Here is a 144,179-nt window from a genome sequence, read left to right on the forward strand (position 1 = left end):
ACAACAACAACAACAAAGCATAATGATAAACAAAATAAAAGTAGCCATAAATAGAGTTCATAATATCACCTCCAACAATAGTTTTGCTGGTCATCTATAGTTCGTTTGTTTTTTAGCCTGAAAATCTGCCCAAATATCTAAAGGATCATTTTAAAGAGAAAGAAATGTAATACACAGCTATGAAATAACCAAAAAGAATCAATGTCACAGGATTTTATTTGATCCACAGTTAGAGTTTTCTAGGGTATTTCCATGCAGCCCAAGAGCTTTAATAAACAGTGGCACTATTCATCCTGTGATGATAGCCACCATATTGCTTTCAGCAGCAAGCAAAATTAAACTTTAAGCATTACTCTCATGTGCAAGGACTATAAAGTGAATTTAAATTAAAGTAGTACATTACCTAGAAACCAATGTAGGAGTGGATGAGACTTTGCTACCTATTAAATTGTTTTCTGCATTCACAACACATTCTGACACACAGTCTGTTATCTGGGGTTTGTGGGGGGGTGGAAGAGAGAAGATTTTGAAACATTATATACAAGTTTGGATCATAGGAGAATGGACTTGTAGTTGCTCTTTAATATTGGTCCAAGAATTTGGAATGTTGGGTAGAGGGAAGACTCAGAGACTGGTGCTAGGAGACGGTTGCTAAGGAAACAATGTATTTAGAGAAGGCAAGTTGGGGAAGGAAGAGGAGGGGAGGGAAGAGGAGGAAGAGAAAACAGTTTGGAAAGGATAGCAGGTGAGAATTCATTCAAAAAGACTCAACCATTTGTAGGACTGAAGAGACATGGGAAGCAGGAAGGATTGGGAGACTGGACATTTAAGAACTGCAACACCAGTCATTGGCTACAAGCTACTACTATTCCTCTAATAATTACTCCTGTCAAGATCTGTTGGTCCTTGGTCTATTAAGAGGTAGACCCTTAATATGGCAACAGAAGTCCAATATAGTTTCTCAGGATGATCAAGGTAACGTACAATAGTAGGATCTGAACAGGAAATCCTTCATGCGTCAGCAAGCTATGGATAAATAGTCCTATGCAGCTCTGTAAAGTTGTCTCTTTGGCCTGTTTTGATATCTTGTCCTCCATGATATTGGAAGAAAGATATAACAATAGCCTGTCTGCAGAGCAAACCTACCCTTATGACTTAGAGGACTCTAACTCATGTGCTCCTTTGATACTCTTTGTGTAGCTCGTTTCCTATGTTCATAACTCCACTTATCATCAGAAGTTCTACCTATTTAGAGGACAATTTTATTTGTTTTAGATAATCAGACTCTCTCTCTCTCTCTCTCTCTCTCTCTCTCTCTCTCTCTCTCTCTCTCTCTCTCTCTCTCTCTCTCTCTCTCTCTCTCTCTCTCTCTCTCTGTGTGTGTGTGTGTGTGTGTAGTTCTCTCTTAGGCATAGAAGCCAGCTGGTGCCTTTGGACCAATCATTCTCTCTCAGTCCTAAACCCAGCAACTCACACAGGACAAACCTAGTAGATTATCATCCAAAGCTTTAACAAAGAAGTCTCCATCCTATATATACCGTACATACAATACACATATACTTGCTGTGGAGGCTCAATGACATATATGATGTTGGATGTGGCTTAAGCATGATTAAAATTGTTTTATAGATGGCATTTGGATCCCAAAAAGTTGTCTAACATGTATCCTAACCTACAGTCTAAATGCTGGAGATGTGGTAGTTTAGATGCCACCTATTTTCATATGTGGTGGACTTGTAGAAATATAAAAGCTTTTTGGATTAAAATTTGGTGGAACTTTCAAAAGATTTTTAAGGGAAAGATAAAGTTTTCTCCACAATTGTTTTTATTGTTGTGATACTAAAGAAACCAATCTGATGTTGAATTTGATAACAGCAGCACGGTTACTGGTGGGACAATACTGGAAGGATAGTTTGCCTACTATAGAAGAATGGGTACTTAAAGTATCGAATCTTGCAGAAATGTCTAAGATTTCTGCTTATTTGAAGGATCATTCACAAGAAAGATATATTTCAGTTTGGAGAAGATGGATAGATTATATTCAGAACAAATATGGGACTAAAAAGTTCCACTTAGCTTATGAGTAGATTTTAGAGGGATATTGTTATTAATTTTAGTATTAGTATTGATTATATTCTTAAGTTATTATTATGTTTTTAATAATTTGAATGTATTTATGTTAAAGGGGAGTTAAAGCACATTATGCATTTGGTTCATTTCATAATGGATAATTTTAGTTAGATATGATTATTATATCTATAACCCTGTATTCAGCTCTGGGAAGTTGGGGGGGAAGGGGGGTGGTTTGGGGTGGGTGGGTTTTGGGGATATGTATTGTAAAAATTTTTTGTAAAACTCTTTAATAAAAAAAGCATGATTAAAATTGTAACAGTACACACAAACCCAGGCATATACACATCACTGCAAGCTATGTACTCCTGCAAAAGAAGAAGGAAACATTCTTGTTGAAAAATGGCAAAAAAATATGTGGTGCTTATCTTAGAAGTCCCAAAGGTGCTTTTTCAGGAGGCAACTGGACTTTCTTGTTTTTCTTTGACAACATTTCCCTTCTCATCCAAAAAGCTTCTTCAGCTCTGACTGGATGGTTGGGAATGGAAGCATTTATATTCCTTGCAGACAGCTGGCCATTTGCATTCTTTTAGAGCAGGCATGTCAAACTTGTGATGTCTCATGATGTTGCATGATGTATCGTGACTTTTTCCCCATTGCCGGCAAAGGGGTGGGTGTGGTTTTGGTGTGACACATCCGGCCCGCAGGCTGGCACTTTGACATGCCTGTTTTAGAGAGTTGTTGAGACCACCTGGAGGTTTATCTGTGTCCACAGGGTCACCGAAGTAGTGCAAATGTGCGTGGAACCTTCTTGGCTGGGGGATGTTTTCTGCCCTGTGTCCTTTCACTGTTGAAGACAGGTGCAGACTGTTGGGGATGAGTCTGTGTTGTCTGCATCTCAAACTGAAGCACAAATGGTTCCCATAGTCTGCAATGTTTTCTGGAAATCCATTCATACTCCCACACCATTCAAAGGGTGTTCAACCCAAAGTGCACAGCTAAATGTCTATGGAGATTCTCAGTCATCCAGGTCATGGTGGTCTCACAGTTGTCCTGAAAAAGCACCTTTGGGACAACCATGACCTGGATGACTGAGAATCTCCATAGACGTTCTCCTTACCTTAGAGTTTCAGTGAATGTAAACCTAATTGGTTGCTCTCTTTGTATATATCAGGAATAGGCAACTTCACAGTATGGATGCCTTAAATCTATAAAGATCTTAAAACATAATATTTGCAACCCTTTCCTATACCAACAAAATCTCTTCTTCTATTTATAACATCCCTAGTCAGGCACTTGACACAGTCAAAGGAACAATAGCCTCTGGGCTGAAAATGTTCCCCTCTCCTGCTTCAGTTATCTGATGGCTTTAGATTGATCGATATCTTTTCCAAAGCTTTATTTAAACTGATGCAGCATGTGTACTATGTACTTACGGTACTTTACTACAATAAATTATATATTGTACTGTATACAGTAATGTAATATCCCACTAGAAAGCATCTGGAGTTGGGTTTTTTTTAAACAGGAATGGTTATCTAAATGCTTTAAATGAATAAAGTGTGACAATGAGACAAAAGGCTGCTGTTCTGAAGCAAAACCTTCCCCTCCCAAGTTTTTTTTTTTTTGCTTCTTTAGATGCTCTGATACAAATAAGAAAGGGCAAAAGCATCAGGACATTCTTGAACCTTTCAGGATGGAATGTCCCCAAACAGTAGCCTTTGTTATAGAGGAGGGATCTCAGATGTAATCACCCACCCTCTGGCCATCTTATATTAAGGTATCATATCCACCAGTTCCCCTTCATGGATTACTGCCTTGTCGTGGCGAAGGGGCTTGTGTAATTCAATGAAGCTATGAGCTATGCCGTGCAGGGCCACCCAAGACGGAAAGGTCATAGCAGAGAGTTCTGACAAAACGTGATCCACTGGAGAAGGAAATGGCAACCCACTCCAGTATCTTTGCCATGAAAACCCTATGGACAGTACCAAAAGGCAAAACGATATGACGCTGGAAGATGAGCCCCTCAGGTCGGAAGGCGTCCAATATGCTACTGGGGAAGAGCAGAGGGCTAGTACTAGTAGCGCCAGAAAGAATGAAGCAACTGGGCCAAAGCCGAAAGGACGCTCAGCTGTGGATATGTCTGGTGGTGAAAGGAAAGTCCGATGCTGTAAAGATTTTTTCTCCATAGGAACCTGGAATGTAAGATCCATGAATCAAGGCAAGCTGGACGTGGTCAAACAAGAGATGACAAGACTGAACATCGACATCTTAGGTATCAGCAAACTAAAATGGACAGGAATGGGTGAATTTAATTCAGATGACCATCAGGTATACTACTGCGGGCAAGAATCCCTCAGAAGAAATGGAGTAGCCTTCATAGTCAATAAAAGAGTAGGAAAAGCAATACTGGGATACAATCCTCAAAATGACAGAATGATCTCAGTTCGAATCCAAGGCAAACCATTCAATATCACAGTAGTCCAAGTCTATGCCCCAACCACCGGTGCTGAAGAGGATGAAATTGACCGGTTCTATGAAGCCCTACAGCACCTTATAGAACTAACACCAAAAAATGATGTCCTTATCATCATGGGGGATTGGAATGCTAAAGTAGGAAGCCAAAAGATAACCGGAATAACAGGCAAGTTTGGCCTTGGAGTACAAAATGAAGCAGGGCACAGGCTGATAGAATTTTGTCAAGAGAATACGATGGTCATAGCAAACACTCTTTTCCAACAACCCAAGAGACGGCTCTACACATGGACATCACCAGACGGTCAACATAGAAATCAGATTGACTATATGCTTTGCAGCCAAAGATGGAGAAGCTCTATACAGTCAGTAAAAACAAGACCAGGAGCTGACTGTGGCTCAGACCATGAGCTTCTTGTTGCAAAGTTTAGGCTTAAACTGAAGAAAGTAGGGAAAAGCACCAGGCCAGTCAGGTATGAATTAAATCATATCCCCGTTGAATATACAGTAGAGGTGACAAATAGATTTAAGGAATTAGATCTGATAGACAGAGTGCCTGAAGAACTATGGACAGAGGTTCGCAACATTGTACAAGAGGTAGCAACCAAAACCATCGCAAAGAAAAAGAAATGCAAGAAAGCAAAATGGCTGTCTGAGGAAGCTTTGCAAATAGCTGAGGAAAGGAGGGAAGCAAAAGGCAAGGGAGAAAAAGAAAGATATGCCCAATTGAATGCAGAATTCCAGAGAATAGCTAGAAGAGATAAGAATGCCTTCTTAAATGAACAGTGCAAAGAAATAGAAGAAAACAATATAATAGGGAGGACCAGAGATCTTTTCAAGAAAATTGGAGAGATGAAGGGAACGTTCAATGCAAAAATGGGCATGATAAAGGACCAAAATGGCAGGGACCTAACAGAGGCAGAAGAGATTAAGAAGAGATGGCAAAATTACACAGAAGAACTATACAAGAATGAGCTTAACGTCCCTGATAATCACAATGAGGTGGTCACTGACCTCGAGCCAGACATCCTAGAATGTGAAGTGAAGTGGGCCTTAGAAAAGCTGAGCAACAACAAAGCTAGTGGAGGTGACAGTATTCCAGCTGAGCTATTCAAAATCTTAAAAGACGATGCAGTAAAAGTGCTACACTCAATTTGCCAGCAAATTTGGAAAACTCAACAGTGGCCACAGGATTGGAAAAGATCAGTTTACATTCCAATTCCAAAGAAAGGCAGTGCCAAAGAATGTTCAAACTATCGCACCATTGCACTCATTTCTCATGCTAGTAAAGTTATGCTTAAAATCCTACAAGCTAGACTCCAGCAGTATGTGGATCGAGAACTACCAGAAGTACAGGCAGGATTTCGAAGAGGCAGAGGAACTAGAGATCAAATTGCCAACATACGCTGGATCATGGAGAAAGCTAGAGAGTTCCAGAAAAACATCTACTTCTGCTTCATTGACTATGCTAAAGCCTTTGATTGTGTGGATCATAACAAACTGTGGCAAGTTCTTAAAGAGATGGGAGTACCAGAACATCTTATTTGTCTCTTGAGAAACCTATATGCGGGCCAAGAAGCAACAGTGAGAACTGGACACGGAACCACTGATTGGTTCAAAATTGGGAAAGGAGTCCGGCAAGGCTGTATACTGTCGCCTTGCCTATTTAACTTATATGCAGAGCACATCATGAGAAAGGCAGGGCTAGATGAATCAAAAGTTGGAATTAAGATTGCTGGAAGAAATATCAACAACCTAAGATATGCAGATGATACCACTCTAATGGCAGAAAGTGAAGAGGAACTGAAGAGTCTCTTGTTGCGAGTGAAGAAGGAGAGTGCAAAAGTTGGGTTGAAACTAAACATTAAGAAAACCAAGATCATGGCATCCGGCCCTCTCAATTCCTGGCAAATAGATTGGGAAGAAATGGAAGTAGTGACAGATTTTATTTTCCTGGGCTCCAAGATCACTGCAGATGGGGACTGTAGTCAAGAAATTAAAAGATGCTTGCTCCTCGGGAGGAAAGCCATGGCAAATCTAGACAGCACACTAAAAAGCAGAGACATCACCCTGTCAACAAAAGTGCGTATAGTCAAGGCTATGGTCTTCCCAGTTGCAATGTATGGCAGTGAAAGTTGGACCATACGAAAGGCTGAGCGCCAAAGAATTGAGGCCTTTGAACTCTGGTGCTGGAGAAGACTCCTGCGAGTCCCTTGGACTGCAAGGCGATCAAACCGGTCAGTCCTAGAGGAGATCAACCCTGACTGCTCTTTAGAAGGCCAGATCCTGAAGCTAAAACTCAAATACTTTGGCCACCTAATGAGGAGGAAGGACTCACTGGAGAAGAGCCTAATGCTGGGAAAGATTGAGGGCAATAGAAGAAGGGGACGACAGAGAATGAGGTGGCTAGATGGAGTCACTGAAGCAGTAGGCGTGAGCTTAAATGGACTCCAGAAGATGGCAGAGGACAGGAAAGCCTGGAGGAACATTGTCCATAGGGTCGCGATGGGTCGGACACGACTTCGCAACTAACAACAACAAATCCACCAGTTTTGTTTTGCTTGTGCGGTTGTTGTATCAGATGTCATCTGTTGCAATAAATAGCAAATGAAATAGGTTGTGATTATCCAAAGTGTCTTGCAGTTGGTTGTTCTAATTTGAGGGCAGCAAGTCAAAATAGGAGAGTTTATGATTCCTAACAGATTTCTGGCTACTAAAACCTGTTCCTATAGTTAAATGTTGTTTGGTTTAATATGATGCCATGGACATTTATGTTTATACTAATTTCACTGTAGGGCCTGCAAATGCTGCTTTCGTTTCATATGGTAATTTCTATAGCACAAAAAAGGACCGATGGAATTTACAACTCTCCTCTCCTGAAAAAAATACATTTTAAGGCTGAACGTTCATTCAATCAAGAACAATATTTGCCAATCTAATAGTCATTGGCACCTCCTAGCAACTCCTTTTGTGAGCAGTGCCCTCCCCATTTCAATTTAAAATTGAAATTGACAAGGTTTAAAATTTAATTGACAAGATAAATTTTAAAAAAATTAGAAACCAACATCTTTCGTTCTCTTTATTGATAATAATGTATTTAGGCCCCACATAGGGCTCAGAAAATGAAATGGTGGATGTTTGGAGCTAATGGCTAAACCTACCTTGTCCAGTTAAGTTGGCATGGTCAGAAGCATTCTGGAAAGTTAGAATAATTTCTTCCATTTTTCTTCTAATAAAGAGGTGCTTCATATCTTTCTCAGCAGGAGGGTTAATTTCTAAACAAACAACCCTATGGCATCTATTAGGCTTTCCTCAACATGATTTCAAAAGTCCAGGTGTGTCCACTGGACTAAAAAGGGTGCTTCTACCTGAATTATATTTTAAAAGGTATTCCATCTAGAATCTAGGGCAAATCTAAATATTTCCTTTTGCACTGGATATACAGTGAACTAGACCAAATTCTAGCAAAGACTAATTTCTGGTTAATTCCTATCTTTCCCCGTAAATAATCTGCAGTGGGATTTCATGGAGTTTGTACTTAGTATTTAAATAATGAGATTCAGCCTGTCTCTTAAACATGTTGTGATTAGAAAACAGGGTGAAGTTAGCGTGTTTCAGTAATCCCTCTCCGGGTTAAGAATATGTGACTGTTGAAGGGCACTCTCCTGAATGTACTTTCAGGTTGCAAAACAAATACCGTCTTATTTTACCCTTCCTCTTATCTCTCTGATGTTATCTTTTAGGCCTGATTTAACAGACAGATGAAAAGTTCCAGCTGTATCACAGATCCTTGGTATGTGCATTATTAGTAATTCCTGTTTTAGTAACCTTGTTTATGTTATATATTCTGAACATGCTGGGCTTCTTCAAATATTTGAATTATCATGAAATGCCAGAGGACAGTAAGTCCATCAAAAGGCTGAGTAGGGTTTTGTTGGCATGTTTACCTAATTGTTCTAAGCAGCTTGACAGAATTGCAAGTACAATTTAAATATCACTGCTTTCTCAGACCTTTGGCACTAAGCTCCTGTAGTATAGTATGTCCTCTGTATTGTCTCTGAAGTAAGAGAAAGAACAAGCATTGCTGTCTGCTGTATATTAGTCTGTTTTGTGACTCCTGGTAACTACCTGGACTAGTCCCTGCAGTTTTCCTGGCAAAGTTTTGGAAGGGCTTTGTCACTGCCTGCTTCCTAGGGCTAAGAGAGAACAACTGGCTCAAGGTCACCCAGTTAAGCTTTCTGCCTAAAGCAGGACGTGAACTTACAGCCTCCTGGTTTCTAAGCTAGTGCCTTAGCCAGCATACTGAAGTGGCTCTATGATTGCGTATTAAAGGTAGTCCAGGTAGTCCTTGACTTACAACAGTTCATTTAGTGACTGTTCAAAGTTACAACGGCACTGAAAAATGTGACTTATCACCATTATTCACAGTTACAACCTTTGTAGCATCCCCGTGATCATGTGATCAACATTCAGATGCTTGGCAACCAGTTCACATTTCTGACCATTGCTGTGTCACAGGGCGTCATGTGATCACCTTTTGCAACCTTCTGATAAGCAAGGTCCATGGGGAAGCCAGATTCACTTAACAACTGGGTTAATAACTTATCAACTGCAGTGATTCACTTAACAACTGAGGCAAGAAAGGTTGTAAAATGGGGCAAAACTTGCTTAATAAATGTTTCACTTAGCAACAGAAATGTTGGGCTCAATTGTGGTCATAAGTTGAAGACTACCTGTATTTAATTTTGCGTTCAATATGTGGATCTCATTGTCCATGAGAGGATTTGAGCCTGGCTCTTCTCTGCTTGAACTTTCCATTTATCCAATGCCTCTTACATAAGCAAAGGCAATCCTGGTGCTCTTACAAGCTTTCCATATTAATGTGGTGAACTATTCATGTTTTAAACCAAAATGTCTATTTGGACTGTCTCCCAACATTAGACTGCCTGAAACTGGGGCTATTGAAAAGAATTCAGTACTTCATTATTGCTCTGTGCTGAGTACACTTGGCAATAAACACACTTCCTCCCAAGCATCTGCTTCTAGCCACTGTTGGGGACAGGATAATAATAAGCCTAGCAGAGAAAGCAATTTTTGATGGACTACAGCACTGCATAGAATGAGTTAGCACTGATAAGAGCACTCTGTTCCACTGAAAGGAGATAGTGAAACCAGCCCTTTAAGGGTATTGTAAGACTCTCTTAAGGGCGATATTTAAGATTGCCATCCTATATATACCGGTACCTACTAGCATGTAAATCCCAGAATTTAATAGGAAGCCTGTTAGGATAGGATAGGATAGGATAGGATAGGCTACCCTGAAGAACTGTTGCAGTTATTTTTAATCTCTGCTAGGAAATGGACTGTGGCATTGTAGCTTCTGCTACTTACACTCTAGTGGTTAGATCAAGAGCAAGCTGATTTAATACACTTGGGAATAGTCCAGTGTCAGGTCAATAGCTATGCGCCGTCAGACAAAGAAGCTAAAAGTGCTGAAGCAATTGCTCAGCAGTCATCCAACAACCCTCTTCCGGGGGGGGGGGGGATTTCAGATGTAAGCTTATATGAAAGTTGGGCCAAGTCATAGACAGGATGGAACTGGGAAGAAATGCAACATTCTAAATAAGAAGAGGCAGAATGACCACAAAGCCAGTTCCTAGTAGGGGAGAGATGGTTTGACTCCTGGCAGAACATACAGGCTTTCTGACAGGTACTGTCCAATAGGAAGTCAAGATTGAGAGGAATAGCAAAGAAACTGAGAGCCATACAACTCTCTCTTACTGGACTAAGGATGTAGGTCAGTCAACAGATTCTGGAAGATATAGATATGCAAACAAGGTAGAAACAGAGGATTAATGATAGCAGTGAACCATAAATGGACAGGTCTCTTGCAGTGACATAGGATGCACCATGGGGATGTCTGTAAAAAGTCCCAGTTCCTCCCAAGTATCTCGAATGCAACACTGGCCTTAAGATCCCTAAGGAATGTGGTTCTGCAGGATCTCCAGTTTCTTGGTGGAGACATAAAACATCATGGAAAACGCATTATGGAAATTAGACATCCAGTCTTTGTCATTCTTTTGGTGATACTAAACTGAGAATCCAATCTGTAGAAAGAGTTCAGAGGTTTTGCTTGTTCAGTGGTTTTGTTTGTGTTGTTTTGTTTTTATTCTTTGGGGGAAATGAATACACTTTTCTGACTCTGTTCTGAATTGAGCCAAGAAATCTTTTGACACAGGGGGGAGGCACTATTTCTGAATAAATATAAAGAGAAGCCACTTTGTATCACATGAAGGAAATATAAGCCTGCTAGATCCGAGAGAGTTTTTATATAGTTCAGTATTCTCAACTCTGATTCTAGGGTCTCAGGACCGGGCTGAGCCTTTCAATTGGAGATGCTGTGGATTGAATCTGGCACCTCTGAATACACCAACAGGAGTTGCCCCATAAAGTGTGGCCTCACACATTTCTTGCTCATAGTTGGAATGAGCAAAAAAAAAAAGCATTTATGGTCTAAAGGGGGATCAAGTATTGGTTGCTGTCCTGCTAAAAGAATGCACCTAAGTGGAAACTAGCCAAGGTCACACACAAAACCGGTCAGGTTATATATGAAGGTAAGAGTTATGGGGCAATTGAATAGAGAATGACAGTTGCTGGCAGCACTGATAATAAGATGGATGTTTAAATACTGCTGTGCATGTGTGTGTAGGTGTCCCCAGAAGCCCAGGCACTACTAAGTGCCTGAATTAATTAGTACTAATCGCCTGATAGTGTAAGGCAGGGGTGTCAAACTGCTGGCCCGTAGGCTGGATGCATCACACAGAAGCCACGCCCACCCCAGCTTTGGCAAGGGGGAAAAAGTCACAATACGTCACGACAGGTCACGTGACACGGAGAGTTTGACATCCCTGGTGTAAGGAATCTCTTCATCTTGCAACACCACTGTCTTGGATGCTCACACTGCCTTACTTTCTGTACTATTGTTCTTCAGTGTTTGCTAAGACCCAGAAAAGAAAGATGGGAAGAGCCCACACAATTCCTTTTCATCTATTTTCATTCTTTTTTTTTGACAACATTGCTTGGTCCAGCCTCATTTCTGTTTACAAGTTGCATGGTGAAGCTCCGTAGTAAATCATGGCCAGAAGCTTAACCCTAAAGTCATCTCTCAAAGGTTCCCAGAAAAAGAACCTTTATTGCAGATGAGAATGAAGCGTTGAACACAACAATTGATTGCTAACTGCAATGCCAAGAGATCAGAGACATCATATTGTCCGTGCTCCATTGATAGTCCTACATTTATACAGTAGCGTTGCTCGGAAATGTATAGGGCATTATCCTTTAACTGGGATAAGTGCCAAAACTGAGATGTTCATCTGAATGTCAAGGAGATTTAGTAACCAAGGAATTTTCCAAGAATAGAATAAAGTTTGAGCACAAAGAAAGAGGTGCTGATCCTGAAAGACACAGTCCTTGTTTCAAAAGTGATAGAAGATCTGAGACCATAAATGCCCTTTTGTGGTAAATGTTTATTTCTTTGCCACAGAGTTTCAATAGTAATATTAAAATAATTGATTGATGGATTGACTGATTATGTGACTCTAAGCAACCCCATGGATTTTCTCCATGATGATCTCTCAAAATAACAGTGACCCATTACATTATCCTGTTTCTACAGCACAATATCAAAGATATTAAACATATCATTACATTTTCTAATAATATTAAATTGGAAAGAATGATCAAAGGCAGTCAAGTGACACAGAAAACACATTTAATACTAACAGTAAAAAGTAATGAAAAAAGGTTGTTGAGAGAAGTTTCCATTAAATTATTTACAATGCAGGTCAAATTCTGAAAGAAAGAAAAACAAACCCAAGAGTTTTCTAGCTGCTTGCTTTTACTCCCTAAGTAGGTCTCCAAATTATCATTATATAATTACCATTACATAAAGGTAAAGGTAAAGGTTCCCCCGCACATGTGTGCTAGTCGTTTCCGACTCTAGGGACCGGTGCTCATCTCTGTTTCAAAGCCAAAGAGCCAGCGCTTGTCCGAGGACGTCTTCGTGGTCATGTGGCCGGCATGACTAGATGCCAAAGGCGCACGGAATGCTGTTACCTTCCCACCGTAGTGGTCCCTATTTTTCTACTTGCATTTTTACGTGCTTTCAAACTGCTAGGTTGGCAGAAGCTGGGACGAGTAACAGGCGCTCACTCTGCTACGCAGCACTCGGGATTCGACCCGCCAAACTGCTGATCTTCTGATCAACAAGCTCAGCATCCTAACCCACTGAGCCACCGCGTCCCTTTACCATTACATAGTAAATCCCAAAAGGATAAGGGCAGCCTAGAAAAATAAAAGGAACAGTGTTACTGAATGAATTAGACTGCTAACGTGCCACAGAGCTGTCTCTAGGAAAAAACTGGGGTTCCTCTGCAAGTTTATGTACCTCCTCAACCTGGATAGCTTCAAGTAGTTTTCCCCAAACCAATTCATCTGGAAAGTTGGGGAGAGGAAGGGTATGGGCTGATATGATGAAATATTAGGAATAGACCCAGCGGATATGACTTTATTTCCTCACTTTGTTGCAAAAATTAATCCACACAATTCAGTAAATCTCTTCTGAACATCAGCCGTTGTGCAGAGTATATCAGTCACAAATCTTTCTTGATTCTTCTCTTCAACTTCCTTTACCAGACACCATCAGGAACTGGAGCTGAGATTTCTATCCCTCCCATCATTATTCTTTTTTCAGAATGCAATTGATTCCCTTTCAGTATCAAAAAGTAATTCAGCACAAAAACGTTTCAGAATGGTGGTATATTTTGAGTGTTGGCACACTTTCATCCTGGTATATAATAAGCTGTCAGCTGTGAAACCACCTGTTGTTATTTATCAAATAATTCTGCTGTCTCTCAAATGCAATTCTATATAAAAAAATCACAGCCTTTTTTAATACTGTTGCATGTTAAATATTACTGCATGCCAAATATACATATTATTAGATATGATGTACTGATCGCTTCTCATATTTTTCCCCCAAGCTATTTTCTGACCAGTATTATAGACTGAAGGATAACTATATAAAGTGAAGTCTAACATTGTCTTGTGGGGATACTCCATAATTCAGAAGGTTCTCTGGAAGACTTACAGAAATTCTTGGCAGACATCAAGACCGAGAGTGAAGAGTAACAGTTAAAAATTACTTTGACACTGCCTAGAATACCAGGCATCAGTACATCTAGTAATGAATATCAATGGCTAGTATCCATCAAGCAAAATGAAATGGAAGCTTTTTAATAGCAAACATTGACATTAAATATGGTTAGGTACCAAGTTAAATCACATACAGATTTTAATATTAAAACTGTCAAGCATGCAGATGATACCTACAGAATCCGGAACTCCAAGAGAGAATTTTAAAAAATTAAAAATTCACATCAGCTCTAGCCAATTTCAGCTTCTGAATTATCTTCAAGGGGCAAACAGTCAATTATATGAAATTAATTACCAAAGCATGAAACTTTGTGAAGGTTCATCAGCTAGTATCTGAAACTCAAAATGAAACACTCCCGTATTTCCAAAGTGCAAGGCTTTGTTAGATATTACTTTGCTACAATGATAAAGACTGGGGAAATGTGCAGGGGAATTATGTTGTACATTTTAGACAATTATTCCAACACATGTAACAAAGCACTCTTTGACTGCAGGATGCTGGTGAACTGAATTAGGGGATTTCTCATTTCGCTACTTTTTTCACGTTCATATAATTCTTGGTTGATCCTTGGTGTATCGGCACCTTCTTTACTCTGCAGTGATAGGAGACTTTATTAAATTGGTCCACACCGCATAATGGACTGGTACTAAAGGAGGGTTCTGGAGAATTCTCTCATTGGTATGGTTGTTGCTACTGTCAAAGTCTTGGCCACTGTTTGGAATACAATATCATGCTTATATGCTCTCTTACATAGTTCTAGATATACTCTAGAACAGACATGTCAAACACAAGGCCCGGGGGCCGGATGCGGCCCGTGAAGTAGTTTCATGTGGCCCGCGAAGCCATCCTGGAAACAGTGAGGGAATGGCCCCCACTGCCTTGGCCCTGGCCCAGAGACCCTGAGATCTGTCCCACTCCTGCCCAGGCCCCCATAGGCACCCTTGATGCGAACGATGTAGAGCTGGCCACGCCCACCCAGTAGGCCATACGCACTCTAGCCACACCCACCCAGTAGGCCATGCCCACCCTGGCCATACCCACCCGGCCCCCTGAGGGCAACCACAATGCTGATGCGGCCCTCAATGAAATTGAGTTTGACAACCCTGCTCTAGAACCACAAAGTGGGATGATATCTCAAGTGGAGAAAACCCGTTCCAAGTCTGACTGAAACCAGGAGGGGGTTTATTCTTGAGCCTCCTTTGTGATTCTGAAGATGGCAAAGAAGGTTTCCTTTCTCCTCTTCTTGGTACCTTGTTCAGTGGGGTTATTCTCATGAGCAGATAGTTGTTACAACTTGGTCAAGAGAAAGAAATGGGTATACTCGTGCAGAGACCTTTGACTCATTTGCAAGTAATTTTGATACTAAGACAGTCATGAGTTAGAATCTGTGGTTAATATAACACTGATAATGAAGGGAACCACCATCGAGGTATATGCAATGAATGAACAAGATTTTGACTCACCGATCCACTTGACAAAGATTTATATCGGAATGTCATTTGGACTAAAGAAATGTAGCTGGATGGAAGTCAAGAGAGGCAAAGCAGTTAAGACTGATGGGGTAGAACTACCAGCGGGTCACATTGCGGACATACAGACCAGTCAGGAGTACCTTGGTTTCCCACAGTCACATAGGAACCATGATGAGGAAGCAAGGAAAACAGCAATATCCAAGTACCACCAAAGTATCAGACAGGTCCTGGACAGACATCTCAGTGACAAGATCAAGATCCATGCCGTCAACATGTTTGCTCTGCCAGTCATCAGATGCCCTGCTGCTATAGTGAGCTGGCCAAAGAAGGAAGGAAATGAAAGCTGCCAATATGAAGACCCAGAAACTCCTCACAATGTATGGAGGTTTCCACCCCAAGTTTAACATCCTGAGAGTGTACACCAGCTGGAAAGAGGGCAGTAGGGGTGTAGTGAGTGTCAAAGCTACTGTCATGGATGAAACCCAGAGCACCCAGGAGTACTTTAGTAAGATGGCATCCAAAGAGGAGCTGCTGAGAGAATACCTGAGGCAGAAGCAGAAGTGGGAGAAATATCAAGCAGAAGAAGCGCCATGACAAGACTATGCATGGGATGTACCATTAACAGAGGAGGTAGCAGACATTGAGAAATCCTACCAATGGCTGGAAAGGGTTGGACTAAAAGTCAGCAATGAGGCACTGGTCATAGCAGCACAAGAGCATGCACTGAGCACCAGATTCATAAAAGCAGGGGGCTACCATATTAGACAGAACCTGAGGTGCATACCATGCAGAGAAGCCTCAGAAATAGTCCAATACACAGTGGCAGGGTGTAAGATACAGACAGGAACAGAATGTACTGAATGGCTCAACCAAGTAGCTGGCATTGTGTACAGGAATATTTGCACGGTGTATGGGCTAGACAAGAGGTTTTCAAACTTGGCCCTTTTATGACTTGTGGACTTCAATTCCCAGAATTCCTCAGCCAGGCATGCTGGCTGAGGAATTCTGGGAGTTGAAGTCCACAAGTCATAAAAGGTCCAAGTTTGAAGAGCCCTGGGCTAGACTCTCCCCAGTGCAGATTGGAGATTCCACAGAAGACCAACAGGGCTAAATCTTGTGGGGCATCCAGATCCAGAAAGGCAGCTGGGTATTGGCCAATCAACCAGTCATTGTAGTATTAAGTTGCAGTGGTGATAGTTATAGCAATGCCAAGTGACAGCAACATCAGGAAGAAGGATTATGAGAAGCTGGAGAAATACTAGGGCCTGAAGGAGAAGCGGAGAAAATTTATTTATTTATTAAATTTATATACCACCCTATTCCCGTAGGACTCAGGGCGGTTTACAGGGAGGGTTAAAAACAAACATACAAAAATTAAAATCAGATTAAAATTAATTAAATCAAGTCCCCAAAATTTAAACTAAAACCCAATAAAATTAAAACCCCTCAGCCTGGGCCAGACAGCTCGAAGAGCCAAGTTTTCAGGTCCCGGTGAAATGAGCGAAGGTCAGGGGCAGTCCTAAGTTCCATGGGGAGTTGGTTCCATAGGGCCGGCGCGCCCACAGAGAACGCTCTTCCCCTGGGAATAACCCGCCGGAATTCCTTAACTGGCGGTATCCTGAGAAGGCCCTCCCTGTGGGAGCGCACAGGACAAAGGGAGCTTGATGCCAGCAGCAGGTGTTCCCTCAGATAACCCGGACCCAAGCCATTTAGGGCTTTATAGGTCATCACCAGCACCTTGAATCTCACCCGAAGGGCAACCGGAAGCCAATGCAGCTCGCGGAGTAGAGGTGTTACATGGGAGTATCGGGAAACCCCCATCACAACTCGTGCAGCTGCATTCTGCACCAGTTGAAGCCTCCGAGTGGTCCTCAAGGGCAGCCCCATGGAGAGAGCGTTGCAGTAGTCTAAACGGGAGGCCACGAGCGCATGAGTGACTGTGCGTAGGGCATCTCAGTCCAGATAGGGTCGCAACTGGCGCACCAGGCAAACCTGGGCAAAAGCCCCCCTGGTCATGGCTCCTATGTGGTCTTCAAAATTGAGCCGTGAATCCAGGAGGACGCCCAAGTTGCGAGCCCTATCAATGGGGGGTAATACCACACACCCCCATCGTTAAAGATGGAATAATCTGGTTGACCCGAGATGCCGGTATGCAGAGCCACTCAGTCTTGGCAGGGTTGAGACGAAGCCTGTTTCTCCCCATCCAGACCCGGACCGCCTGCAGGCAACGGGATATCACGGCGAGGGCATCGCTGGGTTGGTTCGGGGTGGAGAAAAAAAGTTGGGTATCATCAGCATACTGATGATACCCCACCCCAAAAATGTGGAAAGTGAAGGCCAAAGTGACCTGCTTGTCATGGTTAGTTACTTATAGGAATGAGACGTCTGCTCAGAAAGTTGCAAAGTCCTCCTTTAAAGAGGGGTGAAATCAACCTTTTTAAGGAGGGAGTAATTGACCCATTCCTGAAAAAAAACAAAAACCTAACCAACATCTGAAAGATGAAACAACTGTAAGCCAATTGTTAACATCCCCCTTATTTAACAAGGTAAGTAAGTGGGTGTGTGGTTTTCTTTTTTTGGTCAATATCAATCCATTTTATAGGTGTGACTTTGGAAACCTCTTATGTGATGAGCCATGGCAGGAGAAGGATGGGTGATGGGTATCCTGTTTGTTTTCCTGAACCTCTCAGTGACTTTCGTGTTACAGATGAATCAATGCATCTTTCTTAAGTCTGTTTGGCTTAAAATACTGGGGTGTGCAACTTTAGCAGCTTGCCTTCTACACAGCCAGCTGATCCCAGAGGGTGGCAATGGCATCCCCCCCCTTTTTTGCCCCATCATTATTGTGCTGTGGAGATTTTCAGGGCTCTATTATATCCCCCGTGTATTTCATTAAGTATGTGAAATCACTGGGGGAATAGTATGAGGTGAAATGGGCTGAGATGTTACAAAATGCAGGTGACAGCCAGCTTTATCTGTCTTTTGATATAAGATTAAAATTCTGTGGATAGAAAGAGCTGTGCATACATATGCTGCCTGGAAAGAATGACGAGTTATCAAAGAAATATATAAAATGAAAACAGATTTCTAAGCTTCTCGGTTACCGCTCTCTTGGCTGCATCTGGAGCTCACAAACGGCACATGTGAGCAGTGAGAGCTTTATTCCATGATATTAGTCTTTTTCCCTTAGAGGAAGGTGCTTCTAGATGGAATGTAGAACACTTATGCGTGTTTGAAATTCTGACTTTAATTATAGTGCAATCTTGCTGTGATGGGGAAAAGAACTAGACAGCGATGCTCCAATCTTTCTCCTCTTTTTTGAAAGCTGCCTACCTAGGTTTGGACTGTAATGTCACTACTGACAATACCTTTGCATTTGTAAGTTCCCTTTTCTGATAGCTTCAAGATGCCGACAAAAGAAACTTGCCTGTCATAAAATGTGACTGTTCTGCAAGATGCAGAAGACAACGGGCGTAATAAAGCAAGGCATGCTGGATTTATTTCTGCCATGTCACTTCTGCAGATTCAATTCAGGCAGTTTCTTGTAGGTTGCTTTGTCCTTCTCTCCTATTCTTCACTATATCTTTTCTCGTCTGTATCCTCCCCCACTCCCTTCGGGTCTCTTCTCACACTTTGCTAAAATGAAATCTTCTTTGTCATTGTTATGGCATTCTCTGTCCCCAATGTGTTCACTGAGATTTTCACTGAAATTGCAGCTGAGGATGAAAAAAACACCCTTCCTTAGATGGAGACTATATGTCCATGTACAGTATGTATGTGCTGTACAAACATTTTGGGTTGTGCCCTTCGAGACAAATCTGGAATATTACTCTTTTGGTGCTCCTACCTTCTTGCGTACAACTGTTAAAAAGGTTAGGGGAGGCCCTGTCTCCCTCTCTGTTAAGATGCAAAAAGTCAACAATCTATCTGCTTCTGTTACTCCGCAGAGTATCCTTTGGGTAAAGATCAAAAAGATAGATGTATGAGGGAAATTAACTTCAAAACTAGAAAAAAAAAACCAACTGATCTGATTCTATATTCTTACAATTCAAGACTTCCATTCATCCATTAACATTGCTTGACCTGGAAGTCATTTTGCAGCGGAATATAAATCGTTTGGAATACAAAAAAAAAAAAGCTTCATTAAGGCCTCATTCAAACATCAACTTCCAGTCTCTTTCACCCTCTTTGTAATTGTTGCAAAGGATTCCAGAGAAGCTGAGTTTTGGATTAACAGTACAGTAAATATTTGAGTTATGGACTAATTGGGGAGAAGGAATAAGCCAGAATCCTGTCAAAACTGGATAGATTTTATATGTATATAAAATACTCATGTAAAATATATAAAATGCAAATGCATATAATTCTATTCACCATTTTACAAAGATATAGTGATGAATAGGATTGTATGCATCTGCATTTTATATATTTTACATGAGTATTTTATACATATATAAATGATGGATAGGATGCATAGAAGCATATGATATACAGACAAATTTTTGTCCATTGCTCCAGAAGCCATTAAATAATGGCTTCTAAATCAAGTGTATATAGCAATAAATCTCTAAATTTATGTAATATAACATGTTTCAGTTTAACTCTTGAGATTCTGTGACCTTGCATTATCATAATGTTACCAGAGCATAACATTACTTCCATACTTCACTGCCCTGGGTGCTAAGCAAAGGTACCATTCTGATAGATTCTATCTATCCTTTCCTACAACGATTGTATATCAAGAACTGGGTAGTTCCAAAAGCTAACGCATAATACATAGTCAACTAAAATGCAAAGGTCCATGAGTTCAATTCCCAGTAGAGGACTTGAACCCATAGAATAGCATTGGACTACCTATATCTGATGAATCCCAAATAAAGTGAAACCAATCACGTAGTGTCTGCTTTCTGTGGGCTTATGTAAGTACACTTAACAAGTCATTGGGACATGCTAGGGGCAAGAGTGAATCTGAAATGATATTCTGTGTGTAACCCTCTGGATTTACTAAACAACAGTCCCAGTGCTTTGGGGTCCATTTAAGAAGTCTGTTAATAAAATAGGTCTGAGACAGATTCATAGTTACACTGTGTTATAAAAACTTTCTTGTCCATCTCTGATATTTCTCCATCTTTTCCTGTGCCTTAAAATATCGAACTTAATTTGATAGTTTGGAACCCTTGGAAGAATTCATTTTTATGATGACTTATTGGTTCTTACTGTCCCTGATTATTACATTGCCTGTTTCCTCTTCCTGTTACCAAATATGGCTGGTTTCTCAGAAATGCCACCAAGAACTAAGACTATCACCAACTTGCCTCAGGTCACTGGATATTTGCTAATGGTTCTGCCCAGAAGCTATGTCTGAAACTGACGATGACATGCTCTTGAAATTCCAGGTGTGCTCATAGGGCTGAAGATGTGGCCATTCACAGCCTTATCTTTTGCACACTGCCGGCCCAGCAGTTCAGGGTTCAAAATGTTTGGAACTGGGTTCAGCAAATAGATTCTGCTTACTCTATGTTCTGCTGATTCCATCCACATTTATTCAACAGTACCGGAAGATATAAATTCCATGGATTAATTTTTAAAGTTGTGTTTTAATCTCCTTTGGAAAATGTATGAATGCATTATTTAGTAGGCTGCGACAAGCTGCTGTGCCAGGTGCAAGCACCACAGATTACAACAGGACTAGTCTTCTGTGTACACTTTCAAGAACCTTTTCCAAATAAGTATTTCTTTACAATTTGGAGCCCACATTAGAGTAAGCAGCATTTTATGTAAGACATTCAAGAGATGATTGTTGCATTGCTTGCTTTTTGCAGGTTTGCCTTTTAAATATTGTGTGTAACAGAGATCTAATCTTGAGTAAAGAGAAATTTCATTTATTTCTACTGGGCTTTAACAGGAGAATGCTGCTTTTTGGATCAAGAGTTACATTTGGCTGGCATGCTGGGGACTAGGTTCCAAAATATACCCAAGAACAGGAACAAAAAGGGAATGGAACCAATACAAAAAATCTAAATTTGATTTAATGAAAAGCAGAGTTAATAGTAGCATCTAATGGATCTTGTCTGATCTCAAAAAAGCAAAGCAGGGTTGGTCCTGTTAATATAGTACTTGGATAGGAACCACTAGGATATCCCAGATCTGCAAGCTAGACAAGAAATAAAATAATAAAATTGCAGAATCATAAGGCTGGAAGAGAGTTTAAAGATCTTTTAATTCAACTTCCTGGCCATGGTAGGAATCCACACACCAACCCCAAAAAATGGCTCTCCAGTCCTTCCTTAAAATCCTTGAGAAATGGAGTGCTCATAACTCTAGGAGACAAGCTGATCCACTTGTTAATAGCTCTCACCATCATGAAATTCCTCCTTGAGTTTGAGTCACCCGTAAGGCAAGGCATACTACTTTCATGTTATTGTCAAGAAATTAGCATAAACATGGACATATCACCAGGAACTGAACATGATGTTATTTTATTTTATTTTATTTTAATCCCATTTATATCACGCCCTTCTCCGAAGACTCAGGCCGGCTTACAAGCTTAGCAGTAGCCTTCATTCTATGTATATGCCTGCTTATTAGGGCTTTCACACACACACCAAGCGGCATTATTACAAAGTCAGCTTAATTGCCCCCAACAATCTGGGTCCTCATTTTACCTACCTCGGAAGGATGGAAGGCTGAGTCAACCTTGAGCCTGGTGGGATGCGAACCTGCACTAATTGCAGGCAGCTGGTGTTACTTAAGGAGGCATTAGCCCACTGCTCCACCAAGGCTCTTATGTATTTAATATGACTACTCTGAGTGTATTTAATAATAAATCTTTACTATCATAAATGCTGACCACTTTTGGAGGCCAAGGCATTCAAAGATTTTGGTGATTGCACGTGGTATTGGAAATTGGTATTGGAATTTATTTATTTATTTATTTATTTATTTATTTATTTATTTATTTATTTATTTATTTATTTATTTATATTTTTATTTTGTGTCAAGGTATTGATTTAACAAGGGACGTGGTGGCTCAGTGGGTTAGGACGCTGAGCTTGTCGATCAGAAGGTCGGCAGTTTGGCGGGTCGAATCCCGAGTGCCACGTAACAGAGTGAGCGCCTGTTACTCGTCCCAGCTTCTGCCAACCTAGCAGTTCGAAAGCACGTAAAAAAAAAATGCAAGTAGAAAAATAGGGACCACTACGGTGGGAAGGTAACAGCGTTCCGTGCGCCTTTGGCGTCTAGTCATGCCGGCCACATGACCACGGAGATGTCCTCGGACAAGCGCTGGCTCTTCGGCTTTGAAACGGAGATGAGCACCGGCCCCTAGAGTCGGAAACGACTAGCACACATGTGCGGGGGAACCTTTACCTTTACCTTATTGATTTAACAGCCAACCAGCTTATGTAATGTAAGATTTAAGATGTAATGATGGGAATGACTCAGCAGGGTTTGTGTCTCTTTAACAGCCTTTGTATAAAGGAAAGGCTCCACTGATATGTTCTCTCTCTTCTGTTTCCTATTGTAACTGTGGTTTGTTGGATCCTGCTGTATTAGCACATGTATGTATATTGTTCCTGGTGTATGATATTGTAGATGGTGTAAGATAAACTACCATTTAATATAGACCACTGTTTACTGTGTTTACTCCTGGGTTATCTCACGCAATAAGATTGTACATGCTTTAACATTTTGTTTGTGCCTTTTAGTCAGTTTTGATTCCTGGAGACTTCCTGGACAAGTCCCATAGTTTTCTGGTCAAAATTTCAGAAGTGGTTTACCATCATTTTCTTCCTAGGGCTGAAAAAAGAGTGACTTCCTCTCTTAATGCTAGATCATGGAGCTGGCATTGTGCCTCAGATAGGACTAGAACTCAGTCTCCCAGCTTCTAGCCTGGTGCATTAAGCATTACTGGCTCTCTTCTGATTATAATTCTATGTTTATGTGTGTCTACAGGAACGAGCAAGAGAGTACCTGTGAGTGGGAGAAAAGGCAGCATAGATGGAGTCCAGAGATGGAGGCTCTGGGAAGGAAGGAAACATTTCAAAGAGATTCCACCTTAATGGGTTTGCTATAAGTCTGCCAGAAACTTAATTTACAGATTTCAAGATTATGGTATTATTCTGACTTGCATTAAAGATCCCTTTCTGAAATCTGCGTGGTTCTTACTTCTTGCTATATGGAGCTTGAAAATGTTAGAGGAAGGCAGTCCATCAAATTACGAGAACAGAAAATAAGAAGCAGTTATACCATTATCCCTTGTGCAGCGATGGAGGATTTATACCAAAGGGCAGCACAAATATTCTGTAGAGCACTAGCTAGCTAAAGAACAAGAAGCAGAGGAAGGAATAAATGTGCAGCTTTCAAAATGGGAAGAAGGGAATACGCTGCCCATAGCAGGATACTGCTGTTATGTGAAATATCCAGCAACTTGAAAATCCTCTTTGGTGCTCTCATGACATTTTTAAATACTACTTTAAATCCTCACTATATTTTACATATGGGTATCAGTTGGCATTTGCGGAATTTGGGGATAAATGTGACTTTTCACAATGAGACTTCCTTTTCTCATTCTGAACAAGCTGCCTGTTTCACTCACAAGAAGAACAATATATCAATAAAGCCAAACTCATAATAATGTAAGGTGGTCCTGATAATCCTTCCTAAATCCAATTTATACAGCTGCTTTTAAAGAATGGTGTTAACAGGGGAGATTGCTGAAATTCCGTTTCCCAAATTCTGGTTTTTGTTTTAGTTGTCAAGTTATAGAATAGGGTTGAGTTAACTGCTAGTATATTTATAAAGAGATCCCACCCCCCATGACCTCTGGGAATAAAGAGATTTGCACCAGTTCAGGTTCTGGCATCACCTTTAGTACTTCAGTTAAGTCAGTGGGATTCTATTAAGCAAAATGCCAGCTACAGTATCATTAAGAGAATGGCATTACCAGGAAATGCAGAGTATTGGTGTGACTGAAATACCCTTCCACAACTGTGTAGAAGGTTCTTATTTTATGTCCAGTCTTATTAGAAATCCTTGCTAGACTTTGGAACCATCATTGTACTGCACTGGAGATGGCTGGCCAATAAATTAAATGGAAGATAGATAGATAGATAGATGATAGATAGATAGATAGATAGATAGATAGATAGATAGATAGATAGATAGATAGATAGATAGATAGATAGATAGATAGGATAGATAGATAGGATGGGATAGAGAGAGAGATGAGAGAGAGAGAGAGAGAGAGAGAGAGAGAGAGAGATGATAAATGAACACTTTTTCCCCCAGAATGCTAAAACAGCTTTTCTCAAACTTTCTCCAACTGTGGATTGCCAAGTAAGCATACAGAAAGTGTGGAATCCATCGAGTTAAACACCTCCACAATGTTTCATTCTTAAGAGGATGGAATTTCACATGTTGGGTAAATAAGACTGTTATAGTGTATTTGTATATGCCTTCACACCCCCACCTCCATTTTAAACTCCTTTCAAAACTAAATTTTATATCCAAAAAATAATTCAGAATTATTTATTGAATTTTGTATGTGTTCTGTGCCATAATGTACCACACATTTACTATTCTACAAAGTTCTTCAGCAGAAATAGCTGAGTCCTAAGGTTAGGACAATCTTTAGCCCACATGTTTAGATACTAATCACTGTATTTCCTGTTCACATCTTTCTTTCTCAGTTGCTTGGACAAGAATAGAATTGCTTATTCATATCTGCTGGGTGAAATTTTCAGTGGACTGATATATTCCTTTTTCCCAAACTAAGACTACTTTTCTTCCTAGTTACTACCAGCTCAAGACCCATCAGAGCATATATAAAATTAGGATTTATTGTCCCAGTATTTACCAGCTTGTTTAATATTCCATAATGTACTTCATAATGGGGGTGGTGGTGGAAATATTCTTGTAGAATCTTTTGCTATTTATTTTGGCTAAATAACTTTTTTTCTTAACCATTCACTATCATAAGTACATTTGACCTTGAGATAGAGGCTCAACTCTAACTCCAGGTCACTTATAAACAAATTTAAGGGCACACTTTACAGATCCTAGATGAATCTGTTATTTATTTCTTCATTGCGGGATTTTTCTCAATTGGTTCAATAGACTTTCAATTTTCTCAAAGCATAAATTAAGATAACTGTAATTTTGTAGATGACTTTCTAAAAATCTATTCTACATTGGCTGCTTTCCAGTCCTCTGGCACAGATACAGAATTGAAGAAACTGTGTTGTACATTTTTGGTTGAAAATTAGCCATTGAACATGTGCATAACTTAAGAACTTTTGGATAGATGTTCTTTCGCTTCTGATTTCTCTGCAAATAAAATCTAGACCTTCACCTCTTCTTACCACTGTTTGATTAATTCCTTTCAATTCCGAATCTACCATATGTCTTCTGTAGTGAGAACAGATGCAAATAATTAATTATGCTTCATTACAGTTTTCTAATCTTGCATACTTTTCACTTCTGCAGTCAATAGTTCAGCTACGTCCCTGTGATGAAATGGTACTTAACACATACTACTAAAGCAAAGAAATGACTATTTACAAGGATGGCAGAATGCTAGGGGAATATGCTAGGCTAGGGGCATATGTGGAGATAGGGTAACTATCTGATTTCACTATAAACTCACTGCTGTATACATTTTATTTGTTTACTATTATATTTCTATCCTAACCTTTTTTTTGTGTGTACAATTAAAAAATGGCCAGAGTTACCCAGTTGGCTTTGGTGCTAGGGAGGACTAGAACTCACGATATCCTAGTTTTTAATACAGTATTTTAACCGCAACACAAAACTGGAAATGTTATTCTCCTATACCACATACTCATGTGGAGGGATGGGAGAATTAAAACATCAGAAGCAAGAATAAAGGTAAAGGTAAAGGTTCCCCCGCACATGTGTGCTAGTCGTTTCCGACTCTAGGGGCCGGTGCTCATCTCCGTTTCAAAGCCGAAGAGCCAGTGCTTGTCCGAGGACGTCTCCGTGGTCATGTGGCCGGCATGACTAGACGCCAAAGGCACACGGAACGCTGTTACCTTCCCACCGTAGTGGTCCCTATTCTTCTACTTGCATTTTTACGTGCTTTCGAACTGCTAGGTTGGCAGAAGCTGGGACGAGTAACAGGCGCTCACTCTGTTATGCGGCACTCGGGATTCGACCCGTCAAACTGCCGACCTTCCGATCGACAAGCTCAGCGTCCTAACCCACTGAGCCACCGCGTCCCTTCAAGAATAGGGTTAAAGAAAAGCAAAAGGATGGATGGGTGAATGGATGGATGGATAAATTTAGCTAAATTTATAACAAGGAAGCAAGTAAGTTTAAAAGAGGGGGAGTTAACATCACTATAAGAACTTTTCAGGGGGGTTTTACATTTATCATTAGCATAGTGGCAAGGAACATTTAAATTGCATTTATTACTCCGCGAGCTGCATTGGCTTCCGGTTGCCCTCCGAGTGAGATTCAAGGTGCTGGTGATGACCTATAAAGCCCTAAATGGCTTGGGTCCGGGATATCTGAGGGAACACCTGCTGCCGGCATCAAGTTCCCTTCGTCCAGTGCGCTCCCACAGGGAGGGTCTTCTCAGGGTGCCACCGGTAAGGGATTGCCGGCGGGTGACACCCAGGGGGAGGGCCTTCTCAGTGGGGGCGCCTGCCCTCTGGAACCAGCTGCCAGTGGAGCTGAGGACTGCCCCCGACCTCCGATCATTCCGCCGGGGCCTGAAGACCTGGCTCTTTGAGCTCTCGGGCCCAGGCTGAGGAGAAATTTATTTTAATTGGGGTTTTTAATTGTACAGGGTTGGTTTAATCTTTTTTAAATTGGTTTTTTAACTTTTGTATTTTTGATTTTTAACTCCCTGTAAACCGCCCTGAGTCCTCAGGGAAAGGGCGGTATATAAATGCAATAAATAATAATAACAATAAATAATAATTTATCTCATTATAATTTCAGAAGGCATTATGCACTCCTGACCCAATAAAGTTCTCTGGGTTCTTGTTTCTGGTTTGGTGAACTGGGTTTTGGTTTTGGTTTTGGTTTGTTTGTTTGTTTGCCACTCTTTGGGCATTTGTACTTCGGTCTTTGTGTTGTTTGTTCCTAATTCTGCCATCTGTTCTAACAGTTTCCTTGATGTTGCTTATTAGCTACAGGTTTTACAGCTTCGATTTGACGGTTCTTTTCCTGATAAATGATTTTTAAAAAATCAGTTTCTAAACTGGTGTATTGAGTGACCCCAGTCCCAACTTTGGAAGAAATTTGACCAGGGCTTTTTTTCCTCATAGAACGCTCAGAACGGAGTTCCAGCACCTTTTTTGGATGGAACCTTGTAGGGTAGGCAAGGCGGGTTGTATGACGTGTGTGAGTTCCGGCACCTTTTTCTTTTACAAAAAAAGCACTGGATTTGACAGTTGAGTTAGAATGCCAAACTGATATGATAATAGCAGAGAAACATTTTAATTTGATTTTAATATTAAATGTTTACCTCCTGCTCCATATGTACATCAAATCAAACCATAGCTTTCACAGATCTTAATTTAAATGGGAAAGGAAATTTTGAAAAAAAAAGATGCATGCTTTCTTCTTTTTTTGTCTTCACACACACACACACACACACACACACACACGGTTTGGCTTCAGGTTGGTATAATTCAGACATGTCAAACACAAGGCCCGGGGGCCGGATGCGGCCCGCAAAGTGGTTTCATGTGGCCCGCGAAGCCATCCTGGAAAGTGAGGGAACGGCCCCCACTGCCTTGGCCCTGGCCCAGAGACCCTCCTTCTGCCAGAGACCCTCAGGTCTGTCCCACTCCTGCCCAGGCCCCCATAGGCACCCTTGATGCGAATGATGTAGAGCTGGCCACGCCCACCCAGTAGGCCATATGCACTCTAGCCACGCCCACCCAGTAGGCCACGCCCACCCGGCCGATACCCACCCGGCCCCCTGAGGGCAACCGCAATGCTGATGCGGCCCTCAATGAAATTGAGTTTGACACCCCTGGTATAATTGGAGAGCACTGAAATTTTATATGTACTCATTTTGGAAGCTTCTTTGAAAAATGAATCCCGCTTCATGATCTAACCAGTGACAAATAGTACAGAAGTTTTACTTGCAACACTGAAGCAAAATTATCTCACTTCGGGGTGGGGTGGGGTGGGGGGGAGGTTCTACCAGCTGAGCTTTTGACCTAAACAGTTTCAGCAGCATAACACTTACTGAATTTTCCATTTGTTGTTGCACATTGGAAGCCAATTAAATTAGAAGGCAATTTGTTTCAGAATATTTGTCTCCAAGCTGCTTAAACAGAAATGCAAACAATTGCTATTTGGAGAGTTCTCTGCACAGAGAAATGGATGCTATCCTGCTGGTTTGCAAAAAAAAAAAAAAACCCGCAAAAGGCCAATTTGTTATAATTTACAGGATGCATCATTTCCTCACCAATTTCCCCTCTAAAAAAACCAACAACCACCACAACCCATTCCCCAATTTCTCTGCAGTCAGCTTCTCTGAATTTGGCATATACTAAGTACTATATTTTGCATGATGGAGAAGTATTTGCTTTTTCCTATGGCAAACAGTGTATTTCTACTATTAGTAACATTATATTATACAACAGTATGTTATACAACAGTAATAAACGTTAGTCACTACTTAGTATCTTGTGCAAATTGCTCGTGCATAGTTATCGTCTCCCTAAATTATCCCTGCTCCAACTGAACAGCAGAGGTAACATTGCAGCCTTATGTTTTCATGTTACTTTCTCCTTCTTCTCCTTGTCATGCTTTCAGTTCAAACCACGATTCACCAGGCCAAGAACTCTCCTTTTGCCAGGGTATCCACAGACTTATGAGAATGGTTGTTCACACAGCTCCTTTCCTGTGCTTCATATGCAAATGTGGTTGACACACAAATACAAAAGCGGGCTTAGCACCCTTGTGCTACATGCATATGAGCCACATTTTGCAAGTGAAATTAAGTGCAAAATGGACCGGTACTACATGTTATGTTGAATGTGCAGTATGAATGGAAAATTGATGCATATCCACTGTTTAATTATGCACGCTTAATATTTAACCAAGGGAATGTATATTGACCCGATTTTAAAGCAAATCCTAGCTGTTTCTTCTCCTGGGCCTTCCTTTATTTGGCAGACAGGTGAAGAAAGGAGTAAATGTTGCCAATCAGCTGCTGAATTTTGCCCCGTGCCTTTATGGCTGAAGCTAGATGTCTGGAGGACTGATCAAGATTTGGGGAGAGAGGGACAAGTGGGACTTTGAAGAGAAGGAAACCTAAGGGTTTGAGGCCTGCATTGGCCTCTTTTGAGGGGTGGGTTCAGCCTGTGAACTGTGCTTTGCAGATCTCCCTTAGATGGCAAGATTTTCCACTGTTGCCCTGAAAAACAGGGGATTGAAAGTATCCAAAACTAATTAAAATAAAATAATAAATAAATAAAAAAATAACGGCTCTACCGTCTGGGTCAGGGGTAGGCAACCTTGGCTCTTTTATGACTCGTGGACTTCAACTCCCAGAATTCCTGAGCCAGCATGGCTCAGCTTGGAAACCTCTCCATTTCTCCTCAGCCTGGCTGGCTCAGGAATTCTGGGAGTTGAAGTCCACGAGTCATAAAAGAGCCAAGGTTGCCTACCCCTGGTCTGGGTCTTTTAGCCATCTGTCAAAAAAGAGAGAGGGTCATCTTTTTAATATACAGGGAAGAATTATTTGCTACTTAGATATAAATCCACATCCAAGTGATTATGGATGGAAACATGGAGCATTTGAAATCAAATGGAAGTAGATCTATAACTCTATGTCTTTACCCCTAGATGGACTGAGCGCAGTGTTTTGTACAGAGATAAATGAACTACTTTTGCCAAATGACAAGGGTCTGAACAAATGCTCCCAAAATCCCAAGGGTTATTTGTTATGTCTCTGTGTTGCTGTTTAAAGTTTAATTTCTGCTTCAAGGGAATGACTTTCATATTAAAGGGGAGGAAACAGAGTTTGAAACGGTCCTCTAAGTCGGGGAAAAGGGAGAAGGCTTATGATGTGCCTTTTGGAGATCAGCTCTGCTGTCTGGCAAGCACAAATTAAAGTCTTCTTTCATCAGTGGTGGATCAAGTTTTAAGGCTGTCCATAATGGTCATGCTTCTGAAAGGTTGTTGCTAGAGAAGATGAGGTTTAGAAGAGCGGAAGCAACTTTCATTACCGTTTATCTGGACATAGCTGGCAGGATGTAATAAACTGAATGAGACAGAAATGACAAGTCTCTGAGCGAGAGATTTCCAGACCCCAAAAAATAAAAATAAAAATGGCAATTTAGACAAAATTGATATACACAACTCTATTTCAGCTGGGGTAGGGAAGCACTGCAGAGTAAGAATCCGGTTGAAGTGGTTGAAATTCATCTCTCATTTCCAGGGCAGTTCCCCAGTAATGAAAAGTAATGGTTATTTGTAAGCCACTGAGAGAATTAGCAGTGATAAAGATTTAAAATCTATTTATGTGTCTGCTGAGTTTTTGAAATGCTTAAAGAAACACACCTGTTTCTGCTTCAGAGCTCCATAAATGCTGGTTGCTATCTACATGGATGCGTCTGAATTCATTTTAATGCATGAAATGAAAAACAAATATTAGGCAGTACATTAAACTTGCTTTGGGAATGGGTTGAAGGTGTGGTATTATATAAGTTTGTTGAAACTAAGCACATTTCAATAATGGGATGAGACGGTGCTTGAAAATCATACATAAGACCACTACTTTGAGTTTGATTATATCAAATAAACATATTCAATTAGAGAATGACAATATCAAATATTAACAGCCAAGTTAACTGATTTCTGCTGTCTGTGAGTCATTAAAGCAGCCATGTCTTTTTCCAAAATTGTATGGCTGTAGCACAAACTTGGAAAGACACAAATGCTGTAATAAGTCACGGATAGATGTTGGGTTTGCATTCATAAGCATTCTGAAGTTCCTCTTCTAAATCACATTTGAAGCATTGCACAATCCTTTTTTATTCTTGTAAAACTTCAGCAGACAATGTGCTATGATATGTACTGAATATAATTGAGTAATCAAATGAAAAAGGGGCACACTTTGTAAACATCTCTGTTACAATACTAATAAATTTATCAGGAGAAATTAGAATGACCAATCTGTTGGAGCGGAAAATTGTTTTAAATCACTTAATCATTGTATTAAGCCACAATGCAGATTCAATTTTATTCACACCAGTTTCCAACCAGTGAACAGCCTTTGGAATACATCATGGCACCTAAAAAGTGTTTCTCGGGAATTTAAATATGTCAATTTGATATTTTTAAAGAGTTCTCTCTGTCACTATAGATCAGTTGTGCTCGGCCTTTAGTATTAAATAATTTAATTGCTGCTGCCTCACATCTATAAAAGGCTTGAGTAGGTAGACAACATTGATCTCTATACGTTCTGCAGGGCAAGTTTTAAATATGCATTCCTGTAATTTGGAAGGGTATTCCCGAATCCATAGATGGAAGCTGAACAGGGCAGGAGCCAAAGTAGGTCTAATTATTAAATAATTGTAATTCACATCTATTTAATTTTTATCTGTGGATTTTACAAATCTTTGCAAAGACCATAACTTGGTCTTATCATAACTGATCTCTAAAGCTTCCTTTGAACGATACAGATAGTCCTCAACTTACAACCACAATTGAGCCCAAAATTTCTCTTGTTAAGTGAGACATTTGTTAAGTGAGTTTTGCCCCATTTTACGACCTTACTTGCTACAGCTGTTAAGTGAATCACTGCAATTGATAAGTTAGTAACCCGGTTGTTAAGTGAATCTGGCTTCCCCCATTGACTTTGCTCATCTGAAGGTTGCAAAAGGTGATCACATGACCCCTTGTGACACAGCAATGGTCAGAAATATGAACCAGTTGCCAAGCATCTGAACTTTGATCACATGATCATGGGGATGCGGCAAAGGCCGTAACTATGAAAAATGGTCATAAGTAAAATTTTTCAGTGCCGTTGTAACTTTGAACAGTCACTATGAACTGTTGTAAGTCGAGAACTACCTGTATTTGATAAGGAACAGCAAGGCTCATCTTAGGCCAATCTGGGTCATTACCAACAGGACTGCATAATCTGCAAAGAGTAGATTGAAACATGTTTATCTGCCAGTGCTGAGGAGATGGTGTGGCAAATTAAATAAAGACAAAACTTGGAGATTGATGTTTATACAATAAATGAGCCAGAATACAGCCCTGCCTAACTCTTTACCCACCAAGATTTCCCTACTATAATGATCCTGCAAGGAACACCAGACTTTTATTACAATTTTTTCATTACATTTTTGGAATAAAATAATGTGATTCTCTCTGTTGATGGAGAATTCCTTCATCCTTTGCCACACCCTATTCCTGTAAATTGAGTTAAAAGAAGACTTAAAATCTATACAGGGAAGCACGTAATGCTGATCCAGGATTAGTTGTATTTTTTTCGTATTTTTAATAATTTTATTAAATTTTACAAACCATATGCATAAAACAACAACAACAATGAACAATCGAGAAACAAGACAGAGTAAAAAGAGAATAGCGATGGAAGTGCACAAAGTTATAAAGAAAAAAGATATTTTTGATCCAAAATTGTAATATCAGGGCATGGTCTGTTAGTGAGCATCTGACAATGTGAGTTCTGCCTCAACCCAATCCATATTACTTGTCTGAAATGGTATAGGGTTTCCTGCCTGAGCAGGGGGTTGGACTAGATGACCTCCAAGGTCCCTTCCAACTTATTATTATTATTATATTGCCTTGTGTCTGAAATAGCACACATTTTGTTAGTAGGTTGAATGGATAGGTTGAACGGATAGGTTGTTTATTAGGAGATATATTCATTTTGCTTTTTAAAAAATAGGGAGTATTATTTGCCAAATTATATTTCCATGGAAATCTTGCAGAACTATTTCTATATGTGAAAAGGGAAACTAATATAGGGATCCATCAACTTAAATGTCATATATAATTGCTATATAATGAAACATTGTCCCCCCCCATTTAACCTGTTTAGCCAATTTCTGCAAAGGTTACTTCACTTGGGAACAGTACTTTCATCAATCCCTCACTACTCAGTCTTGGGTAAAAGTGCTGATCCCTTTTCCCAGATGGGATATGACAGGATACCCAGAAAGAGATTTTTCCAAAAATGGAGTTATAATTCTTCAGAATAGAATCAATTTATTAGACCAAACCACTACTATCTCTGCTTCTTTCTTTTTGCATTTCATTACAGGTAGTCATTGTTTAATGACCATGCTGGGATCAATAATTCCATCAGTAAGCAATGTAGTTGGTAAGTGAGACATCACACGACCGTGACAGATTTATGAGCTCATTGCCACCATAGTCATTATGCAAGACATCTCCAGACCATGATTTGCAATTTTATTGCCAGTTTCTCATTTAACCTGGCTTGTTAGAAACTGAATGTAAAGTGCACAAATGGCAGTCACATGACCACAGGGACCCTGCAACAGTCATAGTGTGAGGACCAGTCATACAATTACTTTTTCAGGGCTACTGCATTTTCAAATGTTCGCTAAACAGGGCAGTCTGTCATAGTTCTGACAGATGAACTCTTTAAAGAATCTTTATTCAAGTTGCATATCATTGGCAGGTACATGGTTGAAGCCAAAATCTGAATTCCCCTCCCCTGAACACATAGTATCAAAGCACAACTCCCTCATCTAATTAACAGTCATAAATCACATTCTCCAATTAGTTTGAAATGCAAGCTTTCCCTCCCTTCTCCAACACGCCCTTTCTTATCATCTCTTATTTCAAAAGCCCCTGAATTGTTATGTCTAACTAACTCCCATTACATTCTTCCTCCTCCAGTGTCATCTAATTCTAAGAGTAAAGCATAGGAAAGAAAAGGGCTGCATCTCCCTATGTTGTCAAAGCAGGAACATCCGATGTTAGCAGCATTGACACAGTCGTTAAGCAAGCGTCACCTGTAATCCTTTACTCTGCTACTTCTATTCTTGGGTACTGCAGCAGTGCAGTTTGAGACCACGTCACAGGGTGACCTCCCGTTTCTTGTCCCAGCTCCTGCCAACCTAGCAGTTCAAAAGCATGCAAATGCAAGTAGGTAAATAAGTACCACTTTGGTGGGAAAGTAACAGTGTTCTACATGCCTTTGGTGTATAGTCATGCCAGCTACATGACCACGGAAGTGTGTTCAGATAATGCTGGCTCTTCAACTGTAAATTGAAGATGAACACCACCCCCTAGAGTCAGACATGATTGGACAGGGGGAATCCCTTACCTTTTTTTAGTAGTTCTCAGGTATGATTCAATTTGGGGTTTGCCTAGATAGGGCAAAAGCTATTACTGAAATCCTTTTTTGTTCTGTAACCTAAATCAAACAATGATATGCCTTTCTTCCTGAGTTTATGCCATTTTACCTTGCATAACATTGGTTGTGAGGGGAGGTGGAATTTGATTAATTCTGATGTGTTCCTCCCACTTCTCCAGCTAAGAGGTGAGAGGTGCTGTATATTATCTCCAAATTTAATTAAGGCACATAAACAGAAAACAGTAAAGGCTCCTTATGTTATCTAAGTCAGAGTTATTTATTGTAACAGAAGACAGATAAACCAGCTACAGGACTGAACAACAGCAGTATTTCTGTTCTGTTTCAGGTTTTATGCTATTTATCTTTGGGTACAAAGAGAGAGAACAAGCACAAAAGAAATCTTCTAAAAAGAGAAGACTTTAGTGGTGCAGAAGCATAAGAGTAAGGACAAACTGATATCGCTGAAGGTTAAGCACTGTTAAGAGAAATCCAGTATTTTTAAGGATAACATGGAATAGCTCATATTTCTGCATTTCTCCAATCATCCTCTCTGGGAGAAACAATCACATCATGCCTTTTATGATTTATAACCATTAACAGTATTTAATTCACAAAGTGAAAATCCTGATAACGGGAACTAGGTCACAGATTGTAGTAGCATATGTTGTGGGCTTCCAAGGAAAAGCATATCTAGTTCAATTCAAAGACATACATATAGCATGGGCTGAGAAGCTGCCACCCTATCTTTAAATAAATGTGTCAAAGGTTCCGATGGACAAGACCAAACAAATCAGAACTCCCGAGGCTTGAAATTTCCTCAAAGAACATGTTTATTGGTTACATAGTATTGGCACGGTCAAAGGTGAAACCAAGTCTGAAATCCCCTTCAAAGAAAAACAGTATTACAAAGTTGAACTTCCCACCCCAATGCTATGCAATTTGCTATATTCGCCAATAGAAGAGTTTTGCGGGCTTTCTAACCAAATGCCCATGCCCCCCCATCTAACAGACAGAAATGACCTTGGTTCCCATGGGACAGTAAAATATTTAGACTAGTAGAAATCCTCCACATCCCCTCCCATTCTTGGGGCAACCTAGAACGAGCATCATGGCTGCAACCAGGGTCATTGTACAGTTGACACAATGATTCTCAACTTTTAAGATGTGCAGACTCCAACTCCCAGAATTCATCAGGCAGCATGATGTGACAGTTGAAGTGCACACAATATTTTTAATGTTAAGGAATACTGCCTTAAATTAATATGGCCTGCATAAGCGCCTGTACATGCTCTCCCATATATGTATGGATGGGCAGTCAGAGTCATCCTCAGCCTTTCAGATTCTCATAGAAAAATTTCTAATGCCTGCTTACATTAAGTGATTATGGCCCTTTGTAAAGCATTAAAGACCTGGATATTCTCCCAGGCAAGGCACCAGGAAGTTACATCATCCCTACTGGTGAGTTTATTATTTGGTCTCTATGGTTTAAAAATTGGATTTTTAAATTGAGGTTCTGTTATGGATAATTATTATCGTCTTTAATTTAGGTTTTTCTTTCTTATTTTATGTTTTGTGGATTTAAATCTTGTGTGCTGCCCAGAATCAATACCATGCAGTGGGTGGCTATATAAATTGCTTATATAAATAAAAATAATCTTTGCTGCCTGTCTTGGAAAAAAATATGACTTTGTTCTCTAAGTGTCCTGAAACTATCTTGCAGGACCAATTTGCTTGCACAAAACCTTGCAGTTTATACCAAACAATTGCAATGATTGTTGTCTTTTAGTCACCTTTATTATTTTGCTCTGGTGAATTGTTCATTACCGCAGATTTAACTCAAGCCTGCTAAAGAAACCTAAATTGCTGCGGTTCTTTCCTTAGCTTTTTGTAATAACTGAATTAAGCAACAGTACCTTAACAGATCATGGTAGAGGAACATTTTACAAGTATATTTTACAAGAATATAATTTTTGGATTATATTCTTTTGTTAGGAAGGCACAGAGTAAAAGAAAAGTTAAAAAATTATGAACTTAATTTAAATTGCATCCCTGTCACTAAACACAGATTGGTTCCTTGGGGAATTAACATAATCCCAAAGAAAGGCACATAGTTTAGCATACAAGTTATTTGAGAGAGAGAGCTATATTTAATCATGTAAAATTAATGTAACTTATCTAAGAACATAGATTGAACCATCAGGCAAATGTGTAAAGAAGTGACCATGTTGCTAGCTAGTAGATCAAGAAATTAAGGCTTTAATTTCCAAAGACCAAATGTCAAATGAATTAATCCAAATGAAACAAAAACAAAGAGAACGTGGGCTGCTTATAATTTAAATGATATTCACAATCATTCAAAAAACAATACAAACTGTCTTACAATCAGAAAATTGGCCATTTAGCCCATTTTGTGCAGGCTTCTCAACATAAACTTGTGACCGTCTCATAAGACTTTATCTTTGGTTGTAATTATTGCTTCATTATTTCTTATTTATGGCTTTGAAACAAGCCTTGTCACTGTTATTAGTTTTAAAATAAAAGAGACATGTAGCTGGATTTCATTCCATTCAGAGGGGATCACATTTATTTTTTGTAATATGGAATAGGAAAAGTATATGTGAGTGTATATGTATATGTATGTGTATGTATGTATGTGTATACATACATACATACATACATACATACATACATACAATACACATAAACAAGTTAAGATGTTGAGACTCTAGAAAAAGTGCAGGGAAGAGCAATAAAGATGATTAGGGAGCTAGAGGCTAAAACATATGATGAACAGTCTAACGAAGAGAAGGACTAGGGGTGACATGATAAGCAGTCTTCCAATATTTGAGAGGATGTCAAAGAGAAGAGGGGTCAACCTATTCTCCAAAGCATATAGGGATAGGACAGGAAATAACAAATAGAAACTTATCAAGGAGAAATCCAACCTAAAAGTTCCTGACAGTGAGAACAATTAACCAGTGGAACGGCTTGCCTCTGGAAGCTGTAGGTGCTCCATCGCTGGAGGTTTTTAAGAAGAGATCGGACAGCCATTTGTCCTATAATAGTTTAGGGTCTCCTGCTTGAACAGGGGGTTGTACAAGAAGACTTACAAGGTCCCTTCCTACCCTGTTATTTTGTATTCTAACCTGGTTCACACATTGTGTAAAGTCATAACAGCTGGATTTATATACTGCACTGCACCGTGTTCTTAAGCATACTTTATTTTATAAGCCAACATTACTTGTAAGCCATATAAAACATATTTTTAAGTTACAGTTCAAACAATGTGCTAAACAAAATCAAACAAAACACTATAGATTAACTGGGATTCCTGAATTCACCATTGTATGTTCTTAAAGCATGATTTATGGCTTAGCATTACAGGTTAATGTAATTTACACCATGGTTTAGTGTGCAACATGAATACAGCTAAAGATGTTACGATAGGTGAAAAGGAACTGGATGAAAGATTTACTAGGTGGAAAGGAGGATACAACAGAGAGTTGCATTTAATGGCTGTACAGATGAATTTTGACACCATAGCATTCACAAGGGATTAAAGGGGGAAAGAGATCACAGTTCCTGGTCAGGCAACAGCTGCCAAACATCCTGACCCCCTTAACCAATTATGGCCTGAAGCATAATTAACTACTTTACTAAATGATGGAAAATAAAATTCCATTGACAAATGCCAGTATTGCAAAGGAATTGGACAATGCTGGAAAGTTTAGTTAAGGTTACTGCATCAGGGTTGCTAAACTCCAGACTGCAAAAAAAAAACACAGATCACTACATGACGGAATAGCTGCTACCTAGGGATCAACCCAATTTTTGCAGCTCAACTATAATAGCCCAATTAAATGACAAAAAGAGGAGATTCTTCATTTCTGGAGTTCGGTTAGAGGAACTTCCAGTGGTCAAGAAATGAAACCATGCAATAATTCTAAGGCTTTTCAACTCTCCTTCAGTAGCCAAAGCTTTCCTATGGTTGACAAGAAAAGACAATGGGTGATTCTCCCTCTCCTGGTGTCCAGTGAAGATCCATTCTTGAAGATGACAAATGCTGGAGATAAGAGTTGGGGGAATCCAATAATATCCAGAGATTTTTTTTTTGGGGGGGGGGAGTTGAAATTTAGCAACTTTCACTGAATATGAGTAATCAAATGTGTACATAGGGGAAACCATATGTCCTTCCTCTGTGTGAATTACTAAATGATTTGAATAAATATGCCTTAAAATCTTTCCTATATTGGACCTCCTGCATAAGTTGATTTCCTTGGAAAGAGATTTGGGACTTTCTAGAGTTACCTTTAAGTTGTCCTTCTGGTCATCGGTTTTGGCAGCATGAATTCCAATGATCTGTTGCGTTTGAGTTCATGCTTTCTAGAATCTATTACAATGATAGTGTAGAGACTACAGGGTTTTTTCCCCCACAGAAACCTCTTAGAATTTCTATAACTGTACTATGATGTTTTATTTGTGAATAAGGAGCCCTGGTTGGAATACTTCAGTCTTGTTTTATATCATTTGTTCTACACAAAATTACTTTTCACCATTCATTCTTATCAAGCCACCTATAGTTTGGCCTTGCAAAAATAAAGCAAGGCAGCCTCTGTTAATCACTAGTGACAATGTCATGACAATAAACCATATTATCTCACGGTTGCTGTTTTACAGCATCCATCATTTTCTCCATAACTAGTAAAAGAAAGGGCTTGAAGTTGCATATTTGCAAAGAATACCAGTTCATATTTCAGTCTATCCATATATTTTTAATTGTAAGACAGAACCTTACAATGCATTGGGATGGAGTATCTAGTTCCATAATCTGGGAAGAAAATCACAACAGCAGCAGCAGCAGCAACAAACAACAACAACAAAAACCCCCCATTATATCCAAATATCCAAAGATGGCTGGATATAAATCTATTCTTTTCTTAAAAGATTTGGCAAGCAGGCTTCTTAAAATGGTCCAGTGGAGAGCCAATTCAGCACTTGGAGTCTCAGAACTGCATTGGAAATGTTGCTGTGTAGACTTAATGTGAATTCTGAGGCTGAGCAAACTGTCTAAGGTGATGAATGCAGAATCTGTGCTTTTTAACTATAGAGAAGCAACTATGTCTCTGTAATCAGACTTCTTGGCTGATAATCATTTTTCAACATTATTTCTATCATTAAATAATGCTAGTAGCTCAACTGTAGCTCCTAGAATTCAAGGCTGTAATATTGTGGCAAATAGTTTTGATTTCTTCTCTGAAAAGAACTCTGGAAATCATTTCCCAAGAAGACGTGGTGTGGAGGATATTGGATAGCAAGACGGGTGAGCATTTCCAAGTTCAAAACAGTAAGTCATTTCTCAGGAAAATTACAAGTAATATGTGCAAAATGGAAAGTGTGCTTTTCCTTGGAAATGGAAGCCAAATTGCACTCTGGAAGTTTCAGGTAACTGTTTGAGGTCACTCGCAGTACAGCAGAAACAAAACTCAATACAATCGGATTGTTTCCTATTTTGGCAGAAACCAAAACCCAACTGGTTTTAGGTGCTTGGCCTCTTGCCCTGCCTCTTGCTTGGCCTCTTGCCCTGCAAAAATCTGAACACCACTATAAAGCAGCAAAGAGGTCATGAAGATGATGATACTGCTCTCAGGTGGTGGTCAACTGGATGTTTGCAACCCAAATCAGATCACCTTAATCTTCACCTTCCTTTAGAGCCATCATTTATCCTGGAGGGTCTAAGTATGTTAATTGATGGAAATGAGACAGGTTTTTTTGTCTCTCACGTAAGACATAACCTTTTATCATAGCCTGATAAAAGCAAGGAAATTTATTTCCTTGCTTGGCTGCCAACATTAATTAGTAATTATAATTTGGAATTTGTAGTGCATGGTTCACATGGTTAGGATGCTGGTTTGATGATCAGCAGGCTTGTGTTTGAGACCTGGTTGCTGTCATGTGGCAGGGTGAGTTCCTGTCACTCGCTCCAGCAGTTTGAAAGCACCCAAGTGTGAGTAGATAGATGGGTACCTCTTCGGTGGGCAACTTAAGAGGAGCACAAAGGGAACTCCCAATTGGGTGTCCCCTGAGCAACAGTGATGTCACTACTTGATCCTTTTACCATGGAAGTGCTTCAGTGGTTCTGACACCGATGCAGTAGTTTTTGGAACTGGAAACCAAATTGCACCCTGGAAAGATACACATCTCAGGCTGAGGTGGATGCTGCTTTCTGATGATTCACTCAAAGAGCAGATGAAGTATCTGTTGCCATGAAAGATGAATTTCTGGATGGGAAATCTCATCTATGTCTGGATAGTGGACCCAACATGCAAAGGGCCACTTGTCAAGTGCCATTTGTTAGCATCAGTTGCTCACAAACTACATCTGATTATGTGACATGATCTTGGCCTGGAGAAGGCCAGCATCAGGAGCATTCAAGGTTGCCATCTCTCATCTTACTGACAAATGATTATTAGTTATTTTCACCAACAGTCAAAAGGAGGCAGAAGACAGACCAATTCTAAGCTCCAACATTCCCAACCATCCTCATCCCATCTGCTGGCATTCCCTGTTTTTAAGTAGCTGGTTGAATGATAGTGGTCACACTGAGCATGGCAAGACATTTAACTGCATCATTAATCCCCTGGACTAGATATCTATGACCGAGCCCATTTCTGTTGTCCTCCTTCTCTTCCTTGTTCTCCTCCTCCAAACCAGGTTTGCCTTTGATTCTTACAAAAGTCTATGGGTTACCTTCAAGAGAAGCTTGGCTGTGAGGAGTTGGCAGACCAAATGGTGCCGTATAGCAGTTGAAAGCCTTATGTTCCAAGCAGGATTATTATCCACAGCCTGTATGAGTTAATGGTGGGAAGGAAATTGTCCATACTGATGATCTCCCCTGATGGACAGAATTCCTATTTGTGGAAGGGGTACAAGTAGAGCAGAGAAAACCTGGAGGAAGAGTTTGAATGCATCTGCATGAAATGAAATGGCTTGAAAGTTATTCCCACAAACTGCTGATTTTATTCAGCTATTTTGCAGGGCTTTTATAACATTGTTATAGATATTAAAATAGGGGGAAAAATACAATTTTCAATTCCTTTGGTCTTGAAAAATTCAGAGAGAATACATTTTAAACTTTTCTTCAGTTATGAATCCAGTTCTGGTCATTGAAACTTTCATACTGTATAGGGATGTTAGATTTATACCCTTACCTTGATTATTAAATTCATTTCTTCAGTTGAGGTACATAGGAATCCTTGTTATACGTTTACTTTTGCTCTCTTGTGTCTGTTTCTAGATCATTGATTATACAGAGCATTGTCAGCACAGCACAGCACAGGATAGTTGCAACAATGGCAACCACTACATATTCTTCCCTATCCGGCATTGTCAGCAGGAATGAAAATTTGTAGAGATTTCTTGAAGATCAGTGAGAATCCATAAGGAAATAAATATAGCTCATATTTTGTTCATGAAAAACACATAAGCTAGGTGATAAATAGTTTTACCTTGTAGATTGTGAATGAACGAATGAACGAATGAATGAATGAACCCTTATTGTCAAAGTACAACCATGTATACATTGAGATTGGCTGAGCATCCCTTTGTGCCCCCCTCAACACAACTCACAGTGACAACAAACCCACCATCTTGTTACACCATGTGAGCTAATTGCACAACACACCAGCCTCACAAGTCAATCATACATAAAATTATAAAATTATTTCCCATTCAAGAGCCTGACAGCCCATGGATAGAAGCTATTCTTCAGCCTGTTGGTACAGCTGGCTATAATCCTGTACCTCCTATCTGATGGTAGGAGAGTAAAGAGGTACCGACCAGGGTGTGAGTCATCCCTGAGAATTTTCCTCACTTTTCCAAGGCAGCGAGCCCTGGCGATGTCATCCAGTGGTGTCAGGGGACAGCCCACAATGTTTTGTGCTGTGCTCACCACCCTCTATAATACTTTCCTATCCGCAGCTGTCAGGCCAGCATACCAAACCACAATACAGTGTGAGAGGACGCTCTCTATAGTAGACTGGTAAAAGAAGGCCATTATTCTACCCTGTTCTTCCGCAAGACTCTGAGGAAGTGGAGTCTCTGTTGAGCCTTTCTGGCCACCTGGGTTGTGTTGACTTTCTAGGTAGACTCCCAGGAATTTAAAGGAGGAAATTCTCTCCACACAGCCCTCTCCCCCCAATGTAAAGTGGGGCAGGTTCTTGCTGATGTTCAGGTGCAAGTTGTTCTCTAAACACCATAAGGATAGTTTTTGTACCTCCCCCATGTACGCTGTTTCATCTCCACCTGTAATAAGACCCACTATGGTGGTATCATTTGCGAACTTACTGTAATGATCGCAGTGGATGGGTCAGTTGATACACAATCGTATGTGTACAATGAGTAATATTTGCAATATTTTTTTAAAGTAGACCCTGCCATAGTGAAGGAATAGTGCTAGAAAGAAGATTGTAATATTTTAGATTTACATTTACATAGGTAATTAACACACCATCATGGTAGCATATGTTTTTATTGTAGAGACTCCTTGTTAGGCCAGCATTTCATCTCATCTATTTGATTTTACTTTTATACTGTACATTTTCAAATCTTGCTCGTCTTTGACCAAAAGAGCAGCATTTCACTTCATTTCAAAAAAGCATAGGGAAATTTTCTCATTGCGTTTAACTTTGCAGACATTTTATTTGAGTAAGGCTCTTGGGATCAGGAGATGAAAAGAGATATAGTATACAATTATAATAAATACATGAATAAATAATAGGAGAAAGATGTATAACTCCTATTTGCATTTTGGATCCAAGAGAGAAGTGTGAAAATCCTGCCTTGTTGAAGCAGATGGAGAATAGCTGCCGAATCTGCATTTTTTTTCACTATTGAAGACTTGTAACTGATTATGAAAATTGCTCAAGTACGAACTCCTTCCCTTGGCCACTGAGGACCAGTAGGAATAGAACTGATCTGCCATATCCAATCTAAAAAATGGCCAAATATGTATAGATGAAATATGCACTCATTCGAAAATTTACTCTGAGCTGAAGGCAGAACATCAAGCAACCCTTAAAAAAATTCTTTAATTCCAGTCTTGTATCTACTTAAATAGAAATCCTTTGGTGTGAGACACATAGGTGCAACTTAATCTGTGAGGTTATACTTAATTTAATGGAACATAAAACACAGAACAATAAAGCTGAAAGGGACCTTGGAGGTCTTCTAGCCCAACCCCATTCTTGAGCAGGAGACCCTGTACCATTTCAGAAAAATGGCTGACCAGTCTCTTTTTGAAAGACTCCAGTGTTGGAGCACTCACAACAACCGACAATGGAGCACAATGGGTTGACTGCTCTCAAATCATCCATTTGGTGAGATGGATTGCTTCCTATTGAAGCAGGGCCCAAATGGTGGTTGTGGATGCTTGCCTAATGGAATTTGGAATTACTGACTTAATCCTGAAAGCTGATATCATGTTTCTGCCTAGCTTACTTTTCTGAAAATAATCAAGGCCATAGGTCTGCCATGCTCAAGTTAGACAGAAATTTCATTCACCAGCCAATTATGTCCTAACACTAAAAGAAACTTCACTTTCCTTTTCTTTTTGCCTGTTTTTTTTCTTATTTTCCAGATCAGTATCCTATTGATTCATTTCTATATCTTACTATAAAATTGGGTCTCCATTCAAATATTTTACTGGTGTGACAGGCCAATGCACTTTGTTTGATTTCTGCAGGCTTCCCAGGCCCCTCGTTACTATAGCAACAGTGTCTCAATGTGTAATTCATCTTCAACATATACCCCAATGAAGAAGAAATGTGTTTTGGTTTTAATTATCTCCTTTTGGAATACAAAGAGAAACTAAAAGTGCCTATCTCTAGGTCATAAGAAAAGATAAGAATGAATGAACACTAATGAACCACAGGCAGAGATGTTAGCATAAGACAATTTTTTTAAAAAAATATTCTTCACTGTTTAAAAAGATAGGAAAGCATCTAATGTCACTGACCCATAAATGGCAACAACATTTACCCTATTATCAACCCTTATTCATTATTTGCTATATGGGCTACAGTCAACCTTGGTCTACAGGCAGTGGTGGGATTCAAATATGTGAACAATCAGTTCTCTGTGTGGATGCCACTTCCGGAAGTCCATTCTGGGCCTGGGCAACAAAAAATTAGCTACCGGTACTGTTGAAGTGGTGGGAACTGGCTGAATCCCACCACTGTCTACAGGTATTCCTTGACTTAAACAATCATTCATTTAACATCTGTTCAAAGTTAAAATGGCACTGGAAAAGGGACTTGCAACCTGTCCTCACACTTACAACCTTTGTAGCCTGTAACCCTGGTCACATGATCATATATTTATGACAGTTGCAGTTGTCCTGGGGTCATGTAATTGCCATTTGTGGCTTTCTCAGCTGGCTTATGACAAGCAAAAACAATGGGGGGGGAGGGGAAACCAGATTCATTTAACAACCATATCATTCACTTAATAACTGCTGTGAATTGCTTAAAAACTATGGCAAAAAGGTCATAAAGTTGGGTGCAACTCACTTAACAATCATGTTGCTTGGCAATGGAAATTCAAGTCCCAGCTGTGGTCATAAGTTAAGAATCACTTGTATTTGTTACTGCTTCTTTTGATAAAACAGTGGAGATAAATCTTATTAGGAATGTTTCCTACAATGTTCCCTTCTGGCTATTCGTTTCTTATAGAAAAAGATTTGGCAAGAGTCTTAAGCTATCTGTGGTTCCTTGCCCTGATCTTATGGAGGTTGAACAAGAGCGAATCTGAATTCAACAGATCTCACTGTTAAATGCCCATCAGCTTCTGGTTCTGAGCACCTTAAAGACCTGGTTCTTCTCCCAAGATTTTGGTCTAGGGTGGTCTAGGGTGCTCTTCTTGGGTGTAGGGTATGTTTGTTGTTGCTGTTGACCAAATTCACCATCTTATTACTATTTTATGTTCTATATTTTATTATATATATTTTTGACCATTAGATGGTGGCATCTAAGGTGAATAAAACAAATAAAATATATTTTAGAGTTAAAATGTTATTGGTGAGTACAAAAGATATTGTTTGCAAGAGCAGCTGCTTTTCCATAGCAAAAACCAGACCCTTTCAAGAAGTAGCTTTTCTTTCATTAAACATTCTGATACATTTAGTGTGGCACAATTTCTGTGGACTGTCCCTGACTGTAACTCATTAATAGGAAAAAGGTTAAGTTAGGAGTGTACATGAAATGGGATAAGTTTGGTTTCAAGTCTAGAACAAAATAGTTACACTCAAACAATTCTATTGAAAAAAATAACTGGCTCCCACTGGAACAACATTTAACATGGTGCAAAGGTTTTGTTTCAATCTAGAAACAATGTTTCTTGCAATGTAAGGTTGTTGTCATGGTTCCAATAGATGAGACCAGTAGAAATAAGAACTCTGAGGCAATTGCTTTCCTCAAAAAACAATTTTAAGGCTACCTAATAGCACGAACATAGGTGAAACCAAGACTGAAAGTCCTTCCCCCAAAAAGTTTACAAAGTAAAAGTTAAACTTCCCACCCATGAAATATGTAATAAATCACATTCTCCAGTTAACACCTTTGGCGGGCTCTCTAAGGCTCTCTCTCTAGTTCTAGCCGGCCAAACACTTATGCAATTTGACCTTGATTCCCACAAGCAAGTTATTGTTATGACTGAACTAGAACATGGTTTTTCAACCAGTGGTACGGGTACCACCTGTGGTACATTGGCACCTGGCAGGTGGTACGTGACCATCCTAGAAAAGTGGTAGCAGGGGAGGGGAATGAGCTGAACTGGTGGCAGCACCGCACAAGCCTGAGCGAGACATGCCTGGAGCTGCACGGCTGTCAGGGCTCAGCGAAAGTGCCAGGATCAGTGCTTCTTCGAGGCTGTCAGGACTCAGTGGAAGCACCAGGATCAGCGCCAGGCTGCAGCTGGAGCTCAGCGCTGATCCTGGCACTTCTGAGCCCAGAAGAAGCGCCGATCAGCTGGAATGTTGTAGCATCTCCAGGGTCTTGTGATTTACATTCAGATGCTTGGCAACTGATTCATATTTATGATGGTCACAGTGTCCCAGGGTCATGTGAAGTGACCAAAGCCTGCTGCAACCACCCAGCAGACGGGGGGAATAAAAACCAAACACCCCCCACCCAACCCCTGCTGCCAATTCTCAACAGAAATGCTCACAACAATGAAAACCTCGGACAGGAGGAAGAGCGCCGCCGGGCAGGCAAGCAGGTGTCTTGCTCGGCTGTGGTTTGGGGGGCACTTTTTTCAGTGCCATTGTAACTTCAAACAGTCACTAAGCGAACTGCTGTAAGTTGAGGACTACCTGTACACTTTTTTCCTCTTTTTTTCGGTCATCAAGTTTTTGACACCTTGCTAGGTGACTGGTGGTACTCAGATGTTGCCATATCCTAAAAGTGGTACAATGGGTGAAAAGGTTGAAAATCCCTGAACTAGAAGAGTACATCTTCCCTCCCACTTAGCTGTGGCAAGCCGAAAAACGAAGAAAGATGGCTGTAATCAAAGTACTTTTGTAGGATTGACAGTTGTCTTCTAGGAGAAGAGTAATCAAATCAGGCAAGGTTCTGAGATTTGAATTTGATTTTGTCCAAAAATATTCCATATAGCCCTCATGACTAGTAATCTTATTTTTAATTAAGCTATCTAATAAATCTTTAAATTACTTTCACTCACTACAGAAGATCCCTACAGCACCCATCATCTTGGTTGTTTTTAGCTTTTCTATTTAATTTCTCTAATTAATTTCTCTAACTTTTTTTTTTACTTTTTATCATATTGTCAGCTGCACTGAGCTACTGTATCAGTGAGATGGTCAGCATAAAAATTTAATAAATTAAAAAATAAAATTTTGTGGCAATGAGTTCTGAGAAAAATGTGCTTACTTTAGTTTATTCTGAATTTCTGGATAAACCATCTTATTGGATCAGCCTCTCTACAGTATCTAGTATAATTCAGAAGAACGAAGAAAATGTAATCTCTCTTTTTTACTGGCACACAATAATTCTCAGAGATCATTTGTTACTGAATACTTCCTACAGAAAGCAGAAAAACAATACAATCTTTAAAGTGAACTGGAACAAGAAGTGTGTACAAATGGACTCTTAGTATGGATGAGGGAAAACTTTAAATGTACTCTTCCCCCCCCCCTTTCAGGTCTTTCTGTGAGCAAACCTTTCTAGTTAAGTAATTTGGCAAATGAGTGACATTTTTACTTGCAATTATAAAGTGGCTGCAAGGCATTCCTGTCAGCAGGAATGCCAGCCAGAAGTCTTGTGGGTGTAAAAATGCACAAACAGCAAACTTTCTTCTAACAAATGTCATTTTACCAAGCTTGTAGACTTTAATATTTGTATTTATTGGAGTGAAGAGCAGTAGAAAACATCAGACCTGCTAAAGTTCTTAAGCTTTTAGCACATTGTGTTCTCATACTTGATTTCAAAGGCAGGAAACTGGTCAATTGTACATTCAGAAATCCTTAGAGATTGGCAGACACTTATTTGGTCCTTCTTAAAGAACTCTTAATTTACTTTAAACAAAAACTCAGAATAAAAATAAGTTGTGGTCCTTTTTTGTATCTTCCATACATTTTCTTTTGTCTTCTTCTGGTGACTGTCCTTTTGTAAAATTCAATAGGATTTAGAAGCTTCAATTCTTTCTCTGTTGAGTGACTAGTTGTATATATACATACCCATCGTGCTGTTCCCTTTTTGGAATAAGCAATCATATGTAAAGCATGGGATAGGAGTAAGGAAAAAAGAAAGAGGGAGGGAGGGAGGAAAGAAGGAAGGAAGGAAGGAAGGAACCTAAAAATTATAGACCTATATCGCTCTTAAATACAGATTATAAGATCTTTGCTAAAGTATTGGCTAATAGATTAATGCAAGTTTTGAAACAAATGATTCATAGTGACCAATCGGGATTTATATCTGGGAGGTATATGAAAAATAATGTAAGACAAATTGTTAACTTGCTTGAATATTTGGATAAGAACAACCAAGTCTCCGCAGCACTGATATTTTTGGATGCAGAGAAAGCAGTTTTTATTAAGAGTTGTTGAGGAGATGAATTTTGGAGAAGGTTTCCTACATGCTATTAAAGCTATATATCAACAACAAACTGCACAAATTATAGTTAATGGGGGATTAACAGAGACTTTTAGAATTGAAAAAGGTACAAGGCAGGGCTGCCCCCTATCACCATTATTGTTTGTTTTAACATTAGAGATTTTACTAATTAAAATTCGAGAGTCCTCTTTGATAAAGGGAATTAAAATAAAACAGAATGATTATAGACTGAGAGCTTTTGCTGATGACTTGGTTGTGACAGTATCCCAACCGCTACAGTCGGTTGTAGACTTGATGGAAATTATAACTCAGTATGGTAAGGTTTCTGGGTTTAAGGTGAACAGTAATAAAACTAAGATATTATCCAAGAACTTATCTACGAGTGAAAGGGATATGTTATCTAACTTAACAGGTTTTGAAATAGTGAAGAAGGTTAAATATCTAGGAGTGCATATTGCAGCCTCAAATGTAAAATTGTATAAGAATAATTATGAAACACTATGGTTGAAGGTACAAAGGGACTTAAATAATTGGAAAAAATTACAATTATCACTACTGGGAAGAATTGCAGTTGTTAAAATGAATGTTCTACCAAAATTCCTCTTTCTGTTTCAGATGATACCTATACTGAAAAAGGATGCCAACCTTGATCAATGTCAGAAGGGTATTAACAAATTTATCTGGGCGGGGAAAAAACCAAGAGTTAAATTCAAGATTTTACAGGATGCCAGGGAAAGAGGGGGACTCAAGGCGCCGAATTTGAAATTGTACTATGATGCGGCTGCTTTGACCTGGGTTAGTGATTGGCTTAATCTAACTAACAAGAGAATACTTCATCTTGAGGGATGGGATTTGGTATATGGATGGCATGCATACTTGCTTTATGATAAGAAGGTAGACAGGGCTTTTAAATCCCATATTCTTAGAAGTGCTTTACTGCGTGTCTGGAAAAAGTACTATAATAAGTTAAATTATAAAATACCGATTTGGAGAATTCCTGGACACGCGATAGAGGGTGTATCTATGGGAGTGAGTATGGAAAATGGTTTCTTATAAGGAACTACTCAAATTGCAAGGGAATGATTGGCAAATTAAATCAGCAGAGGAGTTAAGACAAGAAAACATAAATTACTCTTGGTTTCAATATACCCAATTGAAAGCTAGGTGGAAGTCAGATCAAAAGGTTGGTATCACAATTACAGATCAAAATTTAGTAAAGCAAATTAGAGATTCAAATTGTGCACATATAAAGAGGATATATAATGCTTTAATTGAATTGGATTCGGAAACGGAATTGGTTAAAGATTGCATGATAAAGTGGGCACAAAATATTCAGGAACCAATCTCGTTGGACACCTGGGAGATAATTTGGGTCAGAAATGTTAAATTTACCCAGGCTCAAAATTTAAGAGAAAATTTTTACAAAATGTTTTATAGATGGCATCTGGATCCCAAGAAGTTGTCCAACATGTATCCTAATCTGCAGTCTAAGTGTTGGAGGTGTGGTAGCTTAGAAGCCACCTATTTCCACATGTGGTGGACTTGTAGAAACATAAAAGCCTTCTGGATTAAAATTTGGTGGAACATTCAAAAGATTTTTAAGAGGAAGATAAAGTTTTCCCCGCAATTGTTCTTACTGGGTATCGTTGTAAATTGTGATGTCAAAGAGACTAATCTGATGTTGAATATGATAACGGCAGCACGGTTACTGGTGGGACAATATTGGAAGAAGGACAATCTGCCCACGGTAGAAGAATGGGTGTTTAAAGTTTCTAATCTTGCAGAAATGTCCAAGATTTCTGCTTATTTAAAGGATCACTCACAGGAGAGATATATTTTAGTTTGGAGGAGATGGATAAATTATATTGAAAACAAATATGGGACCAAAAAGTTCCATTTAGCTTATGAGTAGAATTTAGTGGGATATTGTTATTGTTAGTAGTTATGCTAAGAGAGAGTTAAAGCGCAGTACGAATTTGGTTGATTGTATATTGTGTAAATTTTTATTTAGAATATGATTGTTGTAACTATAATCCTGTATTTAGCTCTGGGAAGTGGGGGGGGAAGTGGGGGGGTTGGGGTGGGAGGGATTTGGGGATATATTGTAAAATTTTGTAAAACTCTTTAATAAAAAAAAATATAAAAAAAAGAAACTGCCTTGTTTAGCATTTAGGACTTTTTGCAGCTCTGTAAAGCAAAGGAAAGCTGAAGTAAGCTCATGTGTACAGTTATCATTTCACTCACCAACGGCTTCATTTAACAGAATTTCAGGTCCCAATTGTGGTTGCTGAACAAGGACTACATGTATTCCTCCTATTGTTCTGCTTTACCTGTTTCATCAATTGATCTTTAACTGTGTTGATGCTTTTACTTTTATTGTTTTTATGAACAATTGTTTCTATGCACCTACTGCCACACAAACATATCCCAGTAACATTTTTGCTGTGCTCCAGGTTATCTGGCCCCTGCTAATGGCAGACTTCAGCTGCCCTTAGCTGTTCCAGTTTTAAAGTAATGTGTTTTACCCTTTTGTTCTGCCCAGTGTTCTCTACCCGTTGATCAATTTTCCCATAGATACTATTTCATTGTTAATTGTTCCGGGAAGCACAACAAGTACTAAAACCAAAATGTACCAAACAAACCATGTGCCTTACTATGTGACCCTTTGCTTTGTCCAGGAACGATTTCCTGTCTGTCCCTTCTTCTATGTCAGTGATCGTCCCAGCATGGCTGACCCTGTCCATTCTCTGAAGCCACTCCCTCTCTTCCTATCACTGTGCATTGAGTACTGAACAAACAAAAAGTACTGGGACAACATTTCCACGTCAAAATGCATCAAATACCAAATTTGATGAGTTTTGAGTATCAAGGTATTGCTGTACTTTGTCAATCATTCTGCCAATTCTGCAGTTGGGTGACTTCTTGGGATAAACAAAACTCCTACTGGCCACTTTAAATTACTGCAATATGTCTCTTTCCCTCTGTTCTTTGGGCACTACCCTCCATGGGCATTTTTTTATTAGTTTTATTCATTTATAACATAAAATGTGAAAATACAAAAGCAAATATTTTATTTTATTTATTTTTTATTTTATTAAATTTCTATACCGCCCTTCTCCCGAAGGACTCAGGGCGGTGTACAGGGCAATAAAATGCAACATACAAAAGTTAAAAAGAAAATTAAATTAATTAGCCCTAACAATAAATAGTTAAAATAAACCCAAACCCTTAGTCCAGGTCGGCCTGTTCAAACAACCAAGTCTTCAGGTCATGGCGGAAAGAGCGAAGGTCGGGAGCCGTCCGGAGCTCAACAGACAGTTGATTCCAGAGGGCAGGCGCGCCCACAGAGAATGCTCTCCCCCTGGGGGCCGCCAGCCGGCAATCCCTGACCGACGGCACCCTGAGGAGGCCTTCTCTGTGGGAGCGCACAGGACGAAGGGAAGTTGACGCCGGCAGAAGGTGCTCCCATAAGTAGGGGACAACAGTAGAAAATGGGGAAAAAAAAGTTGTGAAGAAAGGGAGGGGAAGAAACAAAAGGCATTGACTTCTGACTCTCTCTGTTGCAGTAAAATCAGACATTAAAATCAAATTTTACATTTTTACATTTCTCTAGTAGTATGCACTAGCCATTTCTGTATCGGCAAATCAGTCTAATCAGTAAAATCCAAAATCATAATATCATTTTTCCACCTCAAGCACCAAGTCCAGAAGTGGTTTCCAAGTAGAAACAAAAGTACATATATTCTTTTCTTTTATCAGCGCAGTCAATTTGGCCATCTCTGCTAATTCTATCAGCTTTTGTAATCACTCGTCCATGGTATGAATCGAGGCATCCTTCCACTTTTGTGCATAGAGCAGTCTTGCTGCTGTCCCCATATATAAAATCAGAGTTCCGAATTTTTTCCCCAGTTCTCTTTCCATTAGACCCAAAAGGAAAGTTTCTGGTTTAATCTTTACGTTCACTTTAAGAATTTTCTGCATTAATACATGAATCCTCTCCGTGGGCATTTTGTTTTGATCAACATGATGATCTGATTCTTTCTAATCTCCACCTTGATGCTCTGGATCAGACTGAACAGCGGTTCAGCGGCACTGTTGGCAGTAAGGGGAAGGAAAGCAAAGGTGAAGCAGGTGGAAACAAGAGAAGGAAGCTTGGCTAACATTCTGCTACTTCACAGTACCGTCTTGCCAAATCTGCCAGCTGTTCTTTGAGCAGCTTTGGAACGTGGGGTTTAGGGCTGTTCTGGAGTACTGCCAAGCTTGTGTTCAGCTTTTTAGTTCTCTTGTGGAAGAGCACTCAAAGTTTTCCCCAAAAATTCCTTTCACCAGCTGACAATGTGAATTTTGACAAAGGGCTAAACCTGTTAATACTGCCCTCTATTAACATGTCCTCCTCCCCTGCCCTATGCCATCTTAGGGCAAGTGATTGGTACATGTTGGTGATGGTATTTTATGAGAAGGAAACAAAGCCACTAATCCTTGTCCTTAACACACCCTGTAAACCATAAAGAAGAGTGGCACCATTTGTGAACACTACATGGAGCACCCTAGTGTCATCATATTTTAAGCCAATATTGTTATCTGCTGGCTCAAGAATAAATGGTTTAACTTAGCCATGAGGAAGGCCTCTAAATCAATGATTTACTTGTGTACAGATTTACTTCACTACAAATGCTGTCATAAAATGCCAGTAATTATAAACATAAGCCTCTCAAGATCAGTGGCAGATGGAATGGCATAGAAGTCTAATAAAATAATGAAAAAAGATATTCTAAGAATAGATAATTCTTAAAATAATCTCCAGTTTTATTGCTACAAATGCTACACCATTTCTCTCAATCTCCATTTTTCAGCTATTAAGGAAACAGCAGTAATAAGTGTTGATGTTTTAACCGTCAGCCTAACAAAAATAAAATAAATTCAAGTAACTTTCATGCAGTTTTTTCAGCATGATCAGAAATGGGTTTCCTACAGCCTCCTACTAAGCTATATTTCATTTCTCAATCTAGCTTACAGTATTGGACCTGTGACCCAGCTAACAGATTTATAAGTGACCAGAAAAGGAATCAAATACAAAACACTAAGTAAAATGATCAAATCACTGAGTTTGCTAAGCCAATCCAAAAAACATAAAAATCATTTCTATTATTCTCCTTTCCTCACCTCACCTATCCACCAACTCACTTCTTGACAATAACCTTGACAATGTCGGCAATAAATACAAGCAAATCCAACCAAAAAAGCAGGCAGAAAATGTATTTTCTATTGGTTGGATCAACCCTATTTGCCTTTTAGGATAAAGGGTAAATATTTTATACCAGCTCTTGAAAGCATTGAACAACATTTATTTCCAAAAAAACAACAACAGAGAAGCATATGCTCTATATTTCTCTTACTGTGGGGCACAAGTAAAACCTATAAGGAATTTCTAGTATCAGCGCTTAGGTACTGCTATCACTGAGCCCTGGTGGCGCGGTGGTTAGAATGCAGTACTGCAGGCTACTTCTGCTAACTGCCAGCTGCCAGCAGTTTGGCAGTTCAGTCCTCACCAGCTAAAGTTGACTCAGCCTTCCATCCTTCCGAGGTCGATAAAATGAGGACCCAGATCGTTGGGGGGCAATAGGCTGACTCTGTAAACCGCTTAGAGAGGGCTGTAAAGCACTGTGAAGCGGTATATAAGTCTAAGTGCTCTTGCGATTGCTATCAAGGCATCTGCTATTGGGGTCCAATTCAAGGTATTGGTTATCAACTTTAAATCCCTTCACTTAATGGGATCAGGTTATCTGTGGAACCATCTTGTTCCAATTGGATTGGCTCACCCTACTTGCAGCAGCAGAAAAAGCATTCTGGGGACCCATTGGTCAAAGAGTTTTCTGCCATTTCCCCTGGTCTCTGGAACATCTGCCATTGCCTGAGGTGAGGTCTGCTCCCAGCCTTTTGGCCTTCCAGAGGTGTATTAAAGCTTGGCTCTGCCAGATGGCTTGGGATCCTGACAAGGGCAATCTATGGTGGGGCTGGTTGATGGACTAATACTGAAGATGCCACCTCTGTATCATCCTTGCCTTTGGTTTTTTAGTTTTGTATTTATTGTTGCTGATATTTTAATATTTTTGGTTTTACTTTTAAACCACTCAGCGTTGCTGTGCAGAGTGTGGGCGGCATATACATTTAATAAGTAAATAAATCTGCTATATCTTTAACTGTGTCATGAGATGGCTGCTGAAAAACAAAGGAGTCTGCTTCACATAATTTTCACAATCAAAATTATTTATCATAAGAGAGTACTATGGAGCTGTATTTTTATTGGACACCATAACAGGTCAAGGTGGATGGCTACAGTATGCATGGTAGTTTATATTTGTCTTGACATAAAACATTATAACATGGGCGAAAACTTTAATTAAAAAAAAAACTAATGGAACAATCCAAAAGTAGGGATCAAGCAATAACCCTCATTTTACATATTTTAACTGAAAATAAGGATGTGTGTGGACGTTAGAAATAAGGAGTTGACTGAAAACAACATAATTTACAAATAAAAAGTAGTGAGCGCAATGGTATATCCTTGTTTAACTTCAAGTGGGCATTAAATGAAAATTTCATTTGCATTTTATGATTTGCATATAACATTTTCATCCAAAACAGATCAAAAGAAGCCAGTCAATACTGAAGATGGCTAACTTAATCCAAGGTCTAGTCCTATCCATTAAGTTAAATGCAGGGGAAAAGGAGAGGTCAGCTAAAGCAATTGTCTAATGTCTCATATCCTGTTCTAAAAGCAGCTTGTCCATTCCAAATATTGTTTGAGGCACTTATCCAAATTTTTCTGAGCTTGAAAAGTAAGTAGAGTCGATACTGGTTATTACTTGGCTAAGACACCAGCAGAGAATTCCAGTCAGCAGGCTAAACTGCAAAGTAAAAAGCCATTCTAAAACAAGAAAGTGGCCAGCCAATTCTACACTGTTGCCATGAAAATTACATTATGAAGTTCAGGTAGTTACCAAGATTTAATGTGAGCACATTGTTACCTTTTAATTCTCCAATTTCAAGTTTTTATTTATTTATTTATTTATTTATTTATTTATTTATTTATTTATTTATTTATTTATTTATTTATTTATTTATTTTTAAGCATATGCTGCCCATCTCTTCACAGACGACTGTTCTGAGGACAATTTAGTAGAAATATTTACAAGACTGTAATTAGTTTAACAAATATAATCTTTTTTGAAAACAGGGGCAATGGTATTTGTATTGCATCTCTTAGGAAGTGAATTGTGCGTGTTGATCATTGTTAAGGTAGCTAGTGTTTCAGTATGCTAAGGAGAGATGTTGCATCTGGATTTTACAATTTTTAAAATGCGGGCACAACATGTGAACTCCTTAATATTCTGATCATGTTGATTTCAGGACTTTGGAGAGCTATAAAGGCATTTTTTGTACTTTTCTATGTAGCTTTCACTTGATGAAGGGATCTGGAGGTCTGCAGAGGCTGCACATTGCTGATCTTTGAACAGGCTCAAGAAAGATTGACTGCATTTTCTTTTTAGGTAGCATCAGAGTCCCAGCTTCTGCCCACCTAGCAGTTCGAAAGCATGTAAAAATGCAAGTAGAAAAATAGGGACCACTACGGTGGGAAGGTAACAGCGTTCTGTGCGCCTTTGGCGCTAGTCATGCCGGCCACATGACCACGGAGACGTCCTTGGACAAGCGCTGGCTCTTCGGCTTTGAAACGGAGATGAGCACCGGCCCCTAGAGTTGGAAATGACTAGCACGCATGTGCGGGGGAACCTTTACCTTTACCTTTAATCTAAGTTATAATATTCAATGACTTCTTGGTATTATAAGAAAGAAAGGAAAGAAAGAAAGAAAGAAAGAAAGAAAGAAAGAAAGAAAGAAAGAAAGAAAGAAAGAAAGAAAGAAAGAAAGAAAGAAAGAAAGAAAGAAAGAAAGAAAGAAAATTCTGACCAATTCTATTTTGTCTCATTATCTCAATATTAGAAGTTCTAAGTTCTCCACTTCTTCCTGGCAATGACTGAAAAGTAACAATGGAAGTGGAATTACCACACTCTTCAGAATCTACACTTGCATTTTCCGTAAACAAACTGCAGTTAAAAGTGTTGAAAAATGCACAAATGAATAAGTTATTTACAAAATATCTGTTATTTATATACTGGATTTAATTTCCCAGTGAATTTCAGGACAAAAACATTGGGAGAAACTGTGATTAGTGAACTTTCAAGAACATTAGCTGGTAAGTGTCACTGATGGCCAAGAGACCCTTTCTTAAGTGACATAGCAGCATCTTGGCTTTTTTGCAGATTAATTTTCCTCCAACCCCAGTGACAAAATTGGAAAAGAATGGTCTACTGATCACATTTTGTGGGGAGATTACTTAGAGAATGGGAAGAGTATTTGGGGACAGTTTGAAACATATGTAAAACCAATCAAACAACAAAAAAATAGGCTTAAAATACAGGAGGATCTGGACAGACTCGAACACTGGGCACTATCTAACAAAATGAAATTCAATGGTGAAAAAAGTAAGGTTCCACATTTAGGCAGGAAAAATCAAATGGACAGGTAAAGCATAGGTGGTACCTTGCTCAATAGTAGTAATTGTGAGAGGGATCTTGGAGTCCTAGTAGACAATCACTTAAATATGAGCCAGCAGTGTGCTGCAGCTGCCAAAAAGGCCAAAACAGTGCTAGGCTGCATTAACAGAGGGATAGAATCAAGATCACGTGAAGTACTAATACCACTTTACAATGCCTTGGTAAGGCCACACCTAGAATACTGCATACAGTTTTGGTCACCACGATGTAAAAAAGATGTCGAGACTCTAGAAAGGGTACAGAGAAGAGCAACAAAGATGATTGGGGGACTGGAGGCTAAAACATATAGGGAACGGTTGCTGGAATTGGGTATGTGTAGTTTAACGAAGAGAAGAGTGAGGGGTGACATGATAGCAGTGTTCCAATATCTCAGGGGCTGCCACAAAGAAGAGGGAGCCAAGCTATTCTCCAAAGCACCTGAAAGCAGGACAAGAAGCAAAGGATGGAAACTAGTCAAGGAGAGAAGCAACCTAGAACTGTGGAGAAACTTCCTGACAGTTAGAACAATTAACCAGTGGAACAACCTGCCTCCAGAGGTGGTGAATGCTCCAACACTGGAAGTTTTTAAGAAGAGACTGGACAGCCAGGGTTTCCTGCCTGAGGGGGGGTTTCCCCTCAGGCAGGAGGGTTTCCTGCCTGAGCAGGGGCTAGATGACCTCCAAGATCCCTTCCAACTTTTTATTATTATTATTATTATTATTATTATTATTATTATTATTATTATTATTATTATTATTATTATTATTATTATTATTATTATTATTATTATTATTAAATCAACAGCTACATTAGTCAGACAGTTTTGTGAATTGTTTGCCATTTGAAGTTAAGAGAGTGAAATCACTCTGTAATCTTCAGTTGACACATGGAGTCTCCCCTTGAGCTTTTGCATCTGACAGCAACAATGATAATTGAAAAGCAAACCTGAACATGTGTAAAGCCTCTCTCTCTCTCTCTCTCTCTCTCTCTCTCTCTCTCTCTCTCTCTCTCTCTCTCACACACACACACACACACACACACACACACACAAATTAGCTATAGTGTGTCTGGTATATAATCTTTGCATGACAAAAGGCAGAAATGTACATTTGATAATTTTAAAACAGTGGAATTAGTTAATAAACACTGGTGTTGGGATACAATAAAGGAAGGAAGAACTTCAGTTTACTCTGATTCCTTCTCTTTTCTGATAACAGCCTGGTCCTATTAGCAACTGATTCAGTGTTGAATGATATCTGGGAATGTGCTTCATATGTGGCCTGTCTGCTGACTAGGGAAATCACATTGCCAGAGCTGTAAATAATGCAGAAGTCTCACTAATAGTTAGCAATAAGATAAGCTTCACCCTGACATTCCCCCCACCCTCCCTTTCTCCCAAGACTAAATAGGATTCTTGGTGAGACAGAAGTCTCTGTGTTTTCAAAGGTTCCTGGCTTAGTTAAAATGAAACAAATTGCTTTTCCAGTTACTCCTCTCCAGAGAATAAAAGAGGCTGAAACTGAAGAAATATGAGTCTAAGGAGATTGTATGCTCAAATATCTATCTACCGACCTATCCAAAGGTATGTCATTTAAATGGATGGCCTTTTAAAACAGGATCTTACATGCTAAAGAGATTCATTCATGTATACATGAATATATTGATATACTGCATATCTATATCAAGACATTTATGACTTCATTGCATTCACAGAAAGAAAATAATAGAGTTGTTTCGACAGATGTCCCATGAGATGTCCTTTCATTCTGATTTTTCTTAACTGTCAGTATGTTCCGCTGAGGGTGTCCTTGTATAATGAAGATCTGAGGGATAGAATATTTGATGGTTTGCTACTATAGTGACAGATATGACAGAAGAATGGCTAAACAACGTCATTGGTTGCTCTATCAACATCCTCCAACAACTTTCCTCATGTAACCGTTGTTGAGTTGCCAGATCTCCAGAATATCAGGATGAAGGAAAGAGACATTAAGACATAGAAGAAATCAGACAGATCCTAGTAATTCTCACATAATTTATAGACTTTTGATTTCATTTAAATCCAGACTACAGAAATAGTCTTCTCAGCCAGCCAGCCAGCCAGCCAGCCAGCCAGCCAGCCAGCCACCGTGAAAGAACCAGTAAAAAACAGACAGGTTGAACTGTTTCTATTATTTTTTTTCTTCCCTGGCTTTTGTGTCCGCCTCATCTCCTTCTCAGCTCATAGAAATAAAGTTTTCTCAAAGATGATGCTGGTCACACATGAGTGATTGGGACCATCCAACTTTCCAACATCCTTTCCAGGTCTGTTATTCTGTTACTCTCACCTAGTGGTTAAAGTTATTAGATTTACCTAGAGGAGACTCACGTTCGAGACTCTTACAACCATGGAAATGTACTTGGTTTCTCTGACTAGTCACTTGTTTTTCCTCATTCCAACCTACCTCACAAATGAAAGGAATTCTTTGCAGGATCCATCTTGAGCTCCTGGAAAAGCCTAAGATGAGGAAGGACAGAAGCCGTGGCTATTTTGTTTATTATGCATTTGTTTATTAAATTTGTATGCTCTCCATCTTGCCAAGAGACAACTCTAAGCGGCTTACAACCGTTTCTATTTCTGGTGCTACTGAACTTGTAGTCCATAGAGTAGATATTGCTATCATAATAAGTGTCACAATGAGTTTTAGGAGGCAGCAAACAATTCTAAGGCATAATGAGCTGAATGTTATTAGTTTTTATAACTCACCTATTCTCTGGGCTTACCTGGGAAGCCCAATCTTTTCCCCAAGTATGAATGCTACCTGTGATCTCTTGCAGTTCCTTTTCTGATACTTTGCTATCGGTACCTATTTTATTTGATTATATTTCTCTTTACTCCTTGGGACCCGAGCATACCAGGATCTCCCTCTTCCCTTCCAACTTTCGAGTACAATGGTACTGCGTATATAAAAGTAAAACCCTACATGCAATATCTTGTCCTAGAAACTGACAATCTACAATTAAATTACTTTGGGTAATTAAAGTAGATATTCACCCTAAGTGAGCAGAAGCTCATCACAGTATATATTATTATGAACAAAGTTAACCTGAAGAAGTGTACATCCAATCAATCGCTACCCTTCCGAGTGAGTGAAGATGACCTCAGCCAGTTTGTCATCTGCTGAATCATGTAAAGCTCTGCTCCGTTCCAAAATAACATGATCTGAAACTCTGCTCAACTTAAAATGTTAATGGTCAGTATACGGCAATTTTAAAACACCAGCAGCTAAAGCCTATGTTGCTAAGGAATAAGGAAGATTATTAATCAACATTCCTGAATAAAATTTAAGATCACAAAACTAAAGGTTTGTTCCAGAGATCTATATATTGCAGACAAAACATCAGGTACTAGCACCAGATGCTGCACAAGCCATGTTTGATACTCAAAGTATTGTAGAACCTTCAGGTAATTTTAAAAAAAAAACACTTTTCCAGACAGAAACAGGCAATGTTTACAGTAAATTAGCTCATTTTCCTTTACTTGCCTGCTCAAATAGCTCTTTTTTAATTAAGTGGAGCTGTTAGAAAATAGATGTACCCATAGACTTCCTCACAAAATGCTGAGCTCACTGTCACTTCTGAAGCTTGCCCAGCTAACACAGCCTATCCAGACAGGCATCATCTGTCTCCTTCAGCCTTCGCTAGTATTAAAGATAAAGCAGATTCATCCTGCCTTCAGTGGGGGATAAATCAAAATGACTTCCGAGATGAGCCATAGAAAACTGGTCAGGGAAGGAGGTCGAGAATATGCTTCATAAACTTGTTTTGCAGCATCTTTAAATCTTGTTTTATCTCATCCTCCATATTTCTGCAGCACAGAGCATTTGTGTGTGATACCTTGTGGCGAAAGCTTTAGTAAGATTTATTAACTAGCCTTCCCTTAAAACAGAAGAACTGTGAAATGCCTCTACCATTTACAAAGCTGAGGCTTAGTAGGATCCAACTATTGCTCATTCCAAGTATCTATCACCAGCATCAGCTGCTTGGCTAGGAAAGATCCCTTTCTGAAGACCTATGAAATCCAGACAGATAAGTTTGGACTCAAGGAACCAAACCGTTTATCTGATTTATTATACGATAACTTTGCCAGTGGTCTACATGGACACAGCCTCTCGGGCCTATAGTTTCTGAAAGAGAAAGAAATAAGAGCACGTGGACATACCTCTTGCTCAGGGAGGCAGGAAAAGGTTGATGCAGTCAATTCTAAGGTCGCTATTAGCGCTCCTTTTTATTCAAGAGGTCAACAAAGTGTTGGCAAAAAAAAATGTGGCTGCATTCCCAAAAAACTATAGTACGGTTTTAGTATACTTACAGCTACAACCCTACATCTCATAATATCCATCTTGTGTCACCCTTTTGCATTTTACAAAACTCGTGGTTTGTTTAAAGTCTTGCCTCAGGACAGATCTGAGTCCATCTAATGACTATCCCCCTTCTTCAACTCCCTCCACACTGGAGAATGTGGACATAGTCAAATCACCCTCGAGTATTCATTGATTGAGTAAGAGGAAAAGCATCCCCTTTATTCCAATTTGGCCTCATTATATCATTTCAGCACAACTTCTGATTAACAGAAAGATTTAGACATCATCTCCTTGTTCTACTTTGGCTTCATAACAGGATCATACTACAAAAGCCAAGGCAGGATGCCAGCATTTGTAAGAAACCTACTGAAGGGAACCATCAGCAAGTGGCCTTGTGTGAAACTTTTGGTCTCCCTTTCCTTTACTCAGGAGTCCGTGCCGTAATCTGCTTAACAGTTTTGGCCAAGTTGCTACATTCTCAATGGAATTTCCACTGCCCACGCAGCACAAAAAGAACAATGGACCTCAAACAAAGAACAATGGAATCAAAGCTGGGGGAATGGAGAATCCATTGCTCTACCGATATTGCTGAGATACAGTTTGCACAGCCCTAGACAGTATCATCAATGGTAAGTAATGCTGGAGTTCAGAAATCTATGTAGTGGGGATAAAAATCTCTTCACCTAATCCACTGATCAGTTTCCTGCCTGCTTTCACTCTATGGTCCCATGTTGAAAATATATTTTTATTTATTTTATTTTATTTTAATCCCATTTATATCCCGCCCTTCTCCGAAGACTCAGGGCGGCTTACAATTTAAGCACAAACCAATGTGCTTAGCAATAGCATCACATGAAAATATAGCATCACATGAAAAGTTATGGATGCCTCCCGCATCTCTGTCTGCTAAGATTGCTAGAAATAATAATATACCAGAAAGGAAGCATAGCTACCTAAAATATTATTAATAGCTTAAAACAAAAGAAACTTGACCCAGGGTTGCTTTCAGATGAACCATTCACTTTTAGAGCAATACCTCTGCTATCTATGAGAGACAAAAAAGGTTTGGGCGTGGATTTCCCATCTACCACCACCTCTTTAATGCTGGTTGGAAAGTGAGTGATTTTTGGCCAGTGTATTAGAAACATGACACATTTAATGCACCCACTTGGAATTGGCCCAAATGACAAAACAGCAAGACGCAGCTAAAAGCTTCCCGTCTGTTGTCAAAGCCCTGTAATTTGCTGCCTTTCTCCAATCAAGGGCTTCATTGACAAGGCCAGTCCCACTAATGACCTTGGAAAGAGCTTTTCATTCTGCCCTTCCTTGGCTCATCTGCTTGTATCTTAGCAGAAGCTTCCGAAGAGCAGGTGTCACCTGCCCACTCTCTTCAGAAGGAGGGCAAACAGATGTGTTTTGTTACATCATATAGAGGCTTTGTTGGGTTGTCTAATTTCTCTTTATTTATGCACGTGTCCTTATCAGCTGGTGAGCACGTTCTTCTCCCCATCCTGCAAATGTTTATCTTCTCTCATTCAGTCTGTTGGAACACCGAAATTAGAGGTGTAGAAAAGCTATTAATCCATCATTTCTACCCTATTTCAACATTGTTCCCCCAGGTATCCTTTTTCTATTAGATATCACTTTTAGTTCTCTGGGTGCAATTACTACTAGTTCCATTTCCAGATCAAATTACACTCTCTCACACACTCCCCTTCATTTGATGCTTCGTTTCAGTAAATTTGATTTCAAAAGGTGTGCTGGAAACAAGGCTGAAGCTGGTTAGCCATTTCATTTTGTTACTCTATATAATTCCTTTTCCACCTCACTGAAATGCAGTGCTGGATGGAGGAAATTGTTCCTAGCAGGAAGCATTCCTTTCTTCCTTCTCTGGCATGATTGCCCTTGCTTACCAACACCAAGGTGCTGTGTATAAAGGTGAAATTTGTTTCCTATAGCAAGTACTTCCCGACCTGAGCCTAAGCCAAAATAAATCAAAACAGGGGACCTGATTGGCATAGCAACTTTCTCCTGCCTGTGGAACAAAGTATGATATATAGCCTCTCTGTTATCCTCTCCTTCTCTATTACCCTCTTCCTCTTCCTCGATACTGGAATAGCAAAATCATTTGTCCAAGGACTGAGGTGTCTAAAATTTATGTCAACATAAATGGCTCTGTCCTGACATCAGATCTCCAGTCAGTGATAAGGCTGGTGACTGTTTCAGTCCTTTCATTTTTAATCTGTAAAGGCAGTGATTTGTAGATCCCCTTGGCTGTGTTTCCCTCCCCATCAGGCGTCGCCCCTGATATGGAAACAAGATGGCTTTTCTTGGTGAAATGGGTTGGAGTCACTATGGTAGCATGCTTGGGTGATGTGGTGAAATATAGACTGGATTCCCAGGAAGGAAAGACTGCTGTTCAGAGGGCAAAGAGACGGTGGAGCTTGGAAAGTTTGGCCAGCAGAAAGAGGGTAAAATGGCTCCTTCCTAGCTTTTCCCAGAGTGTATCTGCAGTTATGCAAATAGTTGCTTTAGTCAGGCAAGATTCTGTATAATGGAAAAAAAACAATAAAGGAAACTACTCTTAACTAACTCCACTGTCGTTCTTAGTCCTGACATGGCATGGGTCCGGATTACCTAAGGGAGCACCTGCGGCCGGCGTCAACTTCCCTCTGCCCAGTGCGCTCCCACAGAGAGGGCCTCCTCAGGGTGCCACCGGTCAGAGAATGCCGATTGATGGCCCCCAGGGGGAGGGCGTTCTCTGTGGGCGCGCCAGATTTTTGGAACCGTTTACCAGTTGAGCTCCGGATGGCTCCCGACCTGCGCTCCTTCCGACGTGATCTAAAAACTTATTTATTTGAACAAGCCGGCCTGGCCTGATGGGTTTGGGGTTTTAATTACTGTTTTAATTAATTTATTGATTTGGGCACAATTGTTTAATTTTTTTTTACTTTTGTATTTTGTATTTTTGGGTATTTATTGCCCTGTACACCGCCCTGAGTCCTTCGGGAGAAGGGCGGTATACAAATAAAATAAAATAAAATAAATAAATAAATCTGGAGGTTTTAACCATCTTTCAAATTTCCTTAGTAGCTGCCACCAGCATGGATTCTGCTTCCTCCTGCACTGTTTCTCTGCTCCATTGACCTGTCAGTTGGGCTATTTTGGGATATAGGTATAGTTCTCTTTCGAATGATCTCCATACCCTAAGTCACTAGCCTGGTGGAAAGACTGTGTGAAGCAACAGGTAAACTTCCTTCTGCTTCACCCCATGTTCATCCACTAGGATGTTCCAATTTCCTTGCCTACCAAGAATTCTCCTCTTGGGGTGTGGTGAGAGATTTGATCACTAAAAATATTGGTTTGGACAGGTAAGTAGAGTTTATGGCCGCACGCCTGTTTGGTGCAAAGGTTACGGACATCACAAGCCATCTAGATAGGTATGCAGAGTAGAGTACTGGGGGGCGGCGAAAGCTGTGGTTCACATTGGCACCACTGATATTAAGTCCAGGATTTCCCAACTAGTATTTTAAAAAATGCTAGCTTTTCCACTTATTGGAAAAGTCACGCATGGGAGAACAGGGTTGTCAATGCTTGGGGGAAATGGTGACACCAGGATGAGGCTCTGTAGGCCTCTGGTACTTAACAATAAAAAGGTTGCAAAGCAGCTTTTATACTGAGCTTGGTGGGAAAGTCAATTTGAGCTCTCAGCTAGTATTTCCTATATGAATATTCATCTGGTTTGGGAATACTCATCCCTTAAGGATAAAGAGTAAAGTTTTGGGAGAGTGGGTCCTAAAGGAAATAAATCTATCCGTAATGATCACTGCATGGCAGGAAAGTAATACTAGTCCAAGGGAGTAATAGGTGGGCTAGCAGAAGGACCTGTAGGAAAGGAATTATGTACTAGTGTCCACATGGTAATGATGATGATGATGATGATAACTTTATTGTCACTTTGAATGTACACCAATTGGCATACATCAAAATGAAATTTCATTGCATACAGCTCTCAAAGGGTCACCACCTCCGATATATACTCCTTGTTCGGGGCCCGCTCAAATTTCACATTGTCCATTTTAGTCTCTAGGGAGTGAACGATGGCAAACAGGACAGATGGAAATGGGGCTCCATGTGGATTAGCCCTCAAGTTAGCTTGTATTCTGACAACCTCGCCTTCTTTCCTTTTTCTGATCCTGACTCTTCCACCCTTTCCTTAAAGAGGCCTTGCTTCTTTTCACCCCTGGAGCACGCTGCTGCCGCCGCCACCAACTCCTCCAAAAGCCTCTCTCTCTTCCTCTGGGCCTGCCAACAGCCTCATCCAGTTCCTTCGCCCCATAAGCTCCAGGTCTTCTCCTCCTCTGCCTCCTCTGGAAACAGCCCTGATTTGCAGTAGAATCCATCACTGGGCCAGCAGTCAGATCTTGCTGCTGGTAGAACAAATTCAAACAGCACCAACGACTTTTAACAGTCTCACCAACAGTTCCAAAACAACTAGAAACTCGCCAGGCCAGCAAAGATTGTCGGTCGTATGTCGTATGTTCCACCATGTTGCTCAAACACATTCCTGATCATGTGGCCTATAGCCCTTACTATCCCTCCCAAAACTATTCACCTTCAAGAGCCAATGCAGCCGCAGCCATTCCAGGCGCCGCCATCTTAGAACTGATAGAAATGATAGAAATGATAGATAATGATAGAAATCTGAGCACAAATGGGAATATTTATTAGGAATGGTGAAAGTTTTCTAGATACAAGCTACAGAAAGGACAGGAATGAGTCCACAGGGTAGCATTTTGGGTTACAGAGGAGATAGATCCAACCAATTGGAAGGTATGGCAAAACAGGGAAACTGATAGGATTGGAGGACAGACTGCAACAGTTGAGTTTATTCAGCTTGCAGAAAAGATGTTTAGCAAGCAAGCTGAATTAATAAGTATGCATAATAAAGAAAGTGGTAAGTTTTCTCCATCTCTCCTAATAACACCTTGTTTCCACTAAAATAAGACCCAGTCTTTTTTTCCCTCCAAAGGAGGTACCAGGTCTTATTTTCAGGGGGCGTCTTTTTTTTTAATCCCATTTATATCCCACCCTTCTCCGAAGACTCAGGGCGGCTTACAATCTAAGAAGCACAAATCAATGTGCTTAGCAATAGCCTTCATTCTATGTATATGCCTGCTTATTAGGGCTTTCGCCCCCCCCAAACGGCATTATTGCTTATTGCCCCCAACAATCTGGGTCCTCATTTTACCTACCTCGGAAGGATGGAAGGCTGAGTCAACCTTGAGCCTGGTGGGATGCGAACCTGCACTAATTGCAGGCAGCTGGTGTTACTTAAGGAGGCATCAGCTCACTGCTGCCACAAGATGAGACCAAGATGGTCTCATCTTGTGGCAGCGGCACCGACAGCCCCGCCCAGCCGGCCCACAGAATGGAGCTTCAGATTGACGTTCACGGTGCCACCCGGCCTGCATTCTGCTGTCAGAGGCCTTTCCAGAAGGCTTCTGACAGTGAAATGCAGGCCAGGGGATGTCCTAGAAGTGGGCCAGCAAGGCGAGGCAGGTGTCAATTCATAGGAGGCCTGGCTGCAATGGTAAGCAGGTGTGGGGTGCATGGGGCAGCTCCACCCACCCCCACCCTAGCTTGATTTTTAGGCGTGCACCTTGCCCCAGAACTAGGGCTTATATTAGGCCCGCCCCAAACAATCAAGCTAGGGCTTATTTTTGGGGTAGGTCTTACTTTTGGGGAAACATGGTAGATCAAGAGGTCGCCCAATGAAATCAACTAGTAGAAAATTTAATACTAATAAGAGGGGGGTGGTGGAATTGTTTGGCAGTTAATCAACATGACACATAGTGCCAAAAGATGTTGTGTTGGTCACTGGTTTAGATTCAAAAAACAAATTCCAAGAGAATTTTATCAATGACAGAGCTTGGTGACTCCAAGCATGGGGGGCATTCCAACTTTTTATGATAGAAATATTGATGCAACAATATCAGAGCTGCTTTGATGTCCTATTTGTGGGTTTACTCCATCCATCTGGTAAGCCACTGTGTCCTCAGCCTGTTTGAATGGGGCTATTCTCATGTTTTCATAAAGGGTATTGTGGTTCATTCATATGATAAATATTATGTCAAAAGAATATTACTTTAAAACAATTCATATAAAGGTAAACCTAAACTGGCCCTACCAGCAGGTTGGTGATGGAACAAAGGAAACATCACTAGGACATGTCTGTTTAAAAGGTTAGTATGGAACTTTTGTGTTGCCAGTTAGCAGAATGTCAGGATGATCCTTTTCCCCCCCTTTTGGGGACATTTTTCATAATGACGTTTTATGTTATTTGTCCTAGTGCTTCAATAAAACTTTTTCTGAAGAGATCTTAATACATTTCTGTTACTCCCTTGAGTATCTTACAAAAGATACTTCTATTCCCAATATTTTGACAATTTTCTAAACTGTATTCTCCATTGCTTTGACCAGAAGAGCTACTTTCTGCACCATTGTTGGAAAGAAACAAATAGAGCAGCAATAAACCATGTTCTGTCTAACATCCCCAAATCACTGAAATTTTAGTAGCAAAGTAGCAGAATTTTGGTAATTTTTTGTGTTAAGATGGAAAAATGGAAATGCAAAAGCATCTGGATTGTGAAATCCTCCAACTCCCATCCTTAAATCCTATGGTGCTTCACGTTCATCAATAAAGAGACCAAAATGTGGCAGGAGCAGTTTCCAGAGGTGCTACCAAATAACTGGAAGTTATCTGTGCTAATAGTCAGGAGACTAAGTCAGAAATCCCAGCTTTTATAGTAAAGGGTTTAATAATAGGTGGTAGATCTATTAGGCTAGTGATGGGCAAAAATAGTGAATTATTTTGGCAGGAGAGCAAGGACTGTGGTTGGTTTTGTGATGATGTAAAATGGATTGGAAATTGTGCATCTGGACAGCAGTTGGAATTTCTGAGGCTTGCTAAGTATGTCTTCTTTTTTAAAAAACAAAACACATCCCTACCCTAATCCTCACATTATCACCAGTGTTCAGTTTCACACTTGCTTTCTATCTCAGTATGACAGGAAACCAAGATTCAGTGGCGTATGAATAAAAAGGTCCAGGGTTTGCAGATTGTCCACTCCCACCGTGATATGTTGAATTTAAACTGTCCCCAAGCATTTGCTTAGAAAGGGATTACATGCAAACCTGAAAATTTCCAAAATCCTTAAGATATGCCTATTCGATGCCAAATGTGATACCATGGATACCTTGAAAAGAATTAAAGATGTCAAAGCTTTTTTTTCTATGATGCAAATATTGAAAGTGACTTTACTGTAATTACAACAGTACATTTTAAAATGAGGTTTGAACTCATTTCTTCCTTTGTCATGAGGTCAAACAATCTACACTAAAATCCATAGACGTTTCCTACTAACAGGTGGACCTAAATTTTAACAGATACAACCAGTTTTTGTCAAAGGCAGAATGCCACTTATTTCAAATCATTTTTCTACTTAAAACTGCCCAAGGATGCACACCAAAGATAGGCAAGTGAGAGCTACTGAGAGGGGATTATCATCCTCTGCTCCTACACATAAGTCTTTCTCTCCTTGGGCTGTTGATGAAATGGGTCTTGCGCAGAAAATTTGTAATGCACCACATCAGTAAGCATTTTAGCATTTCTTAAACCTGAAATGCACATGTCCCCTTGTGCAACTTTGTTTTTTTTAACAAAATTCTTTTGTTCGCTGTTGTCTTCCTTCCTGGGCAACATCTAAAGTACATCAAGATTTACTGATTTCCAAAGTCCAAGAAAGATTCTTATACGAGTGTTGGGATCACCTCCCAACCTCCAAAAAGAAGGAATTCAAAACCAAACCGAAGAAAAAACGGGGTGTGTGTGAGTTTTTCATATTCAGGATTCCATTTATTAATTTAAGAAAGTTCAGAAGCATGCTGAAAACAATGTTAAGAACCAGTTTCCTTTTTATTTTTTTCTCAAATATAATTATACACATTCATGTGTCTACTACGGTAAAATTCTGCACTGTTACATTAAAGATACAGTACGGTAACATTCGATTTGAGGTACTTGGAATTAATAAATGTCCTTCATAAATAATGCCATCCGTTACCATAGTCAAGCACTGTTCCAAACACAACTAGATTCAACTGTGTCTGAAATAACGGAGTTTAAATTTTTCATTTTTAGAAAAAAAAATCACCAGTGCAATAGGTACTGTAGAAATTAGAATTATTTGTTTAAATAATATGCAGATCAGCTCAAAATATATTACACTAGAAATCTAGTAATAACTTTCTTTCCCCTTTCAGCTCAGCTTGCAAGATGATATTCGGAATAATTTCAATATTGTCTGTAATACATTTTCTTTTGATCTCTGGCTCTTTATCGATATATTGGATGGCTCCAGAAGACTAAACCAATATGCAGGTAGTCCATGACTTACAACCATTTGTTTAATGATTATTTAAGGTTACGACAGCACTGAAAAAAGTGACTTATAATTGGTCCCAGTACTTCTGAACCGTTGCAGCACCCCCGTAGCCACAGGACCATAATTCAGGCACTTGGCAACCAGCATGTATTTAAAAGTGCACTGTCCCAGGGTCATGTGATCCCCATTTGTGGCCTTACCGGGGGCTTCCAACAAGCAAAGTCAATGGGAGAAGCCAAATTTGCTTAACGGCTCCGTGATGCACGTAATAATCGTAATTCACTGAATAAACATGGCAAAAAAGTTCATCAAATTGGCATTACTTACTTTAACAACCATATTGCTTAAGGACAGAAGTTCCAGCCCTGATTGTAAGTCGAAGACTACCTATACAGTATTATAAATATATTATCCCAACAATTTAGGATATGAACTTTCTATTAAGCGGCAAAGCTTTCTATTGGGGACAATTCTGTAAATCTGCCAAGTTATTTCTGCAGTACAGCTTGATGCTGCAAATCATCTCCTTCTGTCCACAATCTACATAAGGTAAAATAATTTGAGTTTACTGAATCCAATTTAGCTTGGATATTAACAGAGTACAGGGTCATAGTTAATATGCCTGATCCACTGCTACCAGCAAAACACTGAAACATATTAAGGACCATCCAGTTCAATTAAAAAAAAAACACCTTTCCAGTTCAGAAACGTATCCTGAATTCAGAATACTAAATTGAGTGAAGTGCAGGGTAACTTGTTTTATTCTATTTGGCAAGGAAAATGTAAGTACTCAAAGCTCTTTCCAAGTTGCTCCCTGGGGAGAAGAAGAGACCAAAGGCTAGATAAATACAGTCCTAGAAGTCATATATCACCTTCCTAATACCATTGCTATTTATATAATTGAATCAACTTATGAATTATAAATTTCACTGTATACCTATAGAACAAAATTTGAAAGTTTCTTCACTTGTAACATGCAAAGAAAATGTTGGCTTCCATCTTTTTTTTAATGTGTTCAAGAGCCAATACACACACACACACACACACACACAGAGCTCATTCCAGGTAGCTTCTTCCTGATCAATATATTAGTACTCAAGATTCTTCGTTCTGATTTGACAGATACTTCAAGTAGTCATTTATCTTAACAGCCTCCCAAAGGAGATCTGCTTGCCCCTATTATGCCTTGCTATTAGACTGGTAGTGAAGTCCATTTTTATTCCAAGCTTTTACAAAATACCTCTGGAGTCGTTCCAGATTCAACTGAAAAGCATTAAAACTGCAAAAACTCACATAATACACACTATATAGTTGACTGCACACTTATCAAGGAATTATTCCTAGGGAAGCCAGCAAAATTGATGCCTGAACAAACCTATGTAGGATCGCACACAGGGGCAATGAACATGAGAAAAAACACAAATATTCAGTGGTATAGGTGTGATCATACACTACTGCAGAGATTTCTTGTTCAATGATCTTGTGAAATTCATTGTTTTTAGTTCTCATAGTCGTACAGAAAAAGTAAAAATATATTTCCCTGTATCGCCCCTGAAAATAAGCCATTTCAAAACAAAAAGCAACACAAGAATTATAAATCAAATTGAATACATTTAAAACTCTGAACCTATCTCATTTTTTCCCCATTTGGGCTACTACACCTTAACTATCTTACTTGGAGATCTGCCTACTGCTCCATCTATTTCTCAGGAGTAATTATTTGATTTTACTGCAAAGTAGGACACGCACATGGCTACCATTTTTGACATACGGTGATCCGTGCTGATTTCACTGGCACTGCGTTTGTGGAAAAGGAAGAAACAATACACTGAAATGCAGTGAAGAACTTGAAGATAATTTAAAATTGCACTAGTATACGAGAACTATTTATAAAGGTATGTTAAAATTTTACCCATTTTTATTCTGGCAAACTGCCAATTTGTAACCAATTATGGGGGGAAAAGCAAAGAAGGAAAAATTCAATACATGTTTCTGTGGCTCTCTAAAAAAGGAAGCTGAGCAATAATTGTCAAAGACAATTCATTTCTGTCTTCAGGAATGATCGTGATTATACTAATTCCAGTTTCATTGTTCATTATCGACAAATATGTCCCATAAATACCACATTTTTTGGAATGAAACTGGGACCTTTCATATACCATGTGCTTCAGTGGGGTAAAGCTAAAAGTAGCAGTGTACATGTGCCATCTAGAGGCTGAAAGGGCACAGGGCAACTGATGTGACCTAACTCTGGAAACTGGATTTATTTCACCTTAAGGTCTTCCTTAAATCATGCCATTCACATGTTTTTATTTGGCATATCTCAAACATGTAAAATTAATAGGGTTAGGGGAAAAAATACCTAAGAGGAGTATTTTCTCCCAAACAAATTATACAGATGCTTTTATCTAGCACTTCCTGCAAGGACCTCAGGCAATATGTACGGTCTACCCAACTATCACGTTGACGTTATGATGGAAGTTAGACTGAGACTAGCTTTTTCCATAAGAAATCAGGAATATGGAGCAAATTCTATGACTGAAAAGAGCTTTGACCTCTTCTCTCTCTCTCTCTCTCTCTCTCTCTCGTCTAAATCCAGTATTTGAATACTTAAAAAGTTGCGAGAATCATTTACATTTCTTTGAAACGCAACTCCATACCTCTGAGAAATGTAAATAAATGTTCTTTAAATAATATCATTTGTGATGATAAACGTATACTGTAGGAGACACAGAAGTAGCATGTGCTCCTAAGGCCAGCTTCTGTTTTGTGAGTATGTTTTTAATATGCCGCGCTGCTGAGAAACTGTTACTGCTAAATTTTCTCATGTTCAAATATTATTTGGGGCACCACAGATATTTAATGAAACCAGAAATCAGGATTTCAAGTCCCAAAAATATTTACAGAGGCATTCTGCAATGGCTATGCTGTCTGAGAATTTTGGACATTGTAGTTTGAATTCAACAAAAAGCCACAAATTAAGGAAAAGCTGATATAGACTGGAGACATCCACAAGGATATATGGCAGCCTGGGACAGGAGGACGAAAGCAGTGTTGAATCATCATGATGGAAGCACCACACGTTGTTACTAAACAAAAGTAGTAGAGCTTGCAATGTGACTGTTTTTGTTATTTTACTGAAAACTTCAGATTCTCTGGATGCCTCAGGTAGAAATTTTAAAGCCACTATTCTAATAGCTAGGACAATAATACTTAAGTACACCGTAGTGCAATGCACTTATATTTACTTCATTTTAAAAAATGTTTTGCAAACAGAAAACTGGGAAAATCTATTTCAGACCAATTCTTTAGACTGAAACGCATAGGGGTTGCTTTTTTGAGGAAGTGCCTTTTATTTCACAAATATGGTATTCACCTATACTCTTTTTTAAAACCTACCTACCAATCTCAACCTTTTCCTGTTAGAAATGCAGATAGTCCAACCAATTTTAAAAATCTGGAAAAAGAAAGGTTTGACTGACAGTTGAAAAATCTCCAAAAGTTAAATAAGAAACATTTAAATCACAAATATCCCAGATTCTGCAAGGTTCCCAGTTCCAGGTTGCAAAAATCCCAGTTGGTATTTTTTGTTTGCTGCCACATGGCATTTTGCAGCCCAAATTTGGTAGTATTATTGTGTATTGCACAAAACAAAGCAGTAATTTACACTTGTGCTAAAAAGTATACTTCTGTAGTCAAAAAAAGAACTACAAGCAGATTCACAAGCAATCTTAATGGTCGCATTTACACTTACAGTAAGTAAGAAAAATTAAATTATAGTTTGTTGAAGTCATAGTGTCCGATAAGTTAAACAAATATTTTGTATGAGCCTGGTGAATTTTAAATCCCCTCAATAGTTATGCTGCAACCTGTGTTAAATTACAAATAGAAGGAATCCCTTTGTCACACTGGCTGGAGATAATGAAAACTGTAGCATGTGGAGGGAATCAGATGAGGGGAAAAAATTAACATCTAAAAATTTGAGACATGTTTCAAAATTTATAACTGGATGAATAGTCATATTCAAACCAAGCTGTATAATGTCCAGTCTACTTGCTTGTTCAAAATCAAAGCTTTCAAACCTACTTGTTTCTACTATTTAAATGTCCCACTAGTTAATTTAATATGTGAAGCATTGAGTTCTATAGAAAAAATGTCACTGTATGATACACTGAACAAATACATTCCATGGCAATTGCTAACAATTAAAATGCTCCAAATGTCTGTATTTTTAATACTTGGAGGAAAAAAACACGTATCTTTAAAATGGTATTTGGGCAAATAAAACTCACAAAACTCATCATTTGCTTTTTGCTACACATTTTCTGACATTGGAAAAAAGACAGATGATGCATGAAAGGCAACCAGAACAATGGCTATTAGACTTGATTCAATGAAATGTATTTAATCCGGTGAAAAGAAAGGTAACTATCAGAGAGATTCTGTAAGAGTGTAAATGCCATTATGTAATACTTCAGAGTAGGCTCTCCTTGTATGAAAGGCTTTAGCTGCCATCCTTCCCACCCTGCGTGCACTATGAGGACATTAGGCACTGCACCAATACATCTGGAGGGCTACCAGCTAGGGAAGGCTTCCCAGAAGTAATCCTGGGCAAGCAAAAATTGCATGAATGTATTTTAAATAACAACAGTTTGCTTCAAAAAGAGCTTTCTAAAAAAACGTTACGGTTAATTAAAAAGCAACTGTCCCCAAAGTCCTTGAGTTCATGTTGTTGTCGGTCAAAATTTCCAAAGCAACTCATTGCAAACCAGACTTTATGTATTTTCCAATCAGTTGCTATGGTCTTCAAATGGTTGACATTTGAAGATCTCCTATGTTCCCTCAACAAAACCTCAACCCAAACCAGTCTCAAATCTAAGTTTGAGCCGCATCCAACTGGCAAAAGACTAAAGACACATTTAATCCTGAGGTGTTCAAGAAAGCCTACAGCATGGAGGAGCAAAAATAAATAAATCATAAATCAAAATGACAGGAAATAGCAGCAAAGTAGAGACCAGGCAAGTATGCCCCTTGACACACAGTGCATGGAAAAAAATGACATCTTTCTTCACTAATAAGGCATTCCATCTGTGCTAAAAATCTTTTAACACTTAATTTGCTAGTATGTTCTCTTGGGAGCATGTGGCAAAAGAAATACATGTAGACAATAAAAAAGTACAGCAAGAGTTAAAACTGTTCACTGCATTTAGGAGGGTCCTACTTGAACTGACCATATATCTGCAGACAACAAGCTAAGCATGAAATTGGCCTGAACCAGACACGATACATCATAGAATCACACAGTATCCTGCCAACCCACTTTTTCCTTCAAGCATAAAAAATAAGTTCTGGAATTTGCCCTCCCTGAACCCCAGTGCCATTGGTGCTGTCTGAAGAACACTGGAATTGCACCGTCACTTTGCCACATTGGACTTCTGTCATTCCTTCTTGTCCAAAATAGCTGAGTTCGTTACCATCCAAAATCACACTAGCTGTATAAAAGGTATCTGGTTCAATTTGCACTGGATACTCAAACCACACAGGGAAAGTATTGCTAGATCCATCTGAGAAATACTTGCTTAAGTTTTGTCCAAGGATAACACCTTGCCGCTTGAGTTCAATCTTAGCGCTGTATTCTGCTGATCCGCAGCTGGAGCCGTAGAGTCCAAAGCCAGCAATGAAAACTCTCTTGTCAACAGCAAACTGGATGCTGTCACATCGGCCCCTGTAGCGCCACTGGTTGCTGCGATAGGCACAAGACTGGAAGCGATGACAGCGCTGTGGGACCAGGCCTTTGCGGACATTGCTCACAAACTGCAGCTCTGGTTTTTTGGCAGCCGTGTACCAAAGGAAGATATCGTTTGTTTCACTGAGGGTCAGAAGACCGGACTGAGCAGCTCCGTTGGCAAAGTCATCCAGGGCCATGGTTGGAATGCGAATGAGATAGAGCGCCTTCCCAAGCACTTTGCGCTTATTTTCAATGCTAGGAGGCAACTCTTGCCGTTGACACTCCATTTCGGCCCAATTGAGGGCAGCTTCAAAAACCACAATCTCTTTGGCGTTCAGGGTCTCCCTTTGGAGAATGCTTTCAAGGGTTTGGAAATCAATGTCACAGAAGCCTTCCGATTTCAGAGCCAGTTCGGCCTGTGCATCGATCACCTCCCAGCAACGCTCAGTCAAGTCCGGTTCTTCAAATAAGCAGCTCTGGGAAAGCAGTACGCAAGCGTTTTTTGCACTTAAGCTCGTCTCTAGGAAATTCACACAGGCCCGGGCGAGATGAGGAACAATGTACTTCTTGGCGGCATAAAGAGTTGCCAGAACTGTATCAGCAGCCAGGTCAATTTCATCACAATAAATGTATCTGTAATTAATAAATAAATATACATGTCATGCTAATATTTTAGCAGATGGGGAGGAGAAATAACATTTTTCTACATTGATATATTCTCTCAATCACAGCTTGTACACAACATTTTAGGAGGCTGACCAAATACCCTCCCTATTTAACAAATTCTTTGTCCTCAAAACTTGCCTGTAAGTGTAGGACAATTTACAATCTCTTCTGCAAATTACCAGTAAAAGGCAAACTTTAATATTTTCTTTTTCCCCCCACAATACTGTGATAAATTGCTGGCTTGCATATATATGACTAAACTCATTTAGGCAGCAGCCATGACTTGTTTAAGCCATGGCATAATAAATTTAAATTAGTCTGACATTGTTTTACAAATCCCAGTTTGAGTTAACGGCGTCTCATTACACCCTTAGCCACAATGATCCTGCTTTCTTTGCACCTCATACTCGCCCTCGCCTAGAGCCTAGGCACAGAGGAATGAAACAAATGCAGTTAGAAAATGAAACTAATCTCCTGTGTAATCTGACTGAGATAACCTAGTTTACTTGACAAGCCCATCTCCCTAGCTTTGAATGGTGGAAAATTTAAAGGGAACAGCTAATTGGTCTATTTACTGCATACTAACTTCATCCACCATAGCAGCTGTTATTTTTAGTGAAATAGTTTGGTAATGACCACAATGTTAATTTCATTGTGCCCAGTTATATCACATACAGATCTTGCAGAGCATATTTGATATACCTTACAAATGAGCACATAATTCTCGACAGTTAAGTACCTGTCAGATTAAAAAAAAAAGCCACCACATATATTTAAAAGTGTTGCATGCTTGCATAAATGCACTAGCTATTGGTAAAAAAAGGGAGGATTTATGGTGATTTTTTTAATAACATGTAAGAACTATAAATTCTGATAGGAATATGTTTTAAGTTGTTGTTCAAAAATCTCCCCATGCACGGCTTCTTTTGTATGTCAGCCAATAAAGGTGGTTGTGAGCCAACCATCTGAAGACCATAGCAACCGACTGGAAAAAAGGATTCTCCCATTTAATATCACAAATCTTTTGCATCAATTTGGTGAATAGCGCCATGGTTCTGTAACTTGCTCTGTGTAAATCTGCATATAATACTCCATGGCCATAGTAATACACTATTTGACTGCCCAAAATTACAATTCTGGGTTTAAAAATTTCCCCTTCCTACTTAACAGAGCCTTGGTGGAGCAGTGGGCTAATGCCTCCTTAAGTAACACCAGCTGCCTGCAATTAGTGCAGGTTCGCATCCCACCAGGCTCAAGGTTGACTCAGCCTTCCATCCTTCCGAGGTAGGTAAAATGAGGACCCAGATTGTTGGGGGCAATTAAGCTGACTTTGTAATAATGCCGCTTGGGGTGTGTGTGAAAGCCCTAATAAGCAGGCATATACATAGAATGAAGGCTACTGCTAAGTTTGTAAAGCTGCCCTGAGTCTTCGGAGAAGGGCGGGATATAAATGGAATTAAAATAAAAAAATAAATAAAATAAAACAATAAACAACTATTTAGATGGGTTTTTTTAAAAAAAACTTTTACAGTACTGAATTTCTGTTTTTGTTAACCTGAGTTGCCAATTCCATTTGAAACCAATGCTGGAGATCCCTCTGCCATAAATCTGTGCATGTGATACTCTTGTATATGCATATAAGCATGTATGGAAATATACCTGCCAAATCCACCTAACGTAAATAAGATAAAACATCAAACTGTATTAAATGAACTGCAAGTGGGCTTGGGATTGCCATCTCTAAGAAGGGTGGATGTAAAGCACAAGATCAAGTCACTGCCTCACTTACTGACAAACCCGGTAATCCCAGTTCCTATCGCGACCCAAGACATGTGGGGTTCATTAAGTGGAAAGCAGTGCTGCAGGGAGTGGGGAAGCCCTGGGAAGCTCAGTAGAGGCTAGGCCAGGGGTAGGCAACCTTGGCTCTTTTATGACGCGTGGACTTCAACTCCCAGAATTCCTGAGCCAGCCATGCTGAGGGGAAAGGGAGAGGTTTTCAAGCTGAGCCATGCTGGCTCAGGAATTCTGGGATTTGAAGTCCATGAGTCATAAAAGAGCCAAGGTTGCCCACCCCTGGGCTAGGAGGAGGAGAAGGTTGTGGCACCATGCGAGTGCAGGAAGAAAATGGGGTAGAGGGCGCAGCACAAGTGCAGAAAGGCCATGGGATGGAAGGCGTAGTGCAGCAGAGTGCAGGAGGCAGGATGTGCAAGTATAAAAAGGCCATGGGGTGGAGGGCACGATGTAGCATGAATGCAGGAAAACCAGGGGAACTTACCAGAATGACTTGTGACTTTGCCTGCCAGTTCCCCCATTGATTTTTGCTTGTGGGAAAGGCAGCAGGGAAGGTCGCCAATAGTGGCTGCATGGCCATGAGTCCTGTAACATTGTAATAGTGAGCCAGGCACCAAGTCCCCAGATTGCAATCATGTGACTGCGGGAGTGCAGCATGTTCCTCCAGAGCTCGGAGGAACAGTCATACATCCATTTTTTTTTTTCCAGTACTGCTGTAATTTTGAATAATCACCGAACTAACGGATGTTGGCCCAAGACTACTTATAAAAACTAGCAATTAAGCTCAATTGCCTGTCAAATAAGATGCCCCGTTTCTAAAATCTGCACATATGATCACTGTCGTGTGCAAACAGTTCTCACACAAGAACATACAATCAATCAATCAATCTGTTTGTTACAGCCTTAAGGCCAGACACAATCACAATATATAACAGCAGTAACAATCTTACATCCATATTTACAGGATATAAAACCACCAAACAATCAGTATAATACAATCCAAAATTCTGAAAATAAAACATCATATTAAAATTTTTCAGACCTTAATAATGGTGCAATGTATTGTGCAGATGGTGGCACAGAATTGGGCAACCTGAATTGATACTTTCGGAACAAGAACATACACAAACTCCTCCTCCAAAGAGGAAAATACAGGATGGAGATCGGGTAAGAGGAAACAGTCATTGTACTAAAAAGGGATGGAGAAAGAAAGCAACAAAACTGGATGAAGAGAAGGTGACTTCCGGTGGCTCCGCGGCGACGGAGGGAGCCTTCCCGGGCTGCCCGCGGCTCAGCTGTTGTTTTTTTTCGCCCGAAACAGCGCCGATCAGCTGTTCGGGCGAATCCGAAGCCCCCTCCTCGGGAGAAGAGGAGGGGGCGAGCTCCCAGGTAGGGGTAGAGTTCTCCAGGGCCGCCTGAGCTTATGGCTTGGGCGGCTGAAGGATTGAACTCCCCCGTAGCCTGGGCTGCTCCCAGCTGGCCGTCGCCTCTGCTCCTGATTCTTGGAGCAGAGCCAGCCGTCTGCGACCACCCCTGCCTGAAGGAATGACTATGATTTAAAGGAGCAGGCAGAGCGATACAAGAGGAAATGGTAAAGAGGATTACTATGTTTTACTCTCCAGCTTGATGGACTTTTTTGGATTACAAATCTGAAGTGAAAGTGCGTCATATTTGGTAAAAGATGGCGGCTAAACCACCCCCTAAAACTCTTCGGAGTGCTGGAACTTCTCCCGTGCAACAATCATTATTGCAGGCGCTGCATCCTCCTGATGTATTGACATCAAAGGACTTACAAGATGCTCTTGAAAAACATACCCAGGTAATTTTGGAATCAATTAATATTAGATTTGCACAGATGGAGGAGAAATTGGAGAAATTGGAGGAGAGAATGGAGGAGAGGATGGAACAGAAGCTCAAAGCGATGAGGGTAGACATCTTGACTTCAGTGTGTAAAGTGGCTCGGTGTGTGGAAGAATTGGAGGAAAAGCTAGAAGACTTGACTCAAAAGAATGCTATATTAGAAGCAAAAGTATTGGAGAATGAAAATAAAATGGAAAAGGAACTGTGTCTTGCTGAATATTTCCAGATGCAGTTTGCCATTAGAATTAGAGGCTTAAAGGAGAATACTAAGGAAGATCTAAAGCAGCTGGTTTCTGAGGCTTTTGAAATAGTGTTGAAACAGCCAGCATCTGAAATAAAAGGAGGCATGGACAAAGTGTTTCGTGTGAATTCATGGATTGCCAGACAGAGGAAGTTGCCTAGAGATGTGGTGGTATATTTTGCAAAAAGGGAAACTAGAGATGAAGTTATACAAGCTGCTTATGATACTAAAGTTATGATTGCTAATCAAGAAGTTTTGGTCTTAAAAGAAATTCCTCCAAAGATTCTAAGGAGAAGGAAGGATTTTACATTTCTTGTGCAAGAGCTCAAGCAACGAGATATAAGGTTCAGATGGGAGATCCCAGTGGGGTTGATGGTGACGCACGAAGGTAAAAAGTACCGTTTGGTTACTGTGATGCAAGCGCGTGATTTCTACAATAATGTTTTAAATGCAACGCCATTAACACTTTTGGAAGCTGGAAAGGGATCTGGAGAAGGAGTGCATCAAGAGGCCGAAGATGGTCAGATAGAAGACAACGGTGTTGGAGGAGATCAAGATACAACCTCGTTGGATGAATCTATAAAACAGAGGGTGACGCGTGCTGCTGCAAAACGATCTAAGAAGAGAAAGTAGCAGGAATCGCAGAAGTCTTTGGAACTTTTACGATATAGTCATGTAGTCAAGTAGGGGAGGGGGGAAAAGATTTGGGTGTAGACGCAATATATTTCTATATTTGGTGGTTTTGTGGAAAGGGTGAGCTTTTTTGGATTAAAGTTCATGTTTTGTTTGCAATTTTTTTTTTCTTTTTTGTTGTGTTTGGAATAATTATAGATGTGGTACGGGAAGAGGAACGGTCGATTACAGAAGAGTTGACTTTAAAGTTTTTTGATTTGGGATCCTTGGTTAATTTGGAAAATTATTTGTAAGAATGTTATATCATGGAATGGATAAAATGGATGGAGTTTATTTAGGATAAGTATAGGGTTGAGAAGGGTTTTTTTTTTTCTTTTTCCTTTTTTTTGTTTTTAATATATGTTTAATACTATTAAGGTTTGTTCCATTCTATATAAGCTAGAGAGTGTCCTTTTCTTATTCTAGTTTTTTTTATATATATATTTAATATTGTTAAGGTTTGTTTTATCCTATATAAGCTAGAGAGTGATGGATTTTAGAATTTATAGTTGTTAGTATATGGTTGCTTAGGTTTGCTTTTTTTTATATATATATACCTTGTATTCAGCTCTGGGAAGTAGGGGGGGGGGAGGGGGGGAGGGAGGGGGGGAGGGGGGGAGGGGGAGGAGGGAGGAAGGGAGGGAGGAGGGAGGGGGAAGGGGGGTTTTTCAAGGGAAAATTGTATTTTAAAACTTTTCAATAAAAAAAAAAAAAAAAAAAAAACTGGATGAAGAGAAGAAATGTGGGAAGAGGCATTCAGGCAAGGAAGGAGAGAAGCCTTGTCCAGTTGTTCCAAAATGACTAACTTTACCAAGGAAGCAACCTTTCCAAAGCAGCACTTCACGGTGTTGTCTGCATTATTGGTACCTCTCACTAGCTATTTTCTTTTCAGGATATTTTTCTATTCTTAATACACATCCCAATTCAAAGGTTTAACGAGGACCCAGATTGTTGGGGGCAATAAACTGACTTTGTAATAATGCCGCTTGGGTGTGTGTGTGAAAGCCCTAACAAGCAGGCATATACATAGAATGAAGGCTACTGCTAAGCTTGTAAGCCGCCCTGAGTCTTCGGAGAAGGGCGGGATATAAATGGAATTTTAAAAAAAATTATCTGAAAGAAAACAAACGTAACGTATCTGCTTTGATGGTACAAAACCCATCAGAAAAAACATTCCACTGCCTTTTTGCTTTTGAACTGCTGCTGGAAATCTCAAGGAAGGGAAGAAGGGAGGAAAATATTTTTGCTTTTAAAGGTAATGGTAAAGGTTCCCCCGCACATGCGTGCTAGTTGTTTCCAACTCTAGGGGGCGGTGCTCATCTCCGTTTCAAAGCCGAAGAGCCAGCGCTTGTCCGAGGACGTCTCTGTGGTCATGTGGCCGGCATGACTGGACGCCAAAGGCGCACGGAACGCTGTTACCTTCCCACCGTAGTGGTCCCTATTTTTCTACTTGCATTTTTTACGTGCTTTCGAACTGCTAGGTTGGCAGAAGCTGGGACGAGTAACAGGCGCTCACTCTGTTACGCGGCACTCGGGATTCAACCTTCTGATCGACAAGCTCAGTGTCCTAACCCACTGAGCCACCGCGTCCCTTATTTTTGCTTTTACTTGCAACCCAAACCTCTGAGGACAGCACACAGATACCATCTTTGCAACCTGCTAATGGTAAAATCACTGAATATATACAGCAAAGTTATGCCAGTCCAGTTATCAGATCGATCCTGTCAAAGGACAATAAGAATCGAGATTGGACTTTGTTTTGCTCATGAGAAAGACTGATTTTGCTTCTTCAATGGAACACAGTTAACAGAAACATGAGAGTTAACTTTCTTATGGATGCAGCCACCATGACAGAAACAACCTAATAAAAACTGCAGCTTTAATTCCCTGCTCAACCAATTAATAAACTAAAGCTCTGGCAGCTCCATAAATTTTCCACTATGGTGAATTAGTGTGAAAGTTACACGGGGGAGGGGAGGGGAGGGGAGGGAATTGATAACAATGTTCACCACCAACAAGATACTTCAGCCACTCAGTCATATGGATTGTTCTGCCACAAGACAATGAAAAGACCTCTGGGTTAGGTGGCTTTAAAAAGAGGGTAAACAGGTATTCAATGCTTTTCTACATTCTTAGTTGATTTAATGGAAGCTTTACTCTATTAATGCTTCTGAATTCCAGGAGGAGTGAGAAGAACAACAATAATTTCCCGAGTGGCTGTCAAAATTGGCAAGACACTCAATTATTCTCCTCCCCCATTAGATATTTAATCTAGTAGAGTTCTTATAGCCCTTATCAAAATTTCAGAACACTCACGAAAGAGTATTAGGCTATCTCTATCCTAACCGGCTTTTCTTCCCTGTGAATTCAACTACTTCAGAGACCTTGTTCCATCACTGTCTATGTGCACATTCATGGGAAATGCTCCAATTTGCCCTCTCAGGGGAAGTAGCTAGACATGAAAAGATTGGGGTGGGGAGGGGAGGGGAGGATTCCCTAGTGATCTGTGCTTCAAAATGCCTGCTGTAAAGTATACTTTTTCTGGTGCTTGTCATTTTCTGACTTCCAAATCCCAGCCATGAAGCTAAAAGGAACATGGTAATCCGTTTGGAAGATGTGAAGAGAGAGAGGATTCTTCTCTTGCAACAGCTTTGATCTTAGCTTCACACAATCTTACGCAGTCCGTAGTTAGAAGTGAAACATGGCCCAGTTGCACACACTTAAAACCGGCATTCTATACATTCTGCAGATTACAATGGAAAACATGATTTGTAACAAGATTAATAGTTACATAAAAAGATGGGAGAATCTGGTGTTGAAATTTGTTTGAGCAGCACTGACTTCATAGTGTGTTTGTGTGTGGGGGGAATGAAGATAACTATGCAATCTTTTAAACATTGCTTACTATCCGGAAATGGGAAGGGCTTCAAAGTGCAGCAGAAATGCCAATTTCAGGTAAGGTCTTATTAAAAAAGAGTTCCACTTGTATGCCTTTTTCCCCCCTGCTACTGGGCACTGATTGTTTATTTCTAGGGCAGTCCTAAATGCCACTGAATACTGAGGCTGCTGTAACCTGTACCTAAGGCTTTTCCAGAGCACAAAGGCAACGAAGTAAAAACCTGGTAAGAGAGAAATTCACCTGAGTGGAAAGTGGGGCTTTCAGCTGAACCCATGCATTCCTAAACATGGATTAAAAGGTAAAAGGTAAAGGTTCCCCCGCACATGCGTGCTAGTCGTTTCCGACTCTAGGGGCCGGTGCTCATCTCCGTTTCAAAGCCGAAGAGCCAGCGCTTGTCCGAGGACGTCTCCGTGGTCATGTGGCCGGCATGACTAGACGCCAAAGGCGCACGGAACGCTGTTACCTTCCCACCGTAGTGGTCCCTATTTTTCTACTTGCATTTTTACGTACTTTCGAACTGCTAGGTTGGCAGAAGCTGGGACGAGTAACAGGCGCTCGCTCTGTTACGCGGCACTCGGGATTCGACCCGCCAAACCGCCGACCTTCTGATCGACAAGCTCAGCGTCCTAACCCACTGAGCCACCGCGTCTCTTCAAACATGGATTATTATCTGCTAAAGATGACTAGCAGGTAGTGAAGATGCCTCTTTGCTAGCTTTTGTTTGATGGGGAGAGCTCTGCTGTTGGGAAGTCTCCCACTGCATCCGCAGGAAGAATCCACCATAGCAAGTGTAAAACCATGAAATGAGGCATTCTGGGCAGGGATCTAATGACACTGTTTCTCTTAAGACAGTCTTGATTCAGGCCCCTCAGTTATGCCTGCAGAGATCTGATAGTCTCCCACCGTTACTCCCAACAGCTGGGAAAAACCTAGCACTTGTATTTAAATGTTACCATCACAGTCAACTTTGAGAATTCTCAGTGTCTAGCCACATATCATGATACAATGACATCTTATGGCTGGTTATCCTACTTTGCATAATTTCATGCTCCTCACACGTTGTATGCTAACTGGTGATGCACTTGATTTGAAGGAAGTTACAAAGTACTTGTTTGATTATCATCCTAGCAATTTAATGCAAGACATTAACAGCTAAGAGATTGCTATCCAAAGTTTTTTTTTTTGGGGGGGGGGAATCAACTCCCACAGTGTTAAGACTTTCAGATACACCTTCTACTTGAATTTATGGAAAGCAGTGAGAAAGCAACTTGTTTCTCTTTACATCCCACTCATCACACAAGAGAAACAAGCCAGATGGAGTGAAGAATCGCTAAAAAAAGGGGAAAAAATGCATGTTCTATCTTCAGTTCCATATTAAAATGCCTCAAATACATTTGGAGAAATGAATTGTTAACATTTTAGATTTTATGCAACCGATAGGAAAAAAAATTATCATTCTGAATGCATCTGACAGATTTATGTAATGACAATTGCACTGAGGAGCACTATGTGGTTTACCAAAAGAAGTAGTGCACACCTTCTCATCATGATATATATGAAATTATTGGTTTGGATTTTCTTTTCACGTGTTTAAACTTATCACATCCCTCCTTTTGTGGATAATTTATTAACAGTTTGCCCCAAAGTTGTAAGTGACATACAAAATGTAGTGGGAGAAAGTGTTTGTGTGTGTGTGGGGGTGAAACGAGAAAATACTAAATTTGCAACCTAGTAAGTTTTAAAAGTAACACAGGGACCATTTTGGGGGGCAAAGGCGAAGCTATTTCTTTTTATAACAATACACTACTTGTTAACGCTGACATTTCTAGAGCAGACAAACTAATACATTTCTAATCCATTTCCAGCAACTGAAGAAGGATGCTTGCTTACTTCAGCATAGCGAGGAAAGCAGGAGGCTCCACATCTGGGATACGAATTTCATCTTTATCCTCAGCAAGCTCCCCATAAAACATTGCGTGGAACACAGAGCTCCCAACAGCTAAGACATACTGTTTTTTCAACGAAAGGAAAATATTAGCTCATGCTATAAAACAAATCCAAACAATTTAAAAAAAAAGATATACTAGAGCCACACGCGTATTAAAAAAAGAAGGCCTTGTTGAAAGCAATGAAGGTTTTTCATCTTTTAAAACTAAGTAGGGGAATGCTAGGTTTTTCTTTTCACCTCAAGAAAGAGTTCTTCAATATATCTATGCGTGGCTTTCCTTAAAAAGCTTAAGGAATTCATGCTGAGAGCCAAGCCAAGCAGCTGTCGCATTTTGGAGCAGGCTTCTGCATTTTGTGCCCTCCATGTCAGATGGACTGCACTCACCTCTAGCTCCCATTATCATATCAATTACTATTATTAGAACTGAAGTCCATCATATAGCACTTAGAAGGTGCTTGGATAAAGTAGGCTTATCAAACCCTACTCTTGCAGCAACCTTGGGTCAGACATATCTCAGACTACATCTTAGGATTTTTGTAAGAATTAGAATTAGTTGTTGGGGGAAAGATGGCAGCAATCTGGAAGAACATTGGGATAGTGTCACAAATCACATAAAATTCTGCAACAGATCTTCTACCAGTATTGCAAAAACGTGTTAACTAGAAAGCAAATTATTAGAACATTTCACAGGCCAAGATGCTGAACAGTACTTCTAAGTGTACCAGTTCCAGGATTCAAGCCCTCTGTATGAATTTAAAGGAGGAATTGCAGCTGCTCCCCTCACACTCCCAACGTCAGACCTGCTTCTGGCAGCTGTTGCTTACTTTGTGTCCTGGTAATCGCTGGGTCCCACCTGGTGGCCCAACCACAAAATGAACATCTGCCATCAAGTCGTTGTTGAACATCACTGCATTTCTATAAACAGAAGCAATATATTAATTGGGAGTGTTTAGCATCAAGCTTTACCTCCCAACACATGCACTTCATTTTGTTGGAAGCTCTTTAAAGGATTTCATTAAAAATCAAACCGAGAAAATTAAACAGAAAGCAATGGTAAATTAAATATTCCAAGGTTCAGTGTTTTTAAAATAAGGATACCATTACAAAAAAAAAACTTTGGGAAAAACTTTCATCAAAGTGAATGTGCCAAGCTGTGCAAACATATGGAAGTTAATAACACAGAAAATACATGTTTTATGAGCGCAAACAGTTATAAGGTTAAAATGGCTTGCATGAGAATGTATTTTTCATTACCAAAAGACAAGAACTGCACAGTTGGAAAGGAGAAACATTTCCCCTTTTCTCAGTTTTAACGAAAGATCCTGAGCTAAGAAAACATCTCATTACATGCTGCTCCAGAACTTGAAAACTCAAGGAAGAAACAGAGCCAAACTTCCTTACCTTTCTCGGATGGTGGGATAAAGTCCTTGCCAGTTGGGAGCTGGAATAATATTGTTGTTATTGATATTTTGCTGGTGATACTGCTGGAGAGCAGTCGTGTTACTGTTAGCTGGCTTCTTTCGGGGGAAAATATCAGCAGCCATCTTTTTCTTCTTTTTAGTCTTCAAGGTAATGATTTCATAGCACACTGGAGGTAATTTGCTGCTGCCGCCGCCGTTGCCACTGATGCTGCTGCTGATGCTGCTACTGCTACTACTGTTTACCTTCTTCGAGCTTTTCTTCGACCTGTTCTTAACTGTCTCTGGAAGCATCAAGAAGAAGGTGAGACATTTCATGTTCTTTCCCTTGTCATCTACCATGAGTATCCCTGTCTTGTGTAAAGCAGAGAGCCTCACTTGGTAAACAGAGGGCGCAGAAGGTACAAATAAAAAGCAGCAAAGCTGAGAGATTGTGCTTCTTCTTTTTTTTTTCAGCAAGGCAAGGTGACCTTTCCCAGGGTGCTGAATAAAGAGATCAGCTTTTAAGTTTGATCCAGGGCTTGACTGGTTAAACGTCTCCCCATCGTGGTTGCCAGTTTCGTTTGCTTGCGGGAGCTTTCTCCCCCCACCACCACCACCCCCACAAGGTCTGGAGGCTGAATCACCTGAAACTGCTCCTGCTGTGGCAAAGCAAGTAGGAGAGTGAAAAGACGTGCTGCCTGCTCGCCAGCCGCCTCAACTTGTGTGCTGAATGGATCTGCACACAGGAGGCATCAGAGCCCTGCAGATGGAGCCAGACAAGCAGCAGCATCCTAGCCCAATCGCTGAAGTCACCAATAACAATTGGACTAGCGGCACAGTGACACCTATTGTAGATGTACAGTGCCCAAATATTAAAGAGCCAGCTATCGCAATCGCACTTCGCACTGTTTTAAAAAGTAAGAAGCGACTGCACATGCATATGCATCTGCCTTTTTATGTAAGCGCTAAACTAATGAATGTGACTGAATGCCACGCATATTAGCAGAGAGGAAAATCATTTCAGAGAACAGCAGGATTCTGTCTTAAAAAAACATCAGAAAAGTATTTTCAAACACGCGTAATAAGCCAAATCATGCAATACTGATTTTTTCACCCCCTCTTGCATTTTTCTCCCGATAATTAAAACGATTAGATGAAATTTGGTATCCACGTTACAGCCAATTAATTTGCAGCACAGAATGGACTGATACAATTTCAAACGCTCCTTCTTCCACGTAGTTTGTATTCCAGACCCTAACTGAACAGAGATGAGGTCATCACATTAGTTTTTAACTCACTATGTCTTTTCTGCTAAATAGTCTTTGACAGACATCTCAAATCACTAAGTACAAGCTAATTAGACAAAACTGTGCCAAATATAATTGCATAGCTTCACTGAAAAGTATCTACAAGGGTAGATCAAATACAAATAAATCCAATTGTTTATAGATACATTGTTTAGAGGAAAATATTTCACGTACAGGCAAACAGATCATATTTTCGAACTAATATAATTACACTTTTATTGTAGAATTTGACTGCTAAAGTGGTCCAGAACACAGAGAAACAGGGAAGAAATTATATAACCACTGAACAAATTACAGGATCTGCACAGATGGCCTACGCTTTTAATCAAATCGCTTCCCTCAAATAAGAGCAGCTTAACACTGTAAGATTTGAACTGCAGAAAAGAGCTACTGGGAATATTCAAGCAGAGGCAGAAGGACAGCACCTCCACATATAGCAAGCAGGATGTCATACAATAAGACAAGAGAAGGCCATGCGGCTACGTTAAGGACAGATTCTGTTCCCGCAAACAAAACAAGGAGTCCTAGACACAGGAGTTGGATCCTCCTTGCAGCATAGGCTTCATCGTATTTTGATTTCTCTCTGTAATGTATCACTGAATGAAGGAAGCATAAGAGCCTTGGTGGAGCAGAGGGCTAATGCCTCCTTAAGTAACACCAGCTGCCTGCAATTAGTGCAGGTTCGCGTCCCACCAGGCTCAAGGTTGACTCAGCCTTCCATCCTTCCGAGGTAGGTAAAATGAGGACCCAGATTGTTGGGGGCAATAAGCTGACTTTGTAATAATGCCGCTTGGGGTGTGTGTGAAAGCCCTAATAAGCAGGCATATACATAGAATGAAGGCTACTGCTAAGCTTGTAAGCCGCCCTGAGTCTTCGGAGAAGGGCGGGATATAAATGGAATTAAAATTAAAAAAAATAAAAATAAAAGAAATAACGCTGTGTGGAATGAAAACCAGAAAGGGCGGGGGGGGGGAAACTAGGTGGAGGAATGCCATCTGAACAAACAGCCCTTTGGCTTCCAATAGTGGCTAGCTGTCTTACTCTTAGCATCATAATGCTACAGTACCTATTAACTAATGTAAGTGTGATACCCTACATTCCAAATGTGAACCTGTACAGGTCGTCCTTGACTTGTACAAGTTCCATTTAGTGGCCATTCAAGGTTACAACGGCACTGAAAAAAAGTGACTTCTGACCGTTTCTCACCCTTGCGAGCATTGCAGCAACCCCACGGTCATGTGATCAAAATTCAGACGCTGGGCAACGGGCTCTCATTTCTGATGGCGGCAGTGTTCCCGGATCGGGTGATGACCTCGTGCGGCCTTCTGACAAGCAAAGCCAATGGGGAAGTCAGACTCACTTAACAACCGTTTTATTAACTTAACAACTGCAATGATTCACTTAACATCTGTGGCCGTTGTAACTTCAAGCGGTCACCTAAGTGAACTGTTGTAAGTTGAGGACTACCTGTGCATGCTGGTTGCCAGGTGCCTGAATTCTGATATGATGAGGATGTTGCAATGGTCAGATGTGTGAAAAATGGTCGTAAGTCACTTTTTTCAGTGCTACTAACTTCAAATGGTCACTAAAGAGTAGTTGTAAGTGGAAGATTACCTGTACCACATTTGGAACAGAATATAGACTGGACATATTTTGTTAGCAATGGATATCACTATCCAATCCATAAATATAAAACATTCGTTTATTAAATTAAATCCGTTTTTAGAGTGATTGATAGAACATTAAGAAAATGTACATCTGTTGTGGTTATAATATTGTTTTTGTGGGCCGTTGTTGTGGGTAAAATAGGAGGAGGAAAGGTACGTTGACCACCTTGAGTTATTTATAAAGTAATAAAGGTGGGATAAAAATCTAATAAATAGATTACAAATAGTGAATGGAATCGCAACAGACTCTCTCTTCTAAACTGAAATTTAATCCTAAGATAAGAAATTCTTCCAGTCAGCAGAGTAACCAATCTAGAAATAATAGAGGATGTTCCCCTTGAGAACATGGACTTTTCACTTGGGATACTCTTGGATTCAGCTTTGACACTTTAGATGACACCCAATATCAGAAATACTTCAGTCATTACACATATAAGGAGGGCAGATCTTGCTATGGTAGAACATGCAGAAGCTACATGTCAACACTGTACACGCTACATTGATTCATTTTAAAAATCAGTTCAATGTGTTTTTTATTGATTGGTGTGGTGTTTCAGGAACATATCAGTAACCTATCTTTTACCAGGCCCAATTCAAAATGAAAGTTATGACCTTTGAAACCTCACATGGTTTAAGATGAAGGACCTTGAAGTACTATTTTTTGTATCTGCCCCTGCCAAATATTAAGAGGATTTCAAAATGATTATAAGGCCATGTCACAACAAAAAAGTGCTTTTCGCTGATGCTGTCAAAACTCTACAATTCCATATCTGAAAGTCTGTCCTTCCTTTTTTTTGAATTTCTGCCATCACAGGCTTATGATCTTTCTGTTCAGAATTTATTTTCTTTTGGAAGCAGGGAGTGAATATTTTTAAAATAATTTGTTTTCCCGTTAATGTAATATTTAAGATTCACCAAGTGTACTCTATTGATCTCCCTATTTTTTTTCAATCATTTAACTTCAACTACTTTCAGAACTTTCATTTTACATATATTAGGCTATGCTAAAAAGATTATATATTTCTAAACGGCTTTGCATACTTATTGTAAAATAACTTTCTCCTGATTTCTCTAATCAATATATTTTGATGTGTTTCTATTCTTTATATGTTCCCAACCAGCCTGGATGCTTTTTTCTTAATTCTGTATTTCAGTCTGACATCTAAAATAACCTCAGTCTATATGTTAGTTTATAGTTCCCTCTATGCATCCTGACTTTTCATCCATCATTTTTCTGTATTAGTTCCCACACTGTTCCCTTTCTTCTGAACAGGTCCACGTAATTGTCTGGGGTGCCTCCTTTAAAAATATCCATGTCACACTTGGAAAACTTGAGTGACACAAATATGAAACTTTCAGAATTGAAACTAATCATAGACTAATTAGCATACAATGATTCTGTTCCACAAGACAGCGCCAATTGGAATAGAATAATATTTTTAAGTCTCATTATTATGCTGCATGATTCTACCAGAATAAGAATGTACTTGTTCTTCCCATTGTGTATTTGACAAAATTGCTGGGAAACACTTATAGTGCTAGTTATGCATAATTTGTTTCCTGACAATACAATTAAGGGGAAAGACAACTATTAATTTCAGAAACAAATACTGGAACAAACAGATTTAGTCTATATAACTTGAGAATTATTTTCATTAAAGTCCATAGACATTTTAAAGCAGCAGTAGTCATCTCTTTCACTTCAGGTGTTTTAAGATCCAGCCAATTCCATGGAATTAGCTTCTCAGTAGGTGTACATAGGAGAGCACCATTAGAGAAAAAAGTAATTTTTCAAGCCACAAACCATTACACTAGACTGCAATCAATTGAATTTATCATATTCAAAATAATATCCATGTATTATTGTAGAAAAAGACTATTCAGAAATACCACCACTAATTAGACATAATTTACATCTTAACTGATGCAAAATATCAATTAAATTTGAAAGGCTCCTTATGACAATAAAGATACCTAAAATCCTTGACCTATGACCATTTATTTAGTGGATGTTCAAAATTATGACACCACTGAAAAAAGCGACTTACATCACTTTTAAGTCCTGACTTAAGATGTGCCTCAAGCCTTTGAGCTTATGACCGTTGCAACATCATGTGATTGCAATCTGGGTAATTTTCAACAGGCTCACACTTATGACAGTTGCGGCGTACTGCGCCAATGTGATACCATTTGTCGATTTCCAACATGCAAAGGTAGCAAGCGGTCACAAGTTGTAGTTGCACGTCTTGTTTAACAACTGTGGGTGATTCACTTCACGATGGTGGCAAAAAGATTGTAAAATCAGGTGCGGTCACATGGTGCCTCACTTAATGACTGCTTAACAATGATTTTTTTTTATCCCTATTGGAAGTTGAGGACCATCTGAATAAGTGTAATACAATGCACAATATTGAAATTAAGCATGGGAAGTCTTATTCTGTTGTGAGCCTAATTAGGTACAGTGAGGGTAGCAGTAGTAAAGAACTGCATGTAGCTTAAGCTAGTGGGAGCAATAACTGGGATAATCTTTCAAAAATCTGCAAAATACTACCATGCTTTGCCTTTATAGGCCGCTTTTATACATAGCCCTTGCCATTATTATTTTCATCAATAATATCAAAATGTTATTGTCATTTCCAACGGAATCCTGCAATGTAACAAAATCCAGATATGGATGAGAAAAAGGAACTGTATATTTATTAAGATGTAAATTTATAGAGAACTGTTTAGAAATTGATCACAAAATTGCCAGTGCTAATTTTAAGTTTTAGGCAATACTTAGCTGGCATGGACAATACACAACTAACCATATTGCTGAAGGGATATTCTCATATATTACCATGCTAACGTTAGGTCTACCATTTCAGAACTAAACATTGGCTGAAAGCTTCTAACTATTACTCTTATTGTGGCCTGTCATATTCTTAATTCCTTTGGATAAGCAAATAGTACCAATACTTCTAATAAGAGATTTGTGTGATAGGATGGATGTGGTCCCCTTGTTAGAATTATTTTCTACGTTTAGTGTGTTATCTATATGGATGTTTACTTTTTTGTATTGTTTTAAATTGTGAACCACACAAGAATCATTTGGAGTCTGAATGAATGGCAACTGTTCTTCCTTCAGGCTCCAGCAGAGGGAGGAAAATTCCACTATTCCATTAGTTCTGCTGAAATACCAATCAATTCTGGTTTGTTTGTTTTTCTGAACTCAGTTCCATCTGGGTTTGTATTTTTGAATTTAAGGGAGAGAGTTGTTTTCAGAGCCATTTTGAGAGCTTTTTGGCTGGAGAACAGGTTGACAATGCTATCTACTTATAACTCCACAAGCTCTTGCATCACCCTAGCTCAGACATGTCAAACACAAGGCCCGGGGGCCGGATCCGGCCCGCAAAATGGTTTCATGTGGCCCACGAAGCCATCCTGGAAACAGTGAGGGAATGGCCCCCACTGCCTTGGCCCTGGCCCAGAGACCCTCCTTCTGCCAGAGACCCTCAGATCTGTCCCACTCCTGCCCAGGCCCCCATAGGCACCCTTGATGCAAACGATGTAGAGCTGGCCATGCCCACCTAGTTAAGCCATACGCACTCTAGCCACGTCCACCCAGTAGGCCACGCCCAGCCAGGCCACACCCACCCAGCCCCTTGAGGGCAACCGCAATGCTGATGCGGCCCTCAATGAAATTGAGTTTGACACCCCTGCCCTAGCTGTTATCCCTAGCAAAACTAAGGTCACACACTAAAACTAAGATCACAGTACTAGGTTCAGCTTACACTTTTATCTAAATTTTCAAATAATGATAGGATGTTAAAAAAGGCTTGAGACAATAATATCAGTTGTCTCATACAAAAGAACCTGCCATACACATGGGAACACCGTTCGCTCTCATTATGCAAGGAAATAATACTTCTGAGAAAGATAGAAGCTCCACTTTTTTTAAATGTAGGGGTCCCCAACCCCCAGTCCGAGGACCAGTACCGGGCTGCGTCATGTCAGCAACCGGTCCACACAAAGAAGCAAAGCCCCATCTGTGGGATGCAAGCAACACACAAAACCACGCACTCTCCGGTCCGTGGAAAAACCTTTCTCCACGGAACCAGTCCCTGGTGCCCAAAAGGTTGGGGATCTCTGTCCTACTATACGTTTACAGTACTTCCAAGTGCTATACTTTTAAAATTGCATAAACTAGAGGACTGTTCATTCCCTGCATTAATACTTATATTCTTATTAGCATTGCAATAGATCAGGGTTGTCAAACTCCCGGCCCGCGGGCTGGACGCATCATCCGGAGGCCACGCCCACCCCATTGCTGGCAATGGCAAAACTGTCCCGATATGTTGCATGACGTCATGTGACATCGCCGCGAGTTTGACATGTCTGCAATAGATGCAAAAAAAAATGCTAACACCTTTCAGGAGGCATTTGGAACACGTAAAATATAGTGTATTTAATATTTTCAACTAAATAAGGGCCTATAGTAAAATTAAGGGAGCCAGCTTGGTGTGGTGCTTAAGGCATCAGGCTAGAAAACGGGAGACTATGAACTTAGTTTTGCCTGAGGCCCAAAGCTGAGTAATTTTGGGCCATCACTCTTTCCAGCATTAAGCAGATACAGACAAACCACCGTTGAAATCTATCACAAAAACTGCAGGCAGTCTTGGTAGTCACTAGGAGTCAACACTAACTCAAAGGCATAAACACAAAAGTGTTTTTATATTGTCGCAAGACTGCTATTTTAATTCAAGCTTTGTACAGTGGAATTCTTTTACTTTCTGATACTGTAGATCAGGGGTGTCAAACTGCCAGCCCACGGGCCAGTTGCATCATACGGAGGCCACGCCTACCCCAGCTCCAACAATGCAAAAAAAGTCACGATACGTTGCGACATGTCACGTGGCGAGTTTGACACCCATGCTGTAGATCTTTACGCAATCCTAACTCTAGAAGTAAATCACTGAGTCAATGTAATTTCTTCTGAGTAGACATGTCTACAATGCATCATTATTAGTCAAATCTTTGTTGTTTGTTTTTCTTGGTGTGTTTGGAAGGTGATACAGCAAATATATGATGCCCCTTTATTATCATAATTCTTAAAATTTTGTTGAATATCATTATCTTGATATTCAGTGTGCCTTGAGCTCTAACATGCACCACAAATACAAAGACTGATAGCATGGGCTATTTTGAATTCTACTGTATGAATGCACTCTCTCTATATTGTTGTGTCTTATTATTCTAATGTTAAAATTCAAGGATAAGTAATCCCACCCCACTTTTTTGCAGCCCTGTACTTGTGGATTAGAACAGCAATTAATCCCAAAGGGCAACACACTTGTGTCTGTTTGCAAGATGCAAAAAAAGTATTGCTGGATTTTGTAGACAAGATAGTGGCAATTCCTAGAGAAAAATTAAAGAAATTTGAACAACAAAGATAGCCACATGGAAATGGAAGATAGTACATCATGAACCCAATTGTTTTGTTTATCTTCAGGTTTGAGAGAGGTGTTAATTGAAATGGATGTGAATGAGATTGCCAACTGCTCTGTTAATTTACTGGATCAACACCTCCAAGGTTTTTTTTTTTGTTTTTTAAAGCACTGAAGATATGTTTCCAATGACACATTCTAATTTAAATTGACTAATTTTAGTAGGTGACAGCAGAGCTGGTTTCCCATTATTTTTTATTATAATTTGTTTAATGTTTTAAAAATAAACATTGTTGCCAAATTTTTAGGCAAGTCAGTGTGTAGGTAGTAGTAAATGTAGTAGTAAATGTAGAGTGTCATTCTTATGGTATTATTATGGTATTCAAGTAAAAAACTAGGAAACAGCAGACAATCTATGGCAGACATGTCAAACACAAGGCCCGGGGGCCAGATCCGGCCCGCGAAGTGGTTTCATGTGGCCCGCGAAGCCATCCTGGAAACAGTGAGGGAATGGCCCCCACTGCCTTGGCCCTGGCCCAGAGACCCTCCTTCTGCCAGAGACCCTGAGATCTGTCCCACTCCTGCCCAGGCCCCCATAGGCACCCTTGATATGAACGATGTAGAGCTGGCCACGCCCACCCAGTAGGCCATACGCACTCTAGCCACGCCCACCCAGTAGGCCACACCCACCCTAGCCATACCCACCCGGCCCCTTGAGGGCAACTGCAATGCTGATGCGGCCCTCAATGAAATTGAGTTTGACACCCCTGATCTATGGGATTAACTCCTTTCCTCAAAAATGCCAAAAAAGGCATTGCAATGCAAATTCCCCTTCTGTAACTTGCATGCAGTAATGTATCACAATGCACATACAAAAGAGTAGAAACTATTGGTAGTGCCATAATAGTGCTTTCATCATTTGCCCCCTTTTTGTGCTCAATAATAGACACCCCTCCCCAATTCATTAAAATAGGGTTTTACTGTACCATAATTACCTCAACTGAGACAGAAATGTAATCCTTAATATCATCAAACATTTAATCCAATACAAATAATATATAACAATAATATATAATTCCCCAGTCCTTTTACTTTGCTCCAATTCCTGTCATGTATCTGTTAGTCACTAAGGGGAGACCTGATTCATTTAATAAAAATTACTTCAGTAATTTTAAGTTAAAGATCTGCTCCTACATTTTTTGCAGAAATAAGTACTTTGGGGTTTTTAGTTTCCTTTCAAAACACATTATGAAACCTTGATTTACTCAATAGAATAGGTTACTGATAGCAAATAATCCAAACCAATATGCGCCGTTTAACTGAAGGAAACTGAAATAGTGATCAAATGCAATCTACATTGTGATCACTACATAGTCTGAGACCAGTTTTATTCCTAGTTTGGTTTTCTTATTTTATATTTAATTCAGTTATCATTTTATAAAAATTCTGTTAACTATTCTTTGCAATCTTGAACATAAAGCTTAAACCAGAAACTTTCCTTCTGGGCCTAATGGAAAGAGAACTGGGGAAAAAAAATTGGAACTCTGATTTTATATATAGTGATGGCAGCAAGACTGCTCTATGCACAAAAGTGGAAGGATGCCTCGATTCCCACCATGGACAAATGGTTACAAAAGCTGATGGAATTAGCAGAGATGGCCAAACTCACTGTGCTGATAAAAGAAAAGAACGTAAGTACTTTTGTTTCTACTTGGAAACTGCTTCTGGACTTTGTGCTTGAAGTGGAAAAAAATGATATCATCATGATTTTGGGTTTTACCAGTTAGACTGATTTGCCGATACAGAAATGGCTAGTGCATACTACTATAGAAATGTGAAAAGTTGAGATTTGATTTTAATGTCTGATTTTTACTGCAACAGATTCGGAAGTCAATGCCTTTTGTCCACCCCCCCCCTTTCTTCACACCCTGTTTTCCCTTTTTCTACTGTTGTCCCCTACTGTTTGCTTTTGTATTTTTACATGTTATGTTATGTTATAAATGAATAAAACATACGGTAATAAAAAACTGTTTTTGCAATCTTTAATTCCCCTCTCCCTCCTCTAATCTACATATTCATCTCTCATCTTCTTCCCGTAAATATACATACATATGCATAAAGAGAGAATTTAAAAGTAGTAATTATGCCTCCAAAAACATTGTTATACATAAGTTCTTATAACATGTAAGACAGGCCTTGTGAGTTCATTAATAAATCATGGTTAAACAATTCATTGGGATTCATATTAATTGATGTATAAAGCATAATGTACAACCACACAAAGTTTAGGTTTGTGCAACACATCAAGACACATAGAAGCCAACATTATGACAATGTATAGTGGAACCTGGAAAGAAAGTGAGCACGTAGTAAGAGGAATTAAGAAGGATGAGGGGTGATGTGATGGCAGTGTTCCAATATCTCAGGGGTTGCCACAAAGAAACGGGAGTCAAGCTATTCTCCAAAGCACCTGAAGGCAGGACAAGAAGCAACAGATGGAAACTAACCGAAGATAGAAGCAACCTAGAACTAAGGAGAAATTTCCTGACTGAACAATCAATCAGTTGAACAACCTGCCTCCAGAAGTTGTGAATGTTCCAATCCTGGAAATTTTTAAGAAGAGCCATTTGTTTGAAATATTGTATAAGGTTTCCTGCCTGAGCAGGGGGTTGGACTAGAAGACCTCCAAGGTCTCTTCCAATTCTGTCCTTCCGTTCTGTTCTAAACGTCTATAACAGACATGTCAAACACAAGGCCCGGGGGCCGGATCCAGCCCGCGAAGTGGTTTCACGCAGCCCATGAAGCCATCCTGGAAACAGTGAGGGAACGGCCCCCACTGCCTTGGCCCTGGCCCAGAGACCCTCCTTCTGCCAGAGACCCTCAGATCTGTCCCACTCCTGCCCAGGCCCCCATAGGCACCCTTGATGCGAACAATGTAGAGCTGGCCATGCCCACCCAGTAGACCATACACACTCTAGCCACGCCCACCCAGTAGGCCATACACACACTAGCCACGCCCACCCAGTAGGCCATACACTAGCCACGCCCACCCAGTAGGCCACGCCCACCCAGCCCCCTGAGGGCAACTGTAATGCTGATGCAGCCAGCCCTCAATGAAATTGAGTTTGACACCCCTGGTCTATAATGTTCTGTTCTAAACATCTACAGTGCATGTCTACAATGCCTTATCTGCAGTTATTCCAACTTTTTCAGGGACATAGGTTTCAAGTATGGGTTGTATACAGAAGGCCTCTCCATAATTGAGATGCCTGATCTGGATATACATATAAAATGGGGCTTATGTGAAAGGAACATTTGCAGAAGGAGTCTTGGTAGACTCTTTATTGGTAGAGTTCAAATCCCCCTCCCCTACCCAGAAAACTAGGATTAATTTGCTGCAGTTAATGCCAAATTATAGCTTAAGCAAGATTATAATTTAAAATGCTTGTCAACTAATGACATTTTTGCAAAATCAGATTGTGTATGTGTAAAATCACTGCCCTGTATCCCCAGAATGTCCTCTCCTCTTAAACCCCCCCCCCCCGTTCCATGGTGGGATTCAAATGCCTGAACAACCAGTTCTCTGCATGGATGCCATTTCCGGAAGTCCGTTCTGAGCTGGGGAGGCTTCCTAGGCCCAGAACAGACTTTTGGAAGTGGCATCCATGCACCTCCTGTGGTCCGTTCTGGGTCTTGTGAAAAAGGGTTAGGGCAGGGGTCAGCAACCTGAAACAGTGAAAGAGCCACTCGGAACCGGTTCCCTCACAAAAGGAAAAACTGGGAGCCGCAAAATATGTGTGCACATGCGCGTACATGCGCACATGCGCAGAACAGGGTCTGGCTGAAGAGTGGAGCCAAGGCGAGATATGCACCTACCCTGCATATTTGAATTGATTGGATGAACTTTTTTAGTTCCACTTTTTTTTTGGACTACACATAGCAGAAGACTGGGAGCCGCAGGAGATGGCTGAAAGAGCCGCATGCGGCTCCAGAGCGGCGGGTTGCAGACCTGTGGGTTAGGGCATCAGCCAGTTTGAAGAAGTCAACAAAAAATTAGCTACCGGTTCTACCAAACCGGTGCAAACTAGCCGAATCCCACCACTGCCCCTACTCCCAACAGGAGCAATTCAGTTTGCCATGCTACCAAGAGGAAGAGAGAAAACAAATGGAGCTGATACCCCCACCCGATTCTCATCCAGAAAGAGAATACATAGAAAGACCTGACAGCAACTAAATGTTTCTTTGAATGTATGAGAAAGGAATAGTGATGGCAAGACAGTAGAAGACAAAACAGCTAACAGCTCTTCCCTCACTCACTCTCTGGACAGCACAGAAGCTGGGAAATAGCAATGAGATCAATTACAGAATAGTATTGGAACAAATCTTGGAGGTCTTCTAGTCCCAAACCCCTGCTCAAGCAGGAGACCCTATACCCTATATACAATATACCATTGTATATAGCTATACAAATAGCTATCCCATTTTTTTCTTTAAACTCCCCAGTGACAGAGCACCCACAACTTTTGGAGGCAACCCGTTCCACTGGTTAATTGTTCTCATGGTCAGAAAATTTCTCCTTAGTTCTAAGTTGTATTTGTTCATAAGTTTCCATCGGTTACTTACTGTCCTGCCCTAAAGTGTTCTTGGAGAATAGGCTGACCCTCTCTTCTCTGAGACAGACCTTCAAATATTGGAAGACCTAATCATAATCATAATAGTAAAGTTGGAAGGGACCTTGGAGGTCAACTAGTCCAACCCACTGCTCAGGCAGGAAACCCTATACCATTTCAGACAAATGACTGTCCAGTCTCTTCTTAAAAACTTCCAGTGTTGGAGCATTCACCACCTCTGGAGGCAGGTTGTTCCACTGGTTAATTGTTCTAACTGTCAGGAAGTTTCTCCTTAGTTCTAGGTTGCTTCTCTCCTTGATTAGTTTCCATCCGTTGCTTCTTGTCCTGCCTTCGGGCGCTTTATTTTTATTTTATTAAGCTTTGGAGAATAGCTTGACTCCCTCTTCTTTGTGGCAGCCTCTGAGATATTGGAACACTGCTATCATGTCACCCCTAGTCCTTCTCTTCATTAAACTAGACTAGTGATGGCGAACCTTTTAGAGACCGAGTGTTCAAACCGCAACCAAAAACCCACTTATTTATTGCAAAGTGCCAGGGCCGCATCAGCATTGTGGTTCCCTCAGGGAGGGCGGGGTGTGTGGCCCACTGGGTGGACATGGCCAGGGTGGTCACAGCAGGCTGGGTGGTATGGCCAGGTAGGCGTGGCCATCTCGATGCTCTAACACCTCTACTCGAGCTTGCTAGCTGGCCGTTTTGCCTGCTTTGTGCTGGGCGGGGCTGCTGCTCCGGGCGGGGGCGGCAGCCTAATGGACCTGCACGAGCTGCTAGTGGCGGCGGTGTGCGTGCCCACAGAGAGGCCTCTCAGTGCCACCTCTGGCACGCGTGCCATAGGTTCGCCACCACTGAACTAGACATACCCAATTCCAGCAGCCGTTCCTTATATGTTTTAGCCTCCAGATCTCTAATCATCTTCGTTGCTCTTCTCTGTACTCTTTCTAGAGTCTCAACATCTTTTTTACATCGTGGTGACCAAAACTGGATTCAGTATTCCAAGTGTGGCCTTACCAAAGCATTGTAAAGTGGTATTAATACTTCACATGATCTTGATTCTATCCCTCTATTAATGCAGCCTAGCACTGTGTTGGCTTTTTTGGAAGCTGCAGCACACTGCTGGCTCATATTGAAGTGATTGTCCACTACCCTCTCACAGTTACTACTATTGAGCAAGGTACCCCCTATACTATACCTGTACATTTGGTTTTTCCTGCCTAAATGTAGAACCTTACTTTTTCACCATTGAATTTCATTTTGTTAGATAGCGCCCAATGTTCAAGTCTGTCCAGATCCTCTTGTATCTTAAGCCTGTCTTCTGGAGTATTGGCTATTCCTGTCAGCTTGGTGCCGTCTGCGAATTTGATGAGTTCCCCATCTATCCTCTCGTCCAAATCATTGATGGAAGATGTTGAAGAGCACTGGGCCCAGAACAGAGCCCTGGGGCACCCTACCATGTAGATGCGGTTCCATTGAGGACCACACGCTGAGTACCTTCTTTTTGTCAGATATACCCAGTTTTAGTCTCCAGCCCCCTAATAATCTTTTTTGCACTTCTCTCCATCCAACTTCTTCTTCTTTTTATTGTGGTAACCAAAACTAGATGCAGTATTCCAAGTGTGGTCTTACCAAAACAGTATAAAGTGGTATTAACACTTCACATGATATTTATCCCTCTGTTGCTGCAGCCTAGGACTGTACTGACTTTTTTTGATAGGTATAGCACACCGCTGGCTAATATTTAATGGTTGCCACTAGGACTCCTAGGTCCTTCTCACAGTTTCTTCTGTTAAGAGCCATGGACCACCTATTCTATACCCCTGCATTTGGTTTTTCTTGACTTCATGAATTACCCTGTCATATGACAATTATTCGAGTTTATTGTTTAGCCTCTGACGCAGAAGAAGAGAAAGTCGATGCATCTTATGATCCAGTTTAATTTGAAACCAACAGAACATGCAAATAAGATGTGCTTCCTGTGGCTGGAAATCAAAATACAAAGTTGGAAATAATATGGAGGAAAATCTGTTAGACTGCACGAAATGAAGTAGGAGAATGACTTCTCAATTTTTGCCAATCCAATGATGGATTTCAAAGTCTTTCAAAAACCAAATGATATCTACTATACATGGACATCACCAGATGAAGTACAAAGAAATCAAGCTGACCAAAATGATCAGTACAAAGTGATGGAAGAGCTCACTTATAACAACAAAGATGTGGTTGCGGTTTGACTGTGGAACCAATCAATCACTGGTCACGGGTAAGTTCCAATCCAAGTGAAAGCAGCAGAAGGAAGCCAACCCATTTCCATGACATTCAACTATTTTCAGGGAAAACATCAGGAATCACATTGGAAGTCCTGAACCTAACTGATAGGGAACCAGAGAAACTGTGGAACGAAATCAATGAAATAAAGATGAACGTGAAGAGAGATTGTCAAAGACCAAAAAACAGAAGAATGAAAACTAGATGGAAACTGCCAAAAAGAAAAGCCAAAGCCAAGAAATATAAACCCTAATAAGCAGGCATATACATAGAATGAAGGCTACTGCTAAGCTTGTAAAGCCGCCCTGAGTCTTCGGAGAAGGGCGGGATATAAATGGAATTAAAATAAAAAATAAAAAATAAATAAATAAATAAAGATTTCTGGAACAAATATTATAAAGAGTTTCAAAGAAATGATAGAAAAGACAAAATTCAGTATTAACAATATCTGAAAAGATACTGAAGGTGCAAACGAGACATGGGGAAAAAAAAGTCAAACTGATACATTGAAGGATGCCAATGGACAGATAATAACTGATTCTAAGAAGATCAAACAAAGATGGCAGGGGAATACTGAAATTCTGTACATAAGTGGCGTCAGCATCCAAGATATCTCAAAAAATATTCCTTACTTATAATAAATTCGGTATGGGAAGATGGCATCTCATTATCTTCATCTCAAATCTATACACAGGCCAGAAAACCACAGAAAGGAGAAAACACTGACTCTCAAAAGTTGCTGAATTACAATGCCCAGCACATATGACAGTGCCAATATAATTCCATTCTGATTAGTGCTGCCAGATCTGGATTACAGTGTATGCCAGAAAACAGATATAGAAATTTCCTAACCCTTAGTGATCATTTGGATTTTAGCAGGCCAGTGCTAGTAGGATTGACCTAGCTTTTCTATAACATATTAATTTCTATGGCCTAGCCTTCACTAATATGTTCAACCTATAACTGGAGCAGAAAATGGTGAGTCAATTACTATTATGCCTAATAATTATATCTACATTCCAAACAACCAAATACCAATATGAGAAAAGGATTTTTTCCCCCTTAACATGCTGCCTTTCTGTGTGCAGGAAAGATGAAGGTAAGTCACTACTGATACATAGGTTATCCTTGCTTCACGTATATTCACTTTATTTGAAGAAAAAAAAAGATGCTAGTATGAGTTTTGTGCTGACATACTGCAGTTAATTTGCATTAAAGCTCTGGAAACATGGTTTCTTTCCACCATAAGTGTTTGAAAATTTTCCCGCCAAACTCCTTTAGGCTCTTACACTTACCTACAGTTTGTACAGTTATTCTAGTTGTGCATCCTACCGTCCACTTATTTCTGTACTTGCAATAGCCACTACTTTAGGTCAAAGTTATCATCAACTATTTGTCCAACAACCTTACCCAAAATGAACAGAAACAAAGTTGGGCACATAAAACTGTGCTAAAACTGGTGAACTATTCTCATCCCTAGGATCAGATTTTAATTTGGGTGTATCCATTGTGGCCAGTATCATAACAATGGCGGTACATAAATGGCAACCATTTCTTGGATTAGTCCCTGCAGTTTTCTTGGCAACTTTTCAGAAGTAATTTCCAATGGACTCCTCCCTAGGGCTAAGAAAGAATGACTGCCCAAGGGTCATCCAAGGCAGGACTAGAACTCCCAGTTTCTACCTCAATGCCTTAAGCACTACATCAAATCGGCTTTCATGCTAGAAATACAACTGTCAAAAAGATGGAGAAACTGCTTTTACCGAACACGGAAAATGAGACAAGGAAACATGTTTATCAGCCTAGTGCTTAAAATAAGCCTCTAAAAACGTACAAACACGTCAATACATTTGTATAATGAATGATGCCACACTTTGCAACACCATTTTTTTCCACTAGTTTTGTGTCTTGCTTTATATAAAGCAGGGGTGTCAAACTGGCAGCCCACAGGCCGGATGCATCACACTCAGGCCACGTCCACCCCGGAGCTGCAAAGGGGTACATTACGTGATGTGATCACGTTTGATACCCGGGATGTAAAGTTTTGGGAGATACGTGGCCCTGATGGTATTGCTGATTATGCAGGTCGTCCTCACTGATTCATTCATTCATTCAGCAACCATTCAAGCTTAAGACGGTGCTAAAATCGTGGTGATCTTATAACTGGATGTCATAATTGCAGCAGTCACAACATCCCCGCACTTGCCAGCTTGCGACTGCAACAGGTGAGGTAAACACTGATCACGTGATCACCATGTGCCATCTTCCCTGCCAACTTCTGAAAAGCAAAATCAATGGGAAAGCCAGCAGGAGATCCGCTGTGCAGGACTCACCTCACCATAGCCACTGGAACTGCTGCAAGGGCCACTATCCGCTGGCAGGGTCACACGATGCACTTTTACAACCGTCCCCTTTAATCATAGGCTTGCCAGCCCCAATCACCGCTGTTAAGTCAGGGCTACCTGTAATGCCAATGTATGGCAGTGAAAGTTGGACCATAAAAAAGGCTGAGCGCCAAAGAATTGAGGCCTTTGAACTCTGGTGCTGGAGAAGACTCCTGCGAGTCCCTTGGACTGCAAGGCGATCAAACCGGTCAGTCCTAGAGGAGATCAACCCCGACTGCTCTTTAGAAGGCCAGATCCTGAAGCTAAAACTCAAATACTTTGCCCACCTAATGAGAAGAAAGGACTCACTGGAGAAGAGCCTAATGCTGGGAAAGATTGAGGGCAAGAGAAGAAGGGGACGACAGAGAATGAGGTGGCTGGATGGAGTCACTGAAGCAGTAGTTGTTGTTGTTGTTAGTTGCGAAGTCGTGTCCGACCCATCGCGACCCTATGGACAACATTCCTCCAGGCTTTCCTGTCCTCTACCATCTAGGGACTCCAGAAGATGGTAGAGGACAGGAAAGCCTGGAGGAACGTTGTCCATAGGGTCGGGATGGGTCGGACACGACTTCGCAACTAACCACAACACCTGTAATGCCCAGAAAGGGGCAGTGCATCTGGGAGCTGCAGGTCATCAATCAGTGTCAGGGTAGTTCCCACGCACAAATTCCCTCCCCACCCACCCCCCCCCCAAAAAAATCTGGTTTCATTCTATCACACCTGAGTTGCAAAAAAAAAAAACCAAACAAACCCGCAAGCAGCTTTTGCTTGCCACCTCGTCCCTGTCCGGCAAGACCCCCCCCCAAATCCGGGAGAGCTGCACGGGAACTTCCCCACCTGCGGCTTCAACCCAAGCCGAGCCTGAGCGAAGGAAAACTAGGCCTGGCGGGCAAAACTGAAGAAGCGCCCCCCCCCCAAAAGGGAAGGCAGCGAGGCCTCCCGCTCCCCAGAGGAGCTGTCCCCGGCTCCTGCCACTCCCCTCTCCTCCCCACCCCCCCGTCCTGTCGGCTGCCCGGGTCGATCTGTCCCCCTTCGCCGCGGCATCCCAAAGGCCCCGCCATTTTCCGGTCGAGCCAGGCCAGGCCTCTTCTACGCGCACTCCCGCCGTCGCCGCCCGAGAGACTTCCCCGCGCCAAGGGCGGGACGGGGGAAAACCCCGGCGCCCGCCCGCCCGCGCAACTTACCACGTCGGGGGCCCGCCGTCCTCCTCTTCCTCCTCTTTTCCCGCAGACGGCGGGTCCCTTCCCCGGGCGGAGGGGGGGGGGAAGGAGAAGGGCTGGCTGGGTTCGCCAGCGGGAGCGCGCCCGCCATCTGCACGTGCCCGCTCCCGTTGCCGCAAGTGGGGAGGAAGCGGGACGGAGCGCGGGAGAGGTTTTAACGAGCCGACTCGGGGCGAGGAAAAACCCGGGCAAAGCTAGGCGGTTTCGCCCTGGCCGCTGACCTTACCTTGGAGGAGGGTGGGTGGGTGAGAAGGAGAAGCGCCGAGGCTAACGCGCATCCCCTCCCCGCCTCTCCTTTGCTCTCCCGCGGGGCTCGTGGCAGTAAAGCAGGCGCTGGTGGTCCCTCAGGGTGCGGGTCATCTGTCCACCAGAAGCCATTTCGCTTCATTTTTTTATTTTATATTTTTTTTTTCGGTTAAGGTTTCCCGCTGCCGCTTCTTTCCGCCCTCCAAGCGCGGTTCCCGTTATATCAACCCTAGGCGATTCCGTTTGGGGGGGGGGGGGAAGAGGCTCGTTGTCTGTAATGGGACGCACCGCACCTGGTTTCTATAACGCGGTTCCTGCCACGCTCCGGTGTGGCTTTTACAAAGCAACTAAACTCGTAGATGAAAATCATCACGGTGAAAGGTAACCACACCAAAAAAAAAAGCTCCCTAGAAATGGTGGTGAATCCATCGATAGAAATTGAATAAAGTATATTTTTAAAAAAAGTATAATTTATTTATTTATTGATGGGATTTATATCCCGCCCTATCTCCCGAAGGACTCAGGGCGGCTAACAACAAAACATATAATAAGTACAGAAATCAAGATAAAAATAAAATTGAGAACATCAGTGCAATAAATTAAAATTAGAGAATTTAAAAAATAAATTAAAAATAATTTCGCCGCGATCTGAAAACATACCTGTTCGAACAAGCCGGCCTGGCCTGAGGGTGGGATTGCTGGGGTTTTTATTATCATTTTATTGGGGGTTTTATTAATGTATTTATTGTTTTTTATGGGCATGTATTTAATAACTTTTTAATTTTTGTAACTTTATGTTTTACTCTTGCCCTGTACACCGCCCTGAGTCCTTCGGGAGAAGGGCGGTATAGAAATATTAATAAACTAAACTAAACTAAATATAAATTAATTAAAATGCCTGTCAGTCTAGGTCAGCCTGGTGGAACAGGAGTGTTTTGAGGCCGCGGCGAAAGGATTGGAGGTTTTGGGCCATCCGAAGCTCAGGGGGGAGCTGATTCCATAGGGCTGGCGCTCCCACAGAGAAGGCCCTCCCCCTGGGGGTCGCCAGCCGACATTGCCTAGCTGACGGTACCCTGAGGAGGCCTTCTCTGTGTGAGCGTACTGGACGATGGGAATTTGTTCCCGGCAGCAGATGGTCCTGCAAGTATCCCGGACCTAAGCCATGTAGGGCTTTAAAGGTAAGTACCAGCACCTTAAATCTCACCCGGAGCGCAACTGGTAGCCAATGCAGCTCACGCAGGAGGGGTGTAATATGGGAGTATCGGGGAGCTCCCATCACAACCCGTGCAGCTGCATTCTGCACCAGCTGAAGCCTCCGGGTGGTCTTCAAGGGCAGCCCCATGTAGAGAGCATTACAGTAATCAATACGGGAGGTAACGAGTGCGTGGGTGACTGTACGTAGGGCATCTCGGTCCAAAAAGGGGCGCAATTGGTATATAAGACGAATCTGTGCAAATGCCCCCCTAGCCACGGCTCCAATATGATCTTCAAAACTGAGTCGTGAATCTAGGAGGACGCCCAGATTGCATGCTCTATCAATGGGAGGTAACATCTCTCCTCCTATAGTCAGAGATGGAACCTCTTGGACTAAACGAGATGACGGTATGTACAGCCACTCAGTCTTGGCCGGGTTGAGTCGAAGCCTGTTTTCTCCCATCCAAATCTGTACCGCTTCCAGGCAAAAAGAGGCGTATGCAAGATGAACGTGTGCATCAACAAGAAAAATGTTGCAGAACAAAGAAACTGTAGACTTCCTTGCAGTTTCAGTCAAAAATGCCTTTCCAGAATACTGTTTCTTCTTCAACTTGGGCTCCTGGCCTCTCCTCCCACAATCACTTTTCAGAAGTGTGAGGATGAAATATATACTTGTTGCTTCCGAAGATTTAGCCTCTGGCACATTGTAGGATTTTCTGTGCTTGCTGACCCTTATGTGCACATGGTGTTAGTTGGGATACAGAAGCATCAGCACTCATGTCTAAACAGCAATAGTTGTTATTAGTGATTATTTAAACCCAAGTGTTGACAGTTACTGTTTACCTAGGCAGTGTAACAGAAGTAAGAGACCCAGGATCATATTCCCACAGTTATGCACTGGAGGATTTGAGATCTCTCAGTACATAATAACCTATTTATTTCACCTATTTGCAGTGGAAGTAATACAGAACAGGTCAGACAGGAGTAGGCGAACCCTTGAGTTATCATGAATTCAAAAGAAAAGCAAGATTTGCTAGATTGATCTGGAAATTGTACATCCACCCACATGATTAAACCACTCCACATGTTCCTGCTGTAGTAGCAACAGAATGGATACATCTCTCCACTGATGGATTAAGCATTTGGAAGTACTGTAATATAGTTTCTCTTCACCCCTCTTTACTTGCAACTGTCCCAAAGCTGTGTTATTTGCAGAAAGCCTCAATTTGGGGCATATGTGGGGAAGTGTTAAAAATATAATACAGAACATACCGTAATTAGGTTTGGAAATGGGTATTTTTAAAGAATGAAATACACATTGTTTATCCAAAGGTGCTGTTTAAAAGGCAACGACTTTCTTGGTTTTTTTCCTTGAAAATATTTTGCTTGTCATCCAAGAAGCTCCTTCAGTTTCTACCTGAAGAAGCTTCCTGGATGAGAAACTTAAGAATTTTCAAGGGAAAAAAAAAGAAAGTCCAGTTGCCTTTTGAACAACACCTTTGGAACAATCATGATCTGGATGACTGAGAATCTGCATAGGCATCCATTATTTACAGACCACAGTTAAGATCATAATTGAAATCAGAGCAACATCATTCCTATACTGTATGCATATAATATAAACACTAGTTTAAATAACAATAATAATAATAAGTTGGAAGGAACCTTGGAGGTCATCTAGTCTAACCCCCTGCTCAGGCAGGAAACCCTATACCATTTCAGGCAAATGGCTGTCTAGTCTCTTCTTAAAAACTTCCAGTGTTGGAGCATTCACCACTTCTGGAGGCAGGTTGTTCCACTGGTTAATTGTTAATTGTTCTAACTTTGTTCTAACTTGTTCTAACTAAGTTTGCCCTTTTCACCAGAATGTCAGGGACTTTGAAAAATAAAGTTACTGTGCAAGAGCACTACTTTCCAGAACATACGTTCTCTTCCATTTCAGTTTATATGCTGTTGCCCCAAAAAATAACTAAATGCAAAAACAATGTTGTCAGTTGCATTTATTTCTGGGGAATTATATATGGAAAATAACTTTTTTCCAAGTAAAAATGCATACTGTAGGATTACTTTGCAATTAAATTAATGCTCAAAAGTGCTAAATTTACACAAAGAGACACATACAACCCATTTTTCAATAACCAGGATTCAGTTCCTCATTTATTCACTTTTTTAAAAAACAAAAACACAACAACCAGTTTTTAAAATTGGTGATGCTGTCTAAACACAAGAGAAATTAAAGCATTCTGCTGGCAATTTATGTTGAAACACATGGCAAAATGATTGGCTTGTGGATTCATTTTGGAGAAGCAGTTGTTTCTACAATGAATAGCCCTCTCAGTTTAAATTACAATTGGCAGTCATTCACCCATATTACACATAAAATATTAGTGGATAGTTTTGCTATTGTAGAATATAGTACTGTGTTGAGTTAATTGTTTTTTTCTGTTTTATCTTGTCAGTCTTATTTAGAATCAAGTTATGTTAAATAGAAACCATCAAAACCATACCACACACTCACATTTTATAGCTATTAAGCCTCCTTAACAGATGAGTGCATGTTTTGAATTACAGAGTGAAAGTGATAGTTTAATTGAAGGCTGGCTGGCCAACAAAATGTTCATTGTTTGAAGTGAATTTAAACTGCTTGCTTAAGATAACTACTGTAATTTTGTCTTATTTTCTTATTGAAATTGAAAGCATTATTTTAAAAGCCAAAATCATAGCTGGAGTGTCTTGTCAACAGTAGATGCCAGATGAATTTCTTATTAAATCACAGGATATACATAAAATTGAAATATTAAATGCTTAATTTTTTATTAGGTTGTGTCATAGACATAATTTTAACAGGATTGCTTCTTAAGCCTTTTATTGCTGCTCTCAGCTATCCCATAGCCATATGCACAGAATATGTTCCAAGTGGATCTCCAGAGTTTGGGGAAGCGAGGAGGCCGTAGAGAAGGATGGGAAACCACTGTAGACATATATGCCATTTTGTCAACAGCTGAACAAATTGGTTTTCAAGCCTATGACCCACAAGCTATGTACACACAAAGTGATGTATGTTTAACTGGATTCTAAGCATTCTAAGCAGCTTTAACTCTGAACTGCTGATTCATATTCCAGTGAAGGTATGAACAGTGTGGGAAGAATCAGGGAATGTAAATTAGCAAGTGAAATAGCTTAGCATTTCTTCTGTCATTTTCAATATGTAAAAGTCCAAGTTGGGTAATATTTTTATAGGTGTTTGGATTGCCTTTAGATTTCCCAAGGCCTGTAGGAACCCAGTACACCCAAGGAACCCAGTGGGGTAGAATTGGTGAGGAAAAATGGCTGGGGAGAGTTGCAACATCCCTACAGTCAATCATAAGGGTGGGCGGTTGCCAAGAATCTGAATGGTGATCACATGATCATGGAGGTGATGCAGGTGTCATAACTTCAGATACAGATCATAGGTGCCTTGCTGAACAAATGGTCATAAGTCAAGGACTATCTTTTTCTACATTTATTAGTGATTGGAAACCTTTTACAGACTTTTTGCATAACAATGAAGAAAAGTGAAATGGTAATTTATGGTTTTGATGATTAGACAGGATAGATCTGGGGTGTCAAACTGCCGGCCTGTGGGCCGGTCGCATCACCAGGAAACCGCACCCACCCCATTGCCGGCAATGGAGAAAAAGCTCCGATACATCGCACGACATCACGTGACATCGCAAGTTTGACACGTCTGGGATAGATTATAGAAAGAAATGTAATACGTTATAACTTTAGAGGGAGATGTCAAAATGTATTTGTAGTTATAATACTGTGAAGAATAGCAAAGGCCACTTCTTTATATTTTCTTTCTTTTCTATTTTTCAACTATTTTTCCTGTTCTTGTATTGTTTGCTTTTGCTTTGATTTTTTTGGTCTTTTTTCTTCCTTATTTTCTATTAGTTTGTGTTAGTATTTGTGTGTGTGTGTGTGTGTGTGTGTGTGTGTGTGTGTGTAAAAATCTTGGGTGTCCCTGTGTGATCATATTACACAGGGATGATATTGAGATAGTGATGTATGCTGTGATGTAATAACACAAAGGACATAACTTAGTACATGTATCTTAGCGGAGGAGCCAAGATGGTGGACAGGCAGTAAAGGCTGTAAAGAGCTCCTCCAAAACTAAAAGCTTTATTTTATTTTATTTTATTTTATTTTATTATTTTATTTTATTTTATTTTATTTTATTTTATTTTATTTTATTTTATTTTATTTATTATTTTATTTTATTTTATTTTATTTATTATTTTATTTTATTTTATTTTATTTTTATTTTTATTTTAACTTTTTAACCTCTTTTAACACTGTATTTTTAACCTCTTTTAACACTGTATTTTTAACCCACCTCTTTTTAACCTATTTTAACCTTTTAAACCCATTTTTAATCTTTTTTAAACCTAGTTTTAAACCTGTTTCAACTTATTTTTAAACCTGTTTTGAGTAGGTCAAGTACGGTTTTTCCCCAGAAAGCACAATAGTTCTTGCTAATTTAGGCTGTTGGAAGGCATGGGCAAAAGAAAGAAGCACCATGGCACCAGCCTGGGATCACTCCCACCAGTGAAGAATGCAAAACAACCAAAGATTGAGGAGCGCTTTGCTGGCAAGAGATTTGTAAGTAAAACTATCCCCCCCACACTTCATTTCCAACAATCCGGAAAGATTAGAATGGGACCTGCAAAGAGATCTGACAAAACAGCAGATACTAGTCTTTCCTGATCTGGAGGGAGGGGAGCAAAATGATAGCCAGCTGCTTTCACAAATAATGAGTCCAGCTACAGCCGGTATTGAGACTGAGATAAAGACTAACAAGGTTAACAAGGAACCAATTCAGAGCGTGGAGAGCTTACCGTGGGAGAATACAACAGAGTTTATGGCAAAGCAATGCTTCCTCACAGTGCGAACGGTAGTGTCAATATTTGAACAACTAATAACCATTCAACGTGATGTAGAGACACTGAAAAAAGATATAGCTGGTTTTCTCCGAGCACAACATTGGGCTACAGGCACCCCCACTAAAGTCCTTACAGCAGACTTGGGAAAATCCAATATTCAGGAGAAGGAAGAGCAAAAAGAGCACAGATCCTGGGAAACACTTGAAGAGTTTGCTAAAAAGTGGCCCATTCAGAAAACAAGAGGAGATATTAATAGCGAAGTTTCTTGGGAAGACAATAAAGCATCTCGCCTACAATTACATCAGCCACATCGTTCACTACAAACACATCAGGTTGCGCTGAGAATCCATATGAACAGGCCCAATTATGGTTGCTGGAATACCAAGAGTGCTATATTAAATTCCCTAAGCCAGCTTCTTCACTGTCACTGGGGGAAGATTGATCTATGTACTGCGGAGTGGCTTCCTGAGGCCCCAAATTGGAAGCGGATATTTTTCTCTTTTAAGCAGCCCACCATACCGCTCATGCTATTTAAGATGAAGGCACATCTAGCCTCCTTTCAAATCTTTCCCATCAGAGTTTTCTGTGAGGAAAGGGTTAAACCCTTAATTGTTAACATGCGAGCTCCCAAGGTTGCTGTCTCTTCTGCATTCTCAACCTTGGGAAAGAAAGAGAGAAAGAAAGGAAGAAAGAGGGAGTAAGCCAGCCTTGTTCGGTGAAGATACACTTAACAGCACAAAAAACTCGCCTTATTAATGCTGTTGGCGCTCTCCCAAGGAAAGAACAAGATAATATATCACTGAAGTTAGAAAACCTAAAGAAATCCTTATTGGCTACAATCGACAGGGCTGAACCGCTTATTGAACTGGTTTCCCCTATAATTGAGCCTCTTACTTCTCCCCCAGTGGGCAAGGGTTTGCATGAATATGAGATCATGGAAAAGCTGAAATACACAGGGCTAGTAGAGACCCCATTAGAGAAGGAGATGCTAGCATCCCTATGTGATTATCCGATGATTCCTCCAGCACCAAATCAAGAAATCGAGAGAGGACTCACGTCAATGTCATCATCTCAAAGCTGAATGGAGCATGACCTAATAACCCCCTGCTCTACACCTAGAGAAGAGGCACCGGAATTGGCAAGCCTTGGTAGCTGGTGCTAAATCCCCTTACCTGGACAATTCTCCCAGGAGTCTACTCAAAATTTTGATGGGGCTCCCCTCCTTTTAGAGAAGGCTAATTTTGTGCATGACGACACCTCAAGCCATTGCAACAATCCTACAACTTCTCTTTGTATAAATCAAATTTCCTGATGAGCTACAAAAGTCGATCCCCTCTCCATTATAATCTGGAATATAGTGAGTTGGACTGTGCCATCAAAAGACCAACTTTTTTTGACAATATTTCACAATTTGACATTGTCTTTTTACAGGAAACCTGGGCCTCCACAGAGATACAGTTAGATGGATATTGGGTTAACTCTATCCCAGCAGTTCCAAGCAAGGTGAGTGGGAGAGCTAAAGGGGGCATTGTGACACTAGTGAATACATCCTTGCATTTTAAATGTGTATCACTGCCACCTCTTCAACCATGAGTTGTGACTACCTTACTCTTACTTAAACAGATGGAGATGTTGCTTTTTAATATCTAAATTCCTCCACTCAATAAGAATAATTTGATCAACAAGTTTTGGGACAGTATAGAAGATTTTATCCTGGGCTGCTTAGACAAACACCCTACAGCAGCAATAATTATCGGGGGGACTTAAACGCTAGGATGAACCCAAACGATCAAGCATTATTTAATCAATTTAAGATTCATTATGATGAGAATGTACCAGGAGAACCCCCTGCATTCCAGACAATTTAAAGACATCAAGGCAAATTGGGCAGGTCTGTGTGTAAGACAGATGACAGTACGTTTGGACCTTTGTTATCCTTGACGGTTCCACACGGGATGATTACCCAGCAGACTATACGTATTGGGGAGCAGGAAGAAAATCCACAGTTGATTATTGGATAATATCATACGACCTCCTGAAATTCTTGCAGAAGATGGAGGTTGACTTGCGACTGGAAAGCGATCATGATCCACTAATCCTTACTCTTACATTACACCAGAAATTGTTAAGGGTGGGCTCAACCTACCTACCCAGGTTAGAGAACCAAAATACCCAGGTAAAAATTAAATGGTCTGAGAAGAATGTAAAGAAAGTTACTAAATGGATGCTAGCTCCAGAAACTATAGAACTACGTACATCTCTACTAAGGAATAAGTTTGAAGGATCATACTTACAGGAGTTTGAAACTTTAATTTTAAATTTGAAATCGGTTCTCACTAACAGAATATTAGCTCACTCCAAAAAGCCGGTTTTAAAGAATAAAAAATGGTTTGATAGGGATTGCGTGCAACTAAAAAATATATATAACAAGGAGTACAGAAAAAGTAAAAATACCTCTTCTGAGGATCACACTCACTACTTAAAGCAGTTAAGGCACAATATAAGACGCTTCTAAAAGAAAAGAAAAGTGCAGCTCTGAAGGAGTCTTGACACAGACTAATTGCATCAGTCAGGACAAAAAATACATCTCTTTTTTGGAAATCCCCCCTACCTCCAACTAACCAGGTACCGATACATGCCTGGGAAGAATATTTTAGAGAGAGATATGCAGACCCCGATTATGTAACTAAGGAGAGCCAAATTAGTTTGGACCAAACTCTTACTGACCCCCTGTTACACCAGAAGAGAAATCCCGGTTGATTGGAGCCCTCAAGGCTAATAAGGCACCTGGTGCTGACAATGTCCTGCCAGAAATAATAAAAAATAATGCCAGTTGATGGGCTCCACTTTTAGCATCTCTGTTTACATTTATAGATAGAACGGGCCATATGCCAAGAGATTGGGGATTAGCAATTATCATACCAATTTATAAAAAAGGTAATAGAAATGACCCAGGCAATTATAGACCCATTAGTCTTCTGAGTGTTATTAGTAAACTGTATGCCAAACACCTAAACTATAAACTTCAGGATTGGATAATTTTGGGGGGGGGGATAATCAAAGATGAACAAGCTGGTTTTAGAGAAGGAAGATCTACGGTGGATTCTATCTTGGTACTTCACCATCTAGTACAAAAATACACATATAAAAAAAATCCTCCCTTTTTGTGGCCTTCCTTGATTTTAAGCAGGCCTTTGATTCAATATCTGGGATAAATTAAAATACACTACTATTGATAAACACCTCCTTCTCCTCATACAAAAATTGTATGCCAGTTCCACCTTAAAAATGAGGTGTAATCCCCATGGGACTTTAACCAGGCCCAGTAAGGGTATAAAAAGGGGTACGGCAGGGTTGCATCCTGTCCCCCTCCCTTTCTAACTTCTATAACAACCCCCTGATCGATCTCTTACAGAACCCTGATCTGCATCCGCCTAACCTAGCACAGCGCAAAATCCCAATTCTCCTATATGCCGATGATACTGCTATTATCTCAAAATTCCTGTAAGGACTGAAGAGAGCAATTAGGGCAGGGGTAGGCAACCTCAGCATGGCTGGCTCAGGAATTCTGGGAGTTGAAGTCCAAGAGTGGAAACGACTAGCACGCATGTGCGGGGGAACCTTTACCTTTACCTTTACTGGCTATTGCAGACAGAACAAGTTGGTCCTTAACTTTGATAAATCAAAAATTTTAATTTTTGCTAAAAGACCCACTCAATACTCCTGAAAAATAGAAGGACATAGTTTAGAACAGGTTAGAACATTTAGATACCTTGGGGTGGTTTTCCACTCGCAAGGGACATGGAAGGTACACCTGGATCATACATTGCAAGCAGCCAATAGGTTCTCAAATGCAATTAAACATTCCTTTTATACAGGCGGAGGTCAACTAGTATCTGCTGCCTTAAAACCATTTGAGGCCAAAACATTGGCGCAAATTCTACACGGGGCACAAACAAGAATCCTTGCAAAGAAAAACTTGCTAGAAACCATACAAACCAAATTCCTGCGAGCCATCTTAGCTGCACCCAAAAGAATTCCAAATGCCCAGTTAAGAACTGAGACAGGCATGCCACAAATTCAGGTCAGAGCCTGGAAGTTGATGATCATTCATTGGCTTAAAATGTATTTCTTTCCAGAGGGACTGTCCCCGCTAGTGTTGACTGACAACTTCCCCTCCCCCTGGAAACAGGTGATAGATTACAAGCAGGCGATAGATCACAGGCTGGGCTCTTATGGGCTCTCATCAGTATTCTTAATGTCCCAAGGCTTTGACCAAGCAAAGCAAGTAGTAAACAATAGAATGAAGGACATGGAGTTCCAAGAACAACTAAATAGGTTGCCTCTCCACAGTAGGGATAGAATCAAACAGGGTGTGTGGGAATCGGCAAGATATCTAAATGATCTGACCTTCCCAAAACAAAGAATAGCTTTCTTCAGAGCCAGATTTAACATTCTCCCCTCAGCACTCCTCCAGGTCAGGTATAAGAGAACACCAATAGCACAACGGGTATGTATATGTAGTAAAGGAAAAGTTGAAGATATCTCACATGTTTTATTGTACTGTGAGTTATACCGAGGCTATAGGTCAGAATACATTCTCCCCTTATTAGAGAGATTGCCAGGGAGGGCAGACAATTTTTATGTAGGCTTTCTCCTCCAGGACTCAAACCCTTCTACCACGCATGCAGTGGCAAAATTCTGTGTTGCTGCAATGTGCACGAGGAAAAAAATGGTTAGAGAATTATAGTTGTCAACTTGTGCCAATTTTTTTGGAGATATCTCTAACAATTTTTGGAACATTATATTTACTCACAAACTTATCGGCTTCCCACTCACGTAAAGTAGGGAGTGACCCTAACATTTTGAGAACAGGTATTTTCTTAACAGGGATGTTATTTATGATAAATGTACCAAGTGCTATTTTTTTTAACATATTGTAAAGGGTGACGTCTATTGCTGGTCTATGACTGCAATAAAGTTATATTCATATTCATTCATGTATATTAGCTCTGACAAAATTACATAAATTGCATCATTTGTGTCATGCCATTCCCACATGTCATTTGTCTCTCCCCAATATCCTTCACCGGAAACCCAGAGTTTGGTGACAAACTCCTTCAAAATGTTGCCATAAGGCTGTAAAATTTTAATCGGCCTGAAGTGGAATCTTTAAATACTTGGGAAGAGCATATTTATTCCTTTCAATTAATTTTAACTTCTCATAAATTACATTATGTTATCGCTACATAATTAAACTTTTTTCCACCACTCAGAGTCACTTAGTGAGATGGGCGGCCATATGAATTAAATGAATAAATAAATCATTTTATTTATTTTAGTTCCTGATATGACGCCCAAAAGCCCTAAATATGCACCTAAATATGGCAGGGAGCCTATGCCTTCTGATTACAGTTGGGATCCTTTATTCTATGCTGAATAAATAGCACGCTTAGCAGAAAACTTAGTGGAAAATACCTAGAGTCAGTCTTAACTCTTATTTTGGACTGTCTTAATCTATAATCATCTATATACGCACATACATAGGGCACATACACAATATATACCTACGTGTACCTATACACGCTAATCATGATGGATTCAATAAAGTAGTTGTTTTCCATATGCACAGCATTCCAAATTAAAATATGTAAGGGCAGCTACTATACATTAACAATGTTGCTAAGGCTCATGTTGTCGTTTATGTGGGATGGCAACAATTCACACCACTCCCTTTTAGGAAAGTGAATAGCAGCATTTTAGAATTGACTGGGCTTTGCATTTTTTTCTGTGCTAAAGAAGCCTGTCTGATTTATTCCTGCAGCATATGGACATATCCTCATTAGTATTTCAAAGCCTATAAATGAGAGTTGCAGATAACCTGGACAGATCAATTCATGATTGCCTGGTCTCTGTCAGGCTGTAATCCTAAACATTAGGCAGAGGCTGCAAGTATAACTGAACTAATTAGGATACATTTCCAAATAAAGCTGAGTGTAACTTCTGAAGGTAACTACCATACAATATGTCTATGCTCAATGGTTTCTCTGACACTTCATCCATTTATGTTCAACAGTGTGAGGATCATTCCCTTTTTTATTTTATTGTAGTGCCTACCAGAGCTTAATTTCTTAAGCTATGGAAAATAGACTGGCATACCTCCAGCCTTCTCTTGGTTTTCTTGTACACCTAGTCCTTTTCCAAGCTCACTTTCAATCAAGATTGTTATCCTTCAAAGTGTTACAACGATAGGGCCTTGCCCCTTTCATCAGAATGATGAAAGCAGTGTCATACTGCAAGCCACCTTTTCGAGTATTTATTTATTTATTTATTTTATTGAATTTGTATACCGCCCTATTCCCGTAGGACTCAGGGCGGTTTACAGGGCAGTTAAAACCATGAAATACAAAAAATTAAAATCAATTAAAACAATTAAATTAAATTCAAGCCCCAAGAGTAAATCTAAAACCCAGTTAAATTAACAACCCCACAGTCTGGACCAAACAGATCAAAGAGCCAAGTTTTCAGGTCCCGGCGAAATGAGTGAAGGTCAGGGGCAGTCCTAAGTTCCGTGGGTAGTTGGTTCCATAGGGCAGGCGCACCCACAGAGAACGCCCTTCCCCTGGGAATAACCCACCGGCATTAACCGGCGTTACTCTGAGAAGGCCCTCCCTGTGGGGGCGCATAGGACGATGGGAAGATGATGCCGGCAGCAGGTGTTCCCTTAGATAGTCCAGACCCAAGCCATTTAGGGCTTTATAGGTCATTACCAGCACCTTGAGTATGCAGGTAATGACACAATATAACAGAACCTGGAAGTTATGTCAGGATGTTTTTCATTGACTATAGCTTGGCTTTCAACACTATTCTGCTGAGCATCCTTATTGAAAAGCTGACTGACTTAAATTTCCCCCCCTCCATCTGTGATTGGACTAAAGACTTTCTGAGGGACCGGCTACAAACAGTGAGGGTTGGGTCTGTTTCATCCACCCTACTGGAGCTTTGCATGGGCTTGCCACAGGGCTGCATGCTTAGCCCCTACCTGTATTCACTGTACACATACGATTGTGTATCGTCCGACCCATCCACTGCGATCATTAAGTTTGCAGATGATACCACCGTAGTGGGTCTTATTACAGGTGGAGATGAAACAGAGTACAGTGGGGAGGTACAAAAACTATCCTTATGGTGGGCTTCCGGTTTGCCATGTAGCCGCTATGGATGGCTGGGAGACTTGCTCTCTCTCCCCCATCCAGTTTTGCATTGCTGGGGGGCCCTGAAAAGGGCCGAAAGTCGCCCCAAAGAGGTGACCAGCAAGGAGGGGTGCTCGCTGGATCGCGGGAAAGCTGAAACTCTCCCGTTAGACCTGGCAATCCCTCCAAACCGGTGGATGAAAGGACCGGCCATTATGGCTCATCCCTAGGCTGTGAACAGCCGAAGTCACACTTTCCACCAGGCAACTCTTAAAGCAGAGCGGAAGAGACTGGGTGAGATCTACCTCTCTTACACCCTAATTACTTTCTGTACCTCCTTAAGCTGCTAAGCATTTTCCCCCCTGCAGTGAGGGAAGGGGTACTTTAGCCCTCTCTCCAGAAAGAGCAGCGACTAAATACCCAGGGGCATTTTAAATGTTGGAAAAGTAACTGAATCCCAATTGGAACTTTATTTCTTAAAGCATGTGGATTGAAAGATTTTTTTATTTCCTATTTTTCATTGTCTACTTCTGTTGGAAATCTGGATTCTTTCTTATGAAAAAAAAAAAAGAAAAACTGAAAGGATTAAGACAAATTTGGGACTCAAAGTGAAACTTTAAAAGGGGCCTGGCTGACTGCCCAGGGAAATAGATAAGATACATAACCTTGAGAACTTTGAAACAACAGCTGTGAACGGCTTTGTGTTCCCTACCTAGAAAAAAAAATCCTCTCTTTTGGATTTTCTAAGTGTAAAGCCTTTAGCTTAAAATACCAATATGGAAGAAGACCAGGAACAAAATTTATTTATGGATGAAGATCAACAAACTCTCGCTATGTTGAAAACACTTATTCAAATTCTTATCACAATCAATGAAATACTAAGAGGCTATGTGAAGGAACAAGAAGACAGCCGAGATATGAAAGCCCAAACTTTGACCACAACTAAAGAATCATCTATACAAAATACAATAGAAAAAAATGAAACATTCAAATACGATGACAGAAGAATCTACTATTCAACAAATATTGATATTTGAAAATCCAGAAAAGACATTGACAACTTGGAAAAAGGAAAAGGTTTCTTATACAACTCAGAAGGAACTAGAGGATCTAGAAAAAGAACAGTTGGATGAGAAGACAAACAATTCAGAACAACTACATTGATATGGAAGAATAAAGAGATGACCCACTAGAGACCTACAAGTCCTCTCAAAAAAATGGCGACTGGATGGTTTTGCCAATATCAATTAATATACATGATATTACAAGGACATTGGTTCAATGACCCAAAAACAAGGACATGGAAGATGATTTGGCAAAGGAAAAAAGCCAGAATAAGACTCAAGAAGAATGGAGTTTCGACCATCTTATTGGAATCTGAAACAGAATGTACTTAAATAGATAAGATATGTATGTTGAACACAAAACATTGTTATGAACTGAGATAAAGAAAAAAATTTGGTCATTAAAATTTAGCAGTATAAATACTAATAGCTAATTTGAATATTGATTTGTGCATAAAGGTCATGTAAAGGTGAATAATGTAGACAAGCTAAAAACATATTGTTGAAAGTAATAAATAGGTCTATATGGAATGTTTAATGATAAACATTATCAGTTTAAGCAAGAGATAGCAGATACAAAGAGGAAGAGAGGAAGTATTAAATATTGAAATAAAAAGAAATGTTGATTACTACTTAAAAAATAACAGCTGAAAATTAGCAAAAAGGAAGGATATCATACTGTATCCTTAATTTGTTGACATAGAGGGTGAGAAGTTAAGTAAACGGGATGTGTATTTTGAATATTAAATTTTGTGAGAAATGGTGACAGATGAATTGGGAGTATACTAAAAATCTTGGGAATGATAAATATCAAACGTTAAATCTAAATGTTAGTGGAAATTAAAATTGAAAAATCTATTAGGTCATTGATTGTCTACAAAGTTGTATGTTAAAACAATTACAATATGTGTAAACTAAAAACTATGGATATATGTAAGAAAGTTATTTTCTATGTGATTGATAGGATAAAACTTGTCTTTAAATCTACAAATAGACAGTATATATGAAGGGAAAAAGAGAGGAAATGTTTATGGTAGCAATTTGAAATCTGTACTAATGATATCTGTATGTAATTGAGTTACTACTACCCAGCGACCACGTTGCTTTTCAAATATGTGAATGTAATATTAGAAAACCAATAAAATTTGTAAAAAAAACCCTCTATCCTTATGGTGTTTAGAGAACAACTAGCACCTGAACATCGGCAAGACAAAGGAGATGGTGCTAGACTTCAGGAGGAAAAGAGAGGAATCTGCCCCACTTTACATTTGGGGGGGGCTGTGTGGAGAGTGTCTCCTCCTTTAAATTCCTGGGAATCTACCTCTGTGAAGATCTTACCTGGAAAGTCAATACAACCCAGGTGGCCAGAAAGGCCCAACAGAGACTTTACTTCCTTAGGGTCTTGTGGAAGAACAGGGTAGAATGATTAATTACCTTCTTTTACCGGTCTACTATAGAGAGCGTCCTCTCACACTGTATTGTGGTTTGGTATGCTGGCCTGACAGCCGCAGATAGGAAAGTATTACAGAGGGTGGTGAGCACAGCACAAAACATCATGGGCTATCCCCTGACACCACTGGATGACATTGCCAGGGTTCACTGCCTTGGAAGAGTGAGGAAAATTCTCAGGGACAACTCACACCCTGGTCGGTACCTCTTTACTCTCCTACCATCTGCTAGGAGATATAGAAGTATAGCCAGCCGTACCAACAGGCTGAAGACCAGCTTCTGTCCATGGGCTGTCAGGCTCCTGAATGGGAAATAACTCTATGTATGATTGACTTGCGAGGCCAGTGTGTTGTGCAATTAGCTCACATGGGGTAACAAGATGGTGGGTTTGTTGTCACTGTGAGCTGTGGTGGGGAGGGCACAAAGGGAGGCTCAGCCAATCTCACTGTATACATGTTGTACTTTGATAATAAATGTTCATTCAATATGCATAGAAAAAGGGTGGGGTTGTGTTGTGACACTGCAGTATTATTTATATCATTTGGATAGCCCCTTAACACCACCATCATCCACAGAAAACCCTAATGGGTTGCTACCATCAGGGAAATATTCTCTAAATAAAAGAGGAACATTCTTGGGATTTGGGATTAGAGTAGTAAAATGCCATTGGATGTTATTTAAAATACCTAGCTCTTAAGGAGCAATTTAGTCAAAGTTCATGAATATTGTTTTAATCTGCAAATGATTAAAAGTTTTACCCAAGAGTTATTTCCTAAGAATTTTGTCTGGGGACAACAATAATGCAAGTAAATATTTTAAGGACAAATTCAACCTAAGTATTATATCCTTCCTGCGACTGCTTCACTAATCCAGATCTGTATCTATTCCATGACCATTTGTCCCCCAAACCAGTTGTCAATTCTCTTTTCTTCCTTAAGGGAAGGGAAGAGAATTTTAACTATTGAATGACACTCAGGCTCTTGAAAACAAAGCAGAAAACTTTCATTCTTCCCAGTTCTTCCAGGAATGACCTGAGCTATAGTAATCAATAGAAGAAAGAAGAAGAAACAAGATCCCGGAGATTATGCTTACTACTGGTAGAACAGCTGGTCCTCTTGCTAAAATGAGGTCAGGACTAAGGATGGAAGGATAAATTTTAAGTGTTTTTAAAACCATAATTAGCAGTCGTACTGCAATTGAGAGGTGCGTCATTCTTAAACAGCATTGGAAACTGAAAGCTTTTTTGTAATTTTTCACTTAAGTATAAAAGTTTACATACAGAGATATATGTCCCTAGACCAGGGATAGGCAACCTTGGCTCTTTTATGACTTGTGGACTTCAAATCCTAGAATTCCTGAGCCAGCCATGCTGAGGGGAAAGGGAGGTTTCCAAGCTGAGCCATGCTGGCTCAGGAATTCTGGGAGTTGAAGTCCATGAGTTATAAAAGAGCCAAGGTTGCCTACACCTGCCCTAGACATTAGTAACTCATAGCAAGGACTGTATTTGTCCCCAATTGAAGATTACCTTTCGCCTCAAAAAGATTAAGACAGATTTGTCTAATCTAGAGAAGCTTTCTTAGTTGGACTTTTCCCTCAAGCACCCCAGACGTTTATGATTATACTATAATAATTAATAAATAATAGTGGTGTCATGTGAAAAGGATCCTAGAATATTGTTTAAAAATAAAATTGTGTACATTAAATCATTGCTTAAACAAGTATTCCTCGACTTGCGACAGTTCATTTAGCGACCGTTCAAAGTTACAATGGCACTGAAAAAGTGACGTGACCATTTTTCAACTTATGGCCCTTGAAGCATCCCCATGGTTACATGATCAAAATTCAGAAGCTTGGCAACCGGCATATATTTATGATGGTTGCAGTATCCCAGGGTCATGTGATCCCCTTTTGCAGGCTTCTGACATGCAAAATCAATGGGAGAGCTAGCAATAGCACTTAGCAATAGCACTTAGACTTATATACTGCTTCACAGTGCTTTACAGCCCTCTCTAAGCAGTTTACAGAGTCAGCATATTGGCCCCAACAATCTGGGACTTCATTTTACCGAGGAAGGCTGAGTCAAACCTGTTACTAACTCACTCAGCAACAGGAATTTTGAGATCAATTTTGGTCATATGTTGAGGACTAGCTGTACTGGTTTTTGAAAGGTGAGATATCAATATTCATAAAGTACTGTTAGAACAATTAACCAGTGGAACAACCTGCCTCCAGAAGTGGTGAATGCTCCAACACTGGAAGTTTTTAAGAAGAGACTGGACAGCCATTTGCCTGAAATGGTATAGGGTTTCCTGCCTGAGCAGGGAGTTGGACTAGATGACCTCCAAGGTCCCTTCCAACAACTTCTTCTTCTTCTTCTTCTTCTTCTTCTTCTTCTTCTTCTTCTTCTTCTTCTTCTTCTTCTTCTTCTTCTTATTCTTATTATTATTATTATTATTATTATTATTATTATTATTATTATTATTACTACTACTACTACTGGTCAACATGTCATGATGAGAAAGAGGGATGTGGCTTGTTCATTTTTTTTACTTTTTTATTCTGAATATTACACACAACTGATCCGTTCAGTCTCACACATCCATATATATTGCTGGTAGATAAAATAAAACAGCATGCACTGCCTGCATCATACATTTTGCCAATATTTTATTCTGCTTGCTAATCATTATTGAGGCATTTTCTGAGGCAAAACATACAATTAGTTAAGATGAGTCCCGAAGCTGACACATTTCTAAATGCATTTGCAACAATAGAAGGTCTTATGAATTGTCCTGGAAATCAAAGGTTTTATTTTTTTTTATTTTTTAACAACCACTGTGAATATAGCCTGCCTATCAAACTAAAGTAGTATGCTCTGATAACCATAGGCATCCCCACAATTTTCTGTTTTTTGTTATATACACAAAGTCAGATTATTGCAAGCTGCAGCCCATGTTAGGAAGAAAAGGGGCTACATTAAAGCAAAATACAAAAATTGATAGACAAAAGCTGATTTACTATCTCCCCAGCAGCCTTTAATTAAAGTGGAATCTTCCTCCCCAGCTGGCAAAAGCCTAGATATATGAAGCAGACGAAACAACTTTCAGAAGTTTTGGTATTCCTGTAGACAAAAGCCAAATGTTCAGCAAGGTCTTGGTGGAGCAGTGGGCTAATGCCTCCTTAAGTAACACCAGCTGCCTGCACTTAGTGCAGGTTCGAGTCCCACCAGGCTCAAGGTTGACTCAGCCTCCCATCCTTCCGAGGTAGGTAAAATGAGGACCCAGATTTTTGGGGGCAATAAGCTGACTTTGTAAAAATGCCACTGGGGGGGGGGCGAAAGCCCTAATAAGCAGGCATATACATAGAATGAAGGCTATTGCTAAGCACATTGATTTGTGCTTCTTAGATTGTAAGCCGCCCTGAGTCTTCGGAGAAGGGCGGGATATAAATGGGATTAAAATTTAAAAAAATTACACCAATCTCATTTTCTATACCTCTTTGTAAAAGTTATATACGGTAAATAGTTGTTTAATATTCAACATTCATCCATCCTTTGGGCTATGTTCATTAAGTTATTATTTCTGTATTATCTTCCAAAATCTAAAATATCAATTTGAAACTTATCCAGTATCTTCTCAGAGATTAGATCAGATAAATCTTCATTTGTATCAGACTACTGCCATCTTGTAGTCTATCCAGCTTTAAGTTTTCTTTTGGTTTCATTCAACTAATTTGCAACTTCTGTATGCAATGATTTGAGCAGCTCTGTAATTTATCTCTGTCAAGATTAAATTTTCACTTTTTAATAATTAAAATATAATTTGCATTTTCTTTTCTATCAATTATTTATTTTGTTTCTTTCTTGTAAGATTGGGCTATCTCTTAAGGTAAGGTAAGGTAAGATAAGGCAAGGCAAGGCAAAGCAAGACAAGATAATCTTTATTGTTATTTTTTTTTTACTGTGGGCACAACGGCTCACATCAAAAATGAAATTTAGTTGCCCGCTCTTAAAAGTGAAACACATACATGACACATACCTAACCATACTATATACAACATATGTATAGACCCACACCCCTACATTACATAACAAATAAATATTAAATACTGTCCATCTTGAATATATAATGGAAGGAGGAAGCTTGAGAGTTCACAAGGTTAATGCTGTATGGAATGAAACTATGGCTGAATCTGGATGTTTTGCTGTGGATACCATGAAGCCTCCTCCCAGAAGGTAACAAGGAAAACAGGTCATGAAGAGGATGTGTAGTGTAATAATCTTACGAACCCTGCACAAGCAATGCTTCTGTGCTATGTCCTGGATGGAGGGGAGGGAACTGCCAATGATCCTTTTGGCCATCCTCACCATTCTCTGCACTGCCTTCCTGTCTGAAGCAGTGATGTTTCCAAACCAGATTGTGATGCTGTATGACAGGAAGTTCTCGATTATCCCCTTGTAGAAAGTGGCCAGGACAGGGGAAGGAAGATGTGCTTTTCTCATGTGACGCAGAAAATGCAGGCGCTGCTATGCCCGCTTTACCAGTTTCTCACTGTTGAGCGACCAAGCCAGCCTACTTGTTAGCTGCACACCCAGGAATTTGATGCTGGTAATCATCTCCACAGGTGAATCATTAATGCACAGAGAAGTGTGGCTATGCCTGCCTTTTCTGAAATTGACAATGATCTCTTTGGTTTTTCCAGTATTTAAAACTAGGCTGTTTTCCTTACACCGGTTCACCAACCTCTCAACCTCCTTGCGGTAAGCTTCCACCTTGTCATCATGAATAAGGCCCACTACTGTTGTATCATCTGCAAACTTCACAATATGGTTGGTGGCAAACCTAGCACAACAGTCATAGGGCAACAGGGTGAGCAGCAGCGGACTTAGGACGCAGCCCTGAGGAGAACCTGTGCTCAAGAAAATGGTATTAGAGGTATTTGTTCCAACTCGCACATATTGGGGCCTGTTGGTAAGAAAATTAATAATCTAGTTGCACAAAGGAGTGTTTAAGTCTAAAAGGCGCAGTTTGTCTACTAAATGCTGGGGAATGATTGTATTAAACGCCGAACTGAAGTTGACAAACAACAAATGCATGTGAGTATTTCTTTCCTCTAAGTGCTTCAAGTTTAGATGGAGAACGGAAGAAATAGCATCCTCCGTAGAGCGATTTGGTCGGTAGGCAAACTGAAGCAGGTCAAATGCTGGCGGGAGGCTGGATACAGTAATGTCCTTTATCAGCTTTTCAAAGCATTTCATAATGGTGGATGTCAGTGCAACCGGGCAGTAATCTTTGAGGCCTGTAATTGTGGACTTTTTTGGCACTGGCAAGATGATGACTGTCTTAAAGCTCGATGGGACCACTGCCTGCTGCAATGAGAGATTGAAAAAATCCGTGAGAACACAAGCAAGCTCATCTGCGCATTCCCTAAGGACACGTCCAAGGATGTTATCCGAGCCTGCTGCTTTCCGAATGTTAACTTTCTTCAGTGTTTTCTGGACAGAGGTGACATCAAAGCTTAGCGCTTGCTCATCAGGATGGGGCACAGCTTTCCTAGCAGGAGTGCTATTTGATGCCTCAAATCTACCCAAAAAATGTATTCAGTTTGTTTAGGAAGTCTGTGTTGTCCTTGCATCCTGCAACCGTATCGTGATTCTTTTTGCACTGCTGGCAATGAGGTGGGTGTGGCTTCGGTATGATGAAACCGGCCCATGTTCCAGCAGTTTGACACCCCTGCTCTAGATGATTCAGTCCTTCCTCTCCTTCTTAAGCGCTATAGAAGCATTACAAGACTGCTTTGAGTGCACAGATTGGGGCATGTTTAAGGAAGCAGCTACTGATAACCAACATACAAATGTTGAGGACTATACCACCACAGTGTCTGCATATATCCAAAAGTGCATAGAAGATGTCTGTGTCCTGAAAAGGATTGTCGTGAGGGTGAATGAAAAACCGTGGCTGACTTATGAGGTCTGCAAGTTGCTAAAAGCACGGAATGTGGCTTTTACAGTAAATCTGGTGACTTGCTGGCACTTAGAACAGCCAGTGAAAATCTGAAAAGCGCCATAAAAGGTGCAAAGCAAGCCCATTGCCAGAAAATTCAGAACTTTTTCAGGACCCAACAAACACCAGGCAAATGTGGCAAGGGATCCAGGCCATTACGGATTACAAGGTAAACTAGACAGGAAACAGACTAAATGAGCTAATTGTACTTTATTGTTAGGCTACAAGCCTCAAGGTACAAACTTCCTGTCATCACTTTTAACCACTGGAACAATTAGGCCAGGTCCTTCCTAAGTTTCTTTCTCTGATTGTTTATCCACTGGGGGCTCCTGCCTTTCTTTTCTGATTGTTCCTACTCAACATCTCCTCCCTTCATTCCCCAAGGTTATCAACTCGTAGCACTGCACTTTTTTGTGTATCTGTGTATCGAGACAATATGAATGCGAATTAATAAAAACAATCCTGAAATATAAAAATAGAAGGTACCCTTTTCACCTCATTTTATAAACAAGCAGCTACAACCTTTGATTTCATGAGGATTAAAAATGGAAAGCAGCCACACTGTCGTTGATGATTTCAATAGCAGTAGTTATAAACAGAATTATAGTTTCCCAAATATGGATGGCGACTTGGAATATAACTTCCCAAATATAAATGGTGGCAACCTGGACACTAGCAGAATTTGATACATGACCCTAAATTCCTTTAACTGGGGCCACTAGAAAAGAGAGTATTGTCATGATTTTGTCAGCCATAACATTGTATTGCCAAACAGCAAAGTGGTTTTGGCCACACTCCTTGCCTCACCTTTTGCATTTCAAATTTATTCAGTGGTAATACCTTTGTGATGTTTGTTCATTTTAAACCAGCTAGCAAAAATTCATAGCTCATCTTGATGCAGAGGGAATGGATATTGAAGTAAGCCATACAATTATGAAAATATTGTCAAAGGTATGCAATATTTTGTCAGGCTACATGAATGAAGAAGTTATCTCCCTGGTCACATACTGTAGTAATTTTCCATGGTAAGTATTCGGAACCCTATCAACACATTTGTAAAAACTTTTGTCTCTACAGGAGAAGAGTTTAGTCTTTGCTGGTTGAAGAACAACACAAAACATGGTGGGAATTGAATGAGAGAATGGGCCCACAACAACCCAGCTCTTCTCCTTCAAACTGTCAGAGTCCATAGTAAAATCTTTTCAGGTCTGCCCTAACATCTCAACAGCTGAGCAGAAACCAATCCATACAGTTTCTGAGTCCCAGGAGCGAGGTGATATAGACTACAAATATGATCACTGAACCATGTGGTTGGTCAAGTGGAAGTAACAGGATATGTATTGGCCATTGGTTTTAGTTACCATTCAAGGTTACAACAGTGCTGAAAAAAACATCAATTTTCAATTAGTCCTCATATGTGCAACTGTCATACTATCCCTGTAGTCATGAGATCAAAATTCAAGTGCTTCGCAACCAGCATATTTTTACAATGGTTGCAGTGACACAGGGTCATATGACTGACACTTGCAACTTTCTCAATTGGTTTCCAACAAGCAAAGTCACCATGATTCACTTCAATGACCCCCAGTGTGTTTCAATAATAGCTACAGCAAAAAAAAAGGTCTTAAAATCAAGTGAGATTCACTTAACAACTACTTTGCTGAGTGATGGAAGTTCCAAGAGCAATTGTAGTTGTTAAGGTGAGGATTACCTGCACATGTCTTCTCAGTAGACTATCCCCTCCAAGCATCTAGAGAACGCTAGCAAATCAGAATGAGGGAAGAAAATTGATGAATGCTAGATACCTTCTGTGTTAAGTGCATCATTTGAGACATTTGAAATTACACAAAAGTTTTTTATGGCTACAAAAGAATCAGCTGTAAGGCTTGGTTTTTTTCAAGAGAATATCATGCCATACATGACTAAGAAAGCCTACAGAAGATGAGACAGGTATTGATGGAAAAGAGCAGTTTTCTATTGAAATAGAACTTGATGAGTAGAGAATTACGGTATATAATTAAATTGATTTCAAAGCACTGTCACTGAGCCTAGAATCAAGAAGGTCACACTCGATCAGAGACCTGTTATTGTACCATCCAAAGTATCATCTTGTACTTTGTCTTTCATTAATAAATAGATATTAGAAGAAGAACGTAGACTTTGCTGAATTCTAAATGAACCAGAGAAACTTTATTTTTTTTTAATTTTAATTCCATTTATATCCCCCGCCCTTCTCCGAAGACTCAGGGCGGCTTACAAGCTTAGCAGTAGCCTTCATTCTATGTATATGCCTGCTTATTAGGGCTTTCACACACACCCGAAGTGGCATTATTACAAAGTCAGCTTATTGCCCCCAACAATCTGGATCTTCATTTTACCTACCTCGGAAGGATGGGAGGCTGAGTCAACCTTGAGCCTGGTGGGATGCGAACCTGCACTAATTGCAGGCAGCTGGTGTTACATAAGGAGGCATTAGCCCACTGCTCCACCAAGGCTCTATTATCTTCAAAGATAATAAGCTGTTATCAAAACTGCCAACTTTTCTCAGAGAAAAATTTTGGTTTTAGAATTTTGTGATATCATTTTAGAGTGGTTTTTGCTATTTCTTCCAAACCAGTGGACAAGATGACTGTTTCCTTGTGTCTCACCATCCATTTTTCCTAGCTATTATTTTGACTCATACTAAATAGCTCATTCAATTAAAAAGAACATAAAAAATGCATTTTGCCATCTTACGTTGGACTCTTCTTCCAAAAGGATCCAATCTGAAATGAAGTATTTGGTCTTTCATATTTCCGCCATCCCAGCTTCCTGTAATAAAACAGAATGCATGTTTAATTTGATCGACATTCTGCCTTTTTTTTCCTCAGGAGCTGAAGACAAGCATACATAATGCTCCCACTATCTATTTTCTCCAATAACAACAATAATCCTGTGAGGTCGGTTGAGTGTAAGAGTGTGATTTGCCCAAAGTCACTTCAATGAGCTTCTGTGGCTAAGGATGGACTAGATTCTGCCTTTTCCTGATTTCCAACACCTTAACCACTACACCATACTAACTATGTTAAAATGTAGGTGGGTTTGCCAGTGTTTACAAAATCAGCAAAGAACTCCATAGAATCTTAAAAAGATTAGTGCACATAATGCAAAGTACTTTGGCTCAAGACACCCTCCAGTGGGCAAACTGATACCCTGAATATGCTGCTTTCCAGTCCAGGAAAATAAAATTCTTGAGGCCACTGATTCAGTCCTGTGTGCTTTCAATAGGTAGGCATGTGCTTCAAATCCATTGGTATCAGAAGGAGACATTTTGATTATTATTGAAATAGTTTTTTAATTAACCTTAAAAAAACAGGACCTAGATTTCTTAGGCTGGTGTTCAGCTTGGCCCAATCGCATAAATGCCTAGAGAGCTAACTCAAAAGTAGTTAAGTTTCCTTTGAAAATGAATTATGATCCTTTAATGAGTTCCCCCCCTCCCCTGGGCAAAATTTCCACTTGGAAAAGAATTGGGGATGAGAGAAAGAAGAAACAAGTGGTGCACACTATATGGAACTTTATTTTAAGGTTGCAATGGTGTTAATTAAATCAGAGGAAGGGTGAAAGAGGTGAATATTCTATCTGGCCTGTAAAGTGGTGGAAGAGTACTCTGGACAGGGGAAGAAACAAAAGTTGTTGATTTACTCTGCCTGAACTTTAATAGTTGTAAGGGAAGGCTAGGTGAACCATTTAGTGCCAACTCAATCAGGAGGGGTCATCTTGTCAGTAAATGGCAATGTTTGTATCTTTACATATGGAACAAGCACCACAGATGAAGTAGATGTGCAAAGATACTGCCTGCCCCTTGTAAAGCACCCAGCACGGGTGAACTGCAGACAGGCTACTGCCTGCCTGAACTGATTGGTGAGGATTGCTGATAAGATGAACTTCAACTTTTTAACCACACTCCACCAACGGAGTGGTGAAAGAGGGGTGGTGGCTAGGAATGACTCCATTCTCTCCTGTCACTTCTCCAAGGCATGTTCTAGGAAGGAAGGAAGGAAGGAAGGAAGGAAGGAAGGAAGGAAGGAAGGAAGGAAGGAAGGAAGGAAGGAAGGAAGGAAGGAAGGAAGGAAGGAAGGAAGGAAGGACGGACTACTCTTTTTTTATCAAATACAATATTTCACTTGATGGAGATAATGGCTACAGTAGGATTTATCACATCTTAAAAAATATAGCTCCTAGCTTTTTAGTTAGATGATTCATATTTCAGTGTGGTAATCATTGTTTTTATACATTTCAAAATTTTAAGAAAGTATTTTTGACCTTTATGGCTGGACTTTCAGCATTGTACTTAGGCCCATCTTCCTCAACATGGTGCCTTTCGAAAGTGTTGGACTACAAACGCCAGTATTCCCAATAAGCATCTTCAATTATAGTTTTTGGGAATTTTAACCAAAAAACTTTGAAGACCATCATATTAAGGTAGACTACCTGTTGACTACAAGCTACGCTGTTCTCTATTCTCTATCCTGAAAAAGTTTGATTTAGGCAAGAGTTTCCATTACATTACTTCAATATACCTCCATATATATGCAGTTTATTTTGACTCACACTTTTATTAGAATTTTAATTTTTATCTTGACATTTTTGTGTAATCTACAAAGTTAATAGATGAGCAGAGCTAGAGATTATCAGGCTTTAGAAATTCTATTTTAATTACCTGTTTGTTTCTACAGCAGTGTGCATACCTGTGAAGTTCATTACTTCAGAAGAATATTAACTGCATCTCTCTTTTTTCACTTTGGAACTCACCATGTTTTCTTTCTTTTTTTAAATTTCAGTTTAAAATTTTTCAGTTGGCTCCTAAAAAGGTTAGTGATCTAAGTATAATAGGAGGAAAAGACATAACAAAAGTTTACTGTAAAGTACAGCCATTACTAGAACAGTTATGAAATAAAAAGAACACTATCTTCCAAAGAATGTGGAGATTTATCTGTCTAAATCAAATGCCTAACCTGTGACTCTGTTTCACACAGCTACTGCTCTTTCCCCCTCTGTGCTGTTGAGGCATTGCAAATGCAACTTGCTGGCTTGTCAAGTCCACCCCCCCCCTCCCCAGGCACATACATACCTTAAGAGGAGAAGCAAATACTGGATTCTTTCCCACAGCCTTAAAGCTGCTAGCAATTTGCATGAAATTGAGCAGACTGTAATAACGGCAAAGCAGGAATCAATGAAAAATTGTGAGGATATATATCTACAACCAGACATATTGTGACATCCAGCAATCTGACAGTGACATCTCTTCCAGTGATAATGGCAGCTCTTCCAGCACCATTAAATCCAGCAATAGCAGTGGTCTGTTCTATAAATGATAGCTAGCTTTCAGCTGATATGCAGCTGATGCGATAATGTCCATCAATTTGCATGATGGCATAGACAGCCAGAATTAATTGTGCATGTTTTGTGAACTAAGTAGTTGAGCTAAGTAACTTGATTTCTTGGTGGTTGTTTTTTTTTAAAAAAAAGTTGTGTTCCTGGGGAAATGTGACAAACAATCCACACAATTTTGAGTGTCAATTGATCAAATGGAAGCAACAAAGAAATGTATGCTATTATATACCGTCCAGATAAAGAGGCAGGCACTTCTAAATATGTCTGGAAAAGATTGAAGTTAGAAATGTATATAAAAAGAAGCAACTCAGATTTTGAGAGATATGAATTTTTCCTGGAACAATAAGGTTGTTAGTTCACTTTCAGCCATAGATTTTCAACTGCATTCTGAGCCAAAGGAAAAGCATCATTAAAATAAAGCCCAGTGAAATGTCCAAACAGCATATGAAATTTATCACACATAAGATTTAATGCTCCTTGAGACCCCAAACCAACAACATTTTGTAGCTTTGTAAATGATAACAAAAAAATAATTGGCTGATGAATTGGGCTGATGATTTATGAAATATATACTAGAGTAACTCTATTGGTCACGGGAATCTTTCATTCTTCTCCAAAGACTGACTTGCCTAAGACTGCAGGATTCTAATTTTCTCTATTAAGTCAGATGTGGCATTGTCTAAAGCAGAAGTCCCCAACCTATGGGCCGTGGCCCATTAACTGGGCCGCGGCCTCTTGGCTGCCAGGCCACATGAGTAGCTGGGCAGTGCACATGCATGTGCACGTGCTCACCCCCGCTCGTGCCACTGTTGCCACAAGTGTTGTGTGGGCAGTGGCAGCCCCACTAGTATTGCATGGATGGCGGCAGTGCCACAAGCAGCAGGTGGGCCATGGTGTGATCCTATTCTGAACCACTATAACAAAAATGCTTCTTTCCTCTTAGATTTAGGTAGGGCAACACATCCTTATTTTCTTTAGATTAATGTAGTGTTTCACTGATTTGATGCTTTCCAGCTCAGTTGAACCAATTTGGCCATTTCTGAACCCCTGAACCAGACTGCCAGATTAAGAAGAATGATTTCTCACAACTGTTACAGTAACTTTTTAAAAAAAACCAAACCCAAAAAAACACCAATTCAGCTTTCCTGATTTTTAGAACTCTGAATAGCATTATAATCGAGCAGAATCAGTTTGATATTTCTTTATTTATCCAACTCGTATACCGCCCACTTCTCCAAAGGCAACTCTAGGAAGATTTTCCAATTCATATTCCTATTCATCAGTATATTTATTATCTTTCACAATAACATTGAAAGAAAGAGTATGGATAGTGGGATGCAATTGCAGCTTTTTCAGAAATATGCTATTATTTTCTCCTAGTGCAAGGCATTCTAAGGTATTATTACTGTTTAGCCAGATATCTTCCACTGAGATTAATTAAAATAAAAACCTGGGCATGTTGGATCATTTATTTATTTTTAAAAGCTACCCCCTTTTCTTAAGAAATTGCACTGGATTTATGACCCTCTTCCTATTTATTTTTAAGTATCTATGGAGAGAGAAAGTAGAATTTCTTTAGGTTAAGGTGGCATATATTCAACTGCACTATATCCCTAATGAAAAGTTTGTCAAAACATCAAGATCTATAGACTTTTTGTGCATAAGAGAGGTCCAAAATAACTCTTGTACAATAGAGGTAGATAAATCTGTCCATGCCTGCTTTGCAACAGTAAATTATTAACAGGCATAGACTGTCAACTTTGAATTAGTTTTCTTTTTTTTCCCCCAACAAAAAGTCAAGATATGGGATTTCTCAGTAAGCAGGGCAAATTTTCTAAATTTGTTTACTTATTATATCATTTTCCAGTTTATTGCCCTCTTTTTTTCTTTCCAGAATTTTGCTGTTATAATATTAATACTAAATATTTACAGTCTTTTTGTTAGTTTCATATGTATTTACACAGCTATCCAGTGGGCCCTTAACCAAAAATATAACCTAATGTGATGTCTATCTCATTGTCACTTCTTTACAATTATTTGTATGAATATTTGTATGGCCTTTTCTATTAAAGCTCTCACAATGAAGAACTATCCTGCTCTTCTTTTAATTTTAGCCACTCATTCCCCTCTTGGACTATTTTTCTGTCCCCTCTTGTTAAAGTGAAAGATATAACTCTTGGTCACCCTAGACCTGTCAAAAATATCTAAGAATATACAAGGAGTGATGATAATTGGAGTATTTTGTTACAATCTCTTAAGTGTCCGCTGTTTCTGTAAGACCTTTATTTTTAATACCATGCAAAGATTATATTGCATTTTCCAAATTATCTATTCCTCCATAAATGTTTGACAACAGTTGCCAATACCTCTTAACCAGACATTGGGTATTCTACTTCAATACATGTAGAAGACAGTTTAAAAATTGTATATATGAAAGAGAGACCGTTTTAATTAAACTGTAGAGGAATATTAATGTGAAATTCTTTCTTTGATGTACTACGGTCCACACTTAAAAACTAAAACTACCATGCCCTGTTAGTGTTTAATTAAGAAACTGAATCTTATTAACATCTTGAAAGCAGTATCACAAATCCTGAAAGCAATCAGATGACACTTGTTAACTATTAAAATCTGCTGATCCTATTTACTGTGTTTCCACGAAAGTAAGACCTTGTCTTACTTTCTTTTGGGCTCCAAAATAAGCAGAAGGTCTTACTTTAGGGAAGGGCTTACTTTTTGTCAGTACCGGCATCAGTAGACCGCGAGCGCGTGGGGGTGGGACGGGACCTATGCATGCAGTGAAGCAACTTGGCGGCAAGAGCGTAGTGGTGGACCAGGTACGGTACTGGTGTGGTTGTGGTGGGTGGCGGCAGAAAGGGCGCCGAGCCTGGTGCAGGGCAAGTCGGCCCAGATCTTCCATGCGCCTACCGGAGCAACCTCCCACCGTGGGCCTGCCAGGGCCCTTCGCCAGTGGCCGCCAGTAAAACCACACCACCCACACCTCTGTCTTTAGGCTGGTGAGTGCCACCAGCCTGCACACTTACTTGGTGCTGCAGGCGCCAGGCTAAGGGCTGAACCTGGCGTTCTTTGGGCCCTGGCAGGCACTGCACCTCTCATACCAGCTGGCGGCTTTTAGCCTCTAATGGCTGCTCCCGCCGGATCACCTTCCGCCTGGTTGGCAGCTGCTGCTGCCACCATAAAGAGATGTCAAGAAGTTAGAAAGTCTGATTGAACTTTTTTTTTGTCCCAAAAACACGTGGCGAAGGCTGAGAAGTGAATGGAGAAATGCAATGCAGCTGAAAGGCAGGTTAGTAAAAAAACACTTGGGGAGGAGAGGAAATCTGGGTGGGGGGGAGTGTGGCAACCTTACCTGCACGGCTTTGGCAGGTGTCCGGCAGGTGGAGGGAAGCAGCTCCACCCCCCCACCTGCTTCACCTCTTTACTCCATGGTGGTGGCGGTAGCCACCAGCCGGGCAGAAGGCAATCTGGCGGGAGCAGCTGCTAGAGGCCAAAAGCGCCCAGCTGATATGAGAGGTGCAGTGCTCACCAGGGCCCAAAGAATGCCAGATTCAGCCCTTAGTCTGGTGCCTGTAGCACCAAGTAGGCGTGCAGGTTGGCGGCACTCACCAGCCCAAAGACAGAGGCGTGGGTGGTGCAGTTTTACTGGTGGCTGCTGGCAAAGGGCCCTGGCAGGCCAGCAGAGGGGTGTGTGTGTGCTCCGGTGGTCACATGGAAGATCTGGGCTGACTTGCCCTGTGCCAGGCAGGAGCAACCCAGCAGGACAGCCCAGAGTAGCACAGCCAGGAGGGCAAAGAGCCCCATGAGGCCAGCAGTATGGGTAGCCACGTGGCAGCTGAATGGTACCTGACATGGCTGAGAAATTTCCCTGCAGCAGTAGGGCCAGAAGGCATGGTGGGTGAAGGCCAGGGCTTGCTGAGGGTTTGGTTTGTTGTGGCCACAGGGAAGCAGGAGGTGGGATGGAGAAGGTGGGGCCGGCAGTAGCCGGTTCCACTGGAGGCTGCTGGCGGGCCCTGGCAGGCTGGTGGCGGGGGTGGGGCGCTCCAGCGGCTGCATGGAAGATCTGAGCCGACTCGCCCCGCCACGCACTAGGTCTTACTTTCGTGGGAGGGCTTGTATTAGGCCCACCCCCTGAAAATAAGCTGGGGCTTACTTTTGGAGTAGGGTTTACTTTTGGGGAAACAGGGTAGTTTTTGGGTTGGTAATCTTAAAATTAAATATGTGGGGCTAAATGTCGGAGAGAAGCATAGGAAAAAAGGACACTTTTTCAAGAGCGTTCATCAAATTTGTGACCTAATCAGAGGAATTCAAAAAACACATTCTAAAAACAAGTCACTCATCTGTTGACCCGGAATTAGGGGGACAGTATAGGAAATATCAATTGTGAATGTGCAGATGGCCCTACTGTCTTTGGGCTCTTGCAAAGTCCTGGATGCAGGATAATGAAAGGCCAGCAAGGAAAACACCAAATGTCCTAACCCACTAGAGAACATACGATATCTGTAGGGAAACACCCAAAAGGGAACATGTTTAGTTACTTCTGCTCTCTTATCTACAGTATGCCAGAGTTACTAGGTGAAATCTTTATCATATGCATGTCAACTTTGCTGGATGGCTTGCTTATGTAACCAGAAAGAATGAATACAAGGATTTTTTGTCCCTCAGGGCTGCTCTCTTTTAGAGGAGCCCATCTTTTGTTCGGCTGAATAAAAATGTAAAGATTGAAGGAAACTTCTGGTTTCCTGTATTTTTTACCAGCAAACCCTCAGAACCTGGATATCACATCAACTATTTTATAGACTCGAATCTTGAGTTAATCTCACTAAGCCAGAATTGTTTCAACTGTGTTTATTGAATTAGCCATCAAAATCAAGAAATCTCAATGGTTATGATGAGTTATCCCAACCCCAGCCTCCTTCATCTACCTTCCTTGTTTGCTTTTCTTTCCTTCCTAGACTTTGTCAAAATCCAATTGGCATGAGTGATTATGAGCATGGCCTCCCAAGCCAGGAATGGACATAACTAGTCCACAACACAAAGTTGTGCAAAGCCCTCCCCTCCACCCATGGCTGCCACCTGCTCCTCAAGCAGGAGCTATGAGTCAAGGAAGATACCCATTTTGAATCTGAATCCCAAATATACCTAAGTTCTTTGGCTGTTCCTCTCTTTCTCTCCAATTTATACTTCTCATCATGTTAATTTTGCACTAACTTGGAAAAAAATCCTGCTGATCTGAGTCTGGTTCTGTGTTTCCAGATATCAACAATGTCTGGTTACTTCCAAATGTTGCTGTTGTTGTTGTTGTTGTTGTTGTTAGCTGTGAAGTCATGTCCGACCCATCGCGACCCCATGGACAATGTTCCTCCAGGCCTTCATGTCCTCTACCATCTTCTGGAGTCCATTTAAGCTCACGCCTACTGCTTCAGTGACTTCCAAATAGCTCTCACCTATTCTTTTTCTTCTTCTTTTTTGGCATTAATTGGAACATTAAAGTCTGAAAGTATCTGATTTTTGTCACTTCATAAGAATTAATACAGTTTATATTACCTAAAGGAACAGGGCTATCAAATGCTTAGAAATTACTGAACGTGAATAGATATTACTTGACAGCAGCATTCATGTGAGACGTGCCAAGCAAAAATCAGGAACAAGAAAGTAAGGCGGGTATGAATTAAACTAAAATTTAGTTGCATGTAATGAAATGAATGTGATTTTCATTTTTTTAAGTTTAATTTTACTAATACTATTTGGCCTTAGTCTATATTCATTCATGGCAAAATAGCCCATCTCCTGTTTTCAATTCCAGAGAAAACCATTGATTTAAAATTGTACAAAAACAACCATAAAAAGGAGGCATATTTTTATTCACTTAGCCTAAATTGGAAGCACTCCCAGCATATAGTCTTCCCTAACATAAATGTTAGTATAATTTGCACTTAGCACATTTTCATTTTTGCAGTCATTCCTGAAATGCTATCATCAGCAGACTCCTCATAGATTTGCTGTCTTAAACAATCACTTGGAGCTCCTTTAGCATATTCCTCCAAGCTTCACTTTTCTGCAGATACACATTCCTCTACTGTTATGTACTGGGCTTTTGGGAACCACACCACGTGCGTTGCTGGAGAGCTAACGGGCTGTCTCCGGTCCTGCAATTGGTCAGCCTCAGGTGGCAAGCGCGGGTTCAATCCTATTGGCTGCTACCATAGGGCTTGGCTATATATTGGGGGCTGGGAGTGGCCCAAGCTCAAGTACAGTTCCATCAAGAATAAAAGAATGAGTTTCTCTGTACTCAGCCTTGAGTCTTCATTCCTGCTTACCAGAATCCACGACATAACATCTACAATGCACTTTTTTCTACAAAATTGTTCTTTCAGAATATTGGAAAACGACACTTGTTTTCTGAAACATGGAAACTAATGCCAAAGCATGTGCTTATTTACTGAACAAATCTTGCTATAATCCAGAAAATGGTCTGTCAAACAATTGCTAAGTTTATAATCGTTAACTCATAATGTAATAGGAAAAAAAGGAATTGGGCACAGATAAAATGGAAACACACATATTGAAATAGAGGGACATCCTTCCATATAGAACTTCTACATCTGGGCTCCAGGATAATGTGACTAAACCAGCACCTCTGATGTATTACAGTTCATTGACATATTTACTTAACATGAAATATTATGCAGGCAGGCAGATAATCCTCCATCTCTAAATTAGCTGAATCCATACCCTCCATTCAGCTCCACAGAGTTGGTGAAACAGATCAGACAGTTATTCTGATCACATACATGTACATGCTGTAGAGCTCTAATGTTAGAGTCCAGTTTAATCCAACCTAGTCTCCATTCTTGTTGTTTTACAGAGTACAAGGAAGAAGGCTTTGTCTCCATGAACCATTTTCACTTGCATCACCACAGAAGCAGAGCATATATTCAATCTGAAATTTCTTCCCTATTAACATGCATTAGAAATCAATCCCTCTTGGGAGCTGCCTTGTCTGTACAGAAGATTCATGGCATAAAAGCTTCTACTTGGGTTATTCCAGAGAATTTTAAGAGGATGGTAGCCCCATTATAACAAGCAGTTAGAAACCAATTATAGTTTTGGTCAGTGCTTTTTTTGTAAAAGAAAAAGGTGCCGGAACTCACACATGTCATACAACCCGCCTTGCCTACCCTACAAGGTTCCATCCAAAAAAGGTGCCGGAACTCCGTTCTGAGCGTTCTATGAGAAAAAAAGCCCTGGTTTTGGTTTCCCTATTACCCTGTTGGCAACAGGGTATGTCAGTTTCTAAATACAGAGTGCAAAGAGATCTGCATATGATGCTACAGAATGTATTCATGAAACAACAGAATCCATGTCTTCGCTGGCTAAGTTCCTTTTTTACAACTCCGTGTAGTGAAGATGTTCCCGTTTATTTTTGTGTCTGCTACAGTTCCTCCACTCAACTTTTTGCTCCACTGATCTGGATTAAAAATACTGCCATCAGAGTTGTTATGTTCATTTCACGGGCATGGTAGAGGAAGTTTTATTTGTGTAAGATATTTTGTAAGCTGGAAAAAAAAATTGCTGCTTTGTGATATTTTGTTCTCTTTAGAATAGCTCCAGATATTGGCCAGGAGATCCTTTTGGATCATCTGTAGTAGTAGTACTGTAGTTCTGTTCCTCTCTCTCACTAGTTTGTATTTCAAAACTAGTAACTGCATCACCTGAGATTGTTGTTCTGCTCTTTGAAACAGGTGGCATTGTATACTGTTTCTCAGGCCTTGATCTGGTCTCCAGTGCTTTCTAATAACTACGTGAAGCCACTGGGGAGATCATTGGGAGACTTAGAAATCTGATAACAATATGCTGATGACATCCAAATCTGTTTCTTTGTAATATCACCATGTAATAGGCTGGCTCTCTTACATGCCTGCCGGGAATCCCAGTGAGTTGGATGAGAGATAATGAACTGAATATAAACCCAACATGGAAATACTTGTGAGTGTGTGTGTGTGTGTGTGTGCCTGTCACTGTTCAACAATGGAAGCAGTTGATTCGGAGCATGGGACTATATTCTCCATCATTCAAAGTGCCTGATTCTCCAGAGCCACCATTCAGTGAAGAGGAAGTTTTCTCTTGTAGAATCTCATCCTCGAGAGCCAAGGCATCCAACTTCCGCAACTTTAAGACTTGTGGACCTCAACTGTCAGGATTCTCCAGTTGAAGTCCACAGGTCTTGAGGTTACCAAGGTGGAACACCCCTGTTCTAGATTTAGAAAATGAAAAAGGAGGGCAGGTTAGCCCAGTGATTCTTTTTTCTTTAAGCAATTTATTTTCATGGTTCCCTCCTCTGTCAATTTACTTGCTTTCAACACCAGCTTCTTTTAAGCCTGTGTTTATTTATTTATTTATTTTATTTTAATCCCATTTATATCCCGCCCTTCTCTGAAGACTCAGGGCGGCTTACAATCTAAGCACAAATCAAATGTGCTTAGCAAATCAAATGTGCTTAGTGTTCTCAGTGAATGCATAACAATTCTCTCTTCTTTCACTCCATCCCTCTTGGGAATGAATAAGGAAGCTCAGAAATGAGAAGCTAGACCAGGGGTAGGCAACCTTGGCTCTTTTATGACTCGTGGACTTCAACTCCCAGAATTCCTGAGCCAGCATGGCTCAGCATGGAAACCTCTCCCTTTCCCCTCAGCATGACGGGCTCAGGAATTCTGGGAGTTGAAGTCCACGAGTCATAAAAGAGCCAAGGTTGCCTACCCCTGAGCTAGACTGAATCCCTGGAAGAACTAATAAAGACCATAGGAACACCTGCACTTAAGATTTTACACTGTTTCCAAATTAGATGTGAAGTTCTGGGGTATTAGTTTCAAAGTTCTAGTTTCTTCAGGATATTTTTTTTTATGTATCATCAATGAGTGTCTCAAGAAGGTATTTCTCAACAGATGCTCGGGTCTTGTTTAAACACTGAGGTTTAACCAGTCTTTTGGAATAATCCTCTGCAGAATTGGGAGGGGGGGGGGAAAGCTTTCTCTTTTGTTTCTTTCTGAAAGGCTTAACATACACCCCTACAGAGGGGGGTTTATCAGTTGACTAGTCAAATCATTCCTCCTGTCCCCTCCCCATTTCTAGTTTTAACTTGATTTTAGGCTATAAGATTTTCTATTCTCTGTATATGTGTGTGTGTGTGTGTTTCTAATCTATTGGGAGCCCTTGGTAATTAGTGGTAAAATGCCTAATAAAAGAAATCATATTATTTATTTATATTATTTTGCTTCATTACAGGTCTTGGTCTGAAATAAGCAATATTTTGCATCCTCAAGCAGAGATGCATTTGTCTGTCTGGAGCAAAAGATCATAGTTATAATGATCAAAGTGTCCAATTAATTTAAGAACATAAAAAGGGACATTTTTAACATTGATGTTCTGTGGAATGAGTTGAATCCTCTGTATGATTTATTTCTTATTCAAATTACATAAGTATGAGCAATAGCCTAAAGCAAAATAGCACTTCTTTCACATTTCTCTCTTTCTCTCTCAATTCCAAAAGGGATAGCAAAAAGATTTTTCATTCAGAAAATATAATGCTCATTCCAGTACATGGTCACCTTTTTTTCCAGACTAACATTATTTTATTTTATTTTTAAAAAATTGAACAACTCCTTTCTCTGCAAAATTAAGATGTCTATATGTTGCACTATAAAGCTATTAGGATTACTTCTCAGAACATTGTCCAGTTTGGAACCGTGGTTAGGATAATTAAAGTTAGAAATAAAATAAGTAAAAACATGAACTTAGATTTTTGGTGTATCTTGATACATTGCAAAAAAAATTCCTCATAAATGAAAAGCCTCCATTTTTATGTATTTTATGTATTTCACAATAAAAAACCTATGGATATTAAAGGCTTCTATTCCATTTATCTGGCAATATGGGAGAGAATATTTATTTTGTTTTGTCTGAACAACAACAAAAAAATCTTTGCAAGGCACAGTACAAGTAGTTCTCACTTATCGGTAGCATTCACAATTGGGACTGGCAACTAAGCAGAAAATCATGTGACCACAATGGGCTTATGATGTCACTTCCCATTTGTTTGTCAAACAAGATGTCACCTGACTGACTTGTGATTTTATGTCCGGGTTAATTCTCTATTAATTCTGCTTATTGGAAGTGATTGTAAAGCATGCGAATGATGACCACGTGACCGTGGGATGTTGCAGTGGTTGTAAATGCAAGACTCAGTTGCAAACCTGTTTTTTTTATATATCATCCTGCCTTTGAATGGTTGTTAAAGGAATCAGTCAGTAAGCAAGGACTACCTGAAGACACAATACTGTATTTTCCTTTTTCCTATCCTCCCTTGGAGAATGAGGAAGAAGGAAGTGCATGTTGTGAAAGATAGAAGAGTAAGCCATCTACCAATAACACTACAAAAACTAATGGGTTTGGTTCCCCTGGTTCCTATGTTGGCACTGCTGTCCTCTTGTTTCTTGCTGCTTGTGAGAATCTGCTTCCGGTTAGGTG

The 144,179-nt window shown here is 40.2% G+C and overlaps 1 protein-coding gene and 1 long non-coding RNA gene across 3 annotated transcripts; both read right to left on the minus strand.

Annotated features, from left to right (window-relative positions):
- Nucleotides 1-69,594: 69,594 nt before the first annotated feature.
- Nucleotides 69,595-106,753, minus strand: BTBD3 (BTB domain containing 3). 2 transcript variants are annotated; one of them, XM_081317757.1, is made up of 5 exons: nt 106,412-106,753; nt 87,293-87,593; nt 86,716-86,806; nt 85,834-85,952; nt 69,595-76,447 (listed from the first exon to the last, which is right to left on the minus strand). In XM_081317757.1, exons 1-5 carry the CDS (start codon nt 106,461-106,463, stop codon nt 75,415-75,417), a joined length of 1,596 nt encoding a protein of 531 aa, XP_081173883.1. In that variant the 5' UTR covers nt 106,464-106,753; the 3' UTR covers nt 69,595-75,414. The 2 variants fall into 2 exon arrangements, with proteins under 2 accessions (XP_081173883.1, XP_081173882.1); XM_081317756.1 differs by lacking the exon at nt 106,412-106,753 and adding an exon at nt 106,150-106,326.
- Nucleotides 106,754-126,192: 19,439 nt separating this feature from the next.
- Nucleotides 126,193-133,266, minus strand: LOC308663857. The gene is made up of 4 exons (XR_014025513.1): nt 132,961-133,266; nt 130,995-131,069; nt 129,970-130,018; nt 126,193-127,624 (listed from the first exon to the last, which is right to left on the minus strand). It is a non-coding gene; the product is annotated as an uncharacterized lncRNA (long non-coding RNA).
- Between the last annotated feature and the right edge of the window lie 10,913 nt (nt 133,267-144,179).

Source organism: Vipera berus (genome assembly GCF_964194415.1).
Source record: "Vipera berus genome assembly, chromosome: 1".
Taxonomy (NCBI): Eukaryota; Metazoa; Chordata; class Lepidosauria; order Squamata; family Viperidae; genus Vipera; species Vipera berus.

Coding starts and splice junctions, on each gene's coding strand:
- BTBD3 (XM_081317756.1), bottom strand. CDS start 106,276: ATGGCGGGCGCGCTCCCGCTGGCGAACCCAGCCAGCCCTTCTCCTTCC. Junction 87,594..106,149: donor GACGGCGGGCCCCCGACGTG/GTAAGTTGCGCG, acceptor TGATGCTTCCAG/AGACAGTTAAGAACAGGTCG. Junction 85,953..86,715: donor AGCGATTACCAGGACACAAA/GTAAGCAACAGC, acceptor TTGAAAAAACAG/TATGTCTTAGCTGTTGGGAG.